General features: G+C 40.7%; 1 protein-coding gene, 1 long non-coding RNA gene and 1 other non-coding gene across 7 annotated transcripts in view, besides 6 other annotated features; 1 reads left to right on the top strand and 2 right to left on the bottom strand.

Moving 5' to 3' along the window:
- Positions 30,714 to 31,354: an enhancer, noted in NCBI's record as "H3K4me1 hESC enhancer chrX:52028188-52028851 (GRCh37/hg19 assembly coordinates)". NCBI's record gives its function as "activates a minimal SCP1, AML or CMV promoter by ChIP-STARR-seq in primed H9 embryonic stem cells {active_cell/tissue: H9 hESC(primed)}" and the evidence as "EXISTENCE:reporter gene assay evidence [ECO:0000049][PMID:30033119]".
- On the top strand, positions 50,490 to 120,816 carry LOC105377209 (uncharacterized). 2 transcript variants are annotated; one of them, XR_938385.3, is made up of 4 exons: positions 50,490 to 50,673; positions 116,921 to 116,996; positions 117,207 to 117,349; positions 117,882 to 120,816. It is a non-coding gene; the product is annotated as an uncharacterized LOC105377209 (long non-coding RNA). The 2 variants fall into 2 exon arrangements; XR_938386.3 differs by lacking the exon at positions 50,490 to 50,673 and adding an exon at positions 99,691 to 99,919 and having other exon boundaries at positions 117,882 to 120,808.
- Positions 53,744 to 54,243: an enhancer, noted in NCBI's record as "H3K4me1 hESC enhancer chrX:52005305-52005804 (GRCh37/hg19 assembly coordinates)". NCBI's record gives its function as "activates a minimal SCP1, AML or CMV promoter by ChIP-STARR-seq in naive H9 embryonic stem cells {active_cell/tissue: H9 hESC(naive)}" and the evidence as "EXISTENCE:reporter gene assay evidence [ECO:0000049][PMID:30033119]".
- Positions 54,244 to 54,745: an enhancer, noted in NCBI's record as "H3K4me1 hESC enhancer chrX:52004803-52005304 (GRCh37/hg19 assembly coordinates)". NCBI's record gives its function as "activates a minimal SCP1, AML or CMV promoter by ChIP-STARR-seq in naive H9 embryonic stem cells {active_cell/tissue: H9 hESC(naive)}" and the evidence as "EXISTENCE:reporter gene assay evidence [ECO:0000049][PMID:30033119]".
- Positions 54,244 to 54,917: a biological region, named in NCBI's record as "H3K4me1 hESC enhancer GRCh37_chrX:52004803-52005304".
- Positions 54,558 to 54,917: an enhancer, noted in NCBI's record as "active region_29643". NCBI's record gives its function as "activates an Ori minimal core promoter by ATAC-STARR-seq in GM12878 lymphoblastoid cells {active_cell/tissue: GM12878}" and the evidence as "EXISTENCE:reporter gene assay evidence [ECO:0000049][PMID:35858748]".
- Positions 54,613 to 54,871: a silencer, noted in NCBI's record as "fragment chrX:52004677-52004935 (GRCh37/hg19 assembly coordinates)". NCBI's record gives its function as "represses an EF-1alpha promoter that drives an FKBP-Casp9 reporter gene in an ReSE screen in HepG2 liver carcinoma cells {active_cell/tissue: HepG2}" and the evidence as "EXISTENCE:reporter gene assay evidence [ECO:0000049][PMID:32094911]".
- Positions 120,817 to 124,152: 3,336 nt separating the features above from the next.
- The window catches only part of MAGED4 (MAGE family member D4), a 7,381-nt gene continuing 1,299 nt past the window's right edge, over positions 124,153 to 130,234 (bottom strand). For 2 of the 4 annotated variants that reach the window (NM_001272063.2, NM_001272062.2), the window contains exons 3-13: positions 129,191 to 130,024; positions 128,576 to 128,779; positions 128,409 to 128,472; positions 128,136 to 128,215; positions 127,656 to 127,747; positions 126,955 to 127,034; positions 126,827 to 126,869; positions 126,373 to 126,435; positions 125,313 to 125,427; positions 124,560 to 124,990; positions 124,153 to 124,364 (exon numbers count right to left, since the gene is read on the bottom strand). In NM_001272063.2, the coding sequence (NP_001258992.1) occupies positions 124,355 to 124,364; positions 124,560 to 124,990; positions 125,313 to 125,427; positions 126,373 to 126,435; positions 126,827 to 126,869; positions 126,955 to 127,034; positions 127,656 to 127,747; positions 128,136 to 128,215; positions 128,409 to 128,472; positions 128,576 to 128,779; positions 129,191 to 130,024 (2,016 nt within the window). In that variant the 3' untranslated portion in view covers positions 124,153 to 124,354. Of the gene's footprint in view, positions 124,365 to 124,547; positions 124,991 to 125,312; positions 125,428 to 126,028; positions 126,077 to 126,372; positions 126,436 to 126,826; positions 126,870 to 126,954; positions 127,035 to 127,655; positions 127,748 to 128,135; positions 128,216 to 128,408; positions 128,473 to 128,575; positions 128,780 to 129,190; positions 130,025 to 130,234 lie in introns of all 4 variants that reach the window. The other 2 variants (NM_001272061.2, NM_001098800.3) reach the window with 2 other exon arrangements.
- On the bottom strand, positions 125,673 to 125,799 carry SNORA11D (small nucleolar RNA, H/ACA box 11D). Its single transcript, NR_003711.1, has one exon. It is a non-coding gene; the product is annotated as a small nucleolar RNA, H/ACA box 11D (small nucleolar RNA).

Here is a 130,234-nt window from a genome sequence, read left to right as displayed (position 1 = left end):
ATTGATATATGCAGTATGCAGTCTAAGAGATAATACATGAATATTTAATTTTCTGCCAAATGGTATTTATTGTATCATATAAAATTTTGCTTAGATAATCTTAAATGTCATTTTATGGCCATTTTTTGTTATAAAGGTAGACTATTTAGGGTGGCATACAATTTCAAAGGCACACAAAAGGAAATAACCTAGAGACAAACACTATTAACATTTTGGCATATCTCTGTCCAGTCATTTTTCTGTATGTGTGGGAGTGGGCATATATATGCATAGTTTACAACATTAAAATCATACTTTATATACAATTTTTGCCAGCATATTTTGTTAAATTGCTTTTCTCTTAAAATGAAACAACGTTAAAAGCAAATATTGAGCAGAAGACATCTAGAAAACAGTAAGAAAAAAATCTGGCAATATAAATCTCACGTTGAAATCTATGTGAAGTAAACAGAGGTGCTCGCTGTTTGAAAAGACATGATTTTTGTGTATCGGTGTGATTATTTGCCCAGAAAATCAAGAGAACTAGTGGGAAATTTCTTAGAATAAAATACTGAGAAACTATAAAGTGAAATCTGTAGTGCTTAATAGCAGAGCATGATAAAACTTTACTCACCACTCTGAAAAACAATTTAAATGAATCAAGAGACTTTCAGGATAGCTTGTGGTGAGGCTGGTGATTGGCTGGGATGGGGATAAGAGATCACAGTCACCATGGCCCTCCACAGTTATAAATCCCCCAGTACGCACTGACATCATGGATCTATCTCTCACAATTACAAGGCTGTGTTGCCATGCTACATCATGGGTGCCATGTGGTACTGCATCAGGACCACATCAGATCATGCCTCTTCAATCCCAATGCTTCTGCTTGGCATCCGCAGGGTGGAGAATTAAATTATAGTACATGAGAGGGAGTTAAGAGGGTATCCTTATTCCCGAACACTATTGGCAGAGACCGGGCACATGACTGTATCAAATGAACCATAAATTATATTTCAACCATCACCACCCCTGAGGTAATATAAGCTTTTGTAGGACAGGAATCTTTGTCTGTTTTGTGAACTGCTGTATCTTAAATATTCAGAACATTGTCTGGCATGTCATAGGCACTTAATAAATTCATGTAGATTAGATGAATGGGTCTGTCTCTGCCACAGAGCTGTGAGCCCCTCTAGGACAAGGACCCTGGTCTTTGGAAGCTGATCATTCAGGACACTTCCCAAATCTTACTACATACCACTGAATGTTGAATTAATCATTTAATTAATTCCCAACTTCAATCATTAAGTACTACCTTCAGAGTTACTACTTTCTCTGCTTTCTACCTGTGACTTGATAACTTTACTTAAATAAAAATGTCACTTGGCAAAAAGAAACAATAAAAACAACAAACTCCCAAAGAACAACAAAAATCTAATTAAAATTAAGTACAGCAAAATCAAAATTATATAATAACATTTAAAAAAAATAAGGCTCAGATTGGATATAAGTGCTGTGGTCTGAATGTTTCTGTCTCTCTCTCCAAATTTATATGTTGAAATCCTAATCCCCAGGGTGATAGCATTAGCATATGGGGACTTTGGGGAGGTGATTAGATTATGAAATCTCATGCATGAGGGCTTTGCCCTTGTGACCTAATCACCTCCCCAAAAAGGTGTGCCTTCATAAAGTAAGACTCAGGGAGCACATTTTCCCCTTCTACCATGTGAGGACACAGTGAGGTGTCATCTGTGAACCAGTGAGCCCTCATCAAACACCAAATCTTCAACTTTCCAGCATCCAGAACTGTGAGAAATACATTTCCGTTGTTTATAAACCACCCAGTTTATGGTATTTTGTTATAGCATCCCAAATAGAACAAAACAATAAGTAATAGTAGAATTTTATGATTTTTACAAATTCATAGGGACAGAAGGTAGAGTAGCGGCTCTCAGAGCCTGGGAGGAGGAAGCAATGGGAAGTTGTTTTTTGATGAGTATAGGTTTAATGGGTTTGTTATGCAGGATAAAAAGAGTTCTGGAAATTGGTCGTACAACAATGTAAATGTATGTAACACTACTGAACCGTACACTTTAAAATGGTTAAGATGGTAAATTTTGTTATGTGTATTTTGCCAGAATTAAAAACGAAAATAAGAAAAATTTAAAAATTTCCGAAGAAAAATGTTGCATAATTTTATGCACTTTATGGTCTATCATCACAGACTAGAATACAGAGACCCAGAGAAGTTAGTTAACTTTCTCAGGGTCAGACAGCTAGTATGGGAGGACCAGGACTCTAACCCAAGTCTATCTGATACTAAAGCCCACGTAGAGTGCACTGCAGGCAGTCCCCAACTTTATTATTCCCAGTTGATTCCCCTGGTTCCTTCCTCCTTTTCTCACTGATCTAGCTCTCCTTGGTTCTCAGACCATCTGCTCTTAACACTTTCAGCAACTTCTCATCCTAGAGAACATTCTGCAGATCCTCTGGCCCGTTGCCTATACATCTGATGCTGAGGCCTACTAGAATGGAGGGAAGATAATTTTTAAATATTTTGAGAGCATAAAACAATTGTGTACACTTTCCTAAGGACTATGAAGGAGTGAGCATCCTGAAGAGGGCTCTTAGTTACAGAGCTGTTTTTTGGAAGTAAGAATTCGGACAGGAACCTTAGGGAGAAATGGAAATTGTCCTCCTCGTGCAAAGGGCAGAGGAGGGGCTGAAGCATGGAGGACCTAGAGGTTGCTGTGGAGGGAAGGAGCTGAGACTGACCTGTTGATCAGCAGGAAACATGGGAAAAAAAGAGAGGTTACAGGGCCAGGCTTATGGTGGGCAACCATGAAATGTTCTTAGGATCTAACCAAAAGATATGGTAAATTGTGGGAATCCATATAATAAGGAAATTTCCTTCCCGACTGAAACTGTGACCAAGAAATTTCCCTCTGGGTTCACAGAAATCTTTCCTCTGTTTTCAGAAGCTGAGTAGCTAGATGAAGGAAACTTGAGGCAGGGGTGATTTAAGCAGATATTTGGTCTAAAGTATAATGGGCTGGTAACTGAAGCCAAGGAATAGAATGGGCAGTAAGAGGATGAAGTAAGAGAACTAGTGGTCTCTGGCACTCTCCCTCTACTGTGTCAGATAATTTACATGTGTTATTCCATGAAATCTTCAGAGCCAATCTGAAAGGCAGTTACCTCACATGACAGATAAGAAAATTGTTTCAGAGTGAGTAAATGTCTTGCCACAGGTCACACACACTGAAAATGGCAGAGATTAGGATGTTACCTCTGGTTGTTTGTGCCCCAAAGAAAAAGTTTTGAGGAATTCCTGGATTCTAGAGTAGAAATTTTACAATGGCAGAGCAGTGTGGTTCCCTAGAATAAGACCCTAGAGCAACCACAGGACTGACCCAGTACATATACAGAGTTCTTAAACCTCACATAATCATGTTCCAGGCCATAGCTCCCCAAATCATAGAATCTGAAGCAAACTATGTAAATGAGTGGCCCACAGGAAGAAGCTGTGTCCCTACAAAGAGTGAGATGGCAGCTAAGATCAGTATATGGTCACTTTATAGAATTATCTTCTGTCCTAAAATCTTCTGATAAGCTGCAGATACGAGAAAAGGCTGGCTTGGGTCATGACCATGTGTCAGAGCAGCCAGGGATGCTTTTGGATTCAGGGAGACCACACTGTGATTGAGGACAAGTCACTTAACATCTCTGAGCCTCAGTCCTATAAAACATGGATTCTTTTATGTACTGCCAGGGTTATTGTGGGGGAATGGAGATAATGGTAAACCAAGTGTTTTCAACTTCAGGAACTTTACTTTCTTTATTCCAGTGTTATCTTGTAAATAACTGCATGTATCTGCATTCAAAAAAACTTACACAACACCAAAAAAACAAGTAATGCTCATCTTGGGCATCATCTCAGTGTCTTAAAAAATATATATAATATGAAATATAAAGATCTTGTCCAGAGAACATGATTTTTGGCAGCAGCTATGGAAAATAAGGGATAAGACAAGAAGCCATCATTGCCTAGCATCTCCACCACTTCTGTAAGAAGGCCTTCAGCCTGCTTTAAACTTGCAATTTTTTATTATCTTATTTAGCTTTTAATGACATACCCCAAGAAAAGGGGGATTGACTAGTGGTATACTTTCAAGATCCTTCTTAAAGAAAATCGTTGTGACAAGAGTTGGCAAATTAGTCCTTATAAACATCTTCCACAGATTGCACTATGTCTTTCTCCAGTGATAGATCACAGTCTGGAATTTTCTATAGTAGTAATAGTAGTAATAGTATTGACCAAAATTATTATGATGTGTTGAGCATTTACTCTTTGCAAACAACTGGGCTAAGTACCTCATATGCGATTTCATCTACTCCACCCAGACACTGAGGCAGTGTATTCTATTGAACCCACCAAAAACAGAGGCAGTGCATATTGTAACTAATCCCAATTTATAGATGAGGAAATTGAAGTTCATAAAAGGGTAAGCCACCAACACAACATCATATAGACAGAACCTGGAAAACCTAGAATTTGCATTCAATTTGTGGCAAGTCAATGTCTCATTCCCTCAGCTTCTTCTATGTAAAGTGAGAAAAATATTATCTATGTGCCTGAAATGGTCTGGACTTTTACTGGGGTAGCACATAACTCAGTGCCTGGAACACATGTGCTCAATTAAGGTTTAGATTAACAACAATAATGAGGATTAAGGTTTCTAGGTACCCAGCATCTAGTATGAAACACAAGCTCAAGATGATAGCTGATTCCATCAATGAACAGCCAAATTGCACTTACCATCTAAGAGCAATGACAGCTATTTTCATATTGTTATTCATCAAAATATTGCAATGTGGACCTAGCTCCATTAATTTTTTAAAAGTAAAAATAGTGGAAAATTGTGCTGGGTTAATGGTTGGGAAAGGATTATGATGGGAGCTTCTGTGGTGCTGGTAATGTTCTATATCATGGTGTGAATATTGATTCTGAGAAACAAATGAAAAATTAATGTTTAACATTGCAATGTAACACATGACATGGAAGAGTGTGAATAGTGTTCTTTAACTTGGTAAAAATCTAATCTGTGTCTTAACTTTCATAACTATTTTCAAAAGGCATCATAAGAGTTACACTGCAAGGTTGAGAAGATAATGGGAACAGGATGTGGGGGCACAAAGGGAAGTGCCTGCTACATAGTTGGAGCTCCATATAATATGGCCACTAGTTCACTTAATCAACCTTGCAGCTTTCCCCAAAGTGACAGAGGATGGTAGGATATCCTTCCCTTCTTCCAAACACATCATCAGTCTGGGGGAGAAAATAATTTACTTGGTAGCTGATGGTGTGCTTTAAAGACCTGGCACCACAGGGCAATCCCCAAAGACAGGTGATAGGCTTTCCATGGTCAGCAAGAAGCTCCACAAAGTTCACAGGTTTCTGAGATGAAGATGACAAATCACATACGACTGTATATTTTGCCTTCAAAGTCTGGGGTCAGGAAAGTGCCTGTATTTCCTGTCCCACAGTAAAAGCCTCAAGTAACATCTGTACAATGAACATGTTTTGGACAGATACACCCTTACTAAGCAATATAGTAGAGTCATTACAACCATGGACTCAGAAATGGGTATCATATTCTGAAGAATCAAGTTTGGAAGAAAAATGGCTTCTTTTTACAATTTATTTCAGGCTATTTATCTCAGAACTAATTTTAGCAATCAGCTGTTGTGTTTATAGATTTCTCAAACTACAGGAGTGTTCTAACAAGGCCTTTAGCTTCTAAAGTTCAGTTTGGTTTTTCTGGGACTTCTTTTTTTGGAGGGTATGTTTTTTTTCATTACATACACCCCTAAATTTTAGTAATACAACTGGATGAATTTTACACAATGAACCATGCACATCACCAATATTCACAACATAATATACAGCATTACCAGCACCACCGAAGCTCCCATCATAATCCTTTCCCAATCATTAATCCAGCAAAAATTATCACTATTTTGACTTTTTAAAAATTAATAGACTGTATTTTTAGAGAAGTTTTAGGTTTACAGAAAAATTGCATAGGAAGCACAGATAGTTCCCTTAAGCCCTTCCCCTCAATTTCCCCTATTATTAATTTAGTACATTTACTACAATTAATAAACCAACATTGACATTATTATTGACCAAGGTCCATAATTTACATTAGAGTTCACTATTTGTGTTGTACAGTTCTATGAGTTTTAATAAATGCATAATGTATCTACCATTACAGTATCATACAGAGGAGTTTCACAATCTTAAATATCCCCTGTGCTCCATTTACATCACCAAAGAAGCCTCCATAGCAATCCTTTCCCAATCATTAATCCAACTTAAAAGAATAGTTTTGCTTGTTTTTTTGTAACATTCTGTGAATGGAATAGCACTATATGTAAGCTTTTCATGCCTGGCTTCTTTCATTCTTTCTTATGTTTGTGAAATTCATCTATCCTGTTACACATAGAAGTAGTTTAAGATTTTTCATTTCTGTCTAATAATTCATTGCTTGAATACTCAACAATTTTATTACTCATTCTAAAGTTGATGGACATTTGGATTATTTCCCATTTTTGATGTTATTAATCAATGCTATTAATATTCCTGTACATGTTTCATGTAAACCTATGGGCACATACCCGTTAGGTACAGTAACTTAATGTCATGAACAGGTTCTTGGAAACTGTGACTGTAAGTGAAGCAACATATAACAAAACCATTTTTTTCTTATAAATGCTATAACAAAATGATGTTGAAGGAAATGACGTTATTTGGGGACCTACTGTACATTTTTGCATAAAGTCGAAATTTCCAAGAACCTATCCAACTACATTAAGTGAAGACTTGGGCTGTATAAGCTAAGGAGTGGCATTGCTGTAATAGGGGATGCAGCTTTAAATGCTTAGCTTTTTTTGTTCTTTTTTTTTCTCTTTTTTCTTTTACTTTAAGTTCTAGGGTATATGTGCACAATGTGCAGGTTAGTTACGTATGTATACGTGTGCCATGTTGGTGTGCTGCACCCATTAACTCGTCATTTACATTAGGTATATCTCCTAATGCTATCCCTCCCCCCTTCCCCCACCTCACAACAGGCCCCGGTGTGTGATGTTCCCCTTCCTATGTCCATGTGTTTTCATTGTTCAATTCCCACCTATGAGTGAGAACATGTGGTGTTTGGTTTTTTGTCCTTGTGACAGTTTGCTGAGAATGATGGTTTCCAACTTCATCCATGTCCCTACAAAGGACATGAACTCATCCTTTTTTATGGCTGCATAGTATTCCATGGTGGATATGTGCCACATTTTCTTAATCCAGTCTATCATTGTTGGACATTTGGCTTGGTTCCAAGTCTTTGCTATTGTGAATAGTGTCGCAATAAACATACGTGTGCATGTTTTATAGCAGCATGATTTATAATCCTTTGCGTACATACCCAGTAATGGGACGGCTGGATCAAATGGTATTTCTAGTTCTAGATCTTTGAGGAATTGCCACACTGTCTTCCACAATGGCTGAACTAGTTTACAGTCCCACCAACAGTGTAAAAGTGTTCCTATTTCTCCACATCCTCTCCAGCACCTGTTGTTTCCTGACTTTTTCATTATCGCCATTCTAACAGGTGTGAGATGGTATCTCATTGTGGTTTTGATTTGCATTTCTCTGATGGCCAGTGATGATGAGCATTTTTTCATGTGTCTATTGGCTGCATAAATGTCTTCTTTTGAGAAGTGTCTGTTCATATCCTTTGCCCACTTGTTGATGGCATTGTTTATTTTTTTCTTGTAAGTTTGTTTGAGTTCATTGTAGATTCTGGATATTAGCCCTTTGTCAGATGAGTAGATTGCAAAAATTTTCTCCCATTCTGTAGGTTGCCTGTTCACTCTGATGGTAGTTTCTTTTGCTGTGCAGAAGCTCTTTAGTTTAATTAGATCGCATTTGTCAATTTAGGCTTTTGTTGCCATTGCTTTTGGTGTTTTAGACATGAAGTCCTTGCCCATGCCTATGTCCTGAATGGTATTGCCTAGGTTTTCTTCTAGGGTTTTTATGGTTTTAGGTCTAACATGTAAGTCTTTAATCCATCTTGAATTAATTTTTGTATAAGGTGTAAGGAAGGGATCCAGTTTCAGCTTTCTACATATGGCTAGCCCGTTTTCCCGGCACCATTTATTCAATAGGGAATCCTTTCCCCATTTCTAGTTTTTGTCAGGTTTGTCAAAGATCAGATGGTTGTAGATGTGTGGTATTATTTCTGAGGGCTCTGCTCTGTTCCATTGGTCTATATCTCTGTTTTGGTACCAGTACCATGCTTAGCTTTAAGTGTTACAAGAAAACAGATGGCAAAAGTGGTTGAAACAAACTATGTTCCAGAAGCAGTGTGGGAGTGCCCTCCAGCTGCAGTTGCTTCAGATCCCTGTCAACAGTGGATTTTTCTCCCTCTCCCTCTCTCTCAATTTAACCTTTATAGTGAGCATGTAGTAGTATCTTATTGTGGTTTTAATTGTATTTCCCTGATGACTAAAGATTTTGAACACTTATTGAGCACATATTCATATTTATTTTCTACTTGGTTATTGTTTTTTTGTGAAATGGCTTTCCAAGCCTTTTGCCTATTCTTACTAGATTGTCTGCCTTTTTCTTGGTCATTTGTGGAAGTTCCTTAGATATTCTCCATGAGTCCTTTTTTGGATATATGTATTAGAACTAACATATTCCCATTCAATGGCTAGTTTTTTCATCTTCTCAGTGGTGCCTTGGAGATGAACAGATGATCTTAATTTTAATCAATTATATATTGTCGATCTTTTATTCTTAGTGCTCATCATGTCCTGTTTTTTTTTAAACTATGCCTATTCTGAAGTCATAAGAATATTTTCCTATGCTACTTCTAGCTTGTTTTAACTTTCATATTTTGACCAATTTTGGTCAAAAGATCCATCAGGAATTGATTTTTGTGGCCGATATGACCAAAGGCCCAAGATTTAATTTCCATGTGGTATCCAGTGATCAAGAATCATTCTTTCTTCCCTTAGTTGCAATGGCTCCTTTGTAGTAAGTCAGGTGATTTTCTATGACTGGAACTATTTCTTGAGTCTATTCTGTTCCACTGGTTTATTTTTACTATCCTAGTGTCAATACATCACTGTATTAATTACTCGTATTTTATAATGAGTGTTGATTTTCGTACTGTAAGTTCTTCACCTGTGTTCTTCTTCAGCTTGGCTGTTTGTAGTCCATTGAATTTCTGTGTAAATTTTACAGATGGTTTATTCCCCAAGTCAAAAAACTTGAAAATAATATGTGCCTCTTAAAAATGTCCAGTGCAATATACTTATTCAAGGGGATCCATAGAACAGCAAATACACGTGAACCTCATCATTTAGAAAGCTTCTGTCACAAAGGACATAGATCAAATTCTGATACATTCTCTAGTGTTTCTGGTGACCAAATCTTGACACCTAAATGTCCAAGGACCCTGTACAAGCAGTGGTGTGCCACAATTTCTCAGGTGTTGCTAATGATATCCCCACTCCTAAAACTTGGGAAGTAGAGCCATTTTTTTGTTCCCTTCATAAATCGTTACAGATGTGTAGGTTTGAACAGGTGTGAATGTGAGAATGTTTGCAGTGGTCTCAGGATTCCCCTATTAATCACCTGCCTCGAGGATGCAGGGGTGAGGACACTTGGCAGCATTTTCCTGCAGTTGCCTGACCAAGCGCATCTCATTGGACTCTAAATTCAGTATGACTTCCATTATACTTGTAGATTTGATGAGACTGATTATTTTTCATTATTTTCTTTACCGATGCTGAATATTTATAATTTAATGATAACAAATGAATTCATGATAACAACTAGGTTGACTTTCTATCTCAGCTACATATACTACAAAACACATGAGTTTTGTCTGTTTGACTAGTACTTTCATTCCTGGTGAGGTTCAGCAAGAGATATAGCTCCTGAGCTTTAGTGACTACCTCCTACCTTGCAGGGTAATTTTAAAAATGAAATAAATTATAGTAACAATAGGAGTAAAACTAATAATAAAATAATACTGTTGTTTGGATGAGTTGTGTATGCTCAAAATTCACATTTGAAGTCTTAACCCCTAGTACCTCAGAATGTGACTGTCTTTGAAGAGGTAATTAAGTCAAATGGGGTAATTAGAGTGGGTCATAATGCAATATGCCTGGTGTCCGTACAAGAAGAAATTGGGACACAGACATGTATGTGGGGAAAACTATGATTAAGACACAGGGAGAAGACAGCCATCTACAAGGCAAGGAGAGAGGCCTTAGAAGAAACGAATTCTGTCAACACCTTGATCTCAGACTTTTCGCCTCTAGAATTGTGAGAAAATACATTTCTGTTGTTTAAGCCACCCAGTCGGTGGTAGTTTTTGATGGCAGCCTTAACAAACAAATAGAAATGCTTTTAGTGGTCTTCAGGAGGTATTATCATATCTATTTTGTGTGCTAGCACTCCTCTTCCTCCTACTAATATAATGACCATATAATGATGCCTGTATCTGAGCAACTGAGCAGTGATGAGAAAACCTTAAAACCTTCTAAATTCCCATAAAAAAGTGGGCGAAGGATATGAACAGACACTTCTCAAAAGAAGACATTTATGCAGCCAAAACACACATGAAAAAATGCTCTTCATCACTGGCCATCAGAGAAATGCAAATCAAAACCACAATGAGATACCATCTCACACCATTTAGAATGGCAATCATTAAAAAGTCAGGAAACAACAGGTGCTGGAGAGGATGTGGAGAAATAGGAACACTTTCACACTGTTGATGGGACTGGAAACTAGCTCAACCATTGTGGAAGTCAGTGTGGCAATTCCTCAAAGATCTAGAACTAGAAATACCATTTGACCCAGCCATCCCATTACTGGGTATACACCCAAAGGACTATAAATCATACTGCTATAAAGACACATGCACACGCATGTTTATTGCGGCACTATTCACAATAGCAAAGACTTGGAACCAACCCAAATGTCCAACAATGATAGACTGGATTAAGAAAATGTGGCATATATACACCATGGAATACTATGCAGCCATAAAAAATGATGAGTTCATGTCCTTTGTAGGGACATGGATGAAGCTGGAAACCATCATTCTCAGCAAACTGTCACAAGGACAAAAAACCAAACACCGCATGTTCTCACTCACAGGTGGGAATTAAACAACGAGAACACAAGGACACAGGAAGGGGAACATCACACTCCGGGGACTGTTGTGGGGTGGGGGGAGGGGGGAGGGATAGCATTAGGAGATACACCTAATGCTAAATGACGAGTTAATGGGTGCAGCACACCAACATGGCACACGTATACATATGTAACAAACCTGCACATTGTGCACATGTACCCTAAAACTTAAAGTATAATAATAATAAAATAGAAAACCTTCTAAATTATTTTACCTTAAATCCATGACCATAAGAGCATAGCTTTTCACTTTCACTCTCATCCTACCTCCACCACTACAATACTCCCCGATAATGCTAGAATCTCTTCTCCATTTGAATGGCTTCCTCTAATAATTCATTGAGAGGACAGAAGAAATCTGCTGGGAATTCTCAGAGCTTCCCAAACCTAGTCTACCCATGCCTGATCTGGCATTCTCTGCCGCCCTTCTGCATACAATGCTCCTAACTGAAGCCAGTGCCCTCACCTCAGCTCAGGATCCCATGCCTCCCACCTTCACAGGAGCTTTGCTCCTGCAATGATCACTCCGGCTCCTGAACCATCAATGGCCCCCTCTATATTGGATCATTCCCCAAGCTAAGGAGGAAAAACCTCATCCCCTTCTCACATGTCCTCCTGCAGCTACTAACACATTTATTTGTTTCCCTTCAAAGCAAAAACTGCTTCACTGTGCTTAGACCATTCTGTCTTCAACCTACTTCAATAAAGCTGATTCTCAAAATTGTATTGAAAGGCAAAGGAACTAAAATACCAAAAACAATTCTGAAGAAGGCCAATGATGAAGAATTCACTCTACCTGATTTTAAGACTCAACTATAATCCTACAGTAATCAAGAGGATGTGCAATTCGCCAGGCGTGGTGGTGCCTGCATGTAGTCCCAGCTACTTAGGAAACTGAAGCAGGAGTATCGCTTGAGCCCAGGAATTCGAGGCTGCAATGAGCTATGATCATGCCACTGCACTCCAGCCTGGGTGACAGAGTAGGACTCCCATCTCTTAAAAAAAAAAAAAAAAAAAGAATGTAGTATTGACAAAAAAAAATCAGTGACTAGAGTCTAGCAATAGACTCATTTAATCAAATGATTTTCAACAAAGGTGTAAAGGCAATGGGGAAAGACAATCTTTTCAACATATACTTTTGGGGTATTGGATTTCACAAGAACAAGAAATGAACCTTTACTTATAATCCATACCACATACAACAGTGAACCTAATTTGGAACATGGAGTGAAAGTTGTCACCAAAAGTAACAAAACTTCTAGAACAAAATATATAAGATACTTGTGGCCTTTAGTTAGTATAAATTCGTGTTCACCTGAATCCTCAGAATGTGACCTTATTTGGAAATAGGATCTTTGTAGAAGTAATTAGTTATGTTAAGATGAGGTCACGCTAGATTAAGATGGGCCCTAAATCCAATGAGTGGTGCTCTTATAATAAAAGAATAGAACACAGAGAAACACAAAACACTATCTGAAAATGGAGGCAGAAATTGGAGCAAGAATTTCCACCAGAAGCTAGGAGAGAGAAATGGAACATATTCTCCCTCAGAGCCTCCAAAAGGAACCAACCTTGCTAACACCTTGATTTTGGACCTTTGGTGTCTGGAAGTATAGAGAATACATTTCTGTTGCTTTAAGCCACCAATTTTATGGTAATTTGTTATGACAACCCTAGAAAATTAATAAAGTTAGGCAAAGATTTGTTACATAAGACACCAAAAACACCATCTATATGAAAAATACTGATACATTGAACTTCAACATTAAAATCTTTGGAGTTCAACATTAAAAAGACAAAATTAAGAGAAAAACAAGACAAGCCACATAGAAGAAGAAAATATGTGCAAAACACATATCTGATAAACTACTTGCTTTCAGAGTATATAAAGAATACTCAAATATCAATAATAATAAACAACCCAATTGAAATGAACCAAAGATTTGAACACTTCACCAAAGAAGATATATGGATGGCAAGTAAGCACAGGAAAAGATATTGATATCATAAATCATGAAGGAAATGCAAATCAAAATCACAATTACCTATTCTAAAAGCTAAAATGAGAAGAAAAATTTAAAAAGAACTCTGACAATATTAATTGCTAGTTAGGATACAGTGCAACTGGAACTCTCACATTGCTGGTAGGGATGCAAAATGATACACCCACTTTGGAAAACAGTTTGGCAATTTCTTATGAAGTTAAACATATACTTACTATATGAACCAGCAATTCCACTCCTAGATATTCATGCAAGACAAATGAAAAGTTATGTTCACACAGGACCTGCAGATGGACATTTATGATGGCCTTATTCATAGTAGCCCAAAACTGAAAACAGTTTCAAATATTTCAACTGATGAATGGATAAACATACTGTATTATATCCATACAAGGAAATACGACTCAGCAATAAAAGGAATGAAATACTGATATGTGCAATAGCATAGGTGAATCTGAAATGTATTATGCAAAGAGAAAAAAGACCCAAAAGGTTATGCATTTTATAACTTGATTTATATAACATTCTGCAAAAGGCAAAGCTAAAGGGATAGAGAACAGATTGGTGGTCTCCAGGGACTGGAGCTTGGTGGAGTGGTTGAATAAAAAAGGAAGGAGGAAATTTGGGGGAGTGATATAACTATTCTATATCTTATATAACTATTCTATATCCAGATTCTTGGATACCCTGCTCACGGAGTTTTAATTTTCCTGCTGAGTCTCATCCATTTTTTTCTACTTTGTACTTAAATTCCTTTTCTGTTTATATGTCTGTCTGCTCCACCATAGTGTGATATGACCCCCATGGCAAACACTGTACATCTTTGGTCTTTTCATTTCTAGTATCCCAGATATTTCCTGAACATGCTGTTGTAATGATCTTGGCAGTAAAAGCATCTCCTCCATTTAGGAGTCATTATTGTAGATATTATGTTTGCAGGTACCATACATACAGCTTTTCACTTTGTGCCAGATGTAGAAGAGTGGCTTTGCCTTGGTGCCCTGGTGACCTTGCATGTCACACAGGCCACATCAGCAAGGATTAACTGTACTCTGACTAGAATCTTGTCAAACATGCAGTGGTTCCTCTTGGGGCAAGGGGGAATAAGCAACCTAGTGAGGAGCTGCCACAAGGAACTTTTCCACCTGCCTCCCTATTTTGCTAGAAGCTGACACAAAGTCATTAATCATAAGCACAGGACATTCCTCCTTGCCCCATTTTAAGGTACAGCTGTGAGATATAAAACTGCTTACCACCTTACGGTATAGCTGTGGGCTCCTCACTGGAAGAGCAACCTACTATCTATGCTGTCACCGAGCACCTTTGACACTGGAAGAGCAACCTACTATCTATGCTGTCACCGAGCACCTTTGATTCAGTGTCAAACTGTGGAACCAGGGAACCAGGGAGCTGACACAATGCTGATCTTGCTTTTGCTGTGTCTGTAATATACTGTTTGGATCCATCTGGGCTCAATTATTTTCTTACTGGCCGAATCTATGGAAGTGTGACAAGCCAACCTGACAATTGCAGTAGTGATCCTTGTGGCCCTGTTAGCCACTGCAATGCTGCTTAGAAACTGACTGATCACTTGGCAGCCAGAATATTTTATTTCCCTTGACATCACACAGAACAAGAAGTTCTCAGCACATATCATGACTTAGGGCAGACTTTGCCAGACTTCGGTTATTAGAATAGATGCCATGTCCTACACCAGCTACATTGCTATTAAATGATTTATTTAAAGTTTATGAACTCAAATTCATTTAAAAAAGGTAACCTCATATTCCTACTCAAAATTCAAAAGCAGTATGACCTATTAGAGATCTAACTGTGAAAGTAAATGACATAAAAATTTTTCAAAATGTAAATGAAGTCTACGGTCTTACCACCTTACTGATCTCATCTGAAAATTTAAATGAAAAAAATAAAGAAAACTAAAGGATGTGAAGGGTAGAGGGAAGGGAAAGATAGGAGAGATTTGTTAAAGGATATAAAATAACAGCTAGATAAGAGGAATAAGTTCTAGTGTCCTATACCACTGTAGGATAACTATAGTTAACAATAACATATAGTTTCAAATAGCTAGAAGGAGGAAGGAGAATTGTCTTGGGCCACACATAAAATATATGAACACTAACAATAGCTGATGAGCTAAAAAAAAATCACAAAAAAAATCTCATAATGTTTTAAGAAAGTTTACGAATTTGTGTTGGGCTGCATTCAGAGCTGTCCTGGGGTGCATGTGGCCCTCAGGCCACAAGTTAAACAAGCTTGGTGTACCCCATAAATATGTACAATTATATGTCAATTAAAACTTTTAAAAAAAGAAAAATGGAATAAACCAAATCCATCTGCAAAGTAGTTCCTACTTCAAATGTTATCTCATTTATTCTTCATAGTAATCATTTAGTGTAAATATTCTAATTTCTACTTTAAAATTAGGGAAACAGACCAAATGAGTGTAACTTTCCCACCATCTCAAGGTCAGTGTGTAAGAGGCAGGATGGAATCCCATGGGTATTTCATGCCATAGCCTATAAGGAGACAGTGTAGGTAGGACCCAAGTCATTTCGCTTTAGCAAGTTGCCCTGGTTGCTTTCCCCTTTCTTCTACCTAGGCCCTAATTCTTTCATCCAGCTCCATAGCCTAGGGACTTCTCACATATTTTGTGGCAAATAGGATCCCCTACATTTAGTCTTACTTTTTATTTGAACCCTAGCTTTTCAGTCCTTTTGGATCAGAAAACATTTTAAAATTTCTGTAAAAGGGAGAAATAATTGCTGATTATAATCCCCTTCCCCTCCCTAAGCAGTGCAGATTCTGAGTAGGGCCCTTTGCAGCAGAATTATCTTTTGGAGGGTGATGATATGAACAGAGCTCAGAGTTGTAACTCATATATTATCTCTAGTAAGAGGGATATCAGGCTGCAATCAGGCAGCTGCAGGAGCTTCTGAATGAGATGTGGTGACTTTCAGGCTGATGGAATTACGTAGATGGAAAAAGAGGTTTGGTGCTTCTCCTTCTCCACCTCATAATTTTTAAAGAAAGGTCAGACATATTTGCAGATGTGTCATTTTTCCATGTGAAGATTCTGATATCAGTTGTTTTTTCCGAGTCCTCACAAACTGTTCCAAATGGCTTTAGTGTATTCTAGTTATATTTTTCTGTAGCACAGTAGAAGATGTCTAGCTAGCCATTCGTCTAACCTTTTTTCAAGGTTTTTAGCTTCCTTGCAATGGGTTAGAACATGCTCCTTTAGCTCGGAGAAGTTTGTTAGTACCGACCTTCTGAAGCCTACTTCTGTCAACTCATCAAAGTTATTCTCCGTCCAGCTTTGTTCCATTGCTAGCAAGGAGCTGCGATCCTTTGGAGGAGAAGAGGCACTCTGGTTTTTAGAACATTCAGCTTTTCTGCTCTGGTTTCTCCCCGTCTTTGTGGTTTTATCTACCTTTGGTCTTTGATGTTGGTGACCTACAGATGGGGTTTTGGTGTAGATGTCCTTTTTGTTGATGTTGATGCTATTCCTTTCTGTTTGTTAGTTTTCCTTCCAACAGACAGGTCCCTCAGCTACAGGTCTGTTGGAGTTTGCTGGAGGTCCGCTACAGATGCTGTTTGTCTGGGTATCACCAGCAGAGGCTGAAGAACAGCAAATATTGCTGCCTGATCCTTCCTCTGGAAGCTTCATCCCAGAGGGGCACCCAACTGCATGAGGTGTCTGTCAGTCCCTACTGGGAGGTGTCTCCCAGTTAGGCTACACAGAGGTCAGGGGCCCACTTGAGGAGGCAGTCTGTGTGTTCTCAGAGCTCAAATGCCATGCTGGGAGAACCACTGCTCTCTTCAGAGCTGTCAGGGACATTTAACTCTGCAGAAGTTTCTACTGCCTTTTGTTCAGCTATGCCCTGCCCACAGAGGTGGAGTCTATAGAGGCAGTAGGCCTTGCTGAGCTGCGGTCGGCTCTGCCCAGTTTGAGCTTCCTGGCCACTTTGTTTACCTACTCAAGCCTCAGCAATGGCAGACGTCCCTCCCCCAGCCAGGCTGCAGCCTCACAGTTTCACCTCAGACTGCTGCACTAGCAGTGAGCAAGGCTCCATGGGCGTGGGACTCACTGAGCCAGGCACAGGAGAGAATCTCCTGGTCTGCCGGTTGCTAAGACCATGGGAAAAGTGCAGTATCTGGGCAGGAGTATCCCGTTTTTCCAGGTACAGTATGTCATGGCTTTCCTTGGCTATGAAAGGGAAATCCCCCGACCCCTTGTGCTTCCTGGGTGAGGCGACACCCCGCCCTACTTCAGCTGGCCCTCCATGAGCTGCACCCACTGTTCAACCAGTCCCAATGAGATGAACCAGGTACCTCAGTTGGAAATGCAGAAATCACCCATCTTCTGGTTCAATCTCGCTGGGAGCTGCAAACTGGAGCTGTTCCTATTTGGCCATTTTGGAACAGAAAACCAAAACTGGTTAATGTTACATTTGGAATTATATAAGTGAAAAAACACAGAAAGGTCAGCACTGCATTTCTTCTTTTCTCTATTTTGCAGAAGTGCAAAAATATTTCTCTGGGCTAGTATAACCCTTTTGGAGTTGTTAAAGTAGGATAACCATTTGTCCCGAGTTTTCACCTATAGTCCTGTTGCAATTACGAGGAGTGCTTCTTTTCACACTTGAAAGCATTCCAGTTAATATAATACATCATATGGTTACTACCATCATTTTCAACATAAAAAAAATGTGGAGATATATACCATATCTCACAGTACGGCCAAAAAAAAAACGAAAAGAAAAAGAAAAAAAAAGAAAAATAAACAAATTAAATGAATGAATGAATGGAGAGAGGGAGAGGGAAATGGATAGAGAGAGTACGATACCTGCAAAAGCCAAGTATTTGTTTCTAAAAGTCAGTATTTTTGAAGAACAACTGACAAATTTCAGAAGTTCTTCCATGGTACTTGTGATGCTTAGATATTCAGGTATTACTGGGATATGTTAAAGACTATATGCTTTCCTAGCATATCAACCATTTCATCCATATTTTGAAAATATTAGAGTTCAAGAATGTATTCACTTTGGATTATACCATATATTCAATATCTGTCAGCATCTTGTTCATATTCCATGTTGAGTTTTTTCCACTTTTTTCAAGATTATGTAAATGACTTAATACTCTACTCATAGCTATTTTTTTTTGCCAGAAATTGTAATAGGTCTTTTATTTTTTATTTTTATTTATCTATTTATTTGTTTATTATTATTATTATACTTTAAGTTTTAGGGTACATGTGCACAACGTGCAGGTTAGTTACATATGTATACATGTGCCATGTCGGTGTGCTGCACCCATTAACTCGTCATTTAGCATTAGGTATATCTCCTAATGCTATCCCTCCCCCCTGCCCCCACCCCACAAAAGGCCCTGGTGTGTGATGGACCCCTACCTGGGTCCATGTGTTCCAATTGTTCAATTCCCACCTATGAGTGAGAACATGTGGTGTTTGGCTTTTTGTCCTTGCAAGAGTTTGCTGAGAATGATGGTTTCCAGCTTCATCCATGTCCCTACAAAGGACATGAACTCATCCTTTTTATGGCTGCATAGTATTCCATGGTGGATATGTGCTACATTTTCTTAATCCAGTCTATCATCGATGGACATTTGGGTTGGTTCCAAGTCTTTGCTATTGTGAATAGTGCCAGAATAAACATACGTGTGCATGTGTCTTTATAGCAGCATGATTTATAATCCTTTGGGTATATACCCAGTAATGGGATGGCTGGGTCAAATGGTATTTCTAGTTCTAGATCCCTGAGGAATCGCCACACTGACTTCCACAATGGTTGAACTAGTTTACAGTCTCACCAACAGTGTAAAAGTGTTCCTATTTCTCCACATCCTCTCCAGCACCTGTTGTTTCCTGACTTTTTAATGATAGCCATTCTAACTGGTGTGAGATGGTATCTCATTGTGGTTTTGATTTGCATTTCTCTGATGGCCAGTGATGATGAGCATTTTTTCATGTGTGTTTTGGTTGCATAAATGTCTTCTTTTGAGAAGTGTCTGTTCATATCCTTTGCCCACTTTTTGATGGGGTTGTTTGTTTTTTTCTTGTAAATTTGATGGAGTTCATTGTAGATTCTGGATATTAGCCCTTTGTCAGATGAGTAGATTGCAAAAATTTTCTCCCATTCTGTAGGGTGCCTGTTCACTCTGATGATAGTTTCTTTTGCTGTGCAGAAGCTCTTTAGTTTAATTAGATCCCATTTGTCAATTTTGGCTTTTGTTGCCATTGCTTTTGGTGTTTTAGACATGAACTCCTTGCACATGCCTATGGCCTGAATGGTATTGCCTAGGTTTTCTTCTAGGGTTTTTATGGTTTCAGATCTAACATGTAAGTCTTTAATCCATCTTGAATTAATTTTTGTACAAGGTGTAAGGAAGGGATCCAGTTTCAGCTTTCTACATATGGCTAGCCAGTTTTCCCAGTACCATTTATTAAACAGGGAATCCTTTCCCCATTTCTTGTTTTTGTCAGGTTTGTCAAAGATCAGATAGTTGTAGATACGCGGCATTATTTCTGAGGGCTCTGTTCTGTTCCCTTGATCTATATCTCTGTTTTGGTACCAGTACCATGCTGTTTTGGTTACTGTAGCTTTGTACTATAGTTTGAAGTCAGGTAGCGTGATGCCTCCAGCTTTGTTCTTTTGGCTTAGGATTGACTTGGCAATGTGGGCTCTTTTTCAGTTCCACGTGAACTTTAAAGTACTTTTTTCCTATTCTGTGAAGAAAGTCATTGGTAGCTTGATGGGGATGGCATTGAATCTATAAATTACCTTTGACAGTATGGCCATTTTCATGATATTGATTCTTCCTACCCATGAGCATGGAATGTTCTTCCATTTGTTTATATCCTCTTTTACTTCATTGAGCAGTGGTTTGTAGTTCTCCTTGAAGAGGTTCTTCACGTCCCTTGTAAGTTGGATTCCTAGGTATTTGATTCTCTTTGAAGCAATTGTGAATGGGAGTTCACTCATGATTTGGCTCTCTGTTTGTCTGTTATTGGTGTATAGGAATGCTTGTGATTTTTGCACATTGATTTTCTATCCTGAGACTTTGCTAAAGTTGCTTATCAGTTTAAGGAGATTTTGGGCTGAGATGATGGGGTTTTCTAGATATACAATCATATCATCTGCAAACAGGGACAATTTGACTTCCTCTTTTCCTAATTGAATACCTTTTATTTCTTTCTCCTGCCTGATTGCCCTGGCCAGAACTTCCAACACTATGTTGAATAGGAGTGGTGAGAGAGGGCATCCCTGTCTTTTGCCAATTTTCAAAGGGAATGCTTCCAGTTTTTGCCCATTCAGTATGATATTGGCTGTGGGTTTGTCATAGATAGCTCTTATTATTTTAAGATACGTCCCATCAATACCTAATTTATTGAGAGTTTTTAGCATGAAGGGCTGTTGAATTTTGTCAAAGGCCTTTTCTGCATCTATTGAGATAATCATATGGTTTTTGTGTTTGGTTCTGTTTATATGCTGGATTACATTTATTGATTTGTGTATGTTGAACCACCCTTGCATCCCAGGGATGAAGCCCACTTGATCATTGTGGATAAGCTTTTTGATGTGCTGCTGGATTCGGTTTGCCAGTATTTTATTGAGAATTTTTGCATCAATGTTCATCAGGGATATTGGTCTAAAATTCTCTTTTTTTTGTTGTGTCTCTGCCAGGCTTTGGTATCAGGTTGATGCTGGCCTCAAAAAATGAGTTAGAGAAGATTCCCTCTTTTTCTATTGATTGGAATAGTTTCAGAAGGAATGGTACCAGCTCCTCTTTGTACCTCTGGAAGAATTCAGCTGTGAATCCATCTGGTCCTGGACTTTTTTTGGTTGGTAAGCCGTTAATTATTGCCACAATTTCAGAGCCTGTTATTGGTCTATTCAGAGATTCAACTTCTTCCTGGTTTCGTCTTGGGAGGGTGTATGTGTCCAGGAATTTATCCATTTCTTCTAGATTTTCTAGTTTATTTGCATAGATGTGTATATAGTATTCTTTCATCGTAGTTTGTATTTCTGTGGGATCGGTGGTGATATCCCCTTTATCATTTTTTATTGCATCTATTTGATTCTTCTCTCTTTTCTATTAGTCTTGCTAGTGGTCTATCAATTTTGTTGATCTTTCCAAAAAAGCAGCTCCTGGATTCATTGATTTTTGAAGGGTTTTGTGTGTCTCTATTTCCTTCAGTTCTGCTCTGATCTTACATTATTTCTTGCCTTCTGCTAGCTTTTGAATGTGTTTGCTCTTGCTTCTCTAGTTCTTTTAATTGTGATGTTAGGGTGTCAATCTTGGATCTTTCCTGCTTTCTCTTGTGGGCATTTAGTGCTATAAATTTCCCTCTATACACTGCTTTGAATGTGTCCCAGAGATGCTGGGATGTTGTGTCTTTGTTCTCATTGGTTTCAAAGAACATCTTTATTTCTGCCTTCATTTCGTTATGTACCCAGTAGTCATTCAGGAGCAGGTTGTTCAGTTTCCATGTAGTTGAGCAGTTTTGAGTGAGTTTCTTAATCCTGAGTTCTAGTTTGATTGCACTGTGTTCTGAGAGACAGTTTGTTATAATTTCTGTTCTTTTACATTTGCTGAGGAGTGCTTTACTTCCAACTGTGTGGTCAATTTTGGAATAAGTGTGGTGTGGTGCTGAGAAGAATGTATATTCTATTGATTTGGGGTGGAGAGTTCTGTAGATGTCTATTAGGTCTGCTTGATGCAGAGCTGAGTTCAATTCGTGGATATCCTTGTTAACTTTCTGTCTCATTGATCTGTCTAATGTTGACAGTGGGGTGTTAAAGTCTCCCATTATTATTATGTGGGAGTCTAAGTCTCTTTGTAGGTCTCTAAGTACTTGCTTTATGAATCTGGGTGCTCCTGTATTGTGTGCATATATATTTAGGATAGCTAGCTCTTCTTGTTGAATTGATCCCTTTACCATTATGTAATGGCCTTCTTTGTCTCTTTTGATCTTTGTTGGTTTAAAATGTGTTTTATCAGAGACTAGGATTGAAAGCCCTGCCTTTTTCAGTTTTCCATTTGCTTGGTAGATCTTCCTCCATCCCTTTATTTTGAGCCTATGTGTGTTTCTGCATGTGAGATGGGTTTCCTGAATACAGCACACTGATGGGTCTTGACTCCTTATCCAATTTGCCAGTCTGTGTGTTTTAATTGGAGCATTTAGTCCATTTACATTTAAGGTTTATATTGTTATGTGTGAATTTGATCCTGTCATTATGATATTAGCTGGTTATTTTGCTCTTTAGTTGATGCAGTTTCTTCCTAGCCTCGATGGTTTTTATAATTTGGCATGTTTTTGCAGTGGCTGGTACTGGTTGTTCCTTTCCATGTTTAATGCTTCCTTTAGGAGCTCTTTTAGGGCAGGCCTGGTGGTGATAAAATCTCTCAGCATTTGCTTGTCTGTAAAGGATTTTATTTCTCCTTCACTTATGAAGCTTAGTTTGGCTGGATATGAAATTCTGGGTTGAAAATTCTTTTCTTTAAGAATGTTGTATATTGGCCCCCACTCTCTTCTGGCTTGTAGAGTTTCTGCCGAGAGAGCAGCTGTTAGTCTGATGGGCTTCCCTTTGTGTGTAACCCGACCTTTCTCTCTGGCTGCCCTTAACATTTTTTTCCTGCATTTCAACTTTGGTGAATCTGACAATTATGTGTCTTGGAGTTGCTCTTCTCAAGGAGTATCTTTGTGGCGTTCTCTGTATTTCCTGAATTTGAATGTTGGCCTGCCTTGCTAGATTGCGGAAGTTCTCCTGGATAATATCCTGCAGAGTGTTTTCCATCTTGGTTCCTTTCTCCCCATCACTTTCAGGTACACCAATCAGACATAGATTTGGTCTTTTCACATAGTCCCATATTTCTTGGAGGCTTTGTCGTTTCTTTTTATTCTTTTTTCTCTAAACTTCTCTTCTTGCTTCATTTCATTCATTTGATCTTCCATCACTGATACCCTTTCTTCCAGTTGATCGAATCGTCTACTGAGGTTTGTGCATTCGTCACGTAGTTCTTGAGCCTTGGTTTTCAGCTCCATCAGCTGCTTTACGGACTTCTCTGCATTGGTTATTCTAGTTAGCCATTCGTCTAATTTTTTTTCAAGGTTTTTAACTTCTTTGCCATGGGTTCGAACTTCCTCCTTTAGCTCAGAGTAGTTTGATCATCTGAAGCCTTCTTCTCTCAACTCATCAAAGTCATTCTCCGTCCAGCTTTGTTCTGTTGCTGGTGAGGAGCTGCGTTCCTTTGGAGGAGGAGAGGCACTCAGATTTTTAGAGTTTCCAGTTTTTCTGCTCTGTTTTTCTCGCCATCTTTGTGGTTTTATCTACCTTTGGTCTTTGATGATGGTGACGTACAGATGGGGTTTTGGTGTGGATGTCCTTTCTGTTTGTTAGTTTTCCTTCTAACAGTCAGGACCCTCAGCTGCAGGTCTGTTGGAGTTTGCTGGAGGTCCACTCCAGGCCCCGTTTGCCTGGGTATCAGCAGCAGAGGCTGCAGAACAGTGAATACCGGTGAGCAGCAAATGTAGCTGCCTGATTGTTCCTGTGGGAGCTTTGTCTCAGAAGAGTACCCGGCCGTGTGAGGTGTCAGTCTGCCCCTACTGGGGGGTGCCTCCCAGTAGGGCTACTCGGGGGTCAGGGATCCACTTGAGGAGGCAGTCTGTCCGTTCTCAGATCTCCTAGTGCATGTTGGGAGAACCACTACTCTCTTCAAAGCTGTCAGATAGGGACATTTAAGTTTGCAGAGGATTCTGCTGCCTTTTGTTTGGCTATGCCCTGCCCCCAGAGGTGGAGTCTACAGAGGCAGGCAGGCCTCCTTGAGCTGTGGTGGGCTCCACCCAGTTTGACCTTCCTGGCCGCTTTGTTTACCTACTCAAGCTTCGGAAATGGTTGGTGCCCCTCCCCCAGCCTCACTGCTGCCTTGTGGTTTGATCTCAGACTGCTGTGCTGGCAATGAGTGAGGCTCCGTGGGCATAGGACCCTCCGAGCCATGTGCAGGATATAATCTCCTGGTGTGCCGTTTGCTACGACCATTGGAAAAGCGCAGTATTAGGGTGGGAGTGACCCGATTTTCCAGGTGCCGTCTGTCACCCCTTTCTTTGACTAGGAAAGGGAATTCCCTGGCCCCTTGCGCTTCCCAGTTGAGGCGATGCCTCACCCTGCTTTGGCTCAAGCTGGGTGCACTGCACCCGCTGTCCTGCACCCACTGTCTGACAATCCCCAGTGAGATGATCCCGGTACCTCAGTTGGAAATGCAGAAATCCCTGTCTTCTGCATCACTCACGCTGGGAGCTCTAGACTGGAGCTGTTCCTATTTGGCCATCTTGCCTCCACCTCATAGCTATTTCTAAAAAGAGTAATCTTTTTAAAATTTACTAGTTGGATTACTTTTCTTTTTACTAATAATTCATACATGTCTTTTATTAAGTACCTCTTTCCTTTCCCCTTAGGTTTGTTCTGTTGCTACTGTATCATTATTTTTATATTGGATGTTCATGTAATTTATCTGTTTTAATAACATACACATTTAAAGGCTATGATCTTCCTAAGAGTGCATTTTAGCCATATTCAGATGGCTGCTTGAAGTGGTCTGAAAACTATCTTTTAATTTAAGTCATCTGATGGAATGGTTCAGCAGTGTAGAGCAAAAACATTTAGAAGACTAATGCAAGGTAATTTTTTCCCTAAACATCAAATGCTTCCTTTAAATGCAGAATCTTCTGTAATGAACAGTCAGCAATTTGGAAAACATGCAACACATACTTATGTTGACTACTCGTGAATTACTATGTTATGGTCTTTGAATCTCAGATCCTATCAATGGATGTCTCAAGGCAGAAACTTGTAATATGTAACATATGATATATAGAGGTGATTATATCATATACACGTCTATAGTCTAATTAGAAATAGTAGCTCATAAAGACAGAGAGTAGAGTAGGGAGAGTGCTTAGTACAGATATCTTACACCTACCTTGGGCCTTACTGACCTCCATGCACTCTCCCTAACTCATCAGTGACAGAAACTAGAAACTAGACTATCTCTTGCCATTTGATTATTTGGTCATTTGAAGCTTCACTGGGGGAAGAACTTAAAGAGCAATTATTCTTTAAGAGCCAGAGAATTCAAAAGTTGATAAGATCCAAGAACAGTCATTCAGGTCTCCATAAACAAAAACAAACATTAAGCAGAGTGCACACTCATTTTCTTAGGAGCAATCAAATCTCAATTCAGATAGTATACCTTGACTCAAGCTGATATTTTATGATAAACCAACCATGGAAAACAGAATATCTTTGTATTCTATCCAAAAGAACCAGAGAATACAGAAATCAGTATCGAAACTGATTTTAAAACATCTGGTTTGAATTCATTATTTTCAAAAAGCACAAAGATAGGTGTATAATTTATGGGATTCATCCAGAATCTCACAAATTATAGCAGAGCTAGTACTACAATCTCCTTCAGGGCTCAGCATATTTCACACAAACTGGTATTACAAATGCATTCTGTGTTTGTTAAAAGTAGAAATAAGAAAAGAATCTGAAAATTGTTAACTGTTATACTCAAAGGTAAGAAAATGGTTGCATATTTTATGACTCAATATGGCTTTGATCCAATTTGTTTCTGTATATGACAGTGTATTAGTCAGGTAACCAGGCATTTGGGATCAGAATTACCTTTCAAAGACCATTTGTAATTGAACTCTGTTATCGAAGTAGCAGTGTCATTATCAGTATATTATTATATATAATCTTGTAGAAAACAAATTCACATAATTTTGCATCTTAATGAACAATGTGCCTGCTCCTGGCACTCAAGCAGGCTCTATATTTGACACAAACTCCCCCTTTATATCAGTACCATATCCATGTTTACCTCCATTCATCATTTGAGACAGTTCCTCAAGATTGGCTTCCAGGTCAGTTCCTTAAAAATGAAAAGATTATCAGTGACCAAACTACCAAAAGTGATCTACAGTTCAAGGCAATTTTTATTGAAATGTCAATTACATTCTTCACAGAAATGAAAAAAACATCCTAAAATTCATATGGAACCAAAGAAGACCCCAAATAGCCAAAGCCATCCTGGGCAAAAAGAAAAAAGCTGGAAACATCACACTACCTGACTTCAAAATATTCCACAAAGCCAGAGTAACCAAAACATCATGGTGCTTGCATAACACCATGCCACACACAGACCAGTGGAACAGAATAGAGAATCTGGATTTACATCCACATATTTAAAGCCAAGTGATTTTTCATGAAAGCAGCAAAAACATTCGGTGGGGAAAGGAAAGTTTCTTCAATAAGTGGTGCAGGGAACACTAGATATTCCAGTGCAGAAAAATGAAACTAGACCCCTATCTCTTACCATATAAAAAAGCCAACTCAAGTTGGATTAAAGAATTTAATATAAGACTTGAAACTAAGAAAATACTAGAAGAAAACACTGGGAAAATGCTTCAAGACATTGGTCTGGGCAAACATTTTTTGCTTAAGACCTTAAAAGCAAAACCAAAGCACAAATAGACAAATGGGATTATATCAAGCTAAAAACCTTCTGCACAGCAAAGGAAACAGTCAACAGAGTGAAAAGGCAACCTACAGAATTGGAGAAAATATTTGCAAACTATCCACCTGACAAATAATTAATAACCAGAATATATAAGAAACTCAAACAACTCAATAGCAACAAAACCAAGTAATCCAATTAAAAATGGCAAAGATCTGAATAGAAATTTCTCAAAAAAAAGACACACCAACAGCCAACAGGAATATGAAAAAATGCTCAATATTACAAAATGTCACAGGATCATCAGGTGTCACATTTCCAGATGGAAACCTCTGTGGCCAATGGCGCTTTTGTCCGAGTTTTGCTTGGGTCTGCTGGGGCTCACTCTGCCCATTCGGCCTGGGAGGCTGTGTTCAGCTCACACTACCAGTCCAGATTCCAGGCCTGCCAAGGGCAAGACAGGCATAGAGCAGTGAGGGGTGCATGAGCAAGTGAACACAGGGTCCGGCCACTGTTCACAGCCAGGCATGCCAGCTGCTGCAGCAGGGGAGGCAGTGCCAGTCACTGGCACAGGTGCTAGCTCCATGCAAGCCTGCAACTGGATCAGATGCACCAGAAGTGGCTTCTGCTGCAGGCACCTGTGTCTGCATGAGGGGAACACAGTGCCACCTGGAAGTTTGGAGATACCAGAAACTGCAAGCCCCAAAGAGGGTGTCATAGCCCTGGCTTGGAAAGCACCTAGGTCTGGGCTCCCCGAAGAGCCACAACTCTTCCCTCATTCTTGTCACCCACAATGTGGCAAGTGGAAGGGCGTGTTTTAGCCCTGTTTGTGTTACAACTTTTTCAGTCCTGCCATTCAGTGGGTGGATCCTGAGTTCTTGTCCCATGTCCAGGAATAACAAGGTACACAGACAACTAGAGGGTGAGCAAGGCAGAGAGGAGTTTTATTGAGCCACAGAGCAGCTTTCAGGAGACCCAAAGTAGGTAGCTCCTTTCTGCAAGCAGGTCATCCTGACGAGTTTCCAGCTTTCAGTGGAGAGGAGACCCATAGTGGGTAGCTTCTTTCCACAGGCAGGTAGTCCTGATGAGTGCAACCCTCAGCAGAGAGGAGACCTGGAGTGGGTAGCTCTTATCCGCAGGCAGGTTGTCCCAACAAGTGTCTAGTCTAGCTAGCAGCAAGGAGACCCAGGGTGGGCAGCTCCTTTCTACAGGCAGGTCATCCCAACGAGTTTCCAGCTTTCAGTGGAGGGGAGACCCATAGTGGGTAGCTTCTTTCCACAGGCAGGTAGTCCTGATGAGTGCAGCCCTCAGCAGAGAGGAGACCTGGAGTGGGTAGCTCCTATCCGCAGGCAGGTTGTCCCAACAAGTCCAACAAGTGTCTAGCTAGCAGCAAGGAGACCCAGGGTGGGCAGCTCCTTTCTACAGGCAGGTCATCCCAACAAGTGTCCAGCTGTCAGAAGAGAGGAGACCCATAGTGGGTAGCTCCTTTCTGCAGGTAGGTAGACCTGACAAGTGCAGCCCTCACCAGAGAGAAGATCTGGAGTGGTAGCTCCTATCTGCACACAGGTTGTCCCAATGAGTGTCCAGCTCTCAGTGGAGAGGAGTTCTATAGTGGGTAGCTCCTTTCCGCAGGCAGGTAGTCCTGATGTCTGTATGAGTCTGGCTGAGTCTGGGGTTTTTATGGGCTTAGAAGGGAGGAAGCATGTGCAGACTGGTTCATGGGCAGTCATGGGCAGGCCCAGAAAAAGCTCCATAAGTTTTCATTCCAGGCCACAGACTCCACCCAGAACAGGCAGCTTGGCCCGCAGGCTTCATTCAGGCCACCCATGGCTTGAAAGTGGGACTTCACAACAGACCTGCCCCTTTCTGCCCAGGAACCTGTCTGCCTCCTACTGCCATCAACATGCCATCAATGCTTCCCAGGCTGTTTGTGCAGAGGGGACTGTTTGGTGCTGCAGGCCTGCACCAAGCCACCCTCAGCACCCCTGGCCTCCCTCCCACTCTCATCAGTGCCCAAAGTCCAGAGGGGCCTGAGGGAGCAAGGCTCCTGCCCATTCCCAGCACCAACCAGCTCCAGGGAGTGCACAGCCATTGCTGAGCCTTCCCTGTTGCAGCCAGTGTTTTCACAGCAGCCACTCCAGATGGGCTGCCACTGCCATCACAATCTTCAGAGAAATGCATATTAAAACCACAGTGAGATATCATCTCATCCCAGTTAAAATGGCTATTATCAAAAAGACACAAAATAGCAGATGCTAGAGAGGATACAGACTAAGGGGAATGCTGGTACACTGCTGGTGGGCATGCAAATTTCCACTACGGAAAACAGTATGGAGGTTACTCAAAATAGAAAAAATAGATCTACCATATGATCCAGCATTCTGAATACTGGGTATATATCCAAAAGGAAGGAAATCAGTATATAGAAGAGATACCTGCATGTCGATGTTTATTGCAGCAGTATTCACAATGGCCAAGATATGGAGTCAAACTAAGTGTCCATCAATGGACAAATGGATAAAGAAAATATGGTATATATACACAATGGAATACTATTCAGCCATAAAAATAAATGAAATCCTGTCATTTGCAGTAACATAGATGGAGCTGGAGGTCATTATGTTAAATAAAATAAGTTAGAAAGAATAAAAAGGATCTAGTATTTGACATTACAACAGGGTGACTATAGTCAATAATAATGTAATGGCATTTTAAAAATAACTAAAAGAGTATAACCAGATTGTTTGTAACACAAAGGATAAATGCTTAAGGTGATGGATACCCCATTTATCCTGATGTGATTATTACATATTGTATGCCTGTATCAAAATATTCTATATACCCCCCAAATATATGCACCTACTATGTACCCACAAAAATTAAAAATTTTAAAAAGTCATATTTAGGTCCAAAAGCCCTATAAGTAACATTTCATAAATGAATCCTATGTGAAACAAAGTACCAGAAATAATAGCAAAATTAATTGTGACTAACAGTGAATTTACTGTCTTGAAGTGAGAATAAGGAAGTAGGGTGGGAAGAAATTAATGGGCATTGTTGTCAGTCATGTTTTGGAAACTCCTTAACAGTGAATTGCTAAAATAATCCATGGACCAAATTATGTAAATGTTTAGTTTGGAAATACTATATTTTGAGGAAATAATCTCTGTTTCATGATAATCTTATGATACTTTTGATTTTTCTAATTATGAAAGTATTTAAACAACTTTTAAAAAGCCTCTTAAAGTCATAGTGATATAACTACTTATAGGTCAGTATCTTGAATTGTCCAGCTTTTACCAAATTTACTGCAAAAAATATCAACCAAAGGACAATGGCCATCATTCACTGAGCTCTTTTCTGGAGTCTCTTCATTGAACTGTGTCTTTTCCTGAGCCAGTACTGAGCTACCTTACAGTGCAGACACATTTGATCATTAAGCATTTTAAGCAAAACCATTCACTTTTTACTTACAAAAACAGAGAGGGGAAAAATACTATTTAGGGAATGAAGTACCAATCTATCCCAACCAGTCAAGTGCTCTTTAGTAAGACACGATCTCAGAGTCTGAGTTGTCTCATTTAGAAAGGAGTTAAAAACGCCATGTAAACAGGCCTTATCCTAGGTGTTATAAGTGTGTTGACTTGGCACGCTATACGTTTTATTAAAAGATGCTTATGTTTTTGATGCAATAACTAAGAGATAGTGCACAATTTTATGACTAATATTAAACATTGTTTTCTTGGATTTGCTAATATAGAACACTGATGAGAAAGGTATTTTCAAACACAGAAAATAAGTCTCAAGGAAAAAGGGAAATTCTTTATAGTGAGGGACTGCACAAAACTGCATACTATACTCTTCACTTTTCCAGCCAACTTTCAGGAAATGTTTGAGATCCTTTCTTAATGTTTTCTTTCCTCCTGTTACTAGTTATGGCATAATGCATGATGAACATATAGGCCTCCTCTCTCTCCACCACAGACATTCCTTCTTTTCCTTCCCAGCACCTTAAATCTCAGCTGCACCCTGATCTTCTCTCTCACTTGGCTCCTGGGACTAGCGTTGTATGTATGTGTGCCCGCACGCGTGTGTGCGCAAATAAAAAGTTTTGTTATTAATACATGTCAATAATATAAGTATACAGAATATATAGATATTTCTAATCCTAAGTAAGTCTAAAGACATTTCTCCAACATGATTCCATATGATGGCAGGGGCAGGGGTGGCCCATCTGGAGCAGCAGCTGCCATCATACTGGCTGCAGCACGGCCCGGCCTCCTGTTCCACAGAGCAGGCAGGAGCCCTGCCCCCTGTATGGCTGCAGCTGCTCTACTGTGGCTCCAGATCTGGGTGTCTCTGGGCTCTAGGGGGCCAAGGAAAGGCGCCCCCCGGCAGGTTTGGAAGTGCCTGCTCCCACTGCCTGGTTTCTCCGCACTGTCAGCGTCCACTCCGATCTCAGAGGCATGGCCGGGGCTGCACACTGCATGAAACTGGTGGGAGCCAAGGACAAGTGGGAGCCAGGGACAAGCAGGAGCCTCGCCTCTTCCAAGTTGGTGGGACGGGAGCTGCCCAGGTGCAGCTGCAGCCTGCCGAGCTCGGCTTTGGACCTAGGCATATCTGTGCTCTTGGGAGCCCTGGACGGCCCCTGTTCCCCCGCTCAGAAGTGCCTGTTCCCACTGCCTGGCCTCTCCCTACTCCCAGTGCCCGCTCTGATTGTGGAGCAAGGTTGGGGCCGCCTGGGCACTGTCACAGCCCGGCTGGGTGGATGCACGCTCAGGGTAGTGCTGACCTGCCAGACACCTTTTGCCTGAGTCCCCCAGGCTTTGGGCACCAATGAACACAGGAGGGAAATGGAGTCGGGGGGCGGAAGGAAGTTCAGCACTGGCCTGCAGGCAGCCCTTGGCACAAACAGTCTGGGAGCCATGAATGGTGGTAGGAGTCCGACAGGCTTCTGGGCAGAAGGGGGGTCCCTGGTGAAACGCCACCTTTAGGCCCGGAAAGGCCTGAAGCCTGGGATCCAGGCTGCCATTCCTGCGGACTGGAGGGGGAACTCATGGTGCTTTTTACCAGGCCTGCCCACGGCTGCCCATGGACCAATCAGCATGCACTTTCTCCCTGAAGCCCATACAAACCCCAGATTCTGCCAGAGCAGCAGACTTCAGGACGACCAGTTGCAGAGGGGAGCTACCCTCTTCAGAGCCTTCTCTCTGCTGAGAGCTGCAGACAACAGGATGACAAGCTGCAGAAAGGAGCCACCCTCTATGCTGAGAGGTGAACACTCATCAGGACGACCTGTCTGCAGAGAGGAGCCACTCACTCCAGGCCTCCTCTTTGCTGAGAGCTGAACACTGTATGATAGGAGGAACTACGTACAGAGAGGAGCTACACACTGCAGGTCTCCTCTGAGCTGTTCTAACACTCAATAAAGCTCTTTTTCATCTTGCTCACTCTCCACTTGTCTGCCTACCTCCTTCTTCCTGGACACAAGACAAGAACTTGGGCAAAGATGCCACCAGCCGCAGAGGTTTCTGGCCAGAAAAGCAACACCCCATAGATCCCACAAAACATATACTTATTCTTCATAAAGTTACTCTTCCCATGGAGAGGTTACTCTAAGACAGAGACACCCTCAAGGGTTTTAGAAGTCATTTTAACCTCTGTTGGGATAGATGTGTGCAATCTGTTATCAATAAGCATGAGGAGGGAGTCATGGGCAAAATCTGGGAAACACAAGATCATTCATCTAGGCAAAGCCAGAACATAATCCTCTTAGATTAGTCTTTCCTTCATGAGATGCCATGATCATTTTTTATCAGCATGGAAGATCTTTATCAGTGTATCTATACTAGTTCAACAACACTATTACAAAAAGAAATTTCAGCTAATAGAAAATATCAAATGTTAAAGTACGCACAACCACAGGCCTATCAGGCTGAGAAGATTCTTGTCCATTTCTTCTTGGTTAAGGCCTGTATGCTAATCTTCCTCACCCACTCACATTTCACACTCAAATCAGTTCTCACCAGAGGACTCTGTGACTATAAAAGTTTACACCTTCAGCAGCTCAAAACAGCCATCTTCACTGATACCTTCTTGCAGTCATTTATGATAAGAACTTGGCATCTGCTGCCAAAGGCTCTGCCACCACAAACACTCTTCCTTGCAAGACCAATTGACTGGCTGGCCCAGACCAGGATTCCTTTTGTCTTCTTCATTCCACCTAGACAGATTCCTTAATCCTTTATCTTATCTCTTTTTCTTCTTGATGGTAAATTTTACTTTGTTTGTTGTGGAGTGTTTAACCTATAACACTTGCATATTGATTTGGCATACTGTTATGTATGGTTTGCAATACTGACTGACTTGTGGAGTGGCTTAAGCTTGTGTGCCTGTGGCTCTGACTACTAAGTGAACAGGAAGAACTAAGGGGAAGCGTCTCCTTGGGAACTCCATGTAGTTCATGGCTTTTGTGATTGGATAGCATCAATAAAAACCTGATATTGTTGAAAGACACAAGCATGCATGGACCTGGTTATTTCTAATCCAGTACTTCTCATGATAAGCTGGCATAGTCAGCTTACTGGGCACAACTGGCACAGTTGGCTTACTTGGCATAATTGGTGTACTCAATTTTAAGGCCAAAGCCCCCACTAAAACTTCCATTGGAAATCACGCCATTTGACAAAACAAACTGCCATGCTCTCTGACAGCAGACATAATCTCGCCTCACCTTGAAAGCCTGGCTACTTGAGGAAAACCTTGGGTGATAAGACAACTTGCTCAAGTTGTGAAGATCCAACGGCTGACAAGGTCTTGGTTGATGCCAAGCTAGGAAGCTGGGGGAGCCAGGAATGCTCACATCAAGCAGGTCTCAATTTATGGGATGCTGACTGGCAAAACAAATTTTTAATTTGGCCAAAAGAAAGTCAATTATTACATAACCTCCACTCAGACAGTCGGTTAAGGTGGGAAATTGAAATATTATTAAGAAACTATATAAAGTAGCTACTAATATGGCATAATGTGGGTTCTAGTTAAGAAAATTAAGCAGGCATGCCAGAGGGCTCATCGCCCAAATACAGTACTTAGTGTTGAGAGTCCTTGGTACCCAACAGAGTTGGAAGTCAGAAAGAGTCCCTGTAGGATCCCCCAAGGATGTATGGTCAGACTTGAGGGACCTGACAAAATGTTAAGCCTTTAATTACCAGAGCCCCCAGAGAAGAAATCCCTGCACTTTTTTTGAGACATACACAACTTTATTTAATAATCTGTAAAAAGTCATACTCTGGCAGAGTGATACATTCCTTATCTCAGCAGAAAGCAAACAATGTGTCTGACAAGCCTCTTCCCAAGATTCGAAAATGTAACTCTGAGCTTACATTTCAATGCTCCCAAGAGCTAGGCTTTTGAAGAAATTCCTGCACTTTTAATGCAAAGTAGCTCACAGATATACAGGGGTCCTCAGAAAGCCAAAGAGCTAGCTCACAGAATTTTAAGGAAAAGTAAATCCCTTTCAGATGTAACTTTTAAGGAGGAACCCCTGGGTCCTAAGGACCCCCAACTAGTGGACCTAGGAGAATATAATGATCCCAGAGGTGGGTGGGATATATGCAGCAAGACCTATAATAACTACAAAAAGAGTTATAGATTATAACAGTGGAAATGGCAGACCTCAGGACATCAGTGAGGACAGAGAATACACCACAGCAGAATTACAAAAACTAAGAATAAATTTTTGCCAAAGACAGACCACAGATGCAGACTGACTCCTTCCATTATGCAATAATGAAGCAAACACCACAGCACTATCAGGCACAGAAATGCATCAGATCAAAACATTAGCAGAAAACCCATCACTAAATCAGAAATTATTAGAACTAACAACAAATTATCCAACATGTGTCCTATCCATCTGGGACTGGATTACATTAGCCTGATATCTATCTACCCAATATTTAAACCCAACAAAATTTGGTGATGGACTTAAATGGACTGATCTAACACAGGCACAAAAGGATACAAGAAAATTATCTATCTTAGGAATTATAAATGATGGATATAATCAATATACCATTCCATCTGAAATTCCAGCTACAAATGAAATTGAAAGAGCACTTACAGGAGCACCACCTAACCTAAAAGTCTCCTACATTAATTCTCTCTCAGCATGAAGAACCATAGAAAGTATACTAGAAAATTTTCAACTTTCTGCCGAATTATCAGGAACTCACAAGGTAACATTTATGGCAAACCTGATTTAAAAAAACACCAAGAGATAATCTCAGGAAGGCACCAAAATTCTTTACATTTAATACATAAGTCTGAATGTTTATTCAAAACAGACCTGGAGGACCTTGGAAAAATAAACCAAGGCAGACAAGTTGGCAACCCAGGCAAAATAACTGGCAACTAAGGCCACAAGGACCAAACTGGTGTTAGGTACAGTAAGTTCCTCTTCAAAAAGTCAGCTTGGTCAACTTCTTTGTTCTTTGTTCTCTATTTTCAAAGCCTAACTTCCTCATTCTTTGTGCCTCCTTGCCCCTAGTTACAGTAAACAACCTTCCAGCCAGTTCTAATCAATAATTCACACCTGTTCCCTTGGTTACCCACTCTGCAACTGCAACTATTCTTCCCGCCAAAACCACCAGTCCCAGCCTGTAACTCACATCCCCCTTCCCTTCCCTTATTTGGGAAAATATTCACAAATAGCCAATCAAGTCAGCTTAGATTGTGCGGTCTGACCCCAGCCCATGGGGGAGTGACACAGAGGTAGGGAGTGTGTTAGGGATAAAAACCCCTTCCCTCCTTTGTTCAGTGTGCTCTCGTAGTGGCCAGAGGTGCAAGCAGCACCCTTCTGCAGAAGTAAATTTACCTTGCTGAGAAATCCTTTGTTCGAGTGCTCGTTTTCTTTGTGACTCCAAGTTCTTATTTCCAACACTGGCAACAGGGCCATCTAAGGCCACCAGCCAGATACCAAAATAAGGTCCAAAATAATGGACCTCCCGAGGTCCAGGGCCAAACTCACAATGTCAAAAACAGCAACAACAACAGAAAAATGTTGCAAGAAAATGTTTCTCAACAAATGAGAAACCCCCTGGGTATGAACTGTAACACTCAATCCTGGGGATAATAGACCATACATACAATTAACTATACAAATTGACAAATATACACATACTTATACATTTATTTAGAAACTGAATCACAAGCTGTCTTAGATATAATGCAACAAACCTTAACACAAACATCCTCATAGAAGGACTTGGAGGAAAACTAACTTGAGGCTTCCCTATCTCTGCTTCTATATGGTTCTGTAACTCTAAACTTATACATTGCACTATTTACTATTCACCTGAACTAGAAAACATTATAGGAATGGATCGAGTTGTGAAACTTTTTAACCCATGGTGGTCTATTAAGAAACTTAGGAACTAAAATTCTCTTACATAGCACAAATTAAAATGAAGCGCATAAGACTGTCTACACCATACCAGGTTGCGTACAGTAAACAATATCCATTAAAGGGAGGACACAAAGAAATAAAAGCAAAGATTCTAGAACTTCTTAAGGAAGAACTTATTACAATTGGCATTTCAAATAACTTTAATGGTCTAGCATGGCCTGTCCTGAACCCAAATGGGAGCTATAGAATAACTATTAACTATAGAAATTTAAATAAAGTCATACCTAAAATGCCAGGAGTATTACCAGATGAAGAAGTCATTAATAAGATCACTAACTGTAATGACAAATACTGTGTAACTATAGACATGTTGGACATGTTCTTTGCCATACCAATAGACCAAGAAAGTCAGGAATATACCGCTTTTGCCTGGGAAGGCAAACAATTCCAATATAAAATATTACCACGGGGATATTTAAGTTGTCCAGTAATAGCTCACTCCATTTTATCATCACACATAGACCAGTCAAAATACACATCACTAACAATATCATATATAGGTGACATTATAATGGTAAACAATGACCATGAAACACTTAAACAAGAAAAAAAATCTCAATAACACACTTAAGATCACTGGGATGGACTATTAATAGAGATAAAAACACAGGTCCAAACACCAATTGCAAATTTTTAGGAGTACAGTGGTCATTAAAAGGGAGAAAAATCCCCACCACAGTGGTAGATAAAATAAAAAGCCTTAAGGCACCAAAGAATACACAGGAAGCACAAAGACTTGCAGATGTATTTGGATACTGGAGACAACATATACTTCATTTAAACATCATCCTAAAACCAATATGTAAGATGACTAGGAAATCCTGACTTCACATCGGGACAAGAACAAACACAAGCACTCGAAACACTCAAAGACTACATTACCACATTCCAAACACAACATTAGCCATCTCCAGATACACAACTTAGGTTGAAAATTTTAATGAGCAATGAATATGGAACATTGTCATTATGGACAAAGAAACCAGATTCTAAATCCTTCCTACTGGTCGGATTTTGGACAACAAAATTCCCATGCTCTAAACAACAAATATAGCCCATTTGAAAAATATATATGGCTTACACATGAAGCCCTCACAAACATTGAGCCTCTGACTGGTAACAACACCATTACCATTAGATACCATATACCTCTCCTTCACTGGATAAAATTGAGTCCTGAAGAATAAATAGGTATCCAAATTGATTGCATGGAAATGGTACATCCAGGGTCGAGATACAGGCTTTAAGGGTCAACCAGGCCTCCTCACCAAGGAGATCCACAAGACTGAAATAAACTTGCTGGAATTTATTCTGAGGACAGGGACAATCCATGCAAATGTAGGTAAATGGGGCCCAGTGTAGTCTGATGTACTGTCCAACACCTGGTTTACAGAGGGATCAGCCTCCATGACCCAAAGCCAGACCCAACGGACAGCAACAGCACTCAGACCCCAGAAATAAACAATCCTGAAGGAAGCAGGTAAATCTCTCCCCACACAACATGCAGAACTGAGTGCAGCTGTCCTACCAGTCAGACACTATCAGAAAATTGAAAGAAAATTTATATTTTTACAGACTCATGGGCAGTTGCAAATGGCATAGTCCTATAGTCACATAAATGAAAACAAAATAATTTTACAATTAATGGTAAAGACATACAGTCCACATCTTACTGGAAGGAACTATATGAATTATCAAACTGAATTTAGATATTTGTGATGCATGAATCAGCACACCAAAAAGACAATTCAGAGACCACAAAATTTAATAACCAAGTAGATGCATTAACAGGGAATATAAACATTGACACTCAAAACATACCCAAATTAAAACTACACAGAAATCCAGACAACCCATGGAGACATTCATTACCACTTCTACAACTCAGGAGATAATCAGACAATGAATGTGAGATAGTACAAGTACCCCCCAATAACTATAATGAAACAGGGGTATGACTTGAAAATTAAACAGACAGCTGAGTGTGGTGGCTCAAGCCTATAATCCCAGCATTTTGTGAGGACGAGGCAGGTGGATCACGAGGTCAGGAGTTCGAGATCAGCTTGACCAACATGGTGAAACCCTGTCTCTACTAAGAACACACAAAAAAATTAGCCAGGCGTGGTGGCACTTGCCTGTAATCCTAGCTACTCAGGAGGCTGAGACGAGAATCGCTTGAACCCGGGAGGCAGAGGTTGCAGTGAGCTGAGATCGTGCCACTGCACGCCAGCCTGGGCAACAGACCGAGACTCCACCTGAAAAAAAAAAATTAAACAGACACCAGAAGCAGCTTACATTCCACAAATGCTCCTACAATTACGTAAGCAGAAAGGACATTTAGGCACACACTCACTGTACAAGTGGCTGTCAGAAATCAAAAGGTGACATGACATCAAATTAAAAAGGCTACAGGTAATTGTGAATAATGTAAAACTAATCTGGACAAATATAAATATACTAAACCAATATACATACAAATCTGACATCTTTAATTTCTGCTTACAGGTAAATTTTATAGAACCATTAAATCGCTCCTACTAACAAAAATATGCAGTTACAATGGTGGATATATATAAAGGGATTGGCATAGCAACAGCAGCTAGCCACTCATTTGCCAAATATAATATCTCAGCCTTAGAAATTTGGGCGGCTCACTATGGAGCCCCCAAAATGATTGAAAGTGATCAAGCAACTCATTTTACATCAAGGACCACACAAGCATTGGTGGACCAATGGGATATATAATTAAATTTTTACCTACCTTGCAATCTTACAGCAGTGGGATATATAGAAAGATTTAATGGCTAATAAAAAGAGAATGGAAAGCCTTAGACCAAATGAGTACATTTCAACAAGCTCTTAACCTGGCATGTTTCAACTTAAATCAAAGAGAAAGACTATAAGAGCAGCCTCCATTCTTATCTTAATCACCCAAACTTAACTGTCACAAAAGATAAGGAAGAATATGATACAAATATTATACCTTACAAGGTGAGCACTAGACTAAATAACAACACTATCTCCCAACAGGACACTGTGGCCCATGGACACGGAAACACATGTTAGACTACAGGAAACAGGAGAGTTAGAATTAGACAAAATCTCCAATCTCTCTTTACAATGCTTTATTCTAGTCATTGCATTAATATTATCCACGAGAATAAGTGAAGGTGTACTTCAATCCAATTTTGCTTACCACTAATCTAATATTTTTAACTTCAACATCACTCCTAGCTATCACTGGAATAATTAAATACTTTACTCACTTAGGACATCAAGATGGCTACAAATTTGTGTAGCTTCTCAACTGGTCTTATCAACTTTCTCATTCACCTCATATTAGCCATCATAGTAACTTTACTGCCTTGTTATTACTTATATTGCCACCAGGGAGACTGTAACCAGATAAATCAAACTAACACAAGCACACACACCCCTCACAGCAGAAAAATTACAAATTTCACTATCTGCTTGTTAAGTATATTATTTGATTAATAATTTGCAGACTGACAGCTATAATGCATCCCCAGCATATGGACTTAGCCTCTCCAGGATCTCCATCATCCATGTATATCCCGCCTTGCCCTCCTTCCTTTTAAGCTTCAGCCTCATGTTCGCCACCTATAGCTTTCAGAGCCCCTTCACCAGATTTCCTTCAGGAATTAGCTCAAGCAGACTGGCCCATACAGGCAGGCATGGACTGGAATTTCAGACCAGACTTTGTAGAATCTAGGCGCCACTGCCACCTTCCTGCTCCTTACGTTTATGAACTAACTGCAGCATTAGGAGCTATTGAAGGTTTAGTTGAAAGTGTACACCCCAATGACTGCATAAGTCTTGCTTGGCTACTAACCTATTATATAAGTTGCATTGCTAAACTGCTTAATAAGAGAGGACAGACCCCATAGAACTACCTTACTTTGTTCTACCCCAACCTAACCCAGCAGCAATACTACTACTGGAAGCAATCTTTGACTATACTACTTAGAGAAATATTAGGATGACATAGATTATTATATCTTAGTTTGTTTTCAGTGCTATATTTAATGCCTATACATCTGATAATTAATAGCAAACATAAGATTGATGCAAATAGCTTAAAATATGTTAGGAGATATAGAAGGGAAATAACAGATACTACTACTACTACTACTACTACTACTACTACTACTACTACTACTGCTACTACTGTTTATTCCTAAAGTAACCATTAAAATTTCTGAGCCTCAAACACATACATATCCAACAGTGCCAACTCATACAGCACCTAAAATCACACGATTACCAGAACAAATTCCGCAATATATACTTCATGAAAATATATCATTTTTGAACAATTGTTAGAAAGTCAAGGGACTGATAAAAGAATACTTAGAGCTTCAATTAGACTATTTTGTTCATATTCATTTGACCCAAAGCAATGCCTGAAGAGCTTTTAGCTTTTACACACACTTCCAATCATTGTATCTTTATAGAATCTTTGCGCATATTCCTAAACATACTTTAGAAGAATGCATAAATGACATGACTAAATGTGACACCCCAACTTATGCAGCTACAATGAAGCATTCAATAACATCTCAAACCATGGATGGCTCACATAATAGGTAGAGAAATGCTAATAGAAACAGACATGCCAATCAAAACAGTTCATTACATAAGAAGCGCTATATCATACCAATCCCCAATCATAGTACCACAGATAGAACCATATGTTGGAAGATCTCACATGACATGCTTGGATATGATACGACACTCCTACAAGTCATTTGTTAATAGTTGGTATGAATTCTGGTACCAATCTGGACTTGAAGGAAATGAACATTATGATTATGAAGTAGATTCAAGGGATGACACAAGACTAAATATAGCTACAAAACCAACCACTTCATCTTACACCCATATATCAGACCCCCACAGGAAAAAGTGTCAATGCCACTAGGATATCCATTAGATTATGATATAATAACAACAGAAGAGGATAAGACATACTATAACTATCATCTAATTAACTTTCCTAACTTGCTGTTTTTTGGAAATTTTGCCTTCACCCACCCTGTTCATCTTATGATTATTACGCAAAAAGCCAAAATTATTTGACAGTCTCACAATTCTTCTTTTTTCTTTTTATTAGACAAAAGAGAGCTGGAGTAACAATTCTTTAATAAGGCTAAAAAATTCTCACTGGCAGAATTATATTGAAAACATAGATGACACCCAGTAATCTTAACTAATGCTGACTATCACTTTACACACACTACCTTTGAAACACACACTAAAACAATGTATGTAGATAAAGCTTGTCTTGAATACAAGTATACTTATACTTGCCCTCCACAAATAAGGAACTTATAAAGATAAAAAATAGAATCAACACTACCCAACAAGATATACATTTTGAGGGACAACCAACATTAATATGCTTTAACCTTAACTTTACATATATTAAAGCTACATTTCATTATCCCACGGATGAAAACCTTATCCTTGCCCATTCTACACTATAAGTTGCTTACTAACATGGTTACACGTTCCAAGATCAACAGGCTTTACAAAACAAAACAAACCAACAGACACAGCACAATTCAGACTTTGGCATAATAAAACACATGCTAAATTTACAACATTAAATGGCAAACTTGGCTACAATATATCAAAACTACCTTTACACAATAAGCAAAGAGTTTATAGAGAATGTAGACAGATATGTTATCATAACTGGAAAGTCCACTCTATGGTGGAATGTGACAGAAACCAAAGCAGGCTTATGTTGGACACAACCACAAAAACCACACTAGTTCCCAGTCATCACAATAGATACAATGACATAGAAAATCCCTACTAAATTTACTGATTGCTGGATGTCGACATCTTCTAGAAACCCATGGACATTAGAAACTGGACATTAGAAACAGTTATTTTTGATAAATTACAACAAACAAAATGGGAACAATTAATATTCACATCTACTCACAGACCAGATATATACAATCTGCTATTATCTAACTCACTCTTAGTACTTGGACCATTCACACTGACCTACAAAACAGCAGAGGTTATTGGCACATTCTTTACAGGAAATGAACCAAGAGACATAACTATATTAGACAAATTTACCAGGAAAACTAAGTATATACAAAATCAAGTTATTTTTACAATGTATCCACTGGTAATTCAGGATGATGTAAACTTTAATTTTGAAGATGTAGATAGAAACAATACACAATTTAAGTCAATTAACTGGTGGGAAACACTAGGAACCAAAATAAATATGGATAAAGTCACAAAAATAGACTCAGGTATGTCAAATTACTTTTTCTTCATGATTCAGCCATTTGATGGATCATAGAATAAAGTTATATGGTCAGTCCAACATCCTATTTATCAAAATATAGCCAAACTAGACTCCCACTTACCTGTATTTGTAGCTAGAGATATCTCTTTTGCAAAATGCTATGTTAAACCCCAGAACCTTGGGCCATGCATAATTCGCAGAGGATGCTGGACTGACACATTGCTTAGGAACACACCACTGGACACCACAGTGTACCAAAGGAATAACAAACCCTCTATCTAAATTATGAAAACCAAATTTAGTTGAACCTATCCTAATTAACCCATTAAGATTAATTTACAAACCAGCACCTAGGAGAGTCAAAATATTTTTCAAAAAAGAACTTAAAGTCACATACATCAAACCACAAGTTATGTAATTTGAGGGACAAGGATATGACAAGCAGTTCATTTTACCAAATTTACCTTCACTAGATAAATATCATCTAAGAAAACCACCACAACTATTTGCAGCAATTGGAATTATTTCAAACTCAGTCATTTCAGGAATACAAGAAGCAAAAATTTAGGAAGTTAATACAGACCTATGAACATAAACGTAACTCCTGCAAACAACTACCACATCTATACTTTCATCTATCTCATAGGCAATTAACGAGATATAGTCAATGATGACTCATACACACGACCTCCCAGAATCCCAAAAGGAATTCAATTACAATATTGATCACAAGTTAAACACCTAAAAACTAACCTATTTACATTAAGAAACTTTATGGTGAAAAACTTGCTGCAAACACAGTGTATTAGGCTAAGTATTTTACTAACTCAGACTTGGAATGACATAAGGAACATTATACACATCAGGAAAATTATTCACAGAAAATTGGGACAAAATGTCTATAGTTAAATTGGATACATCCAAAGCATCAGGATTCAGGGCAATGTATATTAAATCTACTTGAATTAAGAGGAGGAGACTCAATGGCATAAGACACAATGGCAATTACACAGAAAGATAAGACATAATCTACATATAACTGCCTTAGAAAGACCACTATTTATTGATGGTTATTTTATACAAAAAGAATTAATATTCCAATGATCAAACACTATATACTCTACCTGTCAGGACAAAGTTCCTAAACTAGATTACTCAACTATCAGCATCACGAAAATCCCCACAATGACTCTAGACTTATGAAACTTCAATTAGATAATAAGCTTAGAGAGGAACAACACACTGACCTATTATAACTGTGAACCCTGAATATCTGAGACAGGTCTCAGTTAATTTAGAAAGTTTATTTTGCCAAGGCTGAGCACACATGCCTGTGACACAGCCTCAGGAGGTCCTGATGACATGTCCCCAAGGTGGTCAGAGCACAGTTTGGTTTTATATATTTTAGGGGGACATGCAACATCAATCAACATATGTAAGATGAACATTGGTTCAGTCTGGAAAAGGCGGGACAACTCGAAGCAAAGGCTGGACAACTCGAAGCAGGGAGGAGACTTCCAGGTCATAGGTAGATAAGAGACAAATAAATGGTTGCATTCTTTTGAGTTTCTGATGAGCCTCTCTAAAGAAGGCAATCAGATATGCATTTACCAGGGTTATTCCTTGCTGAGAAAATAATTCAGCGATATTTCTCCTATTCACTTTCTGAAAGAAGAGAAATATGACTCTGTTCTGCCCGGCCTCACAGGCAGTCAGACTTTATGGTTATCTTCCTTGTTCCCTGAAAATCGCTGTTATCCTGTTCTTTTCAAGGTGCCCAGATTTCATATTGTTCAAACACACGTGCTTTTCAAACAATGTGTGCAGATAACGCAATCATCACAGGGTCCTGAGGTGACATACATCTTCAGCTTACAAAGATGACAGGATTAAGAGATTAAAGTAAAGACAGGCATAGGAAATTATAAGATTATTGATTGGAGAAGTAATAAATGTCCATGAAATCTTCACAATTTATGTTCAGAGATTGCAGTAAAGACAGGCATAAGAAATTATAAAAGTATTAATTTGGGGAACCAATAAATATCCATGAAATCTTCACAATTTACGTTCTTCTGCCGTGGCTTCAGCCAGTCCCTCCGTTTGGGGTCCCTGACTTCCTGCAACATCCATCTGCTGAGAACTTCCACTCAATAAAACATTGCATTCATTCTCCAAACCCACATGTGATCTGATTCTTCCAGTACACCAAGGCAAGAAATCCTGGCATACAGAAAGCCCTCTGTCCTCGCGATAAGGTAGGGAGTCTAATTGAGCTAACACAAGCTGCCTACAGATGGCTAAACTAAAAGAGCACCTTGTAACACACTCCCACTGGGGCTTCAGGAGCTGTAAGCATTCACCCCTAGACACTGCCTTGGGGTCAGAGCCCCACAACATGCCTGTCTGCATGCTCCCCCTAGAGGTTTGAGCAGCAGGCACTGAAGAAGCAAGCCACACCCACATCACATGCCCTGTGAGGGGATAAGGGAACTTTTCCTCTTTCACAAGGAAGCTCTAAGGAACTTCAACAAGTTCATGACACATTCCAAACAGAATTAGCACAATTAAAACACACCACTGAGGTAGTAACACATGGACTAGCAATACTAAACACAAATAAAATAGCATTCAAACTAGATGGCTTACACAGAAGATGCATCTTCTTCCAAATGATTAAGAAGACTTTTAGCCATACCCCTTATGAAGGCTCATGGTCAGACTGGAACCCAATCAATATATTAAAAACTGGACTCTGGAATTGGTCTAAATATATCTGTGAACATTTACAGAACGTTGTCATCTTCATTGTAAACATCCTCTTTGCTTACCATATACTTAAGATCTGCGTTTTCAGCCTTTGTAACACAAAATTGTAAACAAGTTACCAAGAGGAAATTAATTCCCATGGTGACTTGTCATTTTTTATTTTTGTAACCCCTTCCTCAAACATTGTTTGCATTATGATTACTAAAATCTTGGAGTAGATTGTATAGAGCACCCTTGACATAACTAACACCATCTTAGAAAAATACTCCATTTTATATTTCATAGGGCACTTTGCCAACAATAATAGCATGTTTTGTTTAATAAACAAATAAAACATGAAGACTGCATCCAACCAGATAAGGACACAAACAAGCACTCTTCCACGATCAGCTCTTACCAGAGGACCCTGTGACTATAAAAGATTAGGCCTTCAGCAGTTTCAAACATCTGTCTTAACTGACACCTTCTTGCAATCAATCATGACAAGAACTTGGCATTTGCTGCCAAAGGCTCTGCCACGTCAAAGACTTCCTTGCAAGACCCATGGACCACTCAGCCCAGACCAGGACTCTTTTTGTCTTCTTCACCCCCCCTGGACTGGTTCCTTAACCCTTTGTCCTCTTTTTCCTCTCAATGAAAAAGTTTTACTTTGATGAAAAGTGTTACTTTGTTGTGGAATGTTTAACTTATAACACTTATAAATTGATTTAGCATACTGTTATGTATGGTTTGCAATACTGACTGACTTGTGGAGTGGCTTGAGTTTGTGTGCCTGCTGCTCTAACTACCAGGTGAACGATAAGTGCTAAGGAGAACTGCCTCCTTAGGAACTCCGTGTAGCTTGTGGCTTTTACGACTGAATTAGCATCAATAAAAGCCTGATATTGTGGAAAGGCACAAGCACATGTGGACCTGGTTATGTCCAACTTGTCACCATTCATGGCAGCTGTGGTGCACCAGTCTGTCCCACCCTCTCTCCCAGTTCCCCACTAAAGACTCCGGAATCCATCCTCTGTGTGCGGTTTCATAGCCTCAAAGGCTCAGATGCCTCAAATAATGTCCTCCTCCAAAACTCACCTCATCTTCTGCTGACCTTCCTCCCCTCCATGACCCACTTTCCTCCCCTGTCCCACAACGACAAGGCTGGCGGCAGAATAGCCACCTCTTAAAAGAACAATGACCTCCAGGCCCTTCCCGCTGTGAAGCCACCTACCACACTGCCTGACCTGCCCAAAGCCTGCTAACTCCACCTGACACTTCACTGACACTTAAACTCCTGGGAGGACTGACCTATGGACCTATCAGCTGTGTCTCAGTCATCCAGAAAGAGTCCAGACGGTAGGAATGTAACCAGCACCCGCGCAGCTTGGCGGCATTCACCACGCAGTGCGAAGGGGCAGACGGGAAGACACCCAGCAAACATGTGCACTGAGGCCGGCTCTTGCCTCTTAGACTGCAGTGCCCCGCCCCATCCTACTCCACCCTGCCCCTTCCCAGGTCCCCACTAAAAACTCCAGAATCAGTTATCTGTGGGCAGTTTCATATGCCTCCAGGACTCAAATACTTCAGATAGTGTCTCCTTTCACAACTCACCCTTTTCTGAGCTGATCCACCTCCCCTCTATGGCCCACCTTCCTACCCTGTCCAGGGGGCGCCACAACAGCAAGACCATAGCGGCATCGTAGAATAAATACATTAAGACCTGTTTCCTTTTTTTGGTTACGTTCTTTTACATTTAAATCTCCTGACTGGTAACTGATTTCCCTGAATATGCCTGTGGTCACAGTGCATGGTTCAGAAATATCCATAGATACTGGACCTAGGATTTAGGCTCAGTCTACTCTGACATGAAGTACAGCAGTGGTGACTATACTCATCATATGCTGTACTCCCCAAATATCAGCCAAATAACTTGTTGATAAGCAAAGCTAACTTTATTGCATAAGGCTGTAAGGAAGAGTACTTCCTGAACAGGGTCTTAGCAGAGTCTCAGAGGTAGAAGGATTTGGGGGACACTTATTCATATTTTGAAATCTGGCATAAAGCAGGTCTTTCAATGTAGGGGAAGGATGTGATTGGGTGGGAATAGTGATATGCTGGTTTTAGGTTTGGTGGACACAGCAAGTCAAGGATTTTAAGGCAAGTGGTTCAAAGAGTCTTGAGGTTGTAAAATGCCATTTGGCACTTTTTACTGAACAGTGGATAGGCCTTTTATGCAGTTCCTAGAATCAATAATAAAGTTATGTTCAACTTTTATCTTCGCAGGCAAGAGATTATTGTAGTAATAATGTTATGTTAATGAAGCCAGTGGAATAGTAAACTCTTGTTCATATAGGCAGTAAGCTGTGTGCATGGTTTCAGTTCTCATTACTTACTTTTAGATAACTTATGAGTGTGGTAGGTCATATAGGAAAGGGAAGGAGAGGAAGGGGGCCTTGATGAGCTAGTAGCTTTCTGTTAGTAAATTAGGACATATGTGTGTGTGTGTGTGTGTGTGTGTGTGTGTACATATATCCTATTCATACATAATAATTGTACATATTTACAGGGTACAGTGTGATATTTTGATACACATACACAACTTGTAATGATCAAATCAGGATAATCAGCATATCCACCACCTCAAACATTTAGCATTTCTTTGTGTTGGAAACGTTCAAAATCCTCTTTTATAGCTATTTGAAAATATACAATAGATTATTGTTAACTATAGTCACCCTACAGTGCTAAATAGACGACTAGAGATTATTCCTCTTATTTAGTCTTAATTTTGTATCCATTAGCTAAACTCTACCTGTTCATCCCCCACCCTTCCCAGACTCTACTAATCTCGATTCCACTCTCTACTTCTATGAAATAAAAGCTTTAAGCTTCCACATATCAATGAGAACATTCGGTATTTATCTTTCTGTGTCTGGATTATTTCACTTAATGTCCTCCAGGCTCACACATCTGAAGCCCATACATGTTGCCTCAAATGATGGGATTTCATTCTTTTATATGACTGAATAGTATTCCATTGTGTATACATACACCAATGTAAATTAGATTGTATTTTGTTTACTTATTTCTTTTTTATTGATACATTGTTGTACATATTTATGGGGTACATGTGACACTTTGATATATGTATACAAAGGACAATGACTAAATCAGGGTATTTAGGATATCCATCACCTCAAACATTTATCATTTATTTGTGCTGGGAACATTTCAAATCTTCCCTTCTAGCCATTTTGAAATATATGATAATTTATTGTTACCATTAGTCACCCTACTGTGCTATCAAATAGAAGTTATTCCTTTTACTTAATTGTATGTACCCATTAACCAACTTCGCTTCATCCCACCCACCCCCTGTTCCCAGCCTCTGGTCACCAAAATTCTACTCCATTAGATCAAAATTTTTAGCTCCCACATATGACAGACAACATGTCTCGAACTCCTGAGTTAAAGCGATCCTCCTGCCTCTGCTTTCCAAAGTGTTGAGATTATACATGTGAACCACCGATCACAGCTTCTGTTTTCTTTTAAGATGTACATTAAACTCACATTTGTGAGTTTTCTCCTTCAGTCAGAAGAGGAACACTGACTCTTTCATCTGCCCCTTGGAGGTAAATTTTTCTTTTTAAATAAACTATGACTCCATTGAAATTCTTATTTCAACCAAGTTTATGAAGCACTGCCTCATTTAAATTATCAGGGCTATATTATGCAAAGATTTAGAAGATTTGAAGCTCCTCCAACCCCAAATCAACTGAACCTTACTTGGTGACCTGAACCCTCACCTCTCTTCTGATTAGGCTATTTCTGCTTTGGTTGAAGATGTTCATGGATCCTGCAAGGAAAATTCAATTTCCCTAATGTCTTGACATTTCCTATAATCACCAAACCTGTAACTATAGTGGATCCTACTCAGGATAAATGTGGTTTTAAGTTTATATCCTGTCGTAGGTTATTATATAAAAAATAACTACAGGGATTTGCTAATTATATCTCCATTGTCTAGGTAATATACTTGGGAGAGGAAAAAAAGCATTGCTTCTCTTGTTTTTAGGGTGCTGGCCTTCCTCCCTCTGGCTCCCCTTGAGCAAGGGATGAAGCCATTTCTGAGGTTTGGCAAGTTAGCCTTATGGGCAGGGCATGTGGCTATTTGCTCATGGGATGTGACACTCCAGTAGGGTTGATTTTAGCTGGATTCTGGGAAGACCATTTTATAAGGGAGTCTCTGTTGCAGATTCAGTTTTAAGGAGAGCTTCTTCCACTGTGCAGGGCATAACAGGGTAATTGGCTCTACCCCAGTAAGGGCTTTAGTTTTAAGAAGTGCCCAGTACACTGCCAGGTGGTGCCTCGCTCATGGTGAATATCTTTGGGCTTAGGCTGGGAGCCACTTACAGCAAAAGCTGATGGGTAGGTGTTTGCCTATCCATTTGGTCCAGAGGCGCCTGGAAGCAAATTTGGCATGGCAGAAAATTCTCATTGTAAGTCATGCCTTTGGAGCAGATGAGAGAAGAGAAGTAATAGCTTCCTTTAGTTTCTCTAGTGTCTGTTGCTCAGGTCCCCACTGGAAAGCAGAAGACTTAAGGGAGACTCCATAGATAGCATCCAGCAAATATTGGATGTGAGGAATGTCATGGTGCCAGAATCCAAAGTTTCCTACCACATGTTGGGCTTCCTTAATAGATTTGGAAGGTTGGAGCTCTGGGGACTTGTTTTTCTACCATATTGGGAATAGTTTGCCTTTATGAGTTCTAAATGTAGCCCCCAAATTCAACCGTTGAAGAGGGGCCTTGTACATTATGGAGAAGCAGTTGCCCATACCCTCACAGTGAGGTGCTCACTCATGGCTGCAAGGGACTGTGAGACAGCATCTTGGTTACGTTCAGTGAAGAGGTTGTCGTTGATATTATATGTTCCATGCTTTTCATGATCTGTCACGTGCCTACATTCCCACCTCATCCTCTGCCTCCCCAATGTGTACCTTTTGCCATAGTCACTGTGCTCCTCTAGGGAGCAATGAGTGCTACTGAGTAAACACATGTACATTGTCTCTGCATGTGCAAGGACCCTTGTGACAAACACATCTATTGAGAGTCACGATTCCATGTCTGTGGGTGGCCTCCCATGATAATCCTCTTAGTTTCCACTCTTTTGTTTGCTATTCTCTGGAGTCAGATGGATAAAGCTTCAGTTTCCCAGGTAACCAACCATGGATCTGAGCTGAGTGACCCAGTGCCGATGTGAAGAAGAATGTTGCCAAGACAACGGAATCCATACCCCTTTCCAGCACTGAGGCCTTCCTCCCTCTCACTACCTGCTTGGATCTCAGGTGAGAATGGGAATTTGCTATGGCTAAAAGCGAGGGGATAGATGTGTGGTAGAGGGTTCCAGGAGAGAGGAGAAATCTTGGGATCCCCTCAGAAGGGACTGGAGGGGGGACAAGAGTCACCAAGAAAGCCTGCTGCTGGGCACTGAGATCCCAGGAGACAATGATGACTATGAAAATGCAGTGGTTCTAACATGTGGTTCTGTGATTTTCTCCAGCAGTACACAGAGCTACGAATATTTTCTGACTCTAAGCTCCAGGGCATAGACCCTGAGAAAGAATTTCTGTGTTCATAAAGGGCAGTGGAGCCTGGTATCACTTGTGGAGGGCAGCTGTAAGCCTTGAGGAGGCCCTGCTCACCTCAGCAATAACTCTCATCTGTTACTCCACTCTGTGTGTCTCTCTTCTGGTCCTCTCCTCTTTCTGTGCTCTGTTGTCAGGGTCAATTTATAACAGGTTAAAATTGTCCTCGGTTAAAGGAGAAGAGGAGGCAAGGATGTCTCAATGCCCTCTTCCACGGACTGATAAGACAGTGGGCAGAGGGGGAGCTGGAAGAGATGGTGTGCAGAGACCACAAATTAATTCGTGCTTCTCAGACCTGATTGGGGGCTTTGATGCATTTACTTGCTAAGACTGATCTGATCTTCATTATGAATGTATAACCTCTGTACTGGACAAGAAGGTGAGAAAATACTGGAGTTATGTTTAATCTGGTGTCAGCTGATGCTATCATGTGAATGGTCCATTTGTATAAATGCTCACCCTGTTTTGCTGAAAATGATCAGTCTCCCAGTTTTCTGCCCCACCTCCCTACTCCTTTCCAAGATGATTAATGGTGCGTATGGCTTTCCAGTCTTCATGGTGATAATGGGAAGGGGTCGGTGACATCTTATGTTGATTGCAGTGTTCTCGGTGGCTTGTGAGGGAATCTGGTGCTCCCAGGCTGACTCGGCCTTGGCCCACCCGTGCTGGCATCAGCAGACCCCTCTGAATCTGGGCCTCATCTCCCTCCCACATCTGGGCAGGGCTGTCCACACCACAGCCTCAGCTGCAGGGTCACCTAGCCCCTATCTGGCTTATGCTTGTTTCATGGTAGCACCCCTGGCTCTTGAATCAGCCACTTCCACAGTCCCCCTCTCAGAGAATGTTAGCTCCCTGCAGGAACCAAGATCAGCTCCAAAAATAGAAATTCCTGAACTCCAGCCATTATTCTAACCAAGGAGCTCACTATTTCATCCTGCAAAAGTAAACTTCTGAGTCCTAAATTTCAGTTGGGCAAAAATCTCTTTATTTGGAACTCCCTTCCACTTCTCTGACACACCTGTCACATGTAAGATAAGGCCCTTAGAAGAGAGACTGGGATGAGACACTGTCTCCATGCCTTCTACTCCCCCATGACTGGAACAGAACATTCTTTTGTTTTCCTTATCTTTCATGTTGACATAAGGATTCCCATATTAAATCCAGATCATAAAGGGAAGGCTTTAGGATTTGTACTTTCTCTTGTAGAATTCAAATTTATTTGGAATGTTTGAAGGAGATTGACTAACAGATAAAGAAACACAAAATGGAAGGGATTACCAAATACAAGTCAATACACTGTCAGTAGCAGGACAAGCTCTCTGTAAAAATAAACTTGGAGTTCAAAGGGAGTTGTATTAGTCAGGGTTCTCTAGAGGGACAAAAGTAATATATATATATCTATATGGGAGTTTATTAAGTAGTATTAACTCACACGATCACAAGGTCCCACAATAGGCCATCTGTAAGCTGAGGAGCAAGGAAGCCAGTCTGGGTCCAAAGCTGAAGATCTTGGAGTCTGATGTTCGAGGGCAGGAAGCATCCAGTATGAGAGAAAGATGTAGGCTGCGAGGCTGAGCCAGCCTAGTCTCTTCACGTTTTTCTGCCTGCCTTACATTCTGGCCGCACTGGCTGCTGATTAGATGGTGCCCACCCAGATTAAGGGTGGGTTTGCCTTTCCCAGCCCACTAACTCATATGTTAATCTCCTTTGGCAACACCCTCACAGACACACCCAGGATCAATACTTTGCATCCTTCAATGCAGTCAAGTTGACACTCAGTATTAACCATCACAGGAATCATCACGCTTTAAAAGGGGCCTACAAGGTGCTGCATCAGCGGTTTTTATATGTGTGTACAGAGAGCGTCACTTCTAAGCTATCTCTCCCCACCATTGTCTGGTAACTCCTGAGACTACTTGAGCATCAGAGACAAACTATCCTGAAGCTTGTGGTGTGTTCGCGGAGTTACAAGGGCAAGCTCAGGTGTCTGTTCATGTCTGTATTAGTCCTGAAGCTTTGTGGAGGCCTACATGACCTATTCATTAGCTAACATCTTCCTCATTCTCCCTCAAATTTATTGTATTTATGCCACTTAAAATATCAATAAAATAATTTTATGATTAAGAAGAAAAACAAGGCAGGGCAAAGAGGAGAGAAGACAGGGAGGGAAATAAAGAAGGAGGGAGGAGAGTAGCTTTGAGAAGGAGGGAGGTGTCAGATGTACTGAAGGCATCTGGACATATAGTGTAAAAGGATGAGGACGTGATCATAGTGTTAGGCAATATGAAGGCCATCGGTGCCTTTAACAAAAGCATTTTTCTGTTGAGAGGTGAGCAGGTAGAAGCTGCATTGAAGAGGTTTGTAATGATAATGATTATAGAACAAGGGAAGACAGATTTGCTGCTTGGAGCATCAGGGAAATGTGTCATTACCTTGGAGAAATATGGGATAAGGAACTGATTTCTGTTTTATTACATTTTGTATAAAATGTCAGAAACAAGAGCATGTTTATAGATGACAGAAGAATCCAGAATAAAGAAAGAATGTGACAATTCAGGAATAAGGGATAATCACTACAAAAGTCTCTACCTTGAGAAGGTAGAGGGCATGGGATTCAGGTGAAGGCCCGGCCTCAAGTAGGATCCTGTCACTTCCTCCAGTGGGGCAGCTGAGATTACAAGTGCAGGCCCACTGCTGTTGGGAAGTGGTGAGAGTTTCTCTCCAATCGCTCCTGTTTTTTCAGGGGAATATCAAGGAATATCATGAGAAGAGTTGGTGCTAGTCCTTGTGGGGGCTATTGTAGGGAGAGGAGAGAGAAGGTACACTTGTGGAGGGTGCACATTGTTTGTCTACTTGGTTACAGGGGGGCGGGGGAAGGCAGGGGGTTGCCAGGCGAGTAGGGAGGAAGGAAAATGAAGAGATGCGTTTGAGGAGCGAGAGTTAATAGCTTTGAGTAAGCTGGGTAAGGAAGGTGAATGGTGAGGAACGCGGTTGGGGTCAGTGGACAGGCCTCCTTGAGGCTGAAGGCTGTGGATGCTGGGACATTGGAGAGAGGGAGCTGTTAGGACTGGATGGGGTGCTGCCCATGATGAGAGTGCGGGATGCAAGAAATAGACATCGTGAAGGGGCGCGGTCTTTCCTGAGGCCCAGAGCATTACCGCGCGCGGAGGAGACTTAGGTGGGGAGGAGGAGGCCCCCTCAAGACGGAGGAGAGCCGGCCGCGGCCTGGTCAGCCCCGGGGGCGCTGAGGTCGCCGGGGAGGATCCGTGCTGTGAGGGCTGAGAGGAGGACAGGGCGTGCGTCACATGAGAAGCGTGTCCAGGGGCTGGCTGGGAGAGTGTCCATGGGATTGGCACAGGTCTCGAACGTGAGGCGGCTGGTGCAGCCATGCAGTAGAGCCTGGCCTTCAGCGGTCGCGAGCCTGAGCCATCAACTCTCAATAGCAGGGAAGGAGTCCTGCGGCTGACCCTGAGGAGACTAGCGCCTACCTCCCCGGACTCCGATGCGCAGGCCCAGAGCCCGTCAATCCTAGGCCAGCCCCGCCCCGAGAGCTGCTTTTTCCGGTGGCGCAGGAACTTCCTGCTGGGTTGCTATGGTTCCGAGGGCGGGACTATGGGAGGCTGCCTTGTACGGCCGGTTCGTCGGGGCCTGTCTGACCGGTACTAGTCTATTCTCTGGTCCTCATCTTCATTCTGCGTAGCTTCCTCAGGTTAGCTCTACCGGCTCTTTGCCGAGAAGCAGTAGAAAGGATGAATTTTCTTCCGCGGTTGGTGGCGCTTCATTCTTGTGGCCTGCAGGTGGCAATATTGCTCCATGGATACGCCCAACTCGCCTCTCCCCCCGCCCTTCTTGCTTGAAAAAAATGCCGCGGAATCTTTTTTGAGAGAAGAGGTTGGTTCTTAAACCTGCCAAGTCCTGCTGCTGGGGCTGCCTGTTTTTTAGGGGGTGAAGCGGAGCGGGTAGTGTCTCTTAAGAAAACTCAGAGCTGATGAACAAAATCTTTTTGCTTTTGAAATTGGCATTCCTCTTGAGATGATGCCTAGGTTCCTTAGTAACTTGTATTTTGACTTCTCTCAATGGTCTTGTCATTCACTGTCCCCAGGTTGTACTGGGCTTTGTGGACCTGGTTTTATATTGATAAATGCACGCACTCTTTTATTATGGAAGTGACTCAACCTCACTGTAGAAAATTTGGAGGACAAATACAGTGTAATAAAGAAAGCCAGTCTTACCCTCAGTCCCATCACCCAGCAATGACCACTGATAATATTTGTTGTTTCCTTAGAGTTTTTCATTCCCAAAGGTGCATTTTAAACACGAGTTCATATTCCATCGTTAGTTCATCTTTTTTAAACTCAGATTTTCAGTGTGAGTTACCGTGTCCTAAAAATCATTTGAAAAATGCTTGAAAATTTTTATTCATTTCCCATTCTAAAACAATACACAGTCTAGAAGCGTCGAAAAAATACTTAATAACTGAAATGGAAAGCAAAAATAACCCCTGACCCCCTATCTCATTGGTAAATGTGATCATGTAACCTTTCTAAGAACAGAAACTGTGATTGTTCTGCTTTGTTTTTGCTCACCATTGCCTTTTCGGCAAACTGACAAGAGTGTAGAGGAGTGTTCTTAACATACAGTTTTGAATACATGAACAAGTACCTTATTTCTTCCAGATGTTTATCTTTGTAAATACGGTGTATTTTTAAATAATGTTTGGATGATACTGGATGAAACAACGTGGCTTCCCCCTCACCCTTCCACTTAGCACTTTATTGTGAGCATTAAATTATTACCATTTTGAAAAAAGTTTTGCTGGCTGTTTTACACTCTACCCAGTTTGTCTTTTATTTCATTCTTGCACTGGAGGCAGGAAAACGTTCTGTAAACCAGCGTATAATCTTGTGTATGATAGACCGGTGATCTGAACGCCAGTGCCCTCTTTGAGGAACCCCAAGAACCTTGGCAATTTACTGCTTCTTCCTGTATCACAGTTTCCACGTGAGCAAAATGAAGGTTATAATAGCACGTGCTTCATGGAGGATGGTGGTCACCATAAATAGCACAACAGGTTCTTAGTTCCTGGCAATTGTAGACATATAATTATTGTTGTTGTTATCTCCAGTATTCACAACAATGTGTGTATTAGGATTTGCAATCCATGAGACCGAGTTTGATAAAATGTACTCTTCAGATTTACATAGAGCTGACACCTTTCCTTCAATTTCCCATTTCTGCCTTCTAGTAGAAAATTCATACTACTAGTTTTTAGGGCCATTCAGTCAAGGAAATGTGTAGGAGGAAAGCACATTGATAGATTTCTTAAAGTTTATCCCTTCATTAAATGAAAAGAATACTTTTGCACACATATATTTTTTACCATCTCTGATTATTTATAATAGATTTCCAAAAATAGATTTACTGGTTTGAAAGGCATGATCGCTTTTAACTCTCTTGGTGCATTGCAAGAAACACAATACCCATTTATATTGCCACTGACATTATGTGAGAATTCTTGTTTTTTTTATACCCTAACCAGTATTTATCAATGTTTTAAAGATAATTATCTTAATGATTGTAAGTTATATGTCAAGATACTGATCTTCCATTCTGTCACATACATTGCAAATACTTTTCCTGGTTTTTGCTTCCTAAATGTGTAGTTTTCAGAGGCATAGATAATTTTACTTTTATGTAGTCTTCTCAATCTTTTTTTGTGTAACTTCACTCTATTCTTAATAGAAGGCTGAAAAGGCTCCCTAACCACCTGTCCTGTTACTTATTTTTATCCCCATTCTTTGTGATTTCAGTTTCCTAAGTTACGGTTGGCTGCCAACTACTTGGCAAAATCTGAGAGGATTTCCTACTGACTAAGAGGCTGACTGAAATGGCTTCCAGATTTACATTAGTTAACACACCTTTTAGTAGAACCTGGAGGTGCTAGAACCTGGTGTGACAAGGCCAAATGGGTTACCATAAATGAGGATTTAGGCTAACCTTGATGCCCTATAGATACAAGAAGGTCTTTTAAATGGTATATTGAAGTTTATCCCTCTCACAGTTACTGGGGAACAGTCTAACCCTATTGACAGAGATGGAATGAATCTTTATTGTAAATCACTTTAAAGAATGCTCAGGGTTGGGAATTAATGCTAACATCAGCATTGAAATTACCACCTTTTTTGTTAATAGCCCTAAGCCTGAAATATCAGCTGCTGTTCAGAAGCAGAAAATAGGCTGGCAGACAATACCCATTCATGAGTTACAACAATTAGTCCAGCATTTTGAGGATACCCTGAAAAACAAAGATAAAACTACATGCAAAAACTTGCAACACTACAGCTTAACTTGAGGGAAACAAAAGACCCTCCACAAATACAAAACAGATAGGCAAGAATACTTGCATATATTGGGAGGAGGATGTTACTATGCCTACAATTTTATTGCTTTGACCAGGACACAAGCAGCCCAAAAAGCTGCTCGATTGGAAACAATATGATTCCCAAGGAATCTGTCCTTAGTGTCTCCAATTGCTTTTGATTTAGCAAAGAGAAAGAACTCTGTTAGTAAATGGCCATTGTATTAATCACGGTTCTCCAGAGAACCAGAACAAGTGTGTGTGTGTGTGTGTGTGTGTGTGTGTGTGTGTATTTTAAGGAACTGATACATGATTGTGAGGCTGTCAAGTCCAAAATTGCAGGTAGGCCAGCAGCCTGGAGACCCAAGGGTTGACCTTGCAGCTTGTGTCTGAAAGCTATCTCCTGGCAGAATTCCCTCTTCCTTGGGTAACATCAGTCTTTTTTCTATTAAGATCTTCATCTGATTGGATGAAACACACCACCTACATTATGCAAGGTAATCTGCTTTATTCAGTCTATTGTAATCTCATTTTAAAAATATCATTATAGAAGCATCTAAAGTAGTGTTTCTATGGCCTAGCTAAGTTGACATAAAATTAACCATCACGGTCATCTACTTTTTTATAGACATTGGAGCCACAGTCTTCACCAATAGTTCCTCCCAATTTCTTTCCAACTTACCTTGAAGTAATAAAGAGATTTCAGTGGTGTGACTTACCAGTTGAATATATTCTTTCTCTTTACCCCTTTGCCCACCTCTTTAGGTAACTTCACATCTTAACTTGCCTTTCTCCTCAGTCTTTCCACCCAGTCCAACCTATCAGGATAGGATGTTTTGGCTCAATGAGGAGTCATGATTAGGTGCATATCTGAAAGATTTTTTCTTGATCTCCCTGAATGGGATGACCCAATGTACCATCTTATGGTGGCTTCCCTTTTCTATCCTGCACTGTTTCCAACTCTCTTATCCCTAGAATAACCTTAATTTTCTGATTTGTTTTTTTCAGTACCCCATATTTTCTGGTCCACATCATCTGCAGACATGGGGTAAATAAGTAATATTAAAGCCATACAAGTCAATACTGACACCATAATGCTTCTGCCTAAATTGTCCCAGTATCTCCTAAAACTGTAAGTGTTGGAGGGAATACAGCCCATTGTTGCAGATTTCATAGCTAAGGGCTTACTCATTCCTTGTACTAGTCTCTGCAGCACCCCATCTCCAGATAAGAAGTCCAAATGAATGTGAATAACTCTATGAATAAAGATTTAAGGGATATAAATTACATAATGTACACATTTCCCTTGGTCCCCAACACAAATATTATCCTAGCTTTTCTGCCTCCAAATTGAACATAGTAGTAGGTCTCTCTTTAGCCTTTTTTAGTATCCCCTTTTCCTTACTCCCACTGTCTTTTTTTCACATAGAATAAACAATACGCTTGGACTATGATGCTTCAAGGCATCACTGAAGTTCCCTCATATTTCTCTCAGGTTTGCAAACTAAGATACATATAAAGAAGGGAAAAGCATCAGAGAAGAAATAGTGAAGGTAAAATAACTTTATTTTCCTTATTAATTGGTCGAACAGATAACAGTTTGTTCAAAATAATAATAGCAACAGTATATCCAGTTATGTATGCTTATGTGTAAGCACATATGCTTATGTGTGCTTATGTATAACTGAAATGAGTGATAGCTATTATAGAAGGGACCAGAGGAAATAATTAGAATATTTTATTATTACAAGGTATTCAGACTACCCATGAAGCAGTATAGTGTTATTTGAAAGTGGACTTAGATTAGTTGTAAGTACATATTGCAAACTCTCTGGCAACCAGTAAAAACAGTTACAAAAAAGAGGTATAACTGATATATTAGGAAAGGAGAGAAAATAAAATCATATAAAATGCTCAAAGCCACGAAAGGTAGAAAAAGAGTGGAAGACAAAAATCAGAACAAAGAACAAGGGCAATGAATAGAAAACAGTAGCAAATATGGTAGCTGTTAATTCAACTATATAAATAATCCCTGTGAACATCAGCCTTCGAAATGCACCAATTAAAAGACAGAGATTGACAAAGTGGATCAAAAAACAAGACCCAAATATATATTGTCTCAAGAAATGCACAATGAATATGATGACACATACAGATTAAATAGATGGAGAATTATATGCCATGCTAACACCAATCAAAAGAAAAGAATAGCTGTATTAATTTCAGAGAGTAGACTTCAGTGCAAGGAAAGTTATCAGGAATAAAAGGGGTATTCCAAATGATGAAGGGTCAATTTTTCCAGAGGACGTAACAATCATTAACATGTATGTGCCTAACAAGAGAGCATCAACATATGTGAGGTGAAAACTGATAGAATTGCAAGGAAAAATGGATGAATCCACCATTATAGTAACAGACATCAACATCTCTGTATCACAACTGACACATTCAGCAGGCAGAAAACCAATAAGTATGTAGTTGAAGTCGATAACACCATAAATCACCTGGTATGGTGGATATCTATAGACTACTTAATGCAACATTAGCAGAATATACCTTCTCAAATTTTTATGAAACATTCACCAAGCTAGACTCCATTATGGACCATAAAACATACCTCAACAAATATAAAAGAATAGAAATCATACAAGTATGCTCTTAGACCAAATGGAATTAAATTAGAAATTAGTAACAAAAAAGCTGGAAAATCTTCAAGTACTTGGAGAATAAATAACATAATTCCGAATAACACATGTATCAATGAAGAAGCATCAAAGAAATTTAAAAATATTTTAAATGAAAATACAGTGTATTAAAATTTGTGGGATGCAGTGAAAGCAGTGCTCAGGGGAAATTTGTAGTATTGAATGCATGTATTAGAAAAGAAGAAAGATCTAAAATCTATAGGCTTTCACTGTAGGAAACTAGAAAAAGAAGAGTAAATTAAATCCAAAGTGAGCATTAAAAAAATAAAAAGTAATGCAGAAATCAATGAAAGTGAAAATAGAAAATCAGTGGAGAAAATCCATGAAGCCAAAAGCTGGTTCTTTGAAAAGATCAATAAAACTGACAAGACTCCAGCTAGGCTAAGAAAAAAAAAGAGAGGAAACAAATTACTAAAATCAGAAATGAAAGAGGGGACATTGCTATAGATGCCATGGACCTTAGAAGAATAATAAAGAAATACTATGAACAACTCCATGCCCACAAATTTGATAATCTAGAGAAAATGGACCAATTCCTTGAAAGATACAATTTGCCAAAACTTACAGAAGAAATAGACAATCTGAATAGGCCCATATCTATTTTAGAAATTGAATCAATAACAACCTTCTAAAACTAAAGCATTAGGTCAAATTGAGTTCAGCAGTGAATTCTGCCAAACATTGAAGAAATTTTACCAATTATTTAGAGTATCTTTTAGAAAATAAAAGCACAGGGAATACTTGATAATTCATTCTATGAGGCCATCATAAACCTAATACCAAAGCCAGACAAAGACATGACAGAAAATTATAGACCAATATGTCTCATAAACATAGATGCAAAAATTCTGAAATTTTTCAAATTAAATCCTACAATGTATCAAAAGCATTATACATCATGACCAAGTGAGATTCATCCCAGGTATGCGAGACTGATTCAACGTTCAAAAATCAATTAATGTAATTCATCACATCAACAGGCTAAAAAAGAAAAACCACATAATCATATCAATAGACAAAGAAAAAGCATTTAACAATGTCCAACACCCATTTATGATAAAAAAAAAACTCTCAGTAAACTAGGAATAGAGAGGAATTTACTCAACTTGGTAAAGAACATTCACAAAAACCTGCAGCTAACATTATACTGAGTGGTGAGAAACTACAAGTTTTCCCACTAGATCAGGATTAAGGCAAATAGTTCCCCCTCATCACTGCTTTTCAACATCATACTGGAAGTCCTAGCTAATGTAATATGACAAGGAAAAGGAATAAAAGGTTTGCATAACAGGAGAGAAAAATAAAAACTTTTTGTTCACAGATGACGTGACTGTCTCTGTAAAAAATTTAAAAGAACTGACAGAAAAACTTCTGGGACAGCTAAGCAATTATAGCAAGTTGCAAGATACAAGAAAAATCAATCACTGTCATATATATCAGCAGTGAACAAGTGGAATTTGAAAATAAGAGCACAATATAATTTACATTAGTATCCAGAAAAATGAAATGCTTACATATAGATCTAGCAAAATATGTAAAAGATTTATATGAGGAAATGTACAAGTCTCAGATGAAAGAAATCAAAGAACTAAATAAATGTAGAGAGATTCCATATTCATGGGTAGGAAGACAATATTGTCAAGATGCCAATTCTTTTCACCTTAATCTATAGATTCAGTGCAATTCCAATCAAAATCCCAACAGGGCGATTTTGCTGGATTTCCATGGAAATTTACAAATTAATTCTGAAGTTTCTGCTGAGAAAAAAAATGTTGGAAGACTGCCCAACTTTAAGACTTACTATAAAGCTGCAGTAATCAGGACAGTGTGGTATTGGTAAGAGAACAGACACTTAGGTCGATGGAATAGAATAGAGAGCCCAGCAGTAGTTCCAATACAAGTATATTCAATTGAGCTTTGACAAAGGAGCAAAGGCAATACAATGGAGTAAGGTAGTGTTTTCAGCAAACGATATTGAAACAACTGGACATCCACATGTAAAAAATGAATCTATATACAGAACCTACACCCTCCACAAAAATTAACTCAAAGTGAATCACCAACCTAAATGTAAAATGCAAAATTATGAAACTACTAGAAAATAACATCGAAGAAAATCTAGATAACCTTGGGTTTGGTGATGACTTTTTAGATATAATGCCAAAGGTACATTCTATTTAAAAAGTATGGGTAAGCTGGACTTCATTAAAATTTAAAATTTCTGCTCTGTGAAAGACACTTTTAGTAGAATGAAAAGATAAGCCACAGACTGGAAGAAAGTATTAGCAAAAGACACATCTGATAAAGTAACGTTATCCAAAATATATGAATAACTCTTTTTTTGTAGTTCTTTTTTTTTCTTTTTTTTAAATTATACTTTAAGTTTTAGGGTACATGTGCACAACGTGCAGGTTAGTTACATATGTATACATGTGCCATGTTGGTATGCTGCACCCATTAACTTGTCATTTAACATTAGGTATATCTCCTAATGCTATCCCTCCCCCCTGCTCCCACCCCACAACAGGCCCGGGGTGTGTGATGTTCCCCTTCCTGTGTCCATGTGTTCTCATTGTTCAATTCCCACCTATGAGTAAGAACATGCGGTGTTTGGTTTTTTGTCCTTGCGATAGTTTGCTAAGAATGAATAACTCTTAAAACTAAACATTCAGAAAAAAGACAACTCTATTAAAAAATGGGCGAAAGACTTTGGCAGACACCTCACCAAAGAAGATACATAGATGGCAAATGAGCATATGAAAAACTGCTCAACATCGTATGTCATCAGGAAAATAAAACTTAAAACAACAATGAGACGTCATTATATACTTATTAGAACCACCAAAATCCAGAACATTAACACCAAATGCTGACAAGGATGTGGAGTAATGGGAACTCTCATTCATTGTTGTTGGTATAGCCTTGTAAGGCAGTTTGGCAGTTTCTTACAAAATTAAACATATTCTTACTGTATGATCTAGCAGTCAGACTCCTTGGTATTTACTCAATAAGATGAAAACTTATGCCCACGCAAAAACCTGCACATGGATGTTTATAGCAGTTTTATTCATAATTGCCAAAAGTTGGAATCAACAAAGATGTGTTTCAGTACGTGAATAGATAAACTGTGGTACATCCAGACAATGAAATACTATTCAGTACCAAAAATGAGCTATCAGGCCATGAAAAGACATGATGAAGGAAGCTTAAAATGCATATAACTAAGTGAAAGAAGTCAATCTGAAAAGACTACATACTGTATTAGTTTAAATATTTGATAGTCTGGAAAAGACAAAACGAAGGAGACTATAAAAAGGTCAGTGGTTGCCAGAAGTTAGAAGGAAGGGATGATAAATAGGCAGAACACATATTTTTAGAGCAGTGAAATTATTCTGTATGATACTATAATGGTGGACACATGTCTTTATACATTTGTCCAAACCTATAGAATGTACAACGCCATATGTAAAACCTAATGTAAATTATGGACTTTGGGTGATAATGTGTCAAAGTAGATTCATTGGTTGTAACAAATGTACTACTCTGGGGGGGGGGCGGATATTAATAGTCAGGGAGGCTGTGAGTGTGTATACAGAGTTCTTCCTGTTCAGTTTCGTTGTGTACCTGAAACTGTTCTAAAAAATAAAGCTGGTTAAAAAAAGTCACATACCAATAAGTTTTAAGTTTATCATGTAAGTGAGGTTTGAAAGAATTCTGATGGGAGTATGTTTTTAGAAAATCCCTAATATCACTCTGTAAGGAACAGACAAGAATTATGGAGACCTCCTCTTTCAGGTAGGGAATATCATAACCTGCTTCATTTGTCATTGTTAAAATGTTTATCTTGGGAATCTTTTGAATATTTCATGATGAAGTATTCATGCCTTTATCTGGGACACTGGAATGTTATCAGATCCTTTCTCTTTAGCAAAATTACTCATGCTCATATTTTTAATTTGTTGGATAAAAAATCTACTAAATAGGTAACCTTACATTTAGGAGCCATGAATGTATTAGTCCCCTGGCACAGGTAAATATTATCAACTATAACCATTAAACACCAAGGTGTGTGTTAATAAAATAAGCTGCAATATGTTGTGAATGTTTCTCAAGTTATATGTTGTGTTATAATTCACCGTGAGTCAGTATTGTTAACACAGTCCGATACTGAGTCTTTTAGCCAAGTCTTTCTTGTAGTGCTCAGATGAACTTAAATAGAAAAATGCATCCCATCCAGAAACCATTTTACCACATCTATCTTAAGTTTGTCGTGAGGTCTTTCATTCTCATTTTCTGAGCATGTTTTAGGGAATACTTAGTGCATTACCATTTCTCTAGGGTTCAATTTGAGTGATGGCACCATGTGATATGAGTGTGATCTCAGTAGTGATTTTATTTTGGGATGGCAGATGAATGTGGGCATGAACAGAGCCTATGGGAACAGAGAACTGATTTTCCAGTAGTGAACAAACTGTTATAGAACAGGCAGCTTAGGATGGATTATAGAGACTGTAGAGAAGACACCACCTGTTCATGTGGAAGCATATTTGGAAACTGATCACCAAAGAGAAGCTTATCTCATCCTATTTTGACTCTATTCACAGTTGACATTGACCTGCATGAGATTTTGTGACAAGGAAAAAATTATCTATTTATCTAATCTATCTATCTACCTACTTACATACCTATCTCTATCTATCTATCAATTAATCATCTATCTATATTGGTAAGTGGTAGTGATAATGCAGGACATCTGGGCTACCTCTAAGTAAGGAGAAAATTTGAAATACAAGACTTAGTGATAGCTGGAAGGCATGTCTTAAAAGTGAGTGATATATGTTTTCTATGTGAAGGCAATTGTAAAATGTGAATGAAGTACATAAAATAACATTGTATGCAAGGAAAGATGATGATTATTTAGATATGGGGAAGTAATTACTGAAGAGGACCGTAAGTGGCCAATTCCAACAGAAGCCAGTGAGTGAGTCAGCCATGGGATGTATTTGCAATTTGGATCATATAAATGTCAAGTTCAAAGTTCTGAGGGCTTAAATGAGGCCCAAATGAAGACAACCTGTTTTTGTGAGATCAATTTAAAAACCAGAATACTGGCTTCCTGTTATCTGAGGTTGATGCATGAGCCCCTGAGGAAAGAGACAAGGGTGGGGGAACCACTGGAATTCAGGAGGCCTTGACCATCTTCACATCAACAGATATTTACCTTATCCCTTCATGCATGGAATCCACCAACCATGCCTGAAAACACCAAGTACTGACCTCTAGATGGTAGCATGATTAGGGAATGGTTTCATGTGATGCTTCAATGTGAGTTGTGACATTCGGGTCACCATCTATACCATCTATAATGGAGTGAGAGACATCCAAATGTATATACTGGTGAGAATCTGACAGTGTGGGGCTAGTATTTGTCCAGAGGACACAAAAATGCCCCACTTTTACCCTACACTGCTGCTCTGTCTCTTCCCAGGGTTTTCTCTGAAGGAGACACGCACACAAGGACCCTGAATATAATTCACGGGGCCAATTCCCATGACCCTCAATGCAGAGATCTCAGGCCAAGCTGGGTTGAAGCACAGGCCCAGACTCAAGAAGGAAGCAGGGTCTCTCCAACTCTCTAACTCTGCATCTTATAACCAGTTGACCCCTAGTGTGTGGAAAACAGAGTCCCAAATCTCCAGTAAGAAGAAAGGAATAGGGAGTAATGTGGCAGAGCCCAGCCTTCATAGTAGGCACTGGCTCAGCTTATCACTTTGGTATTGTGAGAGGGAAGAGCATGGCCATGTCCTACACGCATGGGTGTCACATTGGAAGGTGGTACTGCTGATAGTGCTCCTGAATCTGACCCATCACATCAGTCTTCCCTTGTCCAAGGGAGGAGTGACAAAAGGGCTTGGGAGAAAAGCTGTTTTCTGTAAGATTAGGAATACTGAAAAGAGAAACCTGCCCCTACCTCCAGTGACCTGGAACTATAGATAGAAACTGGTCTGAACATAGAGAAAGTAGGATGTGTGTAAAAAATTGATTTTGCTATTAAAATCTCAAATATATCAAATCTGAAAACTTAAAATGTGGGTCAGTTGACAAAACCAAAGGTAAATTCACAAAAGGAAATTTTCAATAGAAAATTAAAAAGGAACAAAATCTTGCATATACATGCCCAAGATTTTAAGGTTTTTAATCATAGTGTTAATAAGCTACATGCTTTGATTGACAATATATTGTTACACTTACAATATATAACAGGGTGAGTTATACATAAATTTAAAAACAGAACAATGACTTCATAAATTTATTAGAACATTTTTATTGTTTTAAAAATCAAGCACTGGAATTGTTTTAAGAGCTTGTAGCAAAAAACATCAAGTACTGCAAGAAAATATGAAGGCAGATAAATTAAATTAAATCAAATTGCAACCTCCAGAATTAGCTAGTTCGGACACTGGGTCAAAATCATTACAAATATCTTTTTATTCACTATGAAATAAATGGATAGACTAGTAGATAGCCAGAAAGAGAGATAATTTTACAGAAATAAATTTTACAATGATGAGCTTATACTATATGTGCTATTCAAGTTTTTAAAGTACTAGATTTTATTTTACTAGACTACGATAAAATAAAGGGAAGGAGAACAAGAAAGAGGTGAATCTTTAGTTAATAATTTCTCTAACTGAAAAGATATTCATTCCTGAAAGTTTCCTTCAGGGTTAAGCTAAAAGAATTTCAAAAACAACACCAGTTTGGAACCACAATTATTTTTAATGACCTTTAAGAATTTATGCAAAAAAACAGGAAATTCCTTGCTTTGGAAGATGAAATTTCAGGAGGATAAGCTCCTTGTACTTTCTGCCACACTGTCCTCTGCCTTCTAATTTTTCACATACATTTAGTCATTACAGTATGACATATGTAAAAGTATAGAAATTATAAGTATATTGCTCTATGAAATTGCACAGTGAACATACCTATGTAATGACCACTCAAATTAAAAGTTAGTATAATGCATAATTCCCTACAAGTCCCCTTTGTTTCCCTTCACAGTTCTCAGTTATCTTGATCCCTCTCCCACAAAAGTAACTACTATCCTTACCTCCAATGGCCTTTTTTTGTCTGATTTTAAATTTATGTAAGTAGAATCATATGATATGCAGTCTTTTGTGTTTAGCTCCTTTAGCTCAACATAATTTTCCCATGTTTTATTTATGCTCTTGGATATGGTAGTTTTTCAGTCATTGTATTGCTACAACGTATTTCATCATATGAATGTAGGAAAATTCATTTATTAATTCTACTCATTGTGTCTGCAATATTATATATTGTGCTGTATGAACAATCTTGCACATATTTTTTGGTGATAATTATACTCGTGTGTGGATTTCCCTAAGTATTTACCTGTATGTGGAACTACTAGATCATAGGACATTGCATACATCCAGCTTTCTTATATGCTACCAAAGTGGCATGTAAGTCTCAAAATGGCCATATAAATTTACACTCCAATCAGCTGTGTATCACAGTTTGTTTCTCCACATTCACTAAAATTTGGCATTTTTTTCCCTTTTAGCCACTCAAGTTGACACACAGTGGCAATGTATAGGTTTAATTTCCTGATGCCTAATGATGTAAACCATGCTGTCACATATTTTTTAGTGATTTGGAATATTTTGTGCAGTGCCTGTTCTACACTTTTGCCATTTTTTCTGTTAATTTGTTTGTCTTCTTTATGTTGATTTTTGGTGTTCTTTACACATCCTTAGTAAAAAAAAATTTTGGAGATATGTATCACATAATATATCCCATCCTGTGGCTTGTATTTTCACTCTCTTAATAGTATCTTTTGATGAACAGAAGTTCTTCATGTTAATTGTAAGGAATACAATAATAATCATTTTTTATTCTTTATACCCTGCATATACACATATATAAACTTAAAAATCTTTAACTTTTTGACTGTTTGGGCTTTGTTTAATCTTCAAAGTGGAAATTTTACAAACAACATTACCCGATCACAATGTAATGAAACAAAAAATTATAAATAAACTAAGAAAGCACACAAGGCCTTCCGACTGGAATTTTAAGAAAAGTCTGTTTTAAAACTCGCAGGTAAAGTGGGAAGTACAAACAAAAATGATAGGATTTCTAAACAAAGAATAATGAAAACACTGTGTATGAGAATCTATGGCATACATTTAAAATGATGATCAAAGAAAAAATATCTAGTCTTATACATTTTCATCAATAAAAATGAAGGAATGAAAATAAATTAATTGACCTCCCATCTCAAAAAGCTAAAAAAAGCAATCAAATAAACCAAAAGAAAGCACAAGAAAGAAAATAATAAAGAAAAAAGGAGAAAGTAATGAGTTAGAAGAGAGATAAATACTAGATCTATAAATGCTAGATGTATTAGTTAATTAAAATCATAGATTTTTAGAAAAAATAAAGTAGGCAACACACTAGCTAACTTCACTGTATTAACAACCAGAGAAATTACAAATATACAATCTAAGCTATAATGGATAATAACAGTTAAAATGAGAGTACTTTTTTAAAAATCATAAATATTTCTTTCTGATACTCTATGCATATAAAATTGAAACCCAAATGAAATGTATAATTGTTTAGGAAAATACTGTGTGTCAACATTGACTCCATTAGAGATGGAAAATTTAAACAGACTAAGTTTCATAGAAAGAATAAAATATAAATTTATAACTATCCCATTAAAATCTCCAAGCCAAGACGGTTTTAAAGGGGAATTCTCCCTATATTCAAAAACTAGATAGTCCCAATGCTTCATTAACTATTCCAAAGCGTTGAAAATTATGGGAAATGTCATAGTTGTTTTTATGAAAGCAACTAAAGCATTGATACTTAAACTGGGCAAGACAGTATCAAAAAGAATAATACAGGTAGACATCACTTATTAATATTGTATATTACACGTACCCACACACCCTTCATACTAAAACTCATCGTCTTTCTTAATGATGAAACACTAAATGCATTTCACATTAAGACATTAAGAGATCATTTCACATTAAGACATTAAGAGATCAGGACACAGATAAGGATATAATTTGTTTCACATCTATTCATCATTTTCCTGGAGGTATTAACTAATGCAATTAGAAACATCAATTAGAGCTGTAAGATCTCAGAAAGAATTGAAACTACTTCTATTAGCAAATATGATTGTTTATCTGGAAAACCTAAGAGAATCAATGATAAAGGCTACTCAAACAAGAAAACAATTCAATTCAATAAATAGGATAGAAAATTACCATATAGATCTCAATAGTTTTTATAGAAACAAATTAATTAGAGATTATAATCCTGTAGGGTAAATCCGTTTGAAATAGAAAAAACATGATAAGATACTTAAATTTATTGAGAGGCCAGGCACAGTGGCTCACGCCTGTAATCCCAGCACTTTGGGAGGCTGAGGCCGGTGGATCACTAGAGGTCAGCAGCTGGAGACCAGCCTAGCTAACATGGTGAAACCCCATCTCTACTACCCTGGAGAATCGCTTGAACCTGGGAGGTAGAGGTTGCAGTGAGCCCAGATTGTGCCATGGCACCCCAGCCTGGGTGACAGAGTGAGACTCCGTCACAAAAAAATAATAATTAATTAAAATTTCAATACTTGTGAAAGACACAAGTAAACTTGAATAAATGGAAAGACTTCACATTTTCTTGGATAGAATTATTCAGCATCATAAAATTATAATTTTTCTGTAAGTTAATTTGTAAATTTCACTCAATCTCAATTAAAAATGTCAATCACCATTTTGATGGATCCAGACATTTTGGTATAAAACTCCATATGGAAAAATAAACATAATATACAATAATACACGCTAAAAGAAAAAGCTACAGCTGGGCATGGTGGCATGTACCTGTAATCCTACCTACTTGGGAAGCCGAGGCAGAAAGATTGCTTGAGCCCAGGAGTTCAAGTCCAGCCTGGACCATATAATGAGATCCCAGTCTTTTAAAAAGGAAAAAAGAAAAAGCTGCAAGGGGGGAGGGGGACTAGCCCTTTAAGACTATCCATTAAATAAAAGTACATGTAGAATTTCAGTATGAGATGAAGCTGGCATTTCAAATGGCTAAAAGATCAACTGTTTAATAAATTTTGCTTAGATGACTGGTTTTGCCAAATAGATAAAAAATGATCATATAAATACCAGAAGAATGTGTATAAATTCCTCTTTAACGTGTGTATAGTGAAAGGATTTCCAACTAACATCGAAAATCCAGAGGCCATAAAAATGGATTCATTTGAAGTTATAAAATATAAGTTCTATTATTAGATATTATTACATCAATATTAGTTGTCTGATTTTTCTAATTGAACTGTGATTAGAAAAGAGAATTTCCTAGTTTTTAAGAAAATATGCAATAAAATATTTAGAGATAAAAGGACATCATGCCTGCAACTTACTCTCAAAGGCTTCAGAAAAAATATATAGAGATATATAGAGAATTAAAGAGAGAGGAGAATTTAGGAAATGACATAATATAATATTAAGATGTATATAGGCCTTTTAGTGTTGTTCTCGTAACTTTTCTGGAGGTTAAATTGTGTCGAAGATTTAAAAATGAATAAATAAAAGGAATACAGAAATTTTAAAAGACACATTTGATACTGCAAGTTTATGGTCATTTTCTTCTATGTTTTCCTCTAAAATATTTATTACTTTACCTCTCACATTTAGATCTAAAATACTTCTAGAACTGATTATTTTGTATGTTATGCAGAAGGAGTTAAGATTTGCTTTTTTTCCATAGCAATATCCAATTGACAAAGCACAATTAGAAATACTTTTTGCCACTGCAGTGTTATGGTACTGTGTCATAAATCAAGTGACCATATATGTGTATGTGTGTTTCTGGGCTGTCTAGCCTGTTCGTTTGGTCTAGTTTTTATTCTTTTACCCATAATACAGTCTCTTAATTACTACAGTTTTTAAATAAGCCTTGCTATCTGGTAATGTGAACCTTTCAGCTTTAGTATTCTTTTTTTTTATTATTATTATACTTTAAGTTCTGGGGTACATGTGCAGAACGTGCAGGTTTGTTACATAGGTATACAAGTCCCATGGTGGTTTGCGGCACCCATCAACCCGTCCTCTGCATTAGGTATTTCTCCTAATGCTATCCCTCCCCTAGCCCCCTACCCCCCGACAGGCCCTGGTGTGTGATGTTGCCCTCCCTGTGTCCATGTGTTCTCATTGTTCAACTCCCACTTATGAGTGAGAACATGTGGTGTTTGGATTTCTGATCTTGTGTTAGTTTGCTGAGAATGATGGTGTCCAGCTTCATCCGTGTCCCTGCAAAGGACATGAACTCATCCGTTTTTATGGCTGCATAGTATTCCATGGTGTATATGTGCCACATTTTCTTTATCCAGTCTATCATTGATGGGCGTTTGGGTCGGTTCCAAGTCTTTGCTATTGTGAACAGTGCCGCAATAAACATACATGTGCATGTGTCTTTATGGCAGAATGATTTATAATCCTTTGGGTGTATACCCAGGTGGTTCCCATAATGAAATTGCTGGGTCAAATGGTATTTCTGGTTCTCGATCCTTGAGGAATCGCCACACTGTCTTCCACAATGGTTGAACTAATTTACACTCCCACCCACAGTGTAAAAGCATTCCTATTTCTCCACATCCTCTCCAGTATCTGTTCTTTCCTGATTTTTTAATGATCGCCATTCTAACTGGCGTGAGATGGTATCTCATCGTGGTTTTGATTTGCATTTATCTAATGACCAGTGATGATGAGCTTTTTTTCTTCTGTTTGTTGGCTGCATAAATGTCTTCTTTTGAGAAGTGTCTGTTCGTATCCTTCCCCCACTTTTTGATGGGGTTGTTTTTTTCTTGTGAATTTGTTTAAGTTCTTTGTAAATTCTGGATATTAGCCCTTTGTCAGATGGATAGATTGCAAAGTTTTTCTCCCATTCTGTAGGTTGCCTGTTCACTCTGATGATTTGTTTTTTTTTACTGTGCAGAAGCTCTTTAGTTTAATTAGATCCCATTTGTCTATTTTGGCTTTTGTTGCCATTGCTTTTGGTGTTTTAGTCATGAAGTCCTTGCCCATGCCTATGTCCTGAATGGTATTGCCTAGGTTTTCTTCTAGAGTTTTTATGGTTTTAGGTCTTACATTTAAGTCTGTAATCCATCTTGAGTTAATTTTTGTATAAGGTGTAAGGAAGGGGTCCAGTTTCAGTTTCCTGATTTAGCTAGCCAGTTTTCCCAGCACCATTTATTAAATAGGGAATCCTTTCTCCACTGCTTGTTTCTGTCCTCTTTTGTAATGTTCTCATGATTTACGCCCTATTTAGGGAAAATAAATCATGTAGAAACTTCTGGGAGTTGGTCATTAAAAGAAGAACCTACAGTGAAATTTGGCAATATAGGAGAAAATAACCTGGTAGCACAACTTCTGGAGATTAATCCTAAGGAAAAAATCAGAGATTAATGAGAATTTATATTTATATGTATGTATTTATTTATTTATTTATTTATTTATTTTTAGAGACAGGGTCTCACTTTGTCACCTGGGCTGGAGTATAGTTGCATGATCATAGCTCATGACAGCCTTAATTTTCAGGGCTCAAGCGATACTCCCACATCAGCCTCCCGAGTAGCTAGGACTACAGGTGTGTGCCACCTTGCCTGGCTATTTATTTATTGTAGAGACGGGGTCTCACTATGTTGATAAGGCTGGTATTAAACTCCTGGTCTTAAGTGATCCTCCCACCTCAGCCTCCCTGGCCTAATAAGAATTTTATGTACAGTATGCCCATTACAACAGTATTTGAAATAAGATATTATAAATTGTTTGTCTAAGACTTCCGAGGTATTCCCATTCAACTAACTCTGAGTAAATTGGTGATCTTTGGCAGCAGCAAGAGGCAAGAAGATAAGTCAAGATAGTGGTCTGAGAACAGCTGACAACTCCCATCAAAACAAATAAGCCACCACCCACTCCCAGATATACCTGCACCCAGGCTTTCCCTCTTCTCTCCGCTCTCCTGTTATTCTCTTCTAAATATAATAGAAATATGCAGTTTGGACTTAAGAAAGACTTGGTTGCCAGACGCGGTGGCTCACGCCTGTAATCCCAGCACTTTGGGAGGCCGAGGTGGGCGGATCACGAGGTCAGGAGATTGAGACCATCCTGGCTAACACGGTGAAACCCCCGTCTCTACTAAAAAAAAAAAAAAAAAAACCAAAAATTAGCCAGGCGAGGTGGTGGGCGCCTGTAGTCCCAGCTACTCGGGAGGCTGAGGCAAGAGAATGGCATGAACCCGGGAGGCGGAGCTTGCGGTGAGCCGAGATCGCGCCACTGCACTCCAGGCTGGGTGACAGAGCGAGACTCCGTCTCAAAAAAAAAAAAAAAAAAAAAAAAAGACTTGGTTATTTTACCTTGATCCTACTCATTGCAGCTGGGGAGATGACAGGCAGATACAAAGATCAAGAATTTCTCAAGTTTGCAGGTTCAAAATACATCTTGTGTTTAGCTTCAAGCCCTTCTCCATAGAATGTCACACTTTATTCCTTTATTCTCTAGTCAAACATCTCCCAAATTCTCCCCCTAGTTAAAATTCATAAAAGCCCTGTATCTCTGCTCTTCATTTCTACTTATTTAACTTGTGGCTGGATTTGCCTCATATAATTTCAACAGCAAATGTGTCCTTGGGGGTGGGTGGGGAGAGGTGAGGAGGTGGTTCTCATAAATGGAAAAACCTGAAGTAGATTCGTCCCTTCAGTTTTACATGAAACGTGTCCCCCACTCTCTCAGATTCCAGCTATATCCTTAGTTCAGTTACATTTTGTGGTCCTTAGCCTTGAGAATATTTGTAGTCTTCTTTTTCTTTTCTTTGAGACGGAGTTTCGCTCTGTTACCCAGGTTGGAGTTCAGTGGCGTGATCTTGGCTCCCTGCAGTCTCCGCCTCCCGGGTTCAAGTGATTCTCCTGCCTCATGTTCCCAAGTAGCTGGGACTACAGGCAGGCGCCACCACACCCGGCTAATTTTTGTAGATACGGGATTTCGCCATGTTGACCAGGCTGGTCTTGAACTCCTGACCTCAGGTGATCCACTCGCCTCGGCCCCCCAGAGTGCTGGGATTACAGGCATGAGCCATCGCGCCTGGCAATAGTCTTCTTTTTTTTTTTTAAATCTCATCTCTGTCTCCTCATATTTTATTGACTAAGAGTTTTTCTACTAACTACATTAATTTAGTCCTTTAAAATTCTTCTAACATAAAATATAATCTTCAAGAATAATTAAGAACATGTCTGTGCTTTAAAAAACTACCTAACCAATTATATTGTGTGTAGCTATTGCTCAAACATACTTATCACCAGGAGAAAAATCTAAATGACCACCAACAGGGGAGTGTTTAAATAAATTATGGTACATCCATATGGCATTGTAGTATACAGGCATTAATAAATATATAGTTAAAGATTATGTACAAATATCCAAATATGTCAGTAATACATAGAATATAAAATTTACAACAGGTTTTATGGAGTATTATTTTGATTTTTTTTCAAAAAATAAACATGAAGGCATCTAGTCAGGAATAATTTGTGGTGGCTTTTAGTTAGAAATGACTTGTGTCAGGCAGTCCTTAATGTACCTTCTTTGAACATACCATTTAAATAACTATTAATAGATGTGTCACTTCCATTTCAGAGGTAGAATATCATGACAGACCATTGTGACAATTGTATCAACTAAGACAAAAAACTGACAAAATAAAAGAAAACTCAAAAAAGTACTCATTTGTAAAGACACGAAAGATCTGTGTAGACAAATAAATTTAAAGAAACTAAATTCCATAATAGGACATGTCCTTGTTTGGTGAACAAAGATCACTAGCTGCTAGAGTTATGTGATGAGTCTGTGCAATGGTGGACAAGGTATCAGAACAATAATAGGAGAAGGAACTTTACTGGAGTGAGAAAAAGCCAGTAGAACTTTTAAGAGCATGTAGAGTAGCTTGCCAGATTGGTGTCTTCAAGAGGCCCAAACAGTGGACAGTAATAAGATAAGGATGTACAATCGTGTATTGTTTAATGATGGGGATATGTTCTGAGAAATGCATTGTTAGGCAAATTCATAATTGTGCAAATATCATAGAGTGTACTCACATGACCCTAGATGGTATAACCTACTACACACCTAGACTATATAGCTTGCTATATACCTAGCCATATTGTTCCTGGGCTACACACCTGTACAGTATGATACTATACTGAATATTATAACTGATTGTGGCACAATGGTAAGTATCTGTATACATAAAACTATATAAACATATAAAAGGTACAATAAAAATACTGTATTACAATCTTATGGGACCACCATTATATATGTGGTCTGTCATTGACTGAAATATTGCTATTTGGTGAAGGACCATATATGAAGTCTGATAGGGATCAAGGATCAAATTTCTTTTCATATTGATATTCAACTGATCAGCACCATCTTTTAAAAAGATTTTTGCTGAGTGCTTATGGTTTGAGCTCAGAAATGCCCATAGATGTCAGGAGCATCATTCCTACTCATAAAACAAGAAAAAGAGGTGGAAAAACTGCAAAGTAATGACTTCTTGGGAACACTTCAGAGAACGGAGGTCTCATGAAATACATTTAACACAAAAATTAGTGAAACTCAGGTGCTCGCAGGTGGAAAGAGGACATGAGCATTTGCTTGCATGGGACAGACACTGCCCAAATGCCATGTAAGCCAGGGGTCCCTAACCCCTGGGCCACGGACTGGTACTGGTCCGTGGTCTGTTAGGAGCAGGGTCGCACAGCAGGAGGTAAGCGGAGAGTGAGTGAGCAAAGCTTCATCTGTGTTTACAGCCACTCCCCATCACTTGCATTACGCCTGAGCTCCACTTCCTGTCAGATCAGTGGCGGCATTAGATTCTCATAGGAATGGGAACCCTATTGTGAACTGTGCATGCCAGGGATTTGGTTGCACGCTCCTTATGAGAATCTAATTCCTGATGCTCTGTCACTATCTCCCATCACCCCCAGAAGGGACTGTCTAGTTGCAGGAGAACAAGATTAGGGTTCCCACTGATCCTACATTATGGTGAGTTGTATAATTATTTCATTATATATTACAATGTAATAATAATAGAAATAAAGTGTACAATAAATGTAATGCACTTGAATCATCCCGAAACCATACTCCATGCCCAGTCCGTGAAAAATTGTCTTCCGGCCGGGCGCGGTGGCTCACGCTTGTAATGCCAGCACTTTGTGAGGCCGAGGCAGGCAGATCATGAGTTCAGGAGTTTGAGACCAGCCTGACGAACATGGGGAAACCCGTCTCTACTAAAAATACAAAAATTAGTCAGGCATGGTGGCACGCGCCCATTATCCCAGCTACTCGGGAGGCTGAGGCAGGAGAATCTCTTGAACCCAGGAGGCAGAGGTTGCAGTGAGCCAAGATCACGCCATTGCACTCCAGCCTCGGTGACGGAACGAGACTCCATCTCAAAAAAAAAAAAAAAACGTATTGTCTTCCACGAAACTGGTCCCTGGTGCCAAAAAGGTTGAGGACCACTGACACTGACATAAGACATTAAGAAGATTAAAATAGAAAATTTCAAGAAATGTCTGAAATTTCAAGACAAGGCTGAATGTGGGCTACTAGGAGAGTATGAAGTCCCTGGAGGGGTCTCACATTGTCTCCTGAGCTTTTTCTCCAAGAACCTCTCTAGATGCCCACAAAAAGATCTGAGAGGATCCTTAGAACGAACACCAATAGAGCTTGCTGGGAGAGAGAAAGAGAAGCCCCTACCAAAAGTTCCAGCTGACTCGTCTTCCCTATTTTCCTTACAGTACAAAAGATTTAATCTATAGGGAAAGAGGTATCAAAACTGTAACCTAGCTGTAGGAGGGGAACATAGAAAAAAGAAAAGCAGTGCTACTCCTTGGGAAGGAGCAGGAGGAGAAATTTTTTGTCTTGTTATTGTCTCCCTACTCCCCTTTTCTTTGCATCTTCCCTTTGTCCTGCTTCCCCCAGAAAGTGTCTCAATGTATCAATCTTAAATCTCTGGTTCATGTAGAGTAACCATTGCAACAAGGAACTTCAAATGCCCAGGTCAACTCCTTACTATATTAGCAAACTCCCCATAATAAAATTCTAGCAAAATGAAAGCCATACTCATGTCCAAGCATAAAATGTAATATTTATGTTTGTATCTCCTGTCCTATACACATGTCCTGCTTTTAACAAAAATTATGAGGTATACAAATATCTCACATTCTGAAGAATCAAAGCAATAATTAGAACCAGACTCAGGTATGAAACACATGTTCTAACTATCAAAGAATTAAAAGTAACTGTGATTTAAATGTATCAAAATCTCTAATGAGAAATGTAGACAGCATGCAAGGTCAGACAGATTATTTTAGCAGAGAGATGAAAATGATGAGAACAGGTCAAATGTAAATGGTAGAAATAAGAAACATAGTAGCAAAGATGAAGAATGCCTTCAGTGGGTATATCAGTAGACTTAATATAGCCAAGGGAAGAAGCACTGAACTTGAAAAAGTATCATGCAAAATTTCATAAACTGAAACAGAATAAAGAGTGAAAACAAAGCAGAATAGAGCTTCCAACATCTATTAGACAATATCAAATAGGTTAATATATGCATAATTGAAGTCTTAGAAAGAGAAGGAAAGGGCCATAAGATAAATTTGAGCAGAAAAATAGCCCCAAATTTTCCAAAATTAATGACAAATAACCCCTCCCCACATGGGTCCAAGAAGCTCAGAAAACATCAAACAGGATAGATAGCAAAATAAAACCACATACAGTCAAGTCATATTCAAGTTTTTGAGAACCAAAGAAAGACATTCTCGAAGGTAGCCAATGGATGGGAAGGGGCACATTATCTATAGAGAAACTATAATAATAATTACAGCAGACTTCTCATCAGAAATCATGCAAGCCAGAAGACAATGAAGTTACATATTTAAAGTGCTGAAAGAAAAAAAAAACCCTTTCAACCCAGAATTCTATCTCTCGTGAAACTATTCTTCAAAAGTAAAAGAGAAATAAAGGCTTTCTCAGATAAATGTAAGTTGAGATAATTTATTGTTAGCAGACCATTTGTAGAAATGTTAAAATAAATTCTTCAGGCAAAAGGAAAATGATAAGGCCAGAAACTTGGATCTACACAAAGAAATCTAGAACATTGAAAACGGAATAATACATGAGGATAAAATATAATCTTCCTTCTATTTACTAGAAAATAGGACAGATTATTTAAAACAATAGTAACAAAATACTATGTGTTGATAGCTTATGTAAAAATGAAACGTAATGCCACAAGGTATGAGAGGGGACAATAGGAATGTACTGTTATAAGGTTCTTACACTACACAAAAATTCATATAATAGTATTTGAAATTGGACTTAGGTTATTTAAAAATGTTCATTGCAAATGTAAGAACAATCATGTAAAAAGCAAAATAGAGGTATAAATAATAATTCAATAAAGCATATAGAAAAGTCATAAACACATCAATTAAACCCAGAGAAGGTAGACATAAAAGGAAAAAAGAAACAAAAAACAAATGAAACAAATAGTAAAGATCTAGAAAGGTTATATATTTTAATCCAACTGTATCAATACCACTGCAAATGTGAATGATCTAAATATACCAATTAAAAGATGGAGATTAAGACCTTAAAAGCACAAGCAACAAAACCAAAAGTAGACAATGGGACTTAATTAAACTAAAGAGCTTCTACATAGCAAAAGAAATAATCTTAAAAATATTCTAAGTGTCTTTTGTGTGCGTGCAGCATGTACATTTGGTGTTATGTGAATGTTAAGTGTTTTTTCTTCTAATTTTCACTTCAGCAGTGTTTAGGGCTTTCAGATGCCTTATTCAAGTGGGAACAGAAAAAGTTCATATTTTACATGGTTAATGCTTTGATGTGTCACATAAAGAGTAGTTTGTATAAAATGTTGGCAGAATTTTAACTTCTTAGTGGCTTGTGACATTATATATTATATATATATGTACATATATCTTTATAACATTCCTGTGTTTAGTAGTGTAAATGTTCTGGGCAAGTTTTAATATTTTGAATGCCTTTGGATATTCCAGCAATAAAGGCATTATGTTCTGCAATAGGATTTCTTACTCATTTACCTATTTTAACACTAAAATAGGCCATAACTGAGGACAAATTATTTTTGTAAATGTTATAGAAGCAGGGAAGAATAATAAACAAATTTGTGAATTGTGGTTCAGTTTATCTTTAGGGAAGGCTGATCATTTATCTTATAGCAGATAATACCAGCTATCGGGGAACCTGCCCCGATAGTCACGTAGGTTCTTTTCTATTTTCCCTAAGCATCAGCCGGTTTGAGAAATAAAGGGACAGAGTACAGAAGAGAGAAATTTTAAAGCTGGGCGTCCAGGGGAGATATCACATGTCAGTAGGTTCCGTGATGCCCCACAAGCTGCAAAACCAGCAAGTTTTTATTAGGGACTTTCAAAAGGGGAGGGAGTGTACGAATAGGGTGTGGGTCACAAAGATCAGGTACTTCACAAGGTAACAGAATATCACAAGGCAAATGGAGGCAGGGCAAGATCACAGGACCACAGGACTGGGGCGAAATTAAAATTGCTAATGAGGTTTCGGGCACCATTGTCATTGATAACATCTTATCAGGAGACAGCGTTTTGAGAGCAACTGGTCTGACCAAAATTTATTAGGCGGGAATTTCCTCTTCCTAATAAGCCTGGGAGCACTATGGGAGACTGGGGTTTATTTCACCCCTACAGTTTCGACCATAGAAGACGGCCACACCCAAGGGGGCCATCTATAGACCCACCCCCAGGCATGTATTCTCTTTCCCAGGGATGTTCCTTGCTGAGAAAAAGAATTCAGCGATATTTCTCCCATTTGCTTTTGAAAGAAGAGAAATATGGCTCTGTTCCGCCCGGCTCACCGGCGGTCAGAGTTTAAGGTTATCTCTCTTGTTTCCTAAACATTGCTGTTATCCTGTTCTTTTTTCAAGGTGCCCAGATTTCATATTGTTTAAACACACATGCTCTACAATTTGTGCAGTTAACGCAATTATCACAGGGTCCTGAGGCGACATACATCCTCCTCGGCTTACCAGATGACAGGATTAAGAGATTAAAGTAAAGACAGGCATAGGAAATCACAAGGGTATTGATTGGGGAAGTGATAAGTGTCCATGAAATCTTCACAATTTGTTTAGAGATTGCAGTAAAGACAGGCATAAGAAATTATAAAAGTATTAATTTGGGGAATTAATAAATGTCCATGAAATCTTCACAATCCATATTCTTCTGCCATGGCTTCAGCTGGTCCCTCCGTTTGGGGTCCCTGACTTCCCGCAACAACTAGCCTCTTATTCATTAAGGTTAACTATTATAATTTATCTTATTTTATAATTTAAGAATATAGTACATATCCGTTGGGTTTGGTTTTAGTCATCGAGACTAAAAGTTCCAACAAAACAGAACTTTGTGTTTTCTGCTAACATATTTAATGACACAAGTTTTAAGAGAACCACAGTTCATTGATTCACTTATTCTTTTCCCTAATTGTGAATTTTAGTGATAAATACACTTGTACTACTGAGAAAAATATTTTGACACTTCACGTGTGCAAAGTATAGAATTGACAGTGTCAGTTTCAGATTTTGTATATATGATTTTTGGCTTATATATCCAATGGTGCAGATTTTGAAATTTGTAAGAACAAAATTTGTTAAGAAAAACAACTTGCTCTAGTTTTGTGACCTTGTGTACTTTTGAAATAAAATCAAGAAAGCAAAAAAAAAAAAAAAAAAGGAAAAAAAAAAAAGAAATAATCCACAAAGTGAACAGACAATTTGCAGAATGGGAGAAAACTGCAAACTATGAATCTGACAGGGGACAGATATCCAGAATTTACAAGGAACTCAACTTAACATAAACCCCCAAATAACTCCATTAAAAAGTGGACAAAGGATATGAACACACATTTTTAAAAGAAAACATAAAAATGGCCAATAAGCTTATGAAAAAATGCTCAACATCACTAATCATCAGAGAAATGCAAATTAAAATCATAATGAGGTATCACCTTACACTACTTAGAATAGCTATTATTAAAAAGACAAAAAAACCCCACAGATGTTGGTGAGGATGGGAAATAAGGGAACACTTATACACTGTTTGTGGGAATGTAAATTAGTACAGCCTTTATGGAAAACAACATGGAGATTCCTCAAAAAACTAAAAATAGAACTATCATTTGATCCAGCAAAATCCCACTACTGAGTATCTACCCAAAGAAAACGAAACCATTATTTCAAAAAGATACCTACACTCATGTGTTTATCACAACATTATTTACAATAGCAAAGATATGGAATCAACCTACGTGTCAATCAATGGATGATTGGGTAAAGAAAATGTGATATATATACATACATATATACATATATATCTCACAAATATATGCATATATAAAACTGTGATATATACATATACATATATATATATATACACACACATAATGGAATACTATTCTGCAATAAAAAAGAATAAAATCATGTTTTCAGCAGCAATGTGAATGGAACTGGAGGCCCTAATCTTAAGTGAAACAATTCGGAAACAGAAAGTCAAATACTACATGTTCTCACTCATAAGTGGGAGTTAAATAACATGTACAAATGGACAAATAGTGTGAAATAATAATCATTGGAGACTTGAAGGATGGGAAGGTGGGAGGGGGATGAGGGATGAGAAATGAGAAATTACTTAATGGGTACAATGTACACTGTTCAGGTGATGGTTACACTGAAAGCCCAGACTTCATTGCTATACACTATATCCATGTAACAAAATTGCACTTGTACCTCTTAAATTTTTACAAATAAAAACAAGATAGAGATTATCAGATTGAATTAAAAGCCAAGACCCAGCTATTTGTTGTCTACAGAGAGCCACTTTAAATATAAAGACTTAGGTTAAAAGTAAAGGGATCAAGAAAGGTATACAATGCTAACACTAAAAGGAAACTGGAATAGCTATATTGATTTTGGATAAGTAGACTTCAGGTCACATAAGATTATAACAGATAAAGAGGAACATTGCATAGTGATAATGATGTCGCTTCTCCAAGAAGACATAACAATCCTAAAAATGTATGTGCCTAACAACAGAGCTTTATTTAAAATACATGAGACAAAAATGGATAGATCTGAAAGGAGAAACAGACAATTTCAGAGTAATAGTTGGGGAGTTTAAAACTCATTTCTCTGTAATCAATAGAACAAGTAGGCAGAAAATTTATAAAGATATAGATTACCTGAATGACACTTCTAACCTACTTGACCAATTGAACATTTTATAGAGCACTCTACTCAACATCAGGACAATATATATTCTTCATCAAGAGACATCACATTCCGGGCCATAAGTCTTAACAAACTTAAGATAATAGAGATCACACAAAATACATTTTGTAAAGTAGGAAAAAAAAACTAAACAAGCTAATTGTTTTTTCTCCTATTATACTCCCAAGACAGATCACTTCTGTGGCCAGATGTGTAGGGGCTTACCCCTACACCAAACAGTTCTTCAGTGGACACTAATCATGTGTCCTATGATTTAATTCAATTCTGACATTATCCACCTGGAGTTAGATTCAGGTCCCTCAGATTGAGGGCATGTGTTAACACTGGTCATGAAAGGAGAGGTTCACTTCTCATTGCGTTACATCAAGCATGATGTTACTATTGATCACTTGTTTAAGGTGTTGTCTGCCATGTTTCTTCACTGTAAAGTTGCTATTTACCTTTTCCATAATCTACTGTTAGGAAGCAAGTCACAAAATTCAGCCCACACTCTAGGGAAGAAATTAAGCTCCAGCTTCTGGAGAGAAAGATGCAAAGGAGGAAACTTCACCTTTTCTGATATTCTTCTCCCAAACTTATAACCCCATTTAATCATGAGAAAACATCAGTTATATTCAAATTGAGGAACATGCTGCAAATTACCTTAACAGAATGCTTCAATTGTATCAAGGCCATAAAAAAAGAGAAACAATAAAAACTATCACTGAGTAGAGGAGAATACAGAGACACAATAACAAAATGTAATGTGATATACTGCATATTATCAGTAAAAGGGTATTAGTGGTGTTAGGGCTCAGAAAATAATACCCCAAAGTATGGTGTTTTTGTATGATGAGTACTTTGAACTAAAGGAGACCAGAAGACCTCAGAAGTAGCTGCAGAAGCAAAGTCTCTCCGACCTTCTCCTGCCCTCCTGTCTCTCACCCTTCTTTCTCCCCTCAAACAAGTCATAGAAACAAAATTCTTCTTCCCCAAGGATAGTTATAGAAACTACAACTCCTCTCCCCCAAAGCCAGCCATAAAACCTAGAAATACTACTCTAACCTACTCCCTCCTTTCTGTGTAAGAACGGGCCATAAAGAAATTCTCTGAACTAACTTGTCTGACAGTAGGTCATAAGACCTCCATTCCAGAAGGGTCTTGCTCCATACCATGGATGAAGGAATGCTAAACAGAGAGGCCAAGAAGAATCTGGACAGGCCTTGCCAGGTTCCCCCTCTTGGCCTATTATTATTAGGTCATACCTTTTTGTCCAATCACGTTTCCATATGGCTGTCCATTATTCGTAGAATCTAAGCATAAACATGGGCAGTTTTCCCTGGGTCTTTGAGCCTTCATTTCTGAATTCTCCCATGTCGTGTAAAACTTTGATTAAATAAACTTGTTGTACATTTCTTTTGTTAATCTGTCTTTGTTATAAGAATGTTGGTCATGACTGTTATGATGGTTGAAGAAAGGTATCACACCTTTTCTGCCCCTACATTAGAAAATTAGTGAAATCTGATAACGTCTATAGCTATTGGTATTGTACGAATGTTGATTTCTTAGTTCTGACAAAAGTATCATTGTATGTTAACATTAAAGGAAACTTGGTAGAGGCTATACAAGAATTCTTTGTACTATCTTTGGAACTTTTATGTAAACTTAAAATTATTTACCCCAAAAGATTATTAAAACTAAGACTTTCTTTAAGAAAGATACAAATAGTAGCTCCTAACATCTAGAAATTGGTTTTAAGAAATCACGTGTGTGTCTTAAATTGTGTCAAAAGTTTTCTCTTAATCTACTGAGATAGTTACACTATCATTCCTTTATTCTGTTAATGAGATATATTACATTGCTTGATTTGGAAATACTTAAGAAACTTAACATTTTATCTAGTTGATGCTGGTCTCATAGAATGAGTTGGGAAGTTTTTAATTCTATTCAATTTTCTGAAAGAAATTCTGTAGAATTGGCATTGTTTTCCTGCTTGATTATCAAGAGAATACACTGGTGAAGCTAACTAGGATAGAAGGCTTTTGACTAAGTTCTATGTGGGACCACTTACATGTTCTATATTTTCATGTGTAAGTTTGTTAAATTATATTTTTCAAGAAATTTTGTTCATTTTATCCAAGTTTTCCAAATTTTTGTTATCCAGTTTTTATATATTTTTACTTTCCTTTAATTTCACTAGAGTCTACAGTAATTTCCACTTTTACATTCCTTATGTTGGTATTTTGAGTCATTTTGGTTCTTAATCACTCTGGCTAGGGTTATATAAACTTTACTAATATTTTTTAAATGGCCTTTTGAATTTGTTTTTTTATTTTTTATATTTTCTCATTATGACATCTACCACTTTAATTATTTATTCTTTTATTTACTTTGGGTTTAATTTTCTACTCCTTTTCTTGAGTCTTAAGGCATAAGATGATTGATTTGAGATCTGCCTAAAAAAATTGATGACAATTCAGTAGAAAATATTTTATAAATTCCTTATGATTTATTCCTGAATAGATTAGTTATTTAAAAGTGGATTGTTTAATTTCCAAATAGATATTTCTTGATATATTATTATTATAGATAACTCATTTAATAATGATCTGATCAGAAAATATAATCTGAATTTCAGTCCTCTGATATTTACTGAGACATGCCTTAGAGCCTAGAACACAGTCAATCTTGGTAGATGTTTCTTATGGACTCACAAAGAATGTATTATAAACATCAATTAGGTCGAGTTGGTTGGTAGTGTTTAGTTTTTAAAATGTTCTTTCTGGTTTTCTTTTGTCTACTTGTGTAAATTTTTGGCAGAAAGATGTTGAAAGTCTTCAGTTATATTTGTATATTTGTCTATTTATTATTTTATTATTGTCAATATTTTCTTCATATATTTTGAATCTCTGGAATTAGCTGATAACATATTTGGATGGTTATGTATTTTTGATGAAGTGACACAAGGTTTCTTCCTGCTTCTAGATTTACTGAGGTACAACTGGTATATAAAAACTGTACCTAATTAATGTGTACAATTTGATGAGTTTGGACATATGTATACACTCATGTCGCCATACTACAATCAGAGTAATAAACATATCCGTAACCTGCAAAAGTTTCCTTGTGTTCCTTTGTTGTTGTTTTTTAATGTTGTTTTTTAACTTTTCTTTTTATAAGAAAAGTTAACATGACATATACCCTTTTAACAAATGTTTAAGTGCACAATACCTCATTGTTAACTACAGACACTATGTTGTGCAGGAAATCTCTGGAACGCACTCATCTTGTATAAATGTAACTTTATAACCACTGAAAAAAGAGCTCCTAATATCCCATATCCCCATCTCCTGGTAACCACCACTCTATTTTCTACTTCTACATGTTTGACTATTTTTGATGCCTCATAGAAGAGAAAGTATGCAGTATTTGTCCTTCTGCAACTGATTTATTTCACTTAGCTAGTATCTTCTAGGTCCATCGATGTTGTCATGAAAGATAGAATTTCCTTTTTTATTTTAATTTTTTTTATTTTTAATTTTTGTGGGCATACATGAGATGTTTTGGTACAGGAGTGTGCTGTACAATGATCACATCATAGAGAATGGGATATGCATCCCCTCAAGCATTTATCCTTTGTGTTATAATAAAAGAAACCAGTTACACTCTTTTAGTTATTTTTAAATGTACAATTAAATTATTATTGACTACAGCCACCCTGTTGTACTATCAAATAGTAGGTGTTATAAATTCTTTTTATTTTTTTGTACCCAATAATGATCCTTACCTTCTCACCAGCCCCCACTACCCTTCCCAGCCTCTGGTACCAGGCTTCTATTCTCTGTGTCCATGAGTTCAACTGTTTGGATTTTTAGATCCTACAAACAAGTGAGAACATGCAGTGTTTGTCTTTCTGTGCTTAGCTTATTTCACTTAATATAATCATCTCCAGTTCCATCCATGTTGTTGCAAATGACAGGATCTCATTCTTTTTATGGCTGAATAGTACTCCATTGTGTATATGTACCATGTTTTTTATCCATTCATCTCTTGATGGACACTTAGGTTGCTTCCAAATCTTAGCTATTGTGAATAGTGCCACAACAAATATGTGAGTGCAGATATCTCTCCAATATACTGATTTTCTTTCTTTGGGGGTATATATCCAGCACTGAAATTGCTGGATCATATGGTAGCTCAAGTTTTAGTTTTCTGAGGAACCTCCAAACTGTTCTCCATAGTGGCCGTACCAATGTATACTCCCACCAACAGTGTACAAGAGTTCCCTTTACTCCACATCCTCGCCAGCATTTGTTATTGCCTGTCTTTTGGATAGAAGCCATTTAAACTGGGGTGAGATGATATCTCATTGTAGTTTTGTTTTGCATTTCTATGATGATCAGTGATGTTGAGCACCTTTTCATATGACTTTTTGTCATTTGTATGTCTTCTTTTGAGAAATGTCTATTCAAATCTTTTGTCCATTTTTTGATCGGATCATTAGATGTTTTATAGAGTTGTTTGACCTCCTTCTATATTCTGGTTATTAATCCCTTGTCAGATGGGTAGTTTGCAAATATTTTCTCCCATTCTATGGGTTGTCTTTTCACTTTCTTGATTGTTTCCTTTGATGTGCAGAAGAAGCCTTTTAACTTGATGTGATCTCATTTGTCCATTTTTGCTTTGGTTGCCTGTGCTTGTGGGGTATTGCTCAAGAAATCTTTGCCCAGTCTGATGTCCTGGAAATTTTCCCCAATGTTTTTGTGCAGTAGTCCCATAGTTTGAGGTCTTAGATTTAAGTCATTAATACATTTTGATTTGATTTTTCTATATGGTGACAGATAGGGGCCTAGTTTCATTCTTCTGCATATGGATATCCAGTTTTCTCAGCAACATTTATAGAACAGACTGTCTTTTTCCTACTGTAGGTACTTGGCACCTTTGTCGAAAATGAGTTCAGTGTAGGTGTGTGGATTTGTTTATGGGTTCTCTATTCTGTTCTATTGGTCTCTGTGTCTCTTTTGATGCCAGTACCATGCTGTTTTGGTTATTATATCTCAGTAGTATAAACTTTAAGTTCATAATGTTTTATTTTTATTTGTTAGCCAAATAGTGCTGGCTATTCTTGGTCTTTTTTGGTTTCATATAAATTTTAGAATTGTTTTTTCTATTTCTGTGAAGAATGTCATTGGTATTTTGATAGGGATTGCATTGAATCTGTAAATTGCTTTGGGTGGTATGAAGATTTTAACAGTGTTGATTCTTCCAATCTGTGAACATGGAATATTTTTCCATTTTTTCGTGTCCTCTTCAATTTATTTCATCAGTGTTTTATAGTTTTCTTTATAGAGATCTTTCACTTCTTCGGTTAATTCCTGGGTATTTAATTTTATGTGTGGCTATTGTAAATGGGATTACTTTTTTATTTCTTTTTCAGATTGCTCACTGTTGGCATATACAAATGCTACTGATTTTCATATGTCGATTTTGTATCCTGCAACTTTACTGAGTTTGTTTATTAGCTCAAATAGTTTTCTCACGGAGTCTTTAGATTTTTTCATTTATAAGATCATATTTTCTGCAAACAAGAATAATTAAACTTCTTGCTTTCCAACTTGGATGTCCATTATGTCTTTCTCTTGTCTGATTGCTCTAGCTAGGACATCTAGTACCATGCTGAATAGCAGCAGTGAAAGTGGGCTTCCTTGTTGTGTTTCAGATCTTAGAAGAAATGATTTCAGTTTTTCCCCATTCAGTGTGATGCTAGTTGTGGGTCTGTCATAAATGACTTTAATTATGTTGAGGTATATTCCTTCTTTTTTTTTATTATACTTTAAGTTTTAGGGTACATGTGCACATTGTGCAGGTTAGTTACATATGTATACATGTGCCATGCTGGTGCGCTGCACCCACTAACTCGTCATCTAGCATTAGGTATATCTCCCAATGCTATCCCTCCCCCCTTCCCCCACCCCACAACAGTCCCAGAGTGTGATATTCCCCTTCCTGTGTCCATGTGATCTCATCGTTCAATTCCCACCTATGAGTGAGAATATGCGGTGTTTGGTTTTTTGTTCTTGCGATACTTTACTGAGAATGATGATTTCCAATTTCATCCATGTCCCTACAAAGGACATGAACTCATCATTTTTTATGGCTGCATAGTATTCCATGGTGTATATGTGCCACATTTTCTTAATCCAGTCTATCATTGTTGGACATTTGGCTTGGTTCCAAGTCTTTGCTATTGTGAATAATGCCACAATAAACATACGTGTGCATGTGTCTTTATAGCAGCATGATTTATAGTACTTTGGGTATATACCCAGTAATGGGATGGCTGGGTCAAATGGTATTTCTAGTTCTAGATCCCTGAGGAATCGCCACACTGACTTCCACAATGGTTGAACTAGTTTACAGTCCCACCAACAGTGTAAAAGTGTTCCTATTTCTCCACATCCTCTCCAGCACCTGTTGTTTCCTGACTTTGTAATGATTGCCATTCTAACTGGTGTGAGATGGTATCTCATTGTGGTTTTGATTTGCATTTCTCTGATGGCTAGTGATGATCAGCATTTTTTCATGTGTTTTTTGGCTGCATAAATGTCTTCTTTTGAGAAGTGTCTGTTCATGTCCTTCGCCCACTTTTTGATGGAGTTGTTTGTTTTTTTCTTGTAAATTTGTTTGAGTTCATTGTAGATTCTGGATATTAGCCCTTTGTCAGATGAGTAGGTTGTGAAAATTTTCTCCCATTTTGTAGGTTGCCTGTTCACTCTGATGGTAGTTTCTTTTGCTGTGAAGAAGCTCTTTAGTTTAATTAGATCCCATTTGTCAATTTTGTCTTTTGTTGCCATTGCTTTTGGTGTTTTGGACATGAAGGCCTTGCCCATGCCTATGTCCTGAATGGCAATGCCTAGGTTTTCTTCTAGGGTTTTTATGGTTTTAGGTCTAACGTTTAAATCTTTAATCCATCTTGAATTGATTTTTGTATAAGGTGTAAGGAAGAGATCCAGTTTCAGCTTTCTACATATGGCTAGCCAGTTTTCCCAGCACCATTTATTAAATAGGGAATCCTTTCCCCATTGCTTGTTTTTCTCAGGTTTGTCAAAGATCAGATAGTTGTAGGTATGTGGCATTATTTCTGAGGGCTCTGTTCTGTTCCATTGATCTATATCTCTGTTTTGATACCAGTACCATGCTGTTTTGGTTACTGTAGCCTTGTAGTATAGTTTGAAGTCAGGTAGTGTGATGCCTCCAGCTTTGTTCTTTTGGCTTAGGATTGACTTGGCAATGCGGCCTCTTTTTTGTTCCATATGAACTTGAAAGTAGTTTTTTCCAATTCTGTGAAGAAAGCCATTGGTAGCTTGATGGGGATGGCATTGGATCTATAAATTACCTTGGGCAGTATGGCCATTTTCACGATAGTGATTCTTCCTACCCATGAGCATGGAATGTTCTTACATTTGTTTGTATCCTCTTTTATTTCCTTGAGCAGTGGTTTGTAGTTCTCCTTGAAGAGGTCCTTCACATCCCTTGTAAGTTGGATTCCTAGGTATTTTATTCTCTTTGAAGCAATTGTGAATGGGAGTTCCCTCATGATTTGGCTGTCTGTTTGTCTGTTGTTGGTGTATAAGAATGCTTGTGATTTTTGTACATTGATTTTGTATCCTGAGACTTTGCTGAATTTGCTTATCAGCTTAAGGAGATTTTGGGCTGAGACAATGGGGTTTTCTAGATATACAATCATGTCGTCTGCAAACAGGAACAATTTGACTTCCTCTTTTCCTAGTTGAATACCCTTTATTTCCTTCTCCTGCCTAATTGCCCTGGCCAGAACTTCCAACACTATGTTGAATAGGAGCGGTGAGAGAGGGCATCCCTGTCTTGTGCCAGTTTTCAAAGGGAATGCTTCCAGTTTTTGCCCATTCAGTATGATATTGGCTGTGGGTTTGTCATAGATAGCTCTTATTATTTTGAAATACGTCCCATCAATACCTAATTTATTGAGAGTTTTTAGCATGAAGGGTTGTTGAATTTTGTCAAAGGCTTTTTCTGCATCTATTGAGATAATCATGTGGTTTTTGTCTTTGGCTCTGTTTATAGGCTGGATTACATTTACTGATTTGCGTATATTGAACCAGCCTTGCATCCCAGGGATGAAGCCCACTTGATCATGGTGGATAAGCTTTTTGATGTGCTGCTGGATTCGGTTTGCCAGTATTTTATTGAGGATTTTTGCATCAATGTTCATCAAGGATATTGGTCTAAAATTCTCTTTTTTGGTTATGTCTCTGCCCGGCTTTGGTATCAGAATGATGCTGGCCTCATAAAATGAGTTAGGGAGGATTCCCTCTTTTTCTATTGATTGGAATAGTTTCAGAAGGAATGGTACCAGTTCCTCCTTGTACCTCTGGTACAATTCGGCTGTGAATCCATCTGGTCCTGGACTCTTTTTGGTTGGTAAACTATTGATTATTGCCACAATTTCAGATCCTGTTATTGGTCTATTCAGAGATTCAACTTCTTCCTGGTTTAGTCTTGGGAGAGTGTATGTGTCGAGGAATTTATCCATTTCTTCTAGATTTTCTAGTTTATTTGCGTAGAGGTGTTTGTAGTATTCTCTGATGGTAGTTTGTATTTCTGTGGGATCGGTGGTGATATCCTCTTTATCATTTTTTATTGTGTCTATTTGATTCTTCTCTCTTTTTTTCTTTATTAGCCTTGCTAGCTGTCTATGAATTTTGTAGATCCTTTCAAAAAACCAGCTCCTGGATTCATTGATTTTTTGAAGGGTTTTTTGTGTCTCTATTTCCTTCAGTTCTGCTCTGATTTTAGTTATTTCTTGCCTTCTGCTAGCTTTTGAATGTGTTTGCTCTTGCTTTTCTAGTTCTTTTAATTGTGATGTTAGGGTGTCAATTTTGGATCTTTCCTGCTTTCTGTTGTGGGCATTTACTGCTATAAATTTCCCTCTACACACTGCTTTGAATGCCTCCCAGAGATTCTGGTATGTTGTGTCTTTGTTCTCTTTGGTTTCAAAGAACATCTTTATTTCTGCCTTCATTTCGTTATGTACCCAGTAGTCATTCAGGAGCAGGTTGTTCAGTGTCCATGTAGCTGAGTGGCTTTGAGTGAGATTCTTAATCCTGAGTTCTAGTTTGATTGCACTGTGGTCTGAGAGATAGTTTGTTATAATTTCTGTTCTTTTACATTTGCTGAGGAGAGCTTTACTTCCAACTATGTGGTCAATTTTGGAATAGGTGTGGTGTGGTGCTGAAAAAAATGTATATTCTGTTGATTTGGGGTGGAGAGTTCTGTAGATGTCTATTAGGTCTGCTTGGTGCAGAGCTGAGTTCAATTCCTGGGTATCCTTGCTGACTTTCTGTCTCGTTGATCTGTCTAATGTTGACAGTGGGGTGTTAAAGTCTCCCATTATTAATGTGTGGGAGTCTAAGTCTCTTTGTAGGTCACTCAGGACTTGCTTTATGAATCTGGGTGCTCCTGTTTTGGGTGCATATATATTTAGGATAGTTAGCTCTTCTTGTTGAATTGATCCCTTTACCATTATGTAATGGCCTTCTTTGTCTCTTTTGATCTTTGTTGGTTTAAAGTGTGTTTTATCAGAGACTAGGATTGCAACCCCTGCCTTTTTTTGTTTTCCATTTGCTTGGTAGATCTTCCTCCATCCTTTTATTTTGAGCCTATGTGTGTCTCTGCACATGAGATGGGTTTCCTGAATACAGCACACTGATGGGTCTTGACTCTTTATCCAATTTGCCAGTCTGTGTCTTTTAATTGGAGCATTTAGTCCATTTACATTTAAAGTTAATATTGTTATGTGTGAATTTGATCCTGTCATTATGATGTTAGCTGGTGATTTTGCTCGTTAGTTGATGCAGTTTCTTCCTAGTCTCGATGGTCTTTACATTTTGGCATGATTTTGCAGCGGCTGGTACTGGTTGTTCCTTTCCATGTTTAGCACTTCCTTCAGGAGCTCTTTTAGGGCAGGCCTGGTGGTGACAAAATCTCTCAGCATTTGCTTGTCTGTAAAGTATTTTATTTCTCCTTCACTTATGAAGCTTAGTTTGGCTGGATATGAAATTCTGGGTTGAAAATTCTTTTCTTTAAGAATGTTGAATATTGGCCCCCACTCTCTTCTGGCTTGTAGGGTTCCTGCCGAGAGATCCGCTGTTAGTCTGATGGGCTTCCCTTTGAGGGTAACCCGACCTTTCTCTCTGGCTGCCCTTAACATTTTTTCCTTCATTTCAACTTTGGTGAATCTGACAATTATGTGTCTTGGAGTTGCTCTTCTCGAGGAGTATCTTTGTGGCGTTCTCTGTATTTCCTGAATCTGAACGTTGGCCTGCCTTGCTAGATTGGGGAAGTTCTCCTGGATAATATCCTGCAGAGTGTTTTCCAACTTGGTTCCATTCTCCCCATCACTTTCAGGAACACCAATCAGATGTAGATTTTGTCTTTTCACATAGTCCCATATTTCTTGGAGGCTTTGTTCATTTCTTTTTATTCTCTTTTCTCTAAACTTCCCTTCTCACTTCATTTCATTCCTTTCATCTTCCATTGCTGATACCCTTTCTTCCAGTTGATCGCATCGGCTCCTGAGGGTTCTGCATTCTTCACGTAGTTCTCGGGCCTTGGTTTTCAGCTCCATCAGCTCCTTTAAGCACTTCTCTGTATTGGTTATTCTAGTTATACATTCTTCTAAATTTTTTTCAAAGTTTTCAACTTCTTTGCTTTGGTTTGAATGTCCTCCCGTAGCTCAGAGTAATTTGTTCGTCTGAAGCCTTCTTCTCTCAGCTCATCAAAGTCATTCTCCATCCTGCTTTGTTCCGTTGCTGGTGAGGAACTGCGTTCCTTTGGAGGAGCAGAGGCGCTCTGCGTTTTAGAGTTTCCAGTTTTTCTGTTCTGTTTTTTCCCCATCTTTGTGGTTTTATCTACTTTTGGTCTTTGATGATGGTGATGTACAGATGGGTTTTTGGTGTGGATGTCCTTTCTGTTTGTTAGTTTTCCTTCTAACAAACAGACAGGACCCTCAGCTGCAGGTCTGTTGGAATACCCTGCTGTATGAGGCGTCAGTGTGCCCCTGCTGGGGGGTGCCTCCCAGTTAGGCTGCTCAGGGGTCAGGGGTCAGGGACCCACTTGAGGAGGCCGTCTGCCAGTTCTCAGATCTCCAGCTGCATGCTGGGAGAACCACTGCTCTCTTCAAAGCTGTCAGACAGGGACATTTAAGTCTGCAGAGGGTACTGCTGTCTTTTTGTTTGTCTGTGCTGTGCCCCCAGAGGTGGAGCCTACAGAGGCAGGCAGGCCTCCTTGAGCTGTGGTGGGCTCCACCCAGTTCGAGCTTCCCGGCTGCTTTGTTTACCTAAGCAAGCCTGGGCAATGGCGGGCGCCCCTCCCCCAGCCTCGCTGCCGCCTTGCAGTTTGATCTCAGACTGCTGTGCTAGCAATCAGCGAGATTCCGTGGGCGTAGGACCCTCCGAGCCAGGTGTGGGATATAGTCTCATGGTGCGCCGTTTTTTAAGCCGGTCTGAAAAGCGCAATATTCGGGTGGGAGTGACCCGATTTTCCAGGTGGGTCCATCACCCCTTTCTTTGACTCGGAAAGGGAACTCCCTGACCCTTTGCGCTTCCCAGGTGAGGCAATGCCTCGCCCTGCTTCGGCTCGCGCACGGTGCGCGCACCCACTGGCCTGCGCCCACTGTCTGGCACTCCCTAGTGAGATGAACCCGGTACCTCAGATGGAAATGCAGAAATCACCCGTCTTCTGCGTCGCTTACGCTGGGAGCTGTAGACTGGAGCTGTTCCTATTCAGCCATCTTCACGTTTGCCGAGGTATATTCCTTCTATCCCCAGTTTTTGAGGGTTTTTATCATGAAGGGATGTTGGATATTATCAAATGCTTTATATAGAAATGATCCATTGAAATGGTTATATCATTTTTATCCTTCATTCTGTTGATAGGATGTATCATATTGATTGATTGGCATATGTTGAATCATCCTTGCATTCCAGGGAGAAATCCCAGTTGGTCGTGATGACTGATCTTTCTAATGTATTATTGAATTCAGTTAGCTAGTATTTTGTTGAGGATTTTTGCATTAATATTCCTAAGAGATATTGGCCTGTAGCTTTCTTTTTTTGATGCCTGGTTGTGGTATCAGGGTAATACTGGCCTCGTAGAATGAGTTTGGAAGTAGTCTCTCTTCCTCTATTTTTCGGAGTAGTATTGAGTAGGATTAGTATTAGCTCATCTTTAAATATTTGGTAGAATTCAGCAGGGAAGCCATTGGGTCCTGGGCTTTTCTTTACTGGCAGACTTTATTATGGCCTCAATTTTGTTACTTGTTATTGGTCTGTTCAGGTTTTGGGTTTCTTTCAGGTTCAATGTTGGTGGGTGTATGTGTCTAGGAATTTGCCCATTTCTTCTAGATTTTCCAGTTTATTGGCATTTAGTTGCTCATATTAGTCACTAATAATCCTTTGAATTTCTGCAGTATCAGCTTTAATGTCTCTTTTTTCATGTCTGATTTTATTTATTTGGATCTTCTCTCTTAGTCTGGCTAGAGGTTGGTCAATTTTGTTTAAGTTTTCAAAAAAGTAACTTTTTTAGTTCATTAATCTTCTGCCTTCTTTCTTCAACATTATTTCTGCTCTGATATTTATTATTCCTTTTCTTCTACTAATGTTGGGGTTTGATTTGCTCTTGCAAACTATTAGAGCCATTTGATTTACAATAAAGATTAAATCTGATGTTTCTTTCTTGGTTCTCTGACTGGAAGATCTGTCCAGTGCTGAAAATGGGGTGTTGAAGTTTCCAGCTATCATTGTATTGGGGCCTGTCTCTTTCACTCTAATAATATTTGCTTTATATATTTGGGTGCTCCAGTGTTGGGTGCATATATACTTAAAATTGTTATATCCTCTTGCTAAGTTGAACCCTTCAGCATTATACAGTGACCTGTTTCTTTTCTTATGGTTTTGGTCTTGACATCTATTTTGTCTGATGTAAGTACAGTGACTCCTGCTGCTTTTTGGTTTCCATTGCTATGGACTACCTTTTTCCATCCTTTTATTTTCAGTCTTTGTGTGTCTTTATAGGTGAAGTGTGTTTCTTGTAGGCAACAGACTGATGGGTATTGTTTTTTATCCATTCAGCTAGTCTATGTCTTGTGATTGGAGAGTTTAGTCCATTTTCATTCAATATTGATATGGCTTGGATGTGTCCACACCCAAATTTCACCTTGAATTGTATTATAGTTCCCATAATCCCCACGTCATGGGAGGGACCTGGTGGGACGTAATTGAATCTTGGGGGCGGTTACCACATGCTGTTCTCGTGATAGTGAGTGAGTTCTCACAAGATCTGATGATTTTGGTCAGAGAGACCCTAACCCAGCAGCACTAGAGGAATTAAAGACACACACACAGAAATATAGAGGTGTGAAGTGTGAAATCAGGGTTCTCACAGCCTTCAGAGCTGAGAGCCCCGAACAGAGATTTACCCACGTATTTATTAACAGCAAACCAGTCATTAGCATTGTTTCCATAGATGTTAAAATAACTAAAAGTATCCCTTATGGGAAACGAAGGGATGGGCCGAATTAAAGGAATAGGTTGGGATAGTTAACTGCAGCAGGAGCATGTCCTTAAGGCACAGATCGCTCATGCTATTGTTTGTGGCTTAAGAATGCCTTTAAGCTGTTTTCCACCCTGGGTGGGCCAGTTCTTCCTTGCCCTCATTCCCGTAAACCCACAACCTTCCAGCTTGGGCATTAGGGCCATTATGAACATGTCACAGTACTGCAGAGATTCTGTTTATGGCCAGTTTTGGGGCCAGTTTATGGCCAGATTTTGGGGGGCTTGCTCCCAAAACTTCTCCTTCCTGCTGCCATGTGTAAAAGGATGTGTTTGCTTCCCCTTCTGCTATGGTCACAAGTTTCCTGAGGCCTCCCCAGCCCTGTGGAACTGTGAGTCAATTAAACTTCTTTTCTTTATAAATTACCCAGTCTCAGACAGTTCTTTAAAGCAACATGAGAATGAAGTAATACAAATATTACTGATAAGTAATAACTTATTCCTGCCCTTTTGTTATTTGTTTTCTGGTGTTTTGTGGTCTTTTCTTCCTTCTTTCTTTCCTTCCTGTCTTCCTCAAGTGAGGGTGATTTTCACTGGTGATATATGTCGGTTTCTTGATTTTTTTGTGTGTGTCCCTTGTGTATGTTTTTGGTTTGAGGTTACCATGAGGCTTGCAATTTCTATCTTATAACCAATTGTTTTAAGCTGATAACAACACTGTTTGCATAAATAAGCAAACATGCAAAAAGAAAGCTAATAAAAATGCTATACCTTAACTTTGTCCCCCTACTTATTAATTTTTTCTTTTTTCTCTTATATCTTATTGTACTGTTCATGTCGTGAAAAACATTGTAATTATTATTTTTGATTGGCTCATCATTTAGCCTTTCTACTTAGGGAAAGAGTAGTTTACACACTGCAGTTACAGTGTTGTAATATTCTGTGTTTTTCTGTGTATTTACTATTACCTGTGAGTTTTGTATCTTTAGGTGATTACTTGATGCTCATTATTGTCCTTTCCTTCCAGTTGAAGTACCTCTTTTAGCATTTCTTGTGGGACAGGTCTGGTGTTCATGAAATCTCTCAGCTTTTGTTTGTCTGGTAATGTCTTTATTTTTCTTTCATGTTTGAAGGATTTTTTTTTTTTTTTTGCCAGATATACTATTCTAGGGTAAGCGTTTCTTTCCTTCAGCACTTTAAATATGCCATGTGACTCTCTCCTGGCCTGTAAAGTTTCTACTGAAAAGCCAGCTACCAGATGTATTGGAATTCTATTATATGTTATTTGTTTCTTGTCTCTTGCTGCTTTTAGAATCCTTTCTTTATCCTTGATCTTTGGGAGTTTGATTATTAAATGTCTTGAGCTAGTCTTCTTTGGGTTAAATCTGCTTGGTGTCCTATAATTTTCTAGTACTTGCATATTGATATCTTCCTCTAGGTTTGGGAAGTTCTCTGTTATGTTCCCTTTGAATAAACTTTCTACCCCTATCTCTTTCTCTACCTTCTTTTTAAGGCTAATAACTCTTAGCTTTGCTTTCATGAGGCTATTTTCTAGATCTTTTAGGTGTGCTTCATTGTTTGTTTTTCTTTTTCCTTTTGTCTCTTCTGTGTATTTTCAAATAGCTTGTCTTCAAGCTCACTAATTCTTTGTTCTGCTTGATCAATTCTGGTATTAAAAGATGCTGATCTATTCTTCAGTATGCCAATTGCATTTTTCAACTCCAGAATTTCTGCTCAATTCATCTTAATTATTTCAATATCTTTGTTAAGTTTATCTAATAAAATTCTGAATTCCTTCTCAGTGTTACTCTTGAATTTCTTTGAGCTTCCTCAAAACAGCTATACTGAATTATCTGTCTGAAAGGTCACATATCTCTGTTTCTCCAGGATTGGTCTCTGGTGCCTTATTTAGTTCACTTGGTGAGGTAATGTTTTCCCAGATGATGTTGATGTTTGTAGATGTTTGTCAGTGTCTGTGCATTGGTATTTATTGTAGTCTTCATTGTCTGGGCTTGTTTGTACCTGTCCTCCTTAGTAAGGCTTTCCAGCTATTCAAAAGGAGTTGGTGTTGTGATTTAAGCTGTATTTGCTTTAGGGGGCACCCCAAGCCCATAATGCTATCATTCTTGCAGATGTGCAGAGGTACCACCCTGATGGTCTAGGACAGATTTCGGGAGAATTCTCTGAAATACCAGGCAGAGACTCTTATTTTCTTCCCTTATTTTCTCCCAAACAAATGGAGTCTCTCTCTGTGTTCCAAGCCACCTAAAGCTGGTGGTAGAGTGACACAAGATGCCCTGTGGCCACCACCACTGGGACTGCACTGGGTCAGACCTGATGCCTGAACAACACTGGGTTTTGAACAAGGCCTGATGTAACCACTCCCTGGCTACTGCCTATGTTCACTCAAAGCCCTGGGATTCCACAATCAGCAGGGGGCAAAGCCAGCCAGACCTCTGTCCTTCCCTTCAAGGCAGTGAGGTCCCCCAGGCCCCAAGTGGGTCCAGAGATACCGTCCGGGAATTAGGGGTTAGAGTAAAAATCCTTAGAAATCTACCTGGTGTTCTATTGTACTGTGGCTGAGCTGGCAATCAGACCACAAGATGCATCCCTTCTCACTCTTCCCTCCTCTTTCCAAATGCAGAGGAGCCTCACCCTATAGCCAATACCACCACAGGCCACAGGGAGTGCTGCCAGACTATCACTGATGTTCCTGTAAGGCCCAGGGGCTCCTAAGTCAGCTTGTGGTGAATGCTGCCTGGCCTGGAACTCACCTTTCAGGGCAATGGGCTCCCATTTGCCCCAGGGCAGGTCCAGAAATGCCATCCAAGAGTCAAGTCCTAGAATCAGGAACTCCAAGAGCTTGCTTGGTCCTCAACTCCCCTGTGGCCAAGCTGGTACCTAAGGTGCAAGACAAAGTCCCTTTTACTTTTCCCTCTGCTTTTCACAGGCAGAAGGAGTTTTGCTCTCTAGCCACCACAGCTAAGAATGTGCTAAGTCTCTCCTGAATCCAGAAAGTCTCAGAGACTCTCCCAAGGCCCTCAACGTAGTACCTGGGTATCACTTCTGGTTTTTAAGGGCCCAAGCACACTTCAGTTAGCAGGTGATAAAAGATGCCAGGACTGGATCCTTCCCTTCAAGACAGTGGGTTCCCTTCTGGCCCAGGGAGTGTCTAGACATGTATGGGAGCTAGTGCCAAGAATGGGGGCCTTATGGCTCTGACTGGTGCCCTATCCTGCTGTGGCTGAGCTGGTATCCAACATGTAAGACAAAGTCCTCCCCAGTCTTCCCTCTCCTCTCCTCAAGTGGAAGGAAGGGGTCTCTTTTGGAGCTGCAAGCTGTGCAACCTGGGGTTCAGGGAGGGTGATGCCAGCACTCCCTTAGCCACACCAGCTGGTGTCTCAGTAGGTCACGTGCCCTCCCAGTCCACTGTCTCTGGGTCCAGTTCAGCACTAGGACTTGCCTAAGAGTTGCAGTTCTTGTGGCCTAGACTGCCTTCCAAGTTTACTTAGAGACCCAGAGCATGTTACTCCTCAGTGGCGAGGTTTGTGGGAACTCAAGTTCTGACTGCTGGCATTGGCAATTCCCCTCTGGCTAGGCTGGTTTAAATGCTCCCTTTGTGGGTAGGCATCAGCTGAGTTGATGGCTGTGTTTTCCTTTCTGCTCTAACAGGACAGCATTCAGTTCAATGCCTTGCAGTTGCTGTGCTCTCCTTCCACCAGCGTGCAAAAGTGCTCTCCACACCACACCACTGCTGTTGGGAGGTGTGGGATGGGTCATGTCAGCAATTCAAGACAGTCCCTTTTACATCTTAAGTGCATCTTTCAGTGATACAAAGTGAAAACCAGGTACTGTGATTTTTGGTTCTCATGAACATATTTTTGTGTGTAGATAAATTGATGTCCTTGCGGAGTAGGGATGGGGGGTCGATCGGAGGAGCCTTCTATTCTGCCATCTTGCTCTACCTCCTCCACAGGAAGTCTTCCTTCTTAAAGTCTGAATAATATCCCATTGTGTGTCACCATATTTTCTTGATCCATTCATCTGTCAATTGACATTTGGGTTTTTTCCATCACTTGATTATTGTAAATAATGCTGAAGCAAACATAGAGTGCAGATATCCCTTTGAGATCCTGTATTCGTCTTTTTAATATATCTAGAAGTGGGATTGCTGGATCATATGGCAATTTTTTCGTGGAACCCTGTAATGTTTTTGATAATGACTGCATCACGTTGTATACCTACCATATTTTAAAAGGGTTTCAATTTCTCGGCAATATTGTCAATACATATTGCCCTTAGTGTTTTCTGTTGTTACAACTATTCTAACAGGCACGAGGTGATATCTCCTTCTAGTTTTGATTTGCATTTTCCTTATGCTTAGTGATATTGAGCATCTTTTCATATACATGTTGGCCATTTGTTTGTATTCTTTAGAGAAATGTCCATTCAAGTCTTTTGCCATTTTTAAATTTTTAATACATGTTTTGCTATTGACTTTTAGGAGTTTCTATACATATTGGAAATGTATAGAACACAAGATGTCTTTCCATTCATCTGTGTCTTCTTTAATTTATTTCATCAATGTTCTGTAATTTTCAGTGTACAGGTCTTAAACTTCTTCAGTTGGCTTTATTCCTAAGTATTTTATTATTTAATTATTTTTGTTACTGTTGTGAATGGGTTGTTTTCTTAACTTCATTTTTGGATAGTTCACTGTTTGCGTGTGGAAATGTGACTAATTTTTGTATGTTGATTTTATATCCTGCAATTACACCGAATTGGTTTATGAATTCTAACGTTACTTTTGGTTGAGTCTTTATGGTTTTCTTTGTTTATGATGATGTCAAAACATCATCGTTTTACAAACATTGTTTAAACAAAACGTTTTTATGATGATACTGAAAACAGAGATAATTTTACTTTTTCCTTTCCAATTTGGAAGCATTTTATTTCTTTTTTGTATCTCGTTGTTCTGGCTAAAACTCCAAGACTTCCAGTACTCTATTGAATAGAATTGGTGAGAGTGGGCATATTTGCCTAGTACCTGAACTTGGAGGGACAGATTTTAGGTTTTCCCTATTGATTATAAAGTTTGCTGTGGGATTTTCATACATGGCCTTTATTGTGTTGAGGTAAGTTCCTTCTACATCTATCTTGTTGAGAGTTTTAATCATGGACAGATTAATCAATCGATGTTGAAATTTGCCAAATGCTTTTTGTGCATCTATCAAGGTAATCATGTGGGGTATATTTATGTTCATTTTGTTAATGTGATGTATCACACTGATTGATTTGAGCACGAAGAATCATTCTTGTATCCCAGAGATAAATCCCACTTGGTTATGACGTATGATACATTTAACGTGCTGTTGAATTCAATTTGCTAATATTTCATTGAGGATTTCTGCATCTATGTTTGTCAGGGATATAGGTCAGCAGTCGTATTTTCTTTTGGTATCTTTAGTGATCAGGGTGATGCTAACTTTATAAGATGAGTTTGCCAGTATTCCATCTTCTATTTTTTGGAAGAGTTTGAGAAGGATTGTTAGCACTTTTTCTTTGAATGTTTGTTAGAAGTCACCCATGAATCCATCTGCTTCTGGGGTTTTATTTGCTGGGCTATTTTTAATTAATAATGCAATACCCTTATAGTTTTGGTCTGTTCAGGATTTCTACTTCGCTTTATTCAGTTTTGGTAGGTTTTATGTTTCTAAGAATGTATCCATTGTAGGTTATCTGATTTGTTGGTGTATATACATTGATAATCTTCCCTTAGGATATTCTTTGTTTCTGAGGCATCCATTGAAATATCTTCTCTTTCAAACCTGATTTTATTTATTAGTGGCTTCTCTCTTTTTTCTTAGTAGGTCTAGCTGTAGGCTTATCAATTTTGTTAATCTTTTCAAGAAGGAAACTCCTAATTTTGGTGATTTTGTTTACCATTTCTCTATTTGACTTGTTATTTATTTGGCATATTTCTGCTCTAGTCTATATTATATTTTATTATTTCCTTTTGCTAACTTTGGACTTCGTTTTTACTTTTTATTCTAGTTCCTTCACGTGTAAAGTTAAGTTGTTTATTTGTCATTTTTCTACTTTTTAATGTAGGCATTTATTACTATAAACTTTCCTCTAAGGATTGCTATTGCATTTATTTGTTAAAGACCATGAAGAAAGGCAGGTTTAAAGGTCTGAAGGGGATAAAAGACATTGACAGTGGAGATGAGGAAGTGGTGACAACCAGTTTAGACAAGATATCAGAAAAGTTTTGCTGTGAAGGGCAGCAAATATATGGAACAATAAGTAGTAGGGAAGTGTGAACAAGGGAAGGTATTTAAGATAGAGGATGGTGGAGTATGCTGATGTTAAGTATCAGTGGAGCAGAAGAAATTGAAGATGCAGAGAAACAATGGTCATCTTTAGAAATAAAACATTTCAAACAGTGAGAGGTAAAGATGAGATCAACCAGAAAGGCTAGCTTTGTTTAATTAAAAAAAAAAGTCACCCCGCCAGCCCCACACTTCATGCTATTGGTTAAAGACATGCTGATAATCTGTATCCCCAGGGATGGCCAAATTGAGAATGATGGATTGGCAGGACAGAGATGTCCAGAGGATGAGGAATTGAACTTTGAAGACTCTGAGACTCAGACTGAGTAATGGAGGTTAACCTACGCTGACAAATTCAGATTTTGCAAAGTGAATTGGTTAGGGATTATTGTGTGACAGTCATCGTTCCTTAGCTTTTGTGTGAGTATCCCTATGTGTACATATGTTCATAGAGAGGTGGAGATGTGGACAGATTCCACTGATGAGACATAAAGAAATCCCTACAGTGAAGCAGATTAATGAAGGGGACTTTCCCCTTTACAGGGTGAGAAAAGGGCAGTGCTCAAAACAGGAAGAAAAGCCATGAACAGGGATTCACCCAAAATGAAGTGTCCCTAGAGAAACTTACCTTTTCTGTGGGAGGCAGGAGATGGGTGGTTCTTTTTGGACTCCCGGGGCAATGATATTTAGCCATTGCTCACTAGTGGTTTGTTCCACTATCATTTCATATAGAAACTATTGACTTTTCATTGAAGTCTGTAAGCGGCATAGAGTCTACAGTCTTGTAAGTGGTGTTTTTTGAGGACTTAAGAGCAAAGCAGTCAAGCGAAGCATTACCTTCCTCACATAAGCATTTCCCATTGGCCCTTCTCTAAGGGAAACTGGTACTAGTCATCCAGACAGAGACCAGCACCCAAGTGGATCTGGGATCCCCTGAGAGGGGTGTGAAACACAGAGGAGTCACTGGCAGGTGGGTACCAAGGAGAGCATATGAGACAAACCCCCAGACCAAAAGGAGACTGGGCATCGCCTACTGTCCATGGAGGTCAGGAAGATGGGCAGACCTTCATGTGGTTCCTTCTGGTGGAGGGCATGGCTATGGGTGTGGGTTGCTCCACTGCAGTGAAGATGAGGGATATGGTTTGGACCTGTGTCTCTGCCAAAATCTCATGTCCAGTTGTAATCCCCAATGTTGGAGGTTGGGCCTGATAGGAGGTGATTGGATGATGGGGGTGGTTTCTAATGGTTTAGCATCATTTCCCTAGTGCTGTTATCAGGATAGAGCTCTCATGAGAGCTGGTTGTTTAACAGTGTGTAGCATCTCCTCCTGACTCTCTTCTTTCTGCCCCACCCATGTGAAGTTCTCCCTCCCCCTGTGAAGTGCTCCTTCTTCCTTTGCCTTCCGCTAGGATTGCAAGTTTCCTGAGGCCTTGCCAGAAGCCGAGCAGATGCCAAAATCAGGCTTCCTGTACAGCTTGCAGAACTGTGAGCCAATTAAACCTTTTTTCTTTATAAATTACCCAGTCTCAGGTATTTCTTTACAGCAATGCAAGAAAGGAATAGTACAATGAAGTTACTTGGGTATTTTGGGCCGAGAGTTTCCAGGACATGGGAAATGGCAGCTGGGTCCCAGGAAAGGAGAGTGCAGCTGGACAAAGGGACTTCAGAGACTCGCTGGAATAAATGGAAGGAAGGGAGTTGAAGTTGGGGGCCTATGCCCAGCTTTTGTGTGTTTTTTCTTCACAAATTTATGGTGTGGAATGTGTCATGTCCTGCCTGGAACCCTATTTGTCCAGCCTCTGATACAGGGAGCCAATACAAAGGAGATAGCTACTCAGGAAAAAGGGACAGGGAAGAGGCCCCTCATTAGTTTGGCTGCTTCCCCAAACAGGAGACTGTCAGAAACTTCCCTCCTTTGGGTCTCCCCCCAGGCCCTGGTGGAATGGGAGTGTGGCAGGAAGTGGGAGCCCATGATCTGGGCCGAGGTCTCCCAGGCCACAGAGGAGAAAAGGGAGGGAGTCAGTTCTGTTCTGTGCGATCTGGCAGGAAGGGTCAGGGAACTTTTCTGGGGCAGCATTTCTGAAATCGGGCTGGAACTATCTGACATAAAATGGGGATGACTGAAAACCTCCCATATTATGATAGCGGCTAGTGGGTGGGGAACAGGGCAAGTGGATTGGGATAGCAAGAATCCTAGATTCCACGGGCATGATTTGGAGGTACAACACATTGTTGGTAAGATGGTGGCTAAGGGACAAGGAAGCCTGGATGTAAACGCTTAAGATTGGTATTGGATCCCTCTGCCTTTCCGTTCTCCTCCACCCAGCAGTGAGGGGAGGTCAGGGCAGAACTAAAGTGAATGTTCTTTTCATTTGCTGAATAGGGGCTTGTGTACCTCACAGGAAGACAGAATGTGCACATTTCTCTGTGTTTCTCTTTGTCTCATTCTTAGTCCTGAGACCATTAGTCCTAGTTACCATGGGAACCAAAGCTGAGTGTCTGACGCATTCACTGGACTCTGGGAGAAAATTCGAGTTGGTCCCTGATTTCAGTAATCATCCGTTTACCACCTTCACTCTTTTTGCGATATTTAATTGTGGTAAAACTATTATAATACCAAATGCTTCCGATCTACGTTAATATTTCACTTGCATTTCTTATAGTTTGTTTAGAATTTTAATTCATTAATATCACACGCTATCTTCATTGTCGTGTTTAGAAGGCATAGTGTTTTCCTTTGAACAAAATAGTTTTTCATCAATAAGTATATTTTCAAAGGAAACTTAATATCACTACCATAAGTGGAAATCCAACATGACTTGTCATAAATAGAAAGTTACTGTAAAAAACAAACGTGAGGCAAAATGTACCATTTAGGAAAAATTATTTAATGTGTTTTAAAATTGTCAATGTTTCATTCAAATGATGCACCTGACCTCATTTTGTGTACCATATGGGTATAATTTTGGTAAATTTTATCAATGTGAGGCAGTCTTCTGTAGCCCAATTCCCTCTGGATGTGTGGACAACGTTTAATTGCTGCACCTACAAAACTGGGAATAACGGTGATCATAGCATGGTACTGACTTCCCCTGTGGGGGACCTGACCGGATGACGAGATGGCCTTCCCCAGGCATCCTTGGAGTCATTATACCTTTTAAAATGATGAGAACCGGCTTGTGAATGTTTCCCTTGCCAGTTCAGGGTACATGGATTCATTAGTGATCTGGACAGAGGCATTGTTCATTTCCTCTGTAGCTCTCAAAACTTGCACACTATTTGGGGAAGACAGAGCTCTCAAAAAATGTGTGTCAAATAAGCTTCCTTCTTTGCAAATTCTGTTCCTTCTTCCCAGAATGTCATTGCCACAGCTTTGATGGTTGATAACCTGCAATTCATCGCTTAAACTTGGAGCAAGTGCTCCTGACTCCCTCAGGAAGTTGTTTCTTCCCTCCTCTTTGTTCCTGTAAGAAAGGTAATATTCACTATGATAAGTATCATTGTCTATGAGCCTTATCTCTCCCACCGGACTCTGAACTTCTCAATGGCAGTGACTAATTCTCGTCCATCTTTTCGAAGGCTCTTCAGCTTATATAGCACCTTTCGTTGTATTGAATAATGTCATGTATGGGTCCCATTTTTCAAACCAGATTGGGAGTTCCCGTGGTAAGAGGAAGCCTGATCTTCCATTCTGTATGCTGTGTGATTCTACAGCCATCAGTCCTGCTCCTAGTGCCCCAGCAAGCCTTTCCTTGGCTATGAAGATTGCCAAAATACTGAAGCCTCAGTGAAGCCTCTTCGTTCCCCCAGGTTTCATTTTCTGGACTCAGGGATTTTATTACCCACTGTAAAGACTAAATATGCTTTTCACTGTGTGGAAGAAAGTATAGAAGTTCAACGGCACATTGTTTCTTCATCATCCTATGTTCTCTGAAAAATATTTGGGTTCGGAAATATTTTGTGCGCCTCTTATCCAATCCACTGTTGGAGAAAGAGAAATTTCATCTAAAGTTCTGCAAACTCCTTCGAATTCCTTGTGGTAGATGTAAATGGGGAGGGAGAGAGGATGGGCAGGAAGGTGAAGGGAGGACCTGGGAGATAAGGGGTGCACAGGATGATATCTGACCCCACTATCCATCCACTCCTCATTCTACTCCTAGCAGGTGCCTCCGCCCCACCACCACCTGGAGAAGACTGCTTAGAGAAAAGAAGACCTTCCAGACTCAGCCCATTCACATTCCTCTTAGTCTTTGAGGTTCATGAAAGTTAGGTAACTTGCTCAAATTCACTGAAGTCATTCTATGAGACCAATATTACCCAGAAACCAAAGGCAGAAGAGGACATCCCAAGAAGAGCATACTACAGAACAATATCTTTTATAAATGTAGAAGAAAATGCCCTCAACAAAACCAAAAGGAGAGATTGGCAGAACAGATTTGTTTAAATGCTCCAGTTACATGCTATCTTGAAGAGGTGTGCTTTACTTTCAAAGACATAAATTGCTTAAAATAAAAGCGTGGAAAAGTATAGTGTGGAAACAATCATGAAAAGAGAGTTGGAGTGGCTCTACTAATATTCTCTGAGACAAAAATATACTTTAAGACAACAATTCGATTTAGATACAGAGAAGGACGTTTTATCACGGTAGAGTGCTCAATCCATCAAGAAGATATAAAGATTTTTATAAAAATATATAGACACATAGCAATAGTGCCCCACAATACACGAAGCAAAAATGGACACAACTGAAGGGAGAAAGATGCACACAAGATCCCAGCCTTGTAGGATGTGGCTAAATTAGCTCTTAGATGCAAATGTATAGCTATAAACACCTATATTGAAAAAAGAGTAGTGCTCTCAAAAAATTCTTCTAAATTTTTATGTTAAGACACAGGAGCAAGAAAATTAAACTAACCCCAAACAGGCAGAAGGAAGGAAATAAGGACTGTTAGAGTGATATAAATAAAAAGAATATAGGAAATAATAGAGAAAATTAACCAAACCAAAAGTTGGTTCATTAACAAAGATCAACGAAATTGACATGCTTTTGCTAGACTAAGAAAGAATAGAAAAGATGCATATTACAAAAATCAAAACTAGAATATAGGATATTAATACAATCTTACAGAAATAAAAAGGTTATGGGAAATACTGTGAACAACAGCATGGCAACAAATTAGATAATCTTGTGACAAGGACAAATGTCCAGAAACACACAAATTACTGAAACTGCCTAAAGGAGAAGTAGAAGATTTGAATTGATTTACAACAAGTAAAGGGATTGAATTACTAACAAATATATTCCCCCAAAGAAAAGTCCAGGGTTAACTGGTGGAATTCTACCAAATATTTAAAGGACACTTAACACCAAAGCTTCACAAGATTGCTCAAGAACAGAAGGGCGCCCTTCCCAGCTAGTTTTTCGAGCCCAACTTTAACCAAACTCCAAAATTAGACAAGGCATCAGAAGGAAATAACTAACCTAATTACAGATGCATATCTGTTATGTATACACAAATCTCCTCCACAAATTACACACATACCTAATCCAGCAACACACACACGTGCACACACACACACACACACACACACACAGATTTTACACAAAGACCAAGTGGAACTTGCTCCAGGAATGTAAAGTTGGTTCAACGTACAAAAATCAATCAATATAATATACCACACTAACCAAATAAAAACCCCATATTATCGTTTCCGTAGACACAGAAAAAACTTGTGACAGATCCAAAACCGTTTCACAATTAAAAAAATATGAAGAAACTGGAGAAAAAAGGTGCTTCTGCAACTCAGTAGACTCTACCAAAAACTCACAACTGCCATCATGATTAATGGTGAAAGGCTGAAAACTTTCACCCTCAACAAGCAACAATGTGTGCTCTCACCATTTCTATTTAACATTGTACAGGAGCTTCTAGCTAATGCATTTAGGCAAGAAAAAGAGATAGAAGACCTCCAGACTTGAAAGGAATAAGTAAAACTCTCTCTGCTCACAGATGACATTATCTTGTACATAGAAAACACTAAAGAAGCCGGAAAAGAAAATACTATCAGGACGAGTCATTGAATTTATTCCATATAATATCTACATCAATGTAAAACATACAATTTTATGTCTTTGTACTACCAATGAATAATCCAATAAAGGACACTTTAAAAACAATTCCACTTATCATAGCATCCAAAGAAACACAATAGTTAGAAATAAATTCCACAAAAGAAGTGTAAGACTTGTACGCAGAACACTACAAAACCTTATTGAAAGAAATTAAAGAAGACCTAAAGAAATGTGAAGGTGTCCCTTACACATGGACGGGGAAGACTGTGTATCATTAAAATAGTAACAGTCCACAAGTGGATCTATAGATACAACATACTCACCGTTTCAAATCCCACCAGGATCTTCTTGCCATAATTGACAATCTGATTCTGACATTCCCTTGGCAACGCAAGGGACCCAGAAAAGCCAAAACAATCTTGAAAAAGAGCAATGATGGAGGACTCACACGTCTCTATTTCAAAACTTACTGCAAAGCTACAGTAATCAATGTGTTGTGGTACTGGCATAAATTTAGGCATATATATATCAGTGTCATAAAAATGCAAATTTTAGAAATAAACCTCTTCTTTTAAGTTCAGTTGATTTTCCACAAGTGTATCAAGGCAACTCAAAGTGAGAAAGAATAGCATTTTCCACAAACGGTGCTGGGACAAATGGTTATGCCCATGGAGAAGAATGAAGTGGACCCACCATCTCATGCCATGCCTGAAAATTAATTCAAAATGAATGATAGACATAAACCTAAGGGGAAAAAAACTATGTAACTTTTGGAAAAAAACTTTGGGGATAACCTTCATGACCTTGAAATTGGAATTGGCTTTGTAGATATGGTACCCATATCACGGGTGAAAAACATGAAACACAGAGGAATTGTACTTCATTAAAATTAAATACTTTTGTGCTTCAAAGCCCACCATCAAGGACAGGGAAGACAACTTATGAGATGATTGAAAAGATTGGAAAATCATATATCTCATATTTGACTCTATTTGCAATATCTACTAAACACTTACGACTGCCTAATAAAAAAGACACACAGCCCAAATAAAAGTGGGCAAAGCATTGCAATAGACATTTCTCTAAAGAACATGTACAAATGGCTAATAAGCTCAAGAAAAGATGCTCAGTGTCATTAGTCATTAGGGAAGTGCAAGTCAAATCCACGTTGTGATACCACTTCCCACTCACTAAGATGGCTGAAATCAAACAGATAGACAATAACAAATGTTGGCAAGGTTGTGGAGGAACTGGAATCTTAAGACATTTCTCATGGGATTGTAAGATGGCCCAATCACTTTGGGAGAGGGTGCAGCAGTTCCTCCAAAAGTAAGAGTTCCTTTATGACCCAGCAAGTCCACTCCAGGTGTTCACCCAAGAGATTTCAAAAAATAACTCAGGTAAAATCCTGTACAAGAGTGTCCATAACAGCCTCCTCCATAGTAGCCAAAAAGTGAAAGAATCTAAAAGTCCATCCACAGTTGAATGAGTAACCAATATGTAGTATCATTATATGGTAGTTAATGGAATGTACGAGCCACAACATTGATTAATCTGGAAAACATAGTGCTTACTGAAAGAAGCCGGTCCAAAAGGTCACGCATTGTATGATCTGATTTATAGGAAACATTCACTACATGCAAAATCAGAGAGCCAGAAGATAGATCAGAGGGTACCAGTGGTTTGAAGAAGAGGGGAGATTAGGTCACTTAAATACATACAGCGTGTTTTTTGAATAAAAAAGTTCTTAAATTACATGGTTGTGATAGTTGCACAACTTTTCCGTTTTTTAAATTTTATTTTATTGTGCTAAGAACACGTAACATGAGATCCGCCCTCACTAAAATTTTAAGTGCAAAATACCATATTCTTAACCATAGGCACAGGGTTGTACAGGAGATCTCAAGAATGTATTCACCTGGCACAACGGAAACTTTATACCCATAGAATAGCAACTCCCTGTTTCCCCCTCCCTCCAGGTTCAAGCAGCCGACACTGCACTCTGGTTTTTAAATTTGACTATTTTAGATAGCTGAAATATTTAGAACCCACATTATTTGGGTGTGATGGCAGGAATTCCTTCTTCATGGAAGTGGAATAATGTCCCATTTTATGTGTATACCACATTTTTAATATCCATTCATCTGTCGATGAACATTTAGGTTGTTTCCACATTGTTTTTAAATTTTGACTGTTAGATGTAATGCTTCAATAGAGGTGGGAGTGCATATATCCCTTCGAGGTCCAGATTTCAATTCTTTTGGATATATACCCAAAAGTGGGATTGCCAGATCACATGGTCGTTCTATTTTCAATTTTTTGAGGAACCACTACGGTGTATTCCATAGTGGCTGCACCGCTTTATGTGCCTACTCCAGTGTGCCCGTGTTGGAATTTTTACACATCTTCTCCAAAACAACACTTGTTATCTTTTCTTTCTTTCTTTCTTTCTTTCTTTTCTTTCCTTCTTTCTTTCTTTCTTTCTTTCTTTCTTTCTTTCTTTCTTTCTTTCTTTCTTTTTCTTTCTTCTTTCTTTCTCTTTCTTTTTTCTTTCTCTTTCTTTCTTCTTTCTTTCTTTTTTGTTTTGATAATAGCTATCGTTCAAAGTGTGAGGTGATAGCTCATTGTGGTTTGGATTTGCATTTCTCTGCTGAGTAGTGACGTTGAGCACTTTTTCATATACTGTTGGGCATGTGCATGTCCTCTTTGAAGAAATGTCTATTCAAGTCTTTTGCCCATTCTTTAGTCAGTTTGTTGTCTTCTTTTTTGGTATTGAGTTGTAGGAGTTCCTTGTATAGCTTGGATATTAATCCCTTATCATATATATCCTTTTCAAATATCTTTTCCTGTAAATCTCCTAGAAGAGAACATAGGTGAAAAGTTCCATGGCATTTGACTTGGAAATTATCTCTTGAATATGACAAAAAGCACAAGCAACAAAAAGCCACGTTAGACTGGTGAGACTAAGTCGAACCAAAAACCTATGGTGAACCCACCGGGGCCTGTTGTGGGTAGGGGGAGGGGGGAGGGGGGAGGGATAGCATTAGGAGATATACCTAATGCAAAAGACGAGTTAATGGGTGCAGCACACCAACAGGTAACAAACCTGCACGTTTTGCACATGTACGTTAGAACTTAAAGTATAATAAATATATATATATATATATATATATAAAAAATAAAATAAAATGAAAGCAAAAACCAAAAACGAAAACAAAAACCTATGGTGAACCAAATGAAACAATCAACACGGTGAAAAGGCCACCTACGGAATGGGAGTTGCTCAACTTTTGGAATATACTAACAACCACTGCACGGTACACTTTAAAAGGGTGAGCTTTGTGGTATCTGAATTATATCTCAATAAAGCTGTTTCTTTTAATGAAGGAGGAAAGAATCTCTGAAGGAATTCAAAATGTTCATAACTTATTCCTAAGTTAACATACATGCTAGTATATTAGGATACAAGTTGGAGGGATATTTTTGAATTATTACAAAACGAAACCTATACGAAGACTTCCATAAGGCTGAAAAATTAAATGTGGTAGGAGGCTTCCAAAGCGGCCTCTCTGGCAGAGTAGCAAGGTTGCAAGAACAATGTCAAAACAAAGCTATTTCTCAGGCATGACCTTTGTGATTGTTTCTATGTCTCAGACTCCCGTGGATCCTACCTGCTTTCCAATTCTGGTTATGCAGCCCTCTTATTGACTTCGTGTGCAACCTGATATTCTTGCATCAGGTTTGTTTGTTTGTTTTTTTTTTTTTTTTTGGTTGAGCAATCGTGAGTGTTTTTCTGTTGTTGCTAACCAAACATTCTGATGGACACAGGAGGTGGCAGATGTAGGTGTTATTTACATCTGTAAAGTGAAAGGAAATTTCTTCGAGAAAAAAATGTAGAAAAGGAGGAAACAAGGCCACAATCTGGAGCATATCAAAAAGTAGAGGAGTTTACAAGAAGAGGAGCCAGGAAACAACTCAAAGAATAGGATCTATCCTGGAAGGAAGATCACCAGAAGAAGATGGTTTCATGGAATCCACAAGATCTCAAGAGACCGATAGTGGCCAGCACGTTCAATGCTACTAAGAGGGCAAGCCAGGTCAGAGGGATGATAATTGGATTTGACATCATGTAAGTTACTAAAGAGCATGAAAAAGAAAAAAAGCATATTGGAGGACAGAAGGCCATGCAAGACATCGGAGGTGGAGATGAGGAAGTGGTGACAACCTGTTCAGACAACTTACCAGAAAAGTTTTGCTGTGAAAGGCAGCAGGTATGTGGGAGAACAGCTGGTAGGGAAGTGTCGCCAAGGGAAGGTATTTGTTTAAAATGGAGGACAGTGGAGCGTAATTGTATGCTGAGGGGAATAGCCACTGGAGCAGAAGAATTTGAAGATGCAGAGAAACAGTGGACATCTGCAGGAATTCAAACTGTGAGAAACAGTGAGGGGTAAAGATGGGGTCAACCAGAGAGGCTGGCTTTGTTAAAAATATGAGCCACCAGCCCCATGCTTCATGCTCTCAGTTAAAGCCATGCTGATAACCTCCATCCCCGGGGATGGCCAAATTGAGAATGAGGGATTGGCAGGGCAGAGATGTCCAGAGGATGAGGAAATGAAGTTTGAAGTCCATAGGATCCAGGCTGAGTAACGAAGGTTAATGTAAACTGACAAATTCAAATTTTGAGAAATGTATCGGTCAGAGATATTTTTAATTTTTTTAAATTTAATTTTATTTTTTTTCTGCAGTTGGGGTCTCGCTGTGATGCCCAAGCTGGTCTTGAACTCCTGCCTTCAAAGTGCAGCCTCCCAAAGCTCTGTGCAGTGGTGCTGTCATAACTCACTGCAGCCTCAAACTCCTGGGCTCAAGTGATCCTCCTGCATGAGTCTCCCGAGTAGCTGGGACCACAGATGCGTGCCACCATATAAGGCTAATTTTTTCTATTTTTATAATTTTAGAGATGAGGTCTCGCTACATTGACCAGGCTCGTGTCCAACTCCTGGCCTCAACCAATCCTCCTGCCTCGGTGTCTTGCATAGCTGGGGTTATAGGTGTGAGCCACTGCGCAGAGCTAGGTGAGGGATTATGATGTGACACTCATAGCTCCTTAGTGTTTGGTGATTGTCTCTGGGTGTTCACATGTTCACAGGGAGGTGGAGACATAGACAGATCCCATTACTGAGAGATAAAGAAATCCCTACAATGAAGCAGATTAATGGAGGGACTTCCTTCTTTCCAGGGAGAGAAAAGGGCAGTGCTCAAAACAGGAAGAAAAGCCATGAACGGGAATTCACCGGAAATGGAATGTCCTCAGAAGACCTTATCTTTTCCGTGGGAGGCAGGGGATGGGTGATTCTTTTTGGATTCTAGCAGCATGGATGCTTAGCCATCGCTCACTAGTAGTTTGTTCCACTATAATTTCATGTAGTCACTATTGACCCTTCGCTGAAGTCTGTAACTGGCATAGCGTCTACAGTCCTGTGAGTGGTGCTTTTGGGGATTTAAGGAGCAGAGCAGTCAAGCGAAGCGTTGCCTTCCTGGCATTGCCATTCCCCATTGGTCCTTCTCCAAGGGAAACTGGTCGTGGTCATCCAGACAGAGACCAGGAGCCGAGTGGATCTGAGATCCCCCGAGAGGGGTGTGAAACACAGGGGAGTCACTGGCAGGTGGGCACTCAGGAGTGCATATGAGACAAACCCCCTGACCCAGAGGAGACTGGATGTCGCGCAACATCCGTGGAGGTCAGGAAGATGGGCAGAACTTCATGTGGTTCCTTCTGGCGTAGGGCATGGCTGTGGGTGTGGGTTGCACATTGCAGTGAAGACGAGTTTACTTAGGTATTTTGGACTGAGGGGTTCCAGGACATGGGAAATGGAGGGCAGCTGGGTCCCAGGAGAGGAGAGTGCAGCTGGACAAAGGGACTTCTGAGACTCACTGGAATAAATGGAAAGAAGGGAGGGAAAGTTGGGGGCATATGCCCAGCTTTTGAGTTGTTGTTTATCACAAATTTATAGTGTGGGACGTCTCATGTCGGGCCTGGCACGCTGTTTGTCCAGCCTCTGGTAAGGGGAGTCAATACACAGGAGGTGGTGGGCTTCTCAGGAAGAGGGGCAGGCAAGAGGCCTCTCATTAGTTTGGCTGCTTCCAGAAGTGGGAGACTATCAGAAACCTCCCTCGTCTGAGTCTCCCCAAGGCCCTGGCGGAACAGGAGTGTGGCAGGAAGGGGGAGCCCTAGGAACTTGTCCCATGGTCTGGGCAGAGGTCTCCCAGGCCACAGAGGAGAAGAGGGAGGAGGTGTGTCCTGTGTGACTCTGGCAGGAAGGATCAGGGAGCCCTCCTGAGACAGCGCTTCTGAAATTGGGCTGGCTGGAACTTTCTGTCAGAAAATAGGAATGACTGAAAAAACTCCCCTACTGTGATAGAGGCTAGAGGGTGGTAAAGAGGAAGGTGAGTTGGGGTAGCAGGAATCCTAGGTTCCACAGGCATGGTTTGCAGGTACAATACATTGTTGGTAACATGATGGCTCGGGGACAAAGAAGCCTGTCTCCAAACCGTGCAGGTGCATTGAGAGGATGTAGAAATTCTGGATTCATGTCAGGCCCGTCTGCGTTTCTGCCCTCCTCCACCCAGCATTGAGGGGAGGGCAGGGTAGAACTAAAGCGAATGTTCTTTTCAATCCCTGAATAGGGGCTTGCGTACCTCAGAGGAAGACAGAACACGCACATTTCTCTGCGTTTCTCTTTGTCTCATCTTTAGTCTCTAGGCCATTAGCCCCTGTTGCCATGGGAACTGAAGCTGAGTGTCTGATGCATTCATTGGGCTGTGGGAGAAAAGCAGAGTTGGTCCTTGAAATAAAGGCCCCTGGGAGAGGGGATTCTAGCAAGGCAGTCACATTGAAAGAATTCACAATTCCCACAGATATATTGATCCTTGTGATTATTAGTACACACACACACACACACACACACGCACACATCCCACACACCCCCACCCCATACACACACACACACACACACACACACACACACACACAGGCTTCATCCTGAACAGATACGATGTACAGAGCATCGCACTGGCTGGCCCATAGGGTTCTTGTGGGAGAGGCCAGGCCTCTGTGACCATGAAAGGGGTTGCAACTGATACAGTCAGGGAGGGATCCCAGGAAGGGGAGTGATTCCCTTAAATTTGCTTGTTGAAACCCGTATCTGGCAGGGGAAAGGAGGATCCGGTGCAGAGCTTGGATTCAGCAGAGGTGGCTGTTGATGTGACCAGTCCCCCTGTTTGGGTGGGAAGGCCCTGAATGACACATGCAGCAAGGCAAGAGTGGTCCCGTGCACCCTTTGCTCTTTCTTGGCTTATCCAGCTCCTCCCTCTGAGATAGTCCCATGGGGAGCCCCAGGTTGACCTGGGATGGGGATCCCCTCTTTCCAGGGGCAGGGTAGAGTTCTCAAAGCTGGCAGTTTTCTCCTCCTTTCCCTTTCTCCCTCGCTGCCCCTTCTTCTTGCCCCCTGCTCATCAATCACCCTTTGGTAAAGGACCTCTCCCCTTGTTCCTTTCTCTTTACTCCCTCATCCATTTCCTCTACACTCCTTTCCTCTTTCCTCTCTCTTCCTACCTCACTTCAGCCTCTGTCATCACCTCTCATCTCCCCTCTCTGCTCTCTCTCCTCCATGCCTTGTCTTTCCCTTTGTCCTCCCTCCGAGTTCCCATATCCCTCACTGCCCTTTCTCTCCCTCTTTCCTTTCTCATGTTGTCCTCCCCTGGTTTTCCCCTCATTTTGCTTTTTCCTTCTCTCTATGCCGTTCCCTCCCCTCACCCTCCCCGCCCTCCCCTCCCCTGATACTCACCCAGTGACTAATCCGCAGTTCCTTAAGTGGTACTGGGCGTAACGTGGGCTCTATGTGTTTAGCTTTCAGCCTCGGAGGGCAGTACATCCTAAAGTGAATCACCAACTTAATTATTCCTCTGCAAATTACCATCAGTGATACGAGATTCAACGACAAGGAGCTGTGAGAGCGCACAGGAAGGGAGCTCATTTCTGGGGTGGGCTCAGTGAAGAAAATGTCATTGATGATAGTCCTTGTTCTGCCATCCACCATCCTCTGCTTGCCTCTTTCTGTCACTGCCTTCCCTTTTATGTTGGGGGCAACTCTCCTCTTCTATCTTTTGCAGCAGGGTGGGACTCCTCTCATGGTGTCCTGCCCTCCACACCCCAAGGTGTGAGTTCTCATGAAGTCCAACCGGATGCCCATTTCCTGCAACCTGAGCACCCAACAGACCAAAGAGCATGAGGGGTAGTTTCAACTCGCCCGGGGACCCTTGTTCCTGCTCCCAGCTTCCCCAGGGCACCTTTGGTCATGTACTTCACTCACCCCTTCTCTTTCTCACGTTCACTTCTCACCTCTCTTCCCCCTCCCTCTTTCCTGGCTGCATCCTTTTCTCCTAAGGCTTTACCCCATAAAGACAAAGAAACTGGCTGAGGAGACAAGAGAAAGAAAGTAGCAGAAGATGGGAAGGAAACAGGTGAGTGACACTGACTTAGCTGATTAAGAGAGCTTGATCTTTTTTGAGGGTGTGGGGGGTTCTCGCTCTGTCGCCCAGGCTGGAGTTCAGTGGTATGATCATAGCTCCCTGTAGCCTCGAACTGCTGAGCTCAAGGGATCCTCCAGCCACAGCCTCCAGAGTAGCTGGGAGTACATGTTAATTTTTTTTTTATGTTTTGTTTTTTTACAGACGGAGTCTCACTTGTGTTGCCAAGAGAGCTTGAGCATCAACTGGCAGTGAGGATGGCAGGAAAGCAACTGACTTATCCCCTCTCACCAGACCTTCCAACTGTCTGCAACACTGGCATTGCCACGTATCCCGGCACGTTGTTGGTAATGGTGGGGGCTGTAAATTGCACGATTGCTCTAGAAAGTGTATTTACAAATCACTTAGACGCCCAGATCCCCTCTCAGCTCCTCGTAGCATGACAAATCGCTCTCCCCCCACTCTGGGAGATGGCGGACAAATGTACTCTCTGCAGAGCATGAACCAGCAGATTTATGGGCTTTGGAACTTCAGGCTCACTTCAAGGCATACATCCCAACCCGGCGTAGGGATTTCAGTTGCTGTCTACAGCAATCTTCAGTCCCTCACCTCCGCTGGAGTTTGGCGTCCAGATTGCTGGCATCTTGCCCCTTCTCAGAGATGCAGGAGAGTCTTCCTGTGTAATCTAAACTTCCCCAGAGAGGAGACTTAGTAATATTGGCAGGCAAAGACCTCTGGAGTTTGCTTCATTAGTAAGCTCAAAATATTTTCTTATTTCAACGTTAGTTTTTCTTAGAGCCATGGGTTACTTAGGAGGATGTTTCTTAATTTACCAACATATACGGGGGTTTGTAATGATCTTTTGTTATTAATTTCTAGATCCCATTGTGGCATTGTGGTCAGAGAATATACAAATCGCTGAAGAATCCATTGTTTATGGACATTCCTGGGATAGTATTCATTTAAATATCTCTATGTACACTGTAATGGAATATAATACAAAAATGGAGTTGCACGCAAAATGAGGGTACCACTCAGTAAATGGTTCCACAGGGACGTCTGATCCCCTACGATCTGGGTTAAGAAATGGTGTAGTGTATTGCCGGCAGCTCAAAAGCACTCTCATGCCAGTCACTCTTGTCTTCCACCTCAGCAAATCTAACCACTCTTGTGACTTTTAACACTTGACGATAATCCTGCCTGTTTGTGAACGCATTACACATGAGTAGACTCAGTACAGTACGTATTTTATAATCCGGGTTTCTCTTGGCAACATTAGGTTTTTCTCCTTGCTATTCACTTTTGTCGTGCTGTGTAGCTGAATTTCGTTTCTTTGCATTCCTGCGCAGTGTTTTGAATTGTATGACGATGCCACAATTTATTCATGCCTTTTATTTCTAATGGGCTCTTCAGTAGTTTCCAGCGCTGGAGTGTTAGTGTTATTATTGTGGTGCACGTTCACAAGGATGTCCTTTGGTTAACATGCGTATGCATTTAAGGCTGTGCTTGCAGGACTGCTTTGATTACTTTTTCTTCCTTCATGGCACTGTAAGTGGTGACAGTGGATGTATCTGGTTTTTTTTTCCCCCTGATCTCAGAGGGAAAGCTGTCAACATGTCACCCGTAAGTATCGTTGTTTTTGTAGGCTTTTAAAATATATTCCAACGGAATCAAGAGACTTCCCTTTTGTTCGTAGTTGGCTAAGAGGTTTTATCATAAGTGCATGGTCATTTAAAAAAAATCAAACCCATGAAATACCCTTCCTGCGTCTGTAGGGAATATCATATTTTTTCTCCTTCATACATTACTTCTGAGAGATAGATTTTTCAAGCGCTGAACCGCTTCATTTCTAGAATACTCTTGACTTGTTTGTGATACGTTTTCCTTTTTGGAGATTTAACTGATTTGTTTTGCTAATGCTTTATTCAAGATTTCTTCTTCTGTGCTTATGTAAAAGATAGGCCTGTGCATTTCATTTCTTACCATGCCCTTTAAGGTTTTTCCCTCATAAAACGGGATGGGAAGCATTTCCCGTTTTTTATGTTACTTGGCAAGAAGGTAAGATTGATATTCCTTCCTTCACAAACGTTTTGTAGAATTAATCGGTGGCAGCATCAGAGTCCGTAGGTTCTTGTGGCTGTTGCTGTTGTTTCCTTCAGATTCCGCCCGTTTAGAATTTGTAGGACAATTCAGATGTTTAGTCTGTTTTCTGTCATTTTGTTGTATTTTCTTGAAATGTGTAAATTATATCCAAAGTTTCACGTTTGTGGGCATAAAGTTGCTCATGGTTTTGAATAATGATCTCTTTAATGCCTTCATTGCCCATAGTGATGTCTCCTTAGCCACTCCAGACACGGGTTGCTTCATGATTTCTCTCCTTTTTGTTCAGGCCTACACAAGGCATGTCTTAATCACATCATCTTTTCAAAAAACCACCTCTGGCTGTGTTGTTTTATCTTTAACTGATTTGTACTTTTATCGTTATTTCATTTCTTCTGCTTTCTTCAGGTTTAATCTGTTGTTCAACATGGTTAAGAAAGATGCAAATGTTGTGCCTTTCTTTTTCATGCAATCTAGACAATTAAAATATATCCCATAAGATTTCATCAGGTTCAAAATACTTTGCGATTTCATTGGTGATGTTTTCCTTGAGCTATGGGTTATTTAGAAAATAGGAAATAAAAAGGATGCCTTTTCTAAAAATAAAATGAAGTGAAATAAAAAGGATGCCCTTTTATTTCATTTTCTTGCTTAATTGCCCTCTGAACTTCCGGGACTATGTTGAGAAGAAGTAGCAAAAGCGGGCATCTCTGTCTTGCTCCTGATCTTAGAGGAAAAGCTTTCACTCTTTCGCCATCGTGTACAGTGTTCACAATGAGTATTTTATATAGGACTTTTGTGACGTTGAGGTTGTTTCCTTCTGTTTCAAGGAGTTTGAGTGTTTTTATCACGAAGGGGGTTGACTTTTGTCAGATGCTTTTAGTGCATCAATTGAGCCGATCATGTGGTTTTGTCCTTCATTTTGTTGATGCCGTACACTAAATTAGTTGATTTTCATTGATCGAAACTTCCTTGCATTCCACGAATAAATCCCACGTGGTCATGGGCCTTTCATGTGTTGTTGAACTCGGTGTGCTAGACTTTTGTTGAATATGTATGCACAAACATTCTTTTGGGAAGTGTGTGTGTGTGTGTGTGTGTGTGTGCGCGCGCGTTTCTGGTCCTAGTTCTTCTCTAACTGTTTAGTAGAATTCTCCACTGAAGCCATCTAGTCCTGCGGTTTTCTCTGTTGGGAGGTTGATGAATACTGGTTAAGTCTCCTTATGAGTTGTCGAGATCTGCTGAGATTTTTTATTTCTTCAGGAGTCAGTCTTGGCAGCGTGTACGTTTCTCAGAATTTATCCATTTCTTCTAAAGTATCAAATTTGTTGGGGTATAGTTGTTCCTGGTCTTCTCCTTATAATCTTTTTTATTTCTGTAGTAACAATTGTAATGCCCCTCTGTCATTCTGATTTTAGTTATTTGACCCTTCTCTGTTTTTTTCTTAATCTGCTTAACCTATGTTGACCTTTTCAGAGACACCAGCTCTTAGTTTCATTGTTTTTTTTTTCCTATTATTTGTCTATTCTCCATTTCCTTTATTTGTGCTCTAATCTTTATTACTTCCTTCCTTCTGCTAACTTCGGGTTTACGTTGTTCTTCCTTTGCTAGTTCTCGAAACACAAAGATAGGCTGTTGATTTGAGATCTTTCTTCTTTTTCACTGTAAGGATTTACCACAATAAACTTCCCTCTTAACACTGCTTTCCCTGCATCTCCTTAGTTGTGGTATGTGGTGTTTTCATTGTCATGTGTCTCAAGATACTTTCTAATTTCCTTGTGGTCTGTTCTTTGACCCACTGGTTGTTGAAGAGAGTGTTGTAATTTCCACCTGTTTGTGACTTTTTCAATTCTCCTTCCGGTATTGCTTTCTAGTTTCATTCCATTGTGGTCAGAAAAGATAATTGGTATGATTTCAAACTTCTGAAGTTTGTGAAGATCCTAAATGTCAACAAAAAAGCTAAAGCATAAGACCTCTGGAAGAGAATTCAGGATAAAGCCTTGAAAAACTTGCTGTAGGCGAAGGACTCTTATAGCTATGACACAGAAAGCAATAGCCATGCAAAAACACCTTAAGTGAATTTCATCAAATTTAGAAATCTGGCTTTTCATCATTAGCGAAATGAAAAAGCAAACCATTCATTGCGGCAATGTTTGCAATATATACTACCCGACAATGGAAAAGTTTGCACGCAAAAAAGCACTCTTATAATTCAGTATTAAGACGACAAATGATAATCAATGTGCAAACCATGTGAATGGTTCTTCACATGCAACACGGAACGATATGCAACTGGTCAAGAGAAGAGGCTGGGCCAAGGTCACTAGTGGAGGCAGCGGCAAAGCTGGGTCAGAGATCTCAGGCAAGTCACCTCCCTTCTCTGAGTCTGTTTCCTCAAGTGCACAGTAGTAGCTCAGACGATCTTTGAGGGTGTCACGAGGTAGTGGGCAAAACGCCCTTGGCCCAGGGCCTGATGACGACAAAAACAAGGAGGAGCAGCAGGATGGATGCCCAGGAAGGAAAGCACCCAACCTGATGTCTCAGGAGGCTGGGAGGGCGGTGGCAGGCCTCAGAAACCTAGGGTGGAACCTGTCGTTCAGGGAAGCCGTGAGGGGTAGCGAATCATGCACGATGAAGGGAGATGGGGAGCGGTATGTGCACGTGGGTGCGAGGGTGGGTGTCAGGAGAGAGTGCCCAGCAGGTGGGTGTATCACCCCCAGGACACTGCAAGACCCTGGATGGCAGGGGAGGCCGACAGCAGGGCCCAGTGCACGCACCCTGGCCTCAGAGGGTCCCAGGTTCAAGTCTGTGCTCTGCCACTTCCTGGCTGTGTGACTTGGGGAGAGCATCTTCCCTCTCGGAGCCTCAGTTGGCTGAGACCATGAAATGGCCTTACTGCCCCCACCTCTCGGGCTTGGCCGAGAAACAGAAACATAGGCCCAGATGAGAAATTGTACATGAATATTCAGAACAACTTTATGCATAATGTCAATAACTGGAAACAAGTGAATGCACGAATGCTCGTCCATCGCCAGGCCTGGGGCAGGGGTGATCAGAGGGAGCAGGCCAAGCTGGGAGAAGGCTGTGAGTGCTGTCCACTGACACAGCAGGGCCTCAGAAAACACTTGCTGACATGGACTGTGGGCCTTTGCAGTGCGGGGTCTGCAGAAGGCCCCAGGCCGGGGGCAGGGGGGAAACCTGCCTAGGTCTCCTGTTTGCCATGTGAGTGAGGTGGTGGCCGTCTCCAGGGTGGCCGGTCTGACCCTTCTGCAGGACGCGCAGTCCAGTCCGCCCCCATTTCCCACCAGGGTGCTCTCACCTCCCTGCTCTCCTCCTCTCTTCCCAGGTGCTCTCAGCGCTGCCCCTACAGGGTAGGGGGAGTGGGTCCCTGGTGAGGCCCCACCGCAGCAAGGTGATGTGAAAGGGAGAGTGTCCAGCAAGCCTGGAGGCCTGAGGAGGCCGTGACCTGGCCAGCACCCCACCTCTGAGGGCTGCTTCCTGTTCCTTTCCGGTGGAACTTCCGTATCTCAAGTGCCCTCTGCACACAGTGTTCAAACTCACTCCTGTGGCTTATGGTGACTACCCCCACCCTGATCCAAGGACAGGCATGTGCCCGCTATGTGCACAAGGGTGTCCGGGGAGGTTCCAGCCAAATAGCATTAAATTTATGACGCCAGGGGTGGTGGAGTCCCAGGCATCCCTCATCTCTTCCACAGCCCAGACCACAAACCAGGAGACATAAAGGGAAGGGGACTCCATTGTGTGTGTGTGTGTGTGTGTGTTCCAGTAAAACTTTGGAACTGGATTTCTGTCAGAGTCCCAGAATGTCAGTGTGGCCAAGCATGGACCCAAGCACCAGAGAAGCAGAAATCACAGCGGCAGCCAACACGGAGACCCACCCAAAGCCTTTCTGACGGACAGCTTCTGGGGTGTGCAACCAATGCAGTCTGATGCTCACCAGGGCTCCCCATGTGGCTCCATGCTCTGCTGTTGTTGTTTTGAAATCCTTCATAGTTTTTGACAAGGAGACTCGTGTTTTCATTTTCCACTGGGCCTCCCAAATTAGGTAGCCCGGTCTGGGTCAGGATCTGGCCGTGGCGGAGATGGCAGCCCCTCCTGGGGAAACAGAGGCTGGGGCTGGGTGAGGGGGTGGGAAGCAGGGAGCCTTCCACTGCTATGTTTTCCCTCCTTATCTAGGGCTCTGTCCTCCCAAGCCCTGGACATTACCGGGGAACTCCAGAAGCCCTGGACACTGTCCCTGCCTGCCACTGAGCCCTTCCCAGGAGACCAAACTGTCTCTGCCCTCACTGTCTTGTACCTGAAGCATGTGCAGCCCTACCTCAGACCCCTCCAGACATCACCCAGCCCTTGAACACACCAGGACCTAGGTAGGCCTGGTGTTGTCCTCACTGGGAGAGCCCTGCTGCTGGGGGAGAAGGGCTGCGAAGCTCCAAACAGGCCGCCGTTCCGTCACAGGCAAGGGGCTGTGTACGCGTGCACCGTGCGTTGTTTTTATTACATCCTGCTCCCTCAGCAATCACGGCCCCTCCTTCTACCCACTGGAGGGCTGCGAACATCACTGCGGGGCCCACCTCATTGTCCGTCAGACTCTGTACCGAGGACGGGGTCCTGAACTGTGTGGATGATGAGCCAAGGGTTCCGGAACATCATCTCCAAGGAGGGGGTGTGGGAGGTGGGTCCTGGTGAGAGCCTTGGACCCTGTCCCTCGGCGGGAGGGGCAGTGGCACCAAGCTGCAATTTTCCACCCCGCCCCTGCTGTGGCCCCGACTCTTGCCATGTCCCTGGGGCTGCTGAGCAAGGTTTGTAGAAAATCACATAACGATGAGCACTGGGGCCTCTCCAAACTCCTGCTCACGCACTCAGGCGTAACCAACCTCCGCACCTCCCAGCATCCCACCTGTCCCTGTGGGCCTTTTTGGCAGAGGTGGGGCCCACCTACCCCAGAGAGCCTGAAGAAGTTTCCTTGCTACAAGCCCAAGCGTGGCCAGGTATAGCAATGGGTGTGCAGGTAAAGGAAGAAACATCCAAATTAATTTTGCAACTTTAATGTAACACTGATACCCAAAACATGAAAACACAAGGAAAAGCACAAAATGAAAGCAGGAAGAGCAAAGAGAGCTTCATCTTGCATGCCACCTCCGACTGACAGGAAGAAGCCGCCTAGGGTGCTGTGTCGAGAAGGAATCTGAGAGGAGGCGCTCTGGCTTGGCCAGTAAGATCGCTGCAGTTCGTCAACGGTGCCTATAAAAGCACAAGAAACCAAAGTGACAACATCCGTGGACACACGCGAACCAGGGAGGGGTGTACGTAACAAAATAAGTGTCCGTCCATGCTGTTGCCGTTGCCCCCAGCGCCCCCACCCTGGCCCTCCCTCTGACATCTCACCCCCCTCCGCAGCCCTCCTGCAGAGTCTCATTTCTCTACCGAAACTCTTACTGGATCCAGGAGAAGAAGCTGGCGCCAGCTCTGGCAGCATTTCTGGTCCGGATGGTGGAGCTGGTGCTGGGGCCATCTAGGACGCTGGTGCTGGCCCCTCCATTGGTGCCACTGCTGACGCCAGCTCTCCACGTGGCCCTCCTGTTGGCACGGTTGCTATTCAGAATGTACTGATGGTATCTGGCCCAGAAAGCAAAGGGGATCCTGGCCCAGGCATCGCCAAAATCTCCGTCCTCATCCCAGGTCAGGAGCTCGACTTGTATGTCATCCCAGCTCCACCGTCCAATCAGCGCTTCATCCCCGATATTCATCTGGGCCCTCATCTGGGCCCTGGCATGTTCCTCGGCCATATCCACATCCATTGTCTTGAAAGCATCATCCACAGCCTCCAAGAAATGAGCCTTCCATTCCCGGGGGTCTCGGTTCTGATTCTGAGGAGGAAAAGGGCAGGCATAGACACAGAGCTACCCCACACTGGCTGAGCACCCGCGGCCCGCCTCACCCCCTCCCGTGTGCTTTGTGCAATGATGGCAAAAATCAGGACCACAGGGATTGGGGGCTCCTACTCTCCTGTGCCAGACCTGGGATTTTGCCCCATCTGTGACCTTGTGTAGGGTGCTCAGGTGCCTCTGTGAGTGTTTGGTACCCTCACTGGAATACGGGGTAATGGGAAGGAGGCCTCGACCAAGAAACAAGCAAGGTGTGGAGAGCACCACCCCCGGTGCCGGGCACCCAACAGAGGCGCTCCCTTACCTGGGCGATGAATCTCAGGACCCTCATCTTGCTGGTCTCATGGCGGGCTCGCAGGCCCCAGAGGAATTCATACTCAGGTGGGTTGCTGTTGGGGATCTTCTTGTATTCCAGGTACCTTGGCATGAGAGGAAAGTAAACTTTGCTGCTAGCCAAGCAGACCTGTTGCTGAACGGATGGGTTCCAGGGGGCCCCTCCTCAACCCGATGCCGCAGCTCAGCTCCTGGAAGAGGACTGTCCTGCCCCTCCAGCCCTTCACTCATTCCCAAACCCACTCCCAGGACTTCTGCCTGCAAAAGTGAGGCCTTCAAAGCCTTTTGCCATTGGTCCTCCCCGGAAGCCATGCGGAGGTGCAGGGGGTCCACATGTAGGGCATTTGTCTGTAGGGAGGCCACAAGTTTGTGCCCCTCATCACGATGACCCCAGCTTCCTGTTGGGTGTGTTGTAAACAGAGGAGCCATTCTTCAGGCCCCCTGCTCTGAGCACACCCCACCTCGAGGGTCTTGGCCACACCCCGGCGGAGCCCTGGAGAGGCCCACCAGAGGAAACGACTGGAGAGGAAGAAACAGTCAGCCAGGAGAAGCGTGCTCCAGGCATCCTCCTCAAGTCCTGACCCTTTGTTGGTGTGCATGCGCGCCTGTGCGTTGGCAAGTCCTCCAGGGACGGGGAGAGGGTGGCCCCTGGCCTGAAAATCAGGAGAGTTGGGCTGAGGCCCTTACCAGCTGGGAGCCATGCTCAGAGGCGTCTCCTCTCTGAGCTCCGGGTTCCTTAGGTGTAAACCAGGGGGAACTCTTGTGTCAGTCTACAGGGCAGGTGCTCAAGGTGATGGCGGCCGTTTTCACACCCCACACCGTGTTCTCAGGTGACGTGAGCTCCCTTTTCCCAAGACCGCCCTGGCCTTCGGCTCCCCACACACTCGCATACCCCCCACTGCCACTCACTCCCAGGTCAGAGGCACCCATCCCTCCAGTTGAAGATTTGGGATAGGGAACTGCTTTCTCAGCCAGACCAGCACACAAAGGATGCTCGAGTGAGAGCCGCAGTTAGCTCAGGTGATACTTACTTCTGCTTCACAAAGTCATCTGTGATGAGCTTCCTCAGATCGCCGAGGAATGGGTGCCTCACCCTGAGGGCAAGGAAAGGAATCCATGAGCAGAGACGGTGGCAGGGGCCCTCCCTAGCATGACTATGACTTCCCAGCCCCCGGGGAGTCGCTGTGGAGGCCTGGGCATGCAGCAGAGGCCAGAGGACTGTTGGTCAGGGACGCCCCAGGTAGGGATTTGATGGAATCCCTGACTCTGACTGTCTCTCTTAGATGTCATCTGGGGCCACAGAGCAGAGAGAGGGCTGAGCAGCGTCCAGCACCGCTTCCCCATCCGCCCTGGTGAGATCCTTTGCTCTCTACCGAGCCCAGGGCACCCCACGCCCTTGCGCCAGACCACCAGGCTATTGCAATCCCAGGACCTCTTTGGCCAGAGGATAGCACCGAGGGGAGGAGCTGGAGAGGCCAATCATACCCAGGGCGCAGTCCCATCTTGCGTAGTGCCTCCCAGAGGACAGCTGCGAGGGGAGAGGAGGTACGAGAGTTTGGCACCCAGAAGATGAGACTATGGGCAGCCCCCCAGTTGCAGGTCCAGCCACTCACCCTCGCTGGCACGGTTGCCATTCATGAAGATGACGCCCAGAATCACCAAGAGGAGACTCAGCCTGGGAGTGTCCTTGGTTCTAAAGGTGTGGAAAGAGAAATCCTGTTTAGCAGCTATTTGCCTGAGAGACACCACCAGGCTCTCCCAACTAGCCTCTCTCAGGTTTCCCAGCTTGAGGGGAACTCTTCCCAGGACAGGCACAGTTCACTAGCTGCTGACAGACCATTCGCACCTCCGCCTGAGACTTAATCGCCTCCTCTATAAAACATGGGTACTAACACTTCCCTGACAGGGTTCTGCAGAGGACAGGGCGAGGCAGGGAGCCGAAGCTCTGCAAATGGCAAACGTGTGCCCAGAGATGGCTCCAGACCTTTCCTGCCCCTTCCACATCAGCACCTACACTGAAGAGGCAGCTCTCCCCTAGGCCAGCTCTGCCAGGCCCAGGCCAGGCAGGCAGGAGGAAGAGGCACTTTCCTCCGAAGCTTTGGGGATAAAGCCCGGCAGCAGCTTGGGGAGAACTGATGGCAGCAAGGCCTCACCCCAGGCTATCATTCCTTTCATCCAGCAGTCACCAGGCAGCCCTCGCTGTGTGTGGGAGCGGTGCGCCGCACTCAAGCCCCGTCTTCCTGCTTCACTGAAGGGGTGTGGGCAGGGAAGGGACACCACCGAGGAAGGCCACGACCCGCTTTCCCTTTCTTACTTTCCAAGGAGGCGAGCTGAGGAGTCCCGTGTGCAGACAAGAATATACAGGTGTTCTTCCTTGTCGATCTCCTTCAGGTGGATCCCAAACTTCTACGTGGGGGAGAAAACAGAGTGTGAGATCCAAACCCCATGCTGGGCATCCTGCCGGCAGACAGTGATTCCGGGTTAGAACTGCTCCTCAGCAAGGAATCCAAACTCGTGAGCGAGGGCAGAAGAAGACAGCACACGGAAGACCTTCGCTGTGGGAGCTGACGCTGGCAGAGGCGATGAGACCCACCTGGCCAGACGGCGAGACACTCAGAGAGCATGAGAGAGAGAAGCCGAGGGCAGGAAGCACGAGTCAAACTGCCAGTGCAGTGGAAGCTCAGAGTCGGAGAGGTGAGAGATGGCTCCAGAGACTGGGCCTTGAGGGGCTGCAGGGTCACCGCACCCCCATGCCCGCTCTTCCCCCACAGAGCTGCTCCCATCCTGCACCCACCTTTTCCAGGGTGTACGTTGCTCGTTCAATGATCTCAGGGAAATGTTCATCATATTCTCTGATGACATCCTTCAGCATGTCTGCAGGAGGGGGAAGAGTTGGAGAAAGCACCTGGGCTGAGCAGGGGTCATAGAGCTGTAGCCCCTTGGTCAGCTCTGCCGAGGGTGACGCAGCCAGGACCCCGTCCTGTGGCTATGGAGGGACCAGCCGTGGCACGCAAGCAAAGGGATGCCCACAGACTAGGGGATGGTGAAGGGGGCACAGGCTGCCTACCTGCGCGCTTGATGGGGATCTTCTTGTAGTCCTTAATCATCAGGTATTTCACCAACTTATTTGCCTGGAGAAGGAGGAACATGCGGGGAGGTCAAGGCATGGGTGACAGCAGAGACGTGGCCCACAAGGGAGGAGAGGAAGGAGATGGGGGAGGGTGGGCTTCTTACCCTCTCCTGCAGAAGGGTCACGTTGCGGGGGGGCAGGCACAGTACGTGCCTTGAGGGTATCTGGGACCTCGGGGCCATCGGGGGCCGAGGGGCCAACTGAGCCCGCACCGTCAATGAGGGCTGTGATGCTCTCCAGGTGGGTGGGACCGCGGGAGTCTCTCTCTCCTCCTCGCTGCTCTCATACTCATCATCCAGGTGCTTGGACTGTATCATTTGAGAGAGGAGAGACCCAGGGCTACCAGGCTCCCCGTGCCAAAGCACCCGGCACGCACCTCACCCGTAGCAGGCTCTTGGAAATGAGAGCAGTACCAGCAGCGGCTGGCATGTGCTGCGTGCTTACTAAGTGCCAGGCACTGAGCCAGCCTCTTCTCCCACCAGTCCTGAGGGTAGGGACTACGTGGAGTGAAAACATGCTCAGCAAACTTGTGTTGGAGAAACATGGACTAGCTGAGAGGAGAGGAGGGGAGGAGAGGGGAGGTGAGGAGAGAAGGAGGGGAAAGAGGAGAAGAGAGGAAGAAGGGGGAGAGGAGAGGGAGGAGAGGAGCAGGAAAGGGAGGAGAAGGAAAGGACAGGAGCAAGGGGGTGTGGAGGTGGCAGGGGGCAGGGGGATCTCACCTTCTTGGTCCTCTTGCCTCCCATCCTGGCCCAGGGCTCAGCACTGTGCTGAGCAGTGGCAGCAGCTGCACCCTCCGGCTCAGGGATGCTCGTGGCCATCTTGGCCTTGGCAGCAGCTGCTGCCACAACATTCTGAGGCTCCACCCACCGAGTCTTGGCCAGCGCCTTCCCCGACTTGGTGGTCTTGGGCCGGGTGGCTGCCACCTCCCTGCCAGGTCCCGTCTGGGGCACACCAGAGGCAGCACTGGGGCCCTCTGTGGCAGCCTCTTGGGCTGGGGCAGGTCTCTTGGGGCGCGGGAAGGCCATGCCACTGACACCTGCCGGCTGAGTGAAATCGAAGACATCATTCTGGCCCAGGAAGGCTGTGCTGGGCCGGTTGGCGTCCACCTCCCTGGCACACGGAGCCTGAGAGAAAGCACAGGCGCTACTAGGGCCCTCAGTAGCAGCCTCCTGGGCCGGGGAGCCTGTCTGGGACTGTGCGGAGGTTGCCGGAGCCTCGGGGGCAGCCATCTTACTGGTGACTAACATCTGGGAGGTCTGCGGAGAAGCAAGGGGTGGCTCAGGGGTGGGCCCCTGAGCCTCGGCGGCGTAGGTCGTGGGCTGGGTATCCTCTCCTGAGACCTGCGGCGTGGCCACCCGGTGGCTAGCGACCACCTGACTGAAGGCGGTACGGGCAGCGGCGGCAGCGGCCCGAGCCGCACGGTTGGAGGCGGCGGCGCGGGCTACGTTGGCAGCACGGGCGGCCGTCTCATTGGCAAGTGTTTCCGGATCCAGCTGCAATGCCTCCACCAGGGTCTGGGCCAGCACAGGGTTTTCCAGTTCCCAGGGCTCATTCTGCAAGGCCAGAGAGAGGGGTTGGGGAAGGCAGGCCACTCGACGACATACTTGTGTTAGCTTCCCTGTGCTGGCCAGCCTCTTCCCAGCAGTCAGCCCTGAACACCCCAAGACCTTCCCAAATCTTCTTCTTCCGAGCAGGGGAGGGAAGGCTTGGGAAGCTGGGCAGTCCTTTCCCACACAACCCTCCTGGCTCCCCCCTCCTCCCTC

The sequence above is a fragment of the Homo sapiens genome, chromosome X (genome assembly GCF_000001405.40).
Source record: "Homo sapiens chromosome X, GRCh38.p14 Primary Assembly".
NCBI classification, from domain to species: domain Eukaryota; kingdom Metazoa; phylum Chordata; class Mammalia; order Primates; family Hominidae; genus Homo; species Homo sapiens.
Note: the sequence above shows the minus strand (reverse complement) of the source record. Positions and strands in the feature narration are given on the sequence as shown.